Below are 142,718 nucleotides of genomic sequence, written 5' to 3'. Positions count from 1 at the left end.
TCCCCTTCACCTCAAGCCCCATGTCCCCTGTTCCTCGATTCCCCTACTCTGGGCAAGAGACTCTGTGCATCTACCCGATCTTTTCCTCCCGTGATTTTGTACACCTCAATAAGATCACCCCCTCATCATCCTGCACTCCAAGGAATTGAGTCCCAGCCTACTCAACCTCTCCCTATAGCTCAGACCCTCGAGCCAAGATATTTATTCACAAAATGCCAGAGTAACTCAGCAGGTCAGGCAGCATCTCAATAGAGAAGGAATGGGTGACGTTTCGGGTCGAGACCCTTCTTCAAACTGAAGAAGGGTCTCGACCCAAAACGTCACCCATTCCTTCTCTCCTGAGATGCTGCCTGACCTGCTGAGTTACTCCAGCATTTTGTGAATAAATGCCTTCGATTTGTACCAGCATCTGCAGTTATTTTCTTACACAGACCCTCGAGCCAAATGATGCACTTGCAAATGATGCACCCGCCTCACAACACCCTGAGGGGCAGTGTCTGTGGAGACACCCCTCAAACAAGGGAAGGGATATCACCCCAGGGGGAGCCACATGACAGGCAAGGGTAGACACAAAAAGCTAGAACAACTCAGCGGGTCAGGCAGCATCTCAGGAGAAAAGGAATAGGGTTGAGACCCTTCTTCAGACTGAGAGTCAGGTGAAAGGGAAATGAGAGATATCAATGGTGGTTTAGAGAGATATAGAACAAATGAATGAAAGATATGCAAAAAGCAACAACGATCAAGGAAAGGTGGAGCCCACAATGGTCCATTGTTGGCTGTGGGCTGGATGATAACGAGATATATAGACAGTGAAACTCAACAGGACGGCAGTGAAGCTAGTATAACATCTCGGGGAGCAAGGTTGCTTGGTTTAAGGACAGTTGCGAACACCACCGAATATGACATTGATTAATGTGTCAACACTGTGAATGTAGGAGGAGTTTTTGTACTGTTCCTGTGTTATATATATTTCTAAATTCTGAATAAACTTTATTTTTGGAAATAAAAAAATATACCTGCAAGAGAAGGGATGGTCACAGGAAGAACATGCAAACTCCACATAGACCGCACCCTAGGTCAGGATCGAACCCGGGTCTCTGGCACTGCGAGCTAGAATAAGGGGGTAGAACACATAAATGGCAAGGGTATTTTGTTTTACATGGACAGGACAGGTTTAGAGGGATACTAGACCAAGTGGACCCGTTGGGCCCAAACCTCTCCGACATTGGTGCAGCACCCTCTCCTCCCCCTCCCCCTCCTTTCCCCCTCTTCCCCTCCCTCCCCTCCCTCCTCCCCCTCCCCTCCCTCCCCCACCATCCCCCTTATCCTCCCCCCTCCCCCTCCCTCCCTAGGAAATAGATTTAAACTTTAAAATGTGAATAACTTTAAAAATATAACACCGATTTCAATGAAACGTCTTCCATTAGTACCAAAGGGACGATGGTGAGTAAGGTGGGCCCAAAATTGTCGTGCTATCATGTACCGTTTTGGCTGTAGTTCAGGAACAAACAAACGAGAGTTTTCGTATATAGATGGGCCAAATGTAGGGAAGTGAGACCAGTGTAGGGGGGACATGTTGGTCGGTGTGGGCAAGTTGGCCCGAAGGGCCTATTTCCACACTGTATGACTCTATGACTCTCTAGGTGCAATCAATACTGAATATGAGGTATGGATACAGAGAACGTATGAATAGTTTTTGCACAGTGTTTTTTGTTTTGTATATAGTTTTTATTCTGAATAAGGTTTATTTTGTAAAACACTCATGCATACCCGGCCTCACACGAGTCCACACAGAGACCCATACCCAGCAGTTGTCAATTGGAGCAAGCTTCAATGGAGTGCTACTTTAACAGGGAGTCCGTTGGGAATTTGAACAGTGTGAGGATTTGTTAGAGAGGGGTGATAGAAGTGCTGCTTTGTATTATAAATGATACTTTCTGGGTTTTGAACATTTTATTTAGCGCTCGATAGGGGTTGGTGAGAAACAAAATTTTACACTGGATTTAAAAGTTGCAATGAATACAATGAACTTTTAACGGATAAACATTCTTTTAAATGCCAATTGGATATCATGTGAGAAGAAAAGTGAGTAACTGGATGCACAGGACGAGACGGAATTGGCTTGGCGGGAGATGGTGCAGTTTGTGGAGACCAGTTTTGCTGCGACCACAATGGATTTTACATATTGTGGCACAGAAGGAGGCCTTTCGGCCCTTTTGGAGCATGCCGACTCCCAGCAGAGCAGTCCCGTCAGTCCCATTGCCCTCTTTGTTTCTCTATGGCCTTGCAACCTTTTTTCCCTCTCATTTCATCAACTGGTAATGAGATAAGAAACACTGAAATATCTCCCAAGATATGCAAGGCCTCGACAGCAGGTAGAAGGGCTGGTTGCCACTATGGCAATAATTTATAACTCGAGGCCAAGGTGCAAACAGTGAATTACCTCGTTGGGGATGAGTTGGTCATAAGAGAAGTAATCAATTTCACGCTGCTCTGTATCCAATTGGCTCAGCACCAGCCCGCCGTCTTTTAATCCTGGACGCACCTAACACCTTCCCGTTCCTGCCTCATCCCACCCCTTCACCTCTTAGAACTGCTATCTCCCCTCTACACTCAGCCCTGATGCATGTTATTGGCCCGAAAACTTTGGCTATCAAATTTTACAACTCCTCCCTCCTTCTGTCGTGGGGTCGACCGAGACTGACTCTCCTCCCCCACCCCCCCCCCCCCCCCCCAATCTTTGCACATCCCCCAAGCCTTTCTACTCATTACTTTAATTTTATGTTTCATGTATTTTGTGTTGTAAAAGACTGCTGGCAGATCAATTTCCCTCCTGGGATAAATAAAGTTCTATCGTATCGCATCGAAATGTCATTCATCCCTCTGCCTCAAGGAATGCTACCTGAGCCGCTGAGTTCCTCCAGTGGCTTGTTGATTGCTTCGGATTCTGGCATCCCTGCCATCTATTGTGTCGCTGATGGGCTCAATTGGGGGGTTAGGGAACCCTAGAATTCAGAAAGATTTGTGTAAAAAAAGTGTAAATGAGGAAATGTTGAGTGTATTGTCATTGAGAACCAAGAACGACCCGATGCAGATCTCGGAACTGACTTTGGAACTCAGTAAAGATCTCTCGAAGTGGGCCTGATCATCTTGCATGGGTAGTATCTATGTCTTGAGTTGTACGATTTAATACATGGAGTCACAAGCTAGTACAGTGACCTAAATTCAAGCTTTAAAAGAGTTACAAGGGTTAATAGAATACCTGGATAATTTAAGTGATCTGGGTATTAATATATTTCACAAAATGCTGGAGTAACTCAGCAGGTCAGGCAGCATCTCAGGAGGGAAGGAATGGGTGACGTTTTGGGTCGAGACCATTCTTCAGTCTGGGTATTAATATATATAATGTATAAGAAGATAACTGCAGATGCTGGTACAAATCAACGGTATTTATTCACAGAATTGTGGAGTAACTCAGCAGGTCAGGCAGCATCTCGGGAGAGAAGGAATGGGTGATGTTTTGGGTCGAGACCCTTCTTCAGACTTATGTCAGGGGGGCGGGACAAAGGAAGGATATAGGTGGGGACAGGAAGATAGAGGGAGATCTGGGAAGGAGGAGGGAACAGGAGGGACAGAGGAACTATCTAAAGTTGGAGAAGTCGATGTTCATACCACTGGGCTGCAAACTGCCCAGGCGAAAAATGAGGTGCTGTTCCTCCAATTAATATAGGTATTAATATAGGTTGAGTTGTACTTTAGTCAGGGTGTTTTCTTTGAACATTACATCAGCTCATCCCTTATAGAGGAATAACAATGTTTAAAGGAAAATGTTAAGATATAGAGTAAGTTAGGAATAGACCAGCCCTGAAGAATAGGAAATTGAATCTGTGTGATGCATGTAAGAGATAGCAGGGAAAAATAGCATAGACCGCGGTGACAGGTAGTCTATCTAACATCAGCACAGTTGCAGAGAGAATTAATCAAGAAATAAGGAGACTTCGTAACATACATGTGTGTGCAGGCATTTCTTAACCTAAATCCCAGCTATGCTGAGAGTATAAAGAGGCATGAAGAAACATGGTAACCTGTTAGAACATGCCATTGGTGTATTTGATCACGTCATGTCACTACTCTGCACGTTTGCATAAACATCACGCTGTACATCATGCATTACGCTCCTGACACTATCATTGTTTTATACATCACTATTTTTGGGGAAAGAAAGACTGTACATGAATCCAAATTATTTCCAGATTTAACCCCGGTCACAAGTTTTAGGAGTTTCTTTGATCTCCGGAAATGTTGTGCCATTGCATCCACTCTGTGATCTGAGGAAGGTTTTCCTTAGATAGACATAAAATGCTGGAGTAACTCAGCGGGACAGGCAGCATCTGTAGAGAGGAGGAATGGGTGACGTTTCAGGTCGAGACCCTTCTTCAGACTAGTCTTCGGTTGAAACCAGCATCTGCAGGTTCCTACACAAGGTTTTGCTGAACTCACTTCAGCAGATTCCTACCTCGTTTCTTCCACAGTCCCCCTTTGGACCAACGTCTGGATCACCTGATCACACAGCTCTGAGATTTTTCTTTAGTAACTCTTGTAGGAATTAGGGGATTTATGTGTAGATTTGTAATTCTGTCTCCTATATCTCCTTGTGCCCACACTTCCATTATCACTTCATCATCCAATTTCCCAGGCCAGGTTAATGCCCGATCTCTAACAGTACCATTTACAACATTGTTCACACCCTTGACGCTCCATAATGAGTTCAACTGCACCACTCTGTGTGGAGTGACAGAAGCCACAGCTGGACAGGTCTCCTCCAGGTAAAGCCACCAGGGGCATTGAATCTCCCACATCCAGTAAGAGGAGAATACCACTGCCCAAAGTCCCACATCGACTGGGCTATTCTTCACTGGAATTTAGAACGATGAGAGGGGATCTTATAGAATCATGTAAAATTCTTAAGGGATTGGACAGGCTAGATGCCTGTGCCACGCGATAGTGAGAATAGGAATGGAGTGAGGTGGAGGATAAATACGTGGCTGAGGAACTGGTGCAGGGAGCAGGGTTTCAAGTTTCTGGATCATTGGGACCTCTTCTGGGGGAAGTATGACCTGTTCAAAAAGGACGGGTTGCATCTGAACCCGAGGGGAACCAATATCCTGGCGGGGAGATTTGCTAAAATAACTGCGGAGACTTTAAACTAGTACGGTTGGGGGGAGGGACTCAAACACAGATAGCTAATAGGCAGTGTGTGAGGCAGGAGGCAGAAAAGGGAAACACTCAGACCCAATATGTAGGAGAGAAAGAAGGGAAAAGAAATAAACTGAGAATAAGAAATGATGGGTCCCTTAAATGTGTATATTTTAATGCTAGGAGCATTGTAAGAAAGGTGGATGAGCTTAGAGCCTGGATTGACATCTGGAAGTATGATGTTGTGGCGATCAGTGAAACATGGTTGCAGGAGGGTTGCGATTGGCAATTAAATATTCCAGGATTTCATTGTTTCAGATGTGATAGAATCGGAGGGGCAAGAGGTAGGGGTGTTGCATTGCTTGTCAGGGAGGATATCACAGCAGTGCTTTGGCAGGACAGACTAGAAGGCTCGATTAAGGAGGCTGTTTGGGTGGAACTCAGAAATGAGAAAGGTTTAGCAACACTTATAGGGGTGTATTATAGACCGCCAAATAGGGAACGAGAATTGGAAGAGCAAATATGTAAGGAGATAGCAGATATTAGTAGTAAGCACAGAGTGGTGATTGTGGGTGATTTCAATTTTCCGTATATAGACTGGGAATCACATTCTGTTAAAGGGCTGGATGGTTTGGAGTTTGTAAAATGTGTGCAGGATAGTTTTTTGCAGCAATACGTAGAGGTGCCTACCAGAGAAGGGGCAGTGTTGGACCTCCTGTTAGGAAATGAGATGGGTCAGGTGACGGAGGTATGTGTTGAGGAGCACTTTGGGTCTAGTGATCATAATGCCATTAGTTTCAATATCATTATGGAGAAGGTCAAATCTGGACCAAGGGTTGAGATTTTGGATTGGAGAAAGGCTAATTTTGAGGAGATGAGAAAGGATTTAAAAGGAGTGAAATGGAAATTGTTGTTTTATGAAAAGGATATAATAGAGAAATGGAGGACATTTAAAGGTGAAATTTTGAGACTACACTTTATGTCCCTGTTCGGTGGAAAGGAAAGAATAATAATTTGAAAGAGCCGTGGTTTTCCAGGGAAATTGGACACTTGGTTCGGAAAAAGAGGGAGATATACAATAAATATAAGCGGCAGGGAGTAAATGAGGTTCTTGAGGAATATAAAGAATGTAAAAGGAATCTTAAAAAGGAAATTAGAAAAGCGAAAAAAAGATATGAGGCTGCTTTGGCAAGTAATGTAAAAGTAAACCCCAAGGGGTTCTACAGATATGTCAATAGCAAAAGGATAGTGAGGGATAAAATTGGTCCATTAGAGAGTCAGAGTGGACAGCTATGTGCTGAGCCGGAAGAAATGGGGGAGATATTAAACAATTTCTTTTCTTCGGTATTTACCGAGGAGAAGGATATTGAATTATGTGAGGTAAGCGAAACAAGTAGAGTAGTGATGGAAATTAGGAGGATTAAAGAAGAGGAGGTACGGACACTTTTGAAGAATATAAAAGTGGATAAGTCTCCAGGTCCTGATAGGATATTCCCTAGGACATTGAGGGAAGTTAGTGCAGAAATAGCAGGGGCTATGACGGAAATATTTCAAACGTCATTAGAAACAGGGATGGTGCCGGAAGATTGGCGCATTGCGCATGTTGTGCCTTTGTTTAAAAAAGGTTCTAAAAGTAAACCTGGCAATTATAGACCTATTAGTTTGATGTCTGTGGTGGGAAAATTAATGGAAAAGATACTTAGGGACAATATATATAATTATTTGGATAATCAAGGCCTGATTAGAAACAGTCAACATGGATTTGTGCCTGGAAGGTCATGTTTGACTAATCTTCTTGAATTTTTTGAAGAGGTTACCAGGGAAATTGATAAGGGCAAGGCTGTGGATGTTGTCTATATGGACTTCAGTAAGGCATTTGACAAGGTTCCACATGGAAGGTTGATTAAGAAGGTTAAATCGTTGGGTATTAATAGTGAGGTTGCAAGATGGATTCAACAATGGCTCAATGGGAGATACCAGAGGGTAACGGTTGACAATTGTATGTCAGGTTGGAGGCCAGTGTCTAGTGGAGTACCCCAAGGATCTGTGTTGGGTCCACTGTTGTTTGTCATTTACATTAATGATCTGGATGATGGTGTGGCAAATTGGATTAGTAAATATGCAGATGATACTAAGATAGGTGGAGTAGTTGATAGTGAGGTAGATTTTCAAAGTCTACAGAGAGACTTGGGCCTTTTGGAAGGGTGGGCTGAAAGATGGCAGATGGAGTTTAATGCTGATAAGTGTGAGGTGCTGCATTTTGGTAGGACAAATCAAAATAGGACGTACAGGGTAAATGGTAGGGAATTGAGGAATGCAGTGGAACAGAGGGATCTGGGAATAACTGTGCATTGTTCCCTGAAGGTGGAATCTCATGTGGATAGGGTGGTGAAGAAGGCGTTGGGTATGCTTGCCTTTATAAATCAGAGCATCGAGTATAGAAGTTGGGATGTAATGTTGAAATTGTACAGGGCATTGGTGAGGCCGAATCTGGAGTATGGTGTGCAGTTCTGGTCGCCAAATTATAGGAAGGATGTCGACAAAATGGAGAGGGTACAGAGGAGATTTACTAGAATGTTGCCTGGGTTTCAGCACTTAGGCTACAGAGAGAGGTTGAACAGGTTGGGTCTTTATTCTTTGGAGCGTAGAAGGTTGAGGGGGGACTTGATAGAGGTTTCTAAAATTTTGAGAGGGACGGACAGAGTTGACGTGGGTAGGCTTTTCCCTTTGAGAGTGGGGAAGATTCCAACAAGGGGACATAGCTTCAGAATTGAGGGACAAAGGTTTAGGGGTAACATGAGGGGGAACTTCTTTACTCAGAGGGTTGTGGCTGTATGGAATGGGCTTCCGGTGGAAGTGGTGGAGGCTGGCTCGATTTTATTATTTAAGAGTAAATTGGATAGGTATATGGATAGGTGGGGATTGGAGGGTTATGGTCTGAGTGCAGGTAGATGAGACTAGGTCAGGGAGAATGGTCGGCGCGGACTGGTAGGGCCGGACAGGCCTGTTTCCATGCTGTAGTTGTTATATGTTATATGTTATATGTTAACTGTGTTGGAGGCACAAGATATTGCAGATGCTGTAATCTGGAGCAAAAAGCAAACTCCCCGACAAACTCAGCAGGTCAGGCAGCATCGGTGGAGGGAAAGGGATGGTCGTTATTTCAGGCTGAGACCCTACAAAGTCAAAATGCCCTGAAACATTCACTGCCCTTTTACCTGCACAGATATTGCCTGACCCACTGAATTCCTCCAGCAGTTTGTTTTAGGGTCCAGCATGTGACTATGATTACACACCCCAGTTCATAATGCACACACATTATGCACCATAACGCACACACGTCACACACCAGCGATTTACTGGAGTGAACAAACAAACTCACCTCCCAGTCTCTTGTTATGTACGTCATGGGCTGTTCATTGCCCTTTGCCCCAGTTCCATTACTCAACACTGTTGTGAGAACTGAGTAAAATCTGCTGTAGTACTGGCTCATGCCTATGACCTCAGTTCTGCAAAGCTATTACGTGTCCTTGCTTTCACATTTTTCTTTTGACCTGTTGCAATTTACTTAGAACAACTTTTAGCTCAAGACAAACTATTTCCTCGTGCATGAATTCACACTCTTTTGAGCTTTGCAATATCTTTGCACAGTTGCCTGAACTTCTCTCCAAAAAGTCAAAGATTTTCTTCTCTGGATCTTGTGACTATCTATCAGTAGATCTCAATGGGACAGGCAGTGAGTGATCTTAACTTGGTGATATTGTCTTTACCCTGCTTGGAAAGTCTTTGTTGAAAAAAGGCGAGTGTAATAATAATAATTCTCAAATATTGCTGACTCTGTAGATTCAGCTGAGTTTATGACAGATCTGGTTTGGCGAAAACTTTGATTCCAGCCATCTTCAAAACATAAACCCCATGACGTGGGCAGTGGGCTCTGCTCTTTGTCAACTGTCAGAATTATGTCAGCTTGTGATCACCAATATAGTCAAAAAGTCTTATCCCGTAAGGTACACACTTGTGCTACCCAGTCTCTCTGGCTTGTTGTCACTAGACCTCCGACTCACTCTAACTAATAGAACCCTTGTCCACTTGATTCTTCAATGTGTACGATACAAAACCACTTAATTTATCCCAGAGGGAAATTGGTCTGCCACCAGTCAAAAGATACAGTTTCAAGGCATTGAAAGTGCATAATAATAATATTGAAATTTAAGTGGCCAGTTGTTGCATAGCACATATGTAATATTGCACAAACATGAAATTAAATGATCAAATGGAAATGTCCAGAATTGGTGATGTGCAAAGATTGGGAAGGGGGGGGGGAGCGGGGGAAGGGGGGCGGGAGGGGGGGGTGGGGGGAGGGAGGGATGTCAGCCTCCCCCATGACAGAAGGGGCAGGAATTGTACAGTTTGATAGCCACAGAGTAAAATAATCTCCTGTGGCGTTCTGTGCTGCACCTTGGTGGGACCAGTATGTTGCTAAAGGTGCTCCTCAGGTTGACCGGTGTGTCGTGGAGGGTGTGAGATGTATTGTCCAAGATGCTCTGCAGTTTGAGGAGCATCCTCCTTTCCGAGGCCACCGCCACAGGACAGGTGGAGCCATGCAGAAGGTTGATTTGGTGCCTGGCTTGGTACGCATCTCGGCATTGTAATCTGAAACACCCCCGTGTGTACCCTGGAATATTTCTGCACTCTCCCAGTGCAGTGTCTGGGGCTGAATTCAAAGCAGCCATACTGGACATCTCCCTCAATGTAAAAGCAATAGTTGTGGGTTTCCAAGCTCTCCCCACTGACGCTTATCTGTGCAATCAAAGAGTTTTTTGGATGTTGACCCTCTGTCTTTGTCACCAGTTTGTGGTGTATGTGTGTGCATGTGTTACTTGCCCTACACCCTAGCAGAGCAGAGTTTATAAAGAAACACAAAGAGACATGATCAACAAGAACACGTGTAACCGGTACATTCACAACACTGCACACATGTAAGGGTTGCACGGTGGCGCAGCAGTAGAGTTGCTGCCTTACAGTGCCAGAGACCCGGGTTCAATCCAGACTATGGGTGCTGTCTGTAAGGAGTTTGTACGTGCTCCCTGTGACACGCGTGGGCTTCCTTCCCACACTCCAAAGACATACCGGTTTGTAGGTTAATTGGCTTAGTATAAATGTAAATTGTCCCTTGTGTGTGTAGGATATTGTTAATATTGCACAAACATGAAATTAAATGATCAAATGGAAATGTCCAGAATTGGTGATGCCAGGAGTTGGGTTAATCTTGATATGAGTAAAGGAATTATTTCATTCCATCACCAGTCAAATCTTTGCATTTAGAATCCACCTGAACTCTAACTTGCAGATTTCTCCAATGTGTTACTTGGTATCGGACAGCTGACTGCTGGTGGCAGGCAACAGTTACTGAGATGGTCACTTATCATGAGCTATTTGTAGATAAGTGAAGTACTCTTTGCATGGATGGAGTCAGCTCTCGGTGAGTTTGACTGCAGCTTCTGGGCACATCTAACAATAGATTCAGCTGGTAACTGGAGTTCAAAGGTTTACAAGCTGGCAAGGGTGGAAATATGGTGAAGATGGGAGAAGATGTGCCGTTTGCTGTGAAGACTAAATGTCAATACAGAGAGTAAACACTGAATAGAGTAACAAATGTCAGTTGCATTAAGCAGAAAAGCCAACCAGGTGTTGAGTGCAGACTTGAGAACATTGTTGGGGTTTCCGCTCTTTCTCTAAGGGTTCCTCAGCTCCATTGAACTTGCACACTGTCCGTGAGGAATCCAGGATGCTTCTTGTGCCCTGGACAACCAGGCGTGATGGAATTGTCACCAAGCAGAGCGGCACGGTGCCGCGGCAGTAGAGTTGCTGCCTTACAGCACCAGAGACCCGTGTTCGATCCTGACTACGGGTGCTGTCTGCACGGAGTTTGTACGTTCTCCCCGTGACCTGGGTGGGTTTTCTCCCGGTGCTCTTGGTGTCCTCCCACACTCCAAAGACGTTGAATGGCGGTGCTGGCTCGAAGGGCCGAATGGCCTCCTCCTGCACCTATTGTCTATTGTCTATATTGTCTATTTGTAGGCCAATTGGTTTAGTAAATATAGTAAATTGTCCCCAGTGTGTGTAGGATTGGGTTAGTGTGCGGGGATCACTGGTTGGTGCGGACTTGGTGGGCCGAAGGGCCTGTTTCCGCGCTGTATCTCTAAACCAAGCAGACCCTGAGCAGCATCCTGGGTCAGTGCGGTGCATCCGTGCAGCTGAGAATAATGCGGAGAGCACACGTAGTGGATCGCTCCAGTGATGAAGGATCTGCAGGCAGAGAGGGAATGGGTGACTGTGTGGAGGGAGGTGCTGCAGGGTCAATAGACAATAGACAATAGACAATAGGTGCAGGAGGCCATTCAGCACTTCGAGCCAGCACCACCATTCAATGAGATCATGGCAGATCACTCTCAATCAGTACCCCGTTCCTGCCTTCTCCCCATACCCCCTCACTCCGCTATCCTTAAGAGATCTATCCAGCTCTCTCTTGAAAGCATCCAATGAACTGGCCTCCACTGCCTTCTGAGGCAGAGAATTCCACACCTTCACCACTCTCTGACTGAAAAAGTTCTTCCTCATCTCCGTTCTAAATGGCCTACCCCTTATTCTTAAACTGTGGCCCCTTGTTCTGGACTCCCCCAACATTGGGAACATGTTTCCTGCCTCTAATGTGTCCAATCCCCTAATTATCTTATATGTTTCAATAAGATCCCCCCTCATCCTTCTAAATTCCAGTGTATACAAGCCTAATTGCTCCAGCCTTTCAACATACGACAGTCCCGCCATTCCGGGAATTAACCTAGTGAACCTACGCTGCACGCCCTCAATAGCAAGAATATCCTTCCTCAAATTTGGAGACCAAAACTGCACACAGTACTCCAGGTGCGGTCTCACCAGTGCCCGGTACAACTGTAGAAGGACCTCTTTGGCAGGTATGGAGGAGTCCCCTGAGTCTATCACTTTCTCCCGTGATTTTCTCATCTGAAAACTGGCTCAGAGTTCCAGTGGATGGGGCTGGTACTCTCAGCACAGCTACAGCAAAAGAAGGTTCAATTTGGCAGCTCCTATTCAAATCCAATCCAAGCTGTTCCCCTCTTTATAGGTTAGTGAGTCAGGATGCCAGCTTTGAGGAATTTAAGGGCTTTCTCTTTGAAATGAAATGCTGGCGGGTCAGTAATTGCAGACGGAGGATCAACTCCAGTGCATCTTCCCTGCCAACTGACCGGTATGGTCGAAGGCTAATCTAACAGGCCATGCAAACTGGGCTCCTTATCTCACCCAGGTTGAGAGGCACAAAAGGTATTTATTGGAGGATTCATTGTACCTTTGAGTGATGCAGCTTGGAAAACGATTGCTTTACAATGCAGTACCTCAGAGCGTCTCACTGAATGCACACTTTACACTGCAGCATCTCAGCACAACACCTTGGCTGCACCTCATACTGCAGCACTTTACAATGCACAACCTTACATTGCAGTATCTTACAGCAGTATCTTACAGCACAGTGCTTTACAATGCATTGCCAGCTATCTCAGCACCTTACACCATTGGACTTACCCCCCACTGCACTTTGCAAAGGAGTATCTTACAGCGCAGTGCAGCGCATTACATTGCAGCATCTTAAACATAGAAACATCGAAAATAGGTGCAGGAGAAGGCCATTCGGCCCTTCGAGCCAACACCGCCATTCAATGTGATCATGACTGATCATCCAAAATCAGTACCCTGTTCCTGCTTTCTACCCATATCCTTTGATTCTGTTAGCCCTATCTATATATAGGGCGGCACGGTAGCGCAGCGGTAGAGTTGCTGCTTTACAGCGAATGCAGCGCCGGAGACTCAGGTTCGATCCTGACTACGGGTGCTGCACTGTAAGGAGTTTGTACGTTCTCCCCGTGACCTGCGTGGGTTTTCTCCGAGATCTTCGGTTTCCTCCCACACTCCAAAGACGTACAGGTATGTAGGTTAATTGGCTGGGTAAATGTAAAAATTGTCCCTAGTGGGTGTAGGATAGTGTTAATGTACGGGGATCGCTGGGCGGCACGGACTTGGTGGGCCGAAAAGGCCTGTTTCCGGCTGTAAATATATGATATGATGATGATATGATATAGTGAATTGGCCTCCACTGCCTCCTGTGCCAGAGAATTCCACAGATTCACAATTCTCTGGGTGAAAACGTTTTTCCTCATCTCAGTTCTAAATGGCCGACCCCTTATTTTTAAACTGTGACCTCTTATATTACAGTACTTTATCGAACAATAACTTACAGCAGTACAGAGGTTCACCGACTGTTGGTGATACAATGCATGTCATCCACTGTTGGTAGCTCAACATGCTCGCTGGCTACGCTGCTTGGAGAAATTATTTAAGCTGCTGTGAAATTTAGGTATTTACAAAGTTCCAATCTAAAATATCCCCAAATTCTCATGCCTTGTTGCAAGTAGCCCGAGTGAGCTTTAAATCTATACTAAGCCAAAATCACAGCTTAACTGACTATCTGTTCCTACAGTAATTAATGTTATGTATATGAAGGGCACCGTGGTGCAGTGGCAGATTTGCTGCCTTACAGCGCCAGAGACCCAGGTACAATCGTGACTACAAGGTGTTGTCTGCATGGAGTTTGTGTGTTCTCCCTGAGACCATGTATGTTTTCTCCGGGTGCTGCAGTTTCCTCCCGCATTTTAAAGATGTGCAGGTTTGTAGGTGAATTGGCTTCTGTAAATTGTGCCTAGTGCCTGGGATAAGAACTAGTGTGTCGATGATGGTGGTTGCCCCCTCACCATTAAGCTAGGCCCCCCAGCTTTTGACATTTCCACCTTAAGTACCACTATGGCATCTGTCTCCACCACTACCTCTGACAATGTGTCCCAAGTACCCACCAAACTCTGCGTAAAGAAAATTGCCTTGCCCATATCTCCTTTAAACTTTGCCTGCTCTACCATTAAGCTAGGCCCCCTAGTTTTTGACATTTCCACCTTGGGGGAAAATGTTCCGACTCTCTACCCGATCTAAGCCTTTAATAATTTCATATACCTCCTCAGCCTCCGACGCTCCAGAGAAAACAATTCAAGTTTGTCCACTCTCTCCTTATCAGTAATCCCCTCCAATCCAAGCAGTATTCTGGTCAATCTCTTCTGCACCCTCTCCAGAGCCTCCACATCATTGCTGTAATTGAGCAACCACAATTTTGAAATTGATATTTAATGTTAGGCAACAGCAACAATGCAATAAGAAAACATATTCCACGTGGTAACACACATGATGAATTTATAATTGTAAGCTGATACTAGACGAAGTGGACCCGTTGGGCTGAAACCTCTCCTGCATTGGTGCAGCACCCTCTCTTCTCTTCTCTCCCCTCCCCCCTACCCTACCTACCTACCTACCCTCCCTCCCTCCCTCCCTCCCTCCCTCCCTCCCTCCCTCCCTCCCTCCCTCCCTCCCTCCCTCCCTCCCTCCCTCCCTCCCTCCCTCCCTCCCTCCCTCCCTCCCTCCCTCCCTCCCTCCCTCCCTCCCTCCCTCCCTCCCTCCCTCCCTCCCTCCCTCCCTCCCTCCCTCCCTCCATCTCCCCCTCCCCCTCTTCCCACCCCCTCCCTCCCCCCTCCTCCTCCCCTCCTCTCGCTCCTCCCCTCTTCTCCTCCCCCTCCCTCCCCCTCCATCCTCCCCTCCCCCTCCCCTTCCCCCCTTCCCCCTCCTCCCTTCCTCCCTGCCCCCCTCTCCCCATTGCACCCCCTTCAACCCCCCTTATCCTCCCTCCTCCCCCTCCCTCCACCCTCCCTCCCTCGGAGATAGATTTAAATTTGAAAATGTGAATAACTTAAAAAATATAACACTGATTTCAATGAAACCTCTTCCATTAGCACCAAAGGGACAACGGTTAGTGAGGTGGGCCGTGCTATCGTGTCCCGTTTTGGCTGTAGTTCAGGAACAAACAAACAAACAAACAAACAAACGCGAGTTTTAGTATACAGATAATGTTAAAATGTCCCGTGAGCTAGTGGACACTCAACAATTGCAATGTTTGATCTGGGAGTGCTTGATGCTGAGACGTGGGACTGTTTCACAGGCAGTGAAATAATCTGCCATAACTCCATCTTGGAATCACTTCATCTCTGATCTAAATAGAAACGAGTAAGTGTTCTCTGTGGTGTCATCGTTATTGTTATGCAATGTAAACATGCCCCCTATCTTGGATGTGGCAATAGAGAAAGCAGCTATTGTTTCCATCGTGCCCAGCAGTCAGCCTGAATAATCAATCACACACAACTTTAAGGGCTAAACACGTCCATTTTCTCTGGGGAAGGAGAAGAATGCTTTTGCACAGCTTGTATATCAGCGGACGTACATTCAAGCTATGTTTTGACAGAGTTTCGAGTACTTTCATGACGTAAACAACTTCCCCTCACTTCTCAGTGTTAAAAGTTTGAATGAAAATGCAATAAATTACTTTCCATATTCTGGCAAATGTTAAATTTCTGTCGGTGCATTGTGAGAATAACAGGAAATGATGTTGTTTCAAGATAGGGCTCTGGTGAAGTTTATGTGCTGCTTGTGTTCAGTGGGTGAAAGCCCTCCTGGACCAGTTTGAGAACAGCAGTCTCTTTTGCCAAGGGTCAGCACACTTTGTTGACTGGTTTGCGGGCTTGCAGGTGAGTACAGCACTGTGCTTCTTTCCTGTTTCTCCAGTCGGAAACCATGTGGGAGAGTCTAGGACCAGAGACCACAGCCCCAGAATAAAAGGACGTACCTTTAGAAAGGAGACGAGGATGAATTTCTTTAGTCAGGGGGTTGCGAATCTGCGAAACTCATTGCCGCAGAAGGCTGTAGAGGCCAGGCCAATGGATATTTTTAAGACAAATTCTTGATTAGTGCGGGTGTCGGGGGTTATGGGGAGAAGGCAAGAGAATGTGAAAGTTAGATCAGCCATGATTGAATGATGGAGTAGACTTGATGGGCCAAATGGCATTATTCTGCTCCTATAACTTATGAACTTATGAACTTATGGTCCATGACATCAACAATTGAATTGAATTGAATTGAATTGAAGACAATCTCCAGCCAATATGAAACACATGCACGTTCCACACGTATAATGGGGATCCTTGATGATAGGTGCCGATTTCTTGATGTTTTTGATAATGGAGAGAGCTGTGTCCACGATGAACTGGGCTACTCCATCACTCTCTGCAGCCTTTTACTTTCATAAGGTATAGGAATAGAATTAGGACATTCGGCCCATCAAGTCTACTCCGCCATTCAATCATGGCTGGTGTATCTCGCCCTCCTAACCCCATTCTCCCGCCTTCTCCCAATAACCTCCTGTGAATTGGAATTGCTGTACAAAGGCTAAGATGCAACCAGGTAGGATATTTTATACAGTGTATCTACAGAGGTTTGTTACAGTATTTGGTAACATGCCAAATTTTCTTTAAACGCCTAAGAAAGTATCGACACTGGTACACTTGCTTCATGGTGACATCCATATACTTAGCGCAGGATAAGTGATTTTAGATGTTAACACCCAGGAATTTGGAGCTGCGAACTCTCTCCCTCCACTGCCGACCCACCAATAAAAACTGGCATGTGCTCTGAAATAACTGTGATTGCAGAGTATTGCTTGCAATTAACTTTTGGTGCGTTAATATATAATACACTAAGAAACTCACAGACAAACGTCATATCACCCACATTTCTGCGGAACTAATCCTCCCCTACTTTCCCATTGACATTTTTCCAACAGGCTTTCTGGTACATTTGTTTTAACAAACTCATCATTAATCGGGAAAATAATCTGTGTGAACTGTCAGCTGAACTTTTCCATGAATGTGACTTTGTTTAGTTCAGTTTTAGTTCAGAGATACTGAACGGAAGCAGGCCCTTCGGCCCACCGAGTTCGTGCCGACTAGCGATCCCTGTACACCAGTGTAAGAAAATAACTGCAGATGCTGGTACAAATCGAAGGTATTTATTCACAAAATGCTGGAGTAACTCAGCAGGTCAGGCAGCATCTCAGGAGAGAAGGAATGGGTGACATTTCAGGTCGAGACCCTTCTTCAGTCTGAAGAAGGGTCTCGACCCAAAACGTCACCCATTCCTTCTCTCCTGAGATGCTGCCTGACCTGCTGAGTTACTCCAGCATCCTGTACACCAGCATTATCCTATACACTAGGGACAATTTATAATTTTACATAAGCCAATGAACCTAGAAATCCGTATGTCTTTGGGGTGTGGGAGAAAACCCGGAGATCCCTGAGAAAACCCTCGCAGGTCACGGGGAGAACGTACAAACTCCGTACATGCAGCACCCATAGTCAGGATCGAACACGGGTCTCTGACGCAGTAAGGCAGCAACTCTACTGCTGTGCCACTGTGCCGCCCTGTTGGGTTCCATTGCTCAGCCATCTTCCCTCTCCCATTGTTGCTGAGGCCTGTTAGTGCTCCCAGCCACAGCTTGTCCCACTAAACCTTGCTCCCACATGCAAAAGCCCAAATCACATTCATAGTCATGGAGTCAGACAGCACGGAAACAGGCCATTTGGCCCATCTTGTCCATACCCACTAAGGTGCCCCATTCCTTGAGTTGTACTACCAACCCACAACTGGCCCTTTCTTCATGTCCGTCACACCCCACTGCTGTCTTTAGACATTTTGTAAATGCAAAATAAGACAAAATAAATGACTGGGAAAATTATATGAGCTTGGTTTAAACTCCAGACTCTGTTCCACAGAGTGAAGCCAAAGTCAAAGCTTCCAGTAATTGCCTAGATAATGCCACCCATTCCACTGGGGCTTTGCTTGGCAAGATGATGCCACAAGACTCCTAAGAAGGGCCTCGACCTGAAACATCACCCATTCCTTCTCTCCAGGGATGCTGCCTGCACTGCTGAGTTACTCCAGCTTTTTGTGTCTATCTTATGCCACGAGACTTCATTCAGTTCTAATATCCTGTCACCATTCATGCCCAGGCAACGCCAGGGAGACCTTGCTTAGGTTCCTGATAAGAAGCAAATCATTGCCTTTGCATTTGAGTTTCAGGAACCTTTTTCTGCTCTGCCACTAGGTGTCCAGCGTTGAGATGTAACATGTGGTTCCATCTCAGCCAGATTTGTATAGCAGTTTGTCCTTCCGTTAGGAAAGGGCTCACTTCCTCCGTCTGTTGGAAGTGGTCCACCTGGTGGCTGCCGAGGAAACAACAGCAGGTAGTTAGATAAGAAACAGCAGTTTGGCTTTTGCTCTAAATTTCTTGCCTCTGCAGTCTCCTGTGTCTCAACGAGTGGTTGGATTCTGTTTAGCGATTTCATTGCATCGCACAGGGTTGGAGGGAACATGCAGTAATAACTTCCCTATTGCATGCATAAGCGCACAACACAGCTAAAGTCATGTGTAAAAGTTGTCACATAACCAGTGCAACCATGATTTGATTTGGTCTGAAGAAGGGTCTCGACCCGAAACGTCGCCCATTCCTTCTCTCCAGAGATGCTGCCTGTCCCGCTGAGTTATTCCAGCATTTTGTACCTATCTTCGGTTTAAACCAGCCTCAGCATCCTTCCTACACATGATTTGGTTTAGTTTAGTTTTGGAGATACAATGCGGAAACAGGCCCTTCGGTCCACCAAGTCTGCGTCAACCAGTAATCTCCGCACACTAATACTATCCTACACATTCTATGGACACGTTACAATGATACCAAGCCAATTTACCTTCACAGTTCTTCTTTATCCACATCTTCAGCTTTCCATTCCAATATCTCACTCATATTCCGAGGATAATTTTCTGAATTAGCGTGTGTGGCCTTTTCATGTTGAATGTATGTACTAGGAGTTCTCCCTAGGGCACCTGCTGAGGGCTTGATCTCTGAAATGCATCCTAGATCATGGTCCTCCCCCTGTGCGGGGTTAGAACTCACAAATATTTCACTCATGGAGTTGTGGAATATGACCATTTGCACCTTCAAGCGAAAGCTAGTTCTTTGGCAGAACAATCCAGTCAATTCCACTCCCCTGAAATTTCCCATATCCCTGCAACATCCATCGGGCCGCACAATGGCTCAGCAGTGGAGTTCCCGCCTTACAGCACCAGAGACCCGGGTTCGATCCTGACTATGGGCGCTGTGTGAAAGGAGTTTCAGTGTTCCCCCCATGACAGCATGGAATTCTCCGGGTGCTCCAGTTTCCTTCCACACTCCAAAGATGTATACGTTTGTAGATTAATTGGCTTCTGTAAAATAATAAATTGTCCCTAGTGTGTAGGATAGTGCGAGTGTACGGGGTGACAGCTGGTTAGCATGGAGTCGGTGGGCCAAAGGGCCTTTCACTCTGTATCTCTAAACTCTAAACTTTAAATCCTAATCCTTCTCTGATACTGTATATTACTCAGCATATTACTCAGTATATTACTGTATATTACTCAGTATACTTCTCTGATACTGTATATTACTTTGCCTCAAAAGGTTACAACTGAATTTCTATCTCCCAGCCTGTCAGGCTGCACATGCAAATCCTAAATATCTTCTGCATAGAAAAAGATGTTTCCTTGCTTTAAATCAGACCCTCCACTAAAGAGAAGATAGACACAAAATGCTGGAGTAACTCAGCGGGTCAAGCAACATCTGTGGAGAAAAGGAATAGTTCTACACATGGTAAGCGGCTCCGGACGGTTAGATCGCAAGGGATCCCGGGAGAGCTAGCTAACTGGATGCAGAATTGGCTTAACGGAAGGAAACAGAGGGTGGTGGTGGAGGGCTATTTTCCAGAGTGGAGGCCTGTGAGTGGTGGTGGGCCTCAGGGATTGGTGTTGGGCCCATTGCTATTTGTCATCTACAGATTCAAAAGCAACGATTTGGATCAAAATGTACAGGGCATAGACAGTGAATATGGTTATCAGGAAATACAGCAGGATATTGATCATTTGGGCAAGTGGACTGTGGAATGGCTAATGGAGTTTGATTCAGTTAAATGTGAGGTGTTACACTTTGGGAATCAAATCAGGGCAGAACTTTCGCAGCAAACTCCCTGGGGAGTGCAGTGGAGCAGAGTGATTCCAGAGTACAAGTACTTAGTTCTCTGAAAGTGTTGTTGCAGGTTGATGGGGTGATGAAGAAGGCTTTTTGCACATTGGCCTTCGTCAGTAAGAGACTTAAGTACAGAAGCTGGGACATAATGTTACAATTGTATAAGGCATTGGTGAGGTATGTTCAGTTGTGGCCACCCTACTTTAGGAAAGATGCCATTAAGCTGGAAAGGATGCAGAAAAGAATAATAAGGAGGTTGCCAGGACTCAAGAGTTTGAAGTATAGGGAGAGGTAAGTGCAGGCTAGAAATTTATTCTTTGGAGCAGAGGAGGCTGAAGGATGCTCATGTAATGGTGTATAAAATAATGGGGAAAATAGACAGGGTAGATGTGGTTTTTTCCCAGGGTAGGGGAATCAAGAACTAGAGAGCATAGGTTTAAGGTGAGAGGTTGAAACATGTATTAGGAGCCTGAGGGGCAACTTTTTTACATAGAAGGTGGTGAGAACATGGAATTAATTGCCGGAAGAAGTAATTGAGGCAGGTACAAAATACGTAAAAGTCATTTCGACAGGTATGTGGTTAGGAAAAGTTTTGAGAGAAGTTTTTTGAGATGAGGAAAAACGTTTTCACCCAGAGAGTTGTAAATCTGTGGAATTCTCTGCCACAGAAGGCAGTGGAAGCCAATTCACTGGGTGTTTTCAAGGGAGAGTTAGATATAGCTCTTAGGGCTAACGGAATCAAAGGATATGTGGAGAAAACAGGAACGGGGTACTGATTTTGGATGATCAGCCACAATCATATTGAATGGCGGTACTGGCTCAAAGGGTCCAAATGGCCTACTCCTGCACCTATTTTCTATGTTTCAATGTTTCTATATGGGCTGATGGACTAGCTTAGATGGGACATCTTGATCGGCATGGATAAGTTGGGACAGACCTCTTTCCATACTGAATGACTCTATGACTCTTTATTAACAACTTTGGGATCTGTTCCGCCATCTTAAAGGATAAGTGTGGAAACAGACCCTTTGGCCCACCGAGTCCAGACAGCTCAGCGATCACCCCGCACACTAGCCCTGTCCGACACACTAGGGACAAATCACAATTTTACCAAAGCTAATTAGCCTACAAACCTGCACGTCTTTAGAGTGGGGGTGGGGGGAACCGGAGCACCCGGAGACAACCCATGAGGTCACAGGGGGGAGAACGTACAAACTCCATACAGACAACACTCATAGTCGAGATGAAACCCGGGTCTCTGGCGCTGTAAAGCAGCAACTGTACTGCTGCGCCACAGTGCTGCCCTTTGTTTCCTTGCTGTTTGCCCTGGTTCAGTTGAGAGCATCCTTGCCCCTGAGCTAAACGATGGTGGTTTAAGATCCATTGTCAGGAACAAAAATCCAGTCTGATGCTCTATTTGGATCCAATTAGGGAACTTTGCAGCTGCCATCTATTGGATCAGATGATAAATGTTCTCTCCGCTGCTGCGCTCTAACTGACTGCCAAGTTCCCTTCAGTAAATATTTAATTGGCTCTAAAGTATTTTACCATTCCCTGAGATCATAAGTACAGGTTTTGTTTTCTGTCAGTTCTCATCATTGTTTTCTGATAAGTGTTCTTTGGAACCCACACTTCATTCCTCTTCTCATCTGTCTGCAAACCCATGACTTAATACAAACTCGCTGACCCTAAATGAGTTTAAGCTTGTTGGATACGACATGTAAAACAACACTTGCTTCCAGTATAATACCACGCCCTGCCTGACCTTTCACGATTTTTGTAAAATCTTTGGTAATATTTTTTTAGTCAATCCATTAACTTTGAAGCATTTAACTTGCTTTTGGATTTCAGCCAAAAATCTCCAAAATGTTGTGGAAGTGTATTTGGTTCAGCAGCAATGCATTATGTGTTTAGCTGATCCTCCATACGGTAGAAGAGGCAGACTGTTTTGCAGTAAAGCCTGCTTGAACATTAGACGACCGATTGCATAGTACATGGTTTAAATATGCGAGGTGATTTGCAGTGACGAATTGGAACTTAAAGGCAACTAATAACTTCCAACGTAATGAAAATTGTGGTTGGGTTTCGCCCAGCAGGTGGCATGCCTTCACAGGGAGCTTGCACAGTATGCAGGGGTGACTCGATTCCTTTGCAAGCTCAGTTGGAGGCTCTCCGGTGAAATGTATTCATGGAGCATGCGGAGGAATCCAGGCGTAACTGCCTTTCATTCTTTTACAAGCTTTGAGTTGGATGAAAAGTTTGAACTGAGATTTCTTGCGGCCACCCTTGATAGAAAGACCCCATCTCTCTCTCCCTCTCAATTTCTGTTCCATCGATTCTCACGTCCACGCTGACCTTTTTGCCCAACTGCACTAATGCCACTTGACCACATTAGTTATGCCATGTTATGTAGTGATTATCTATGCTATGCAGTGATTGTATCTGATTCACCACCTCCTCTGGCAATGAGTTCCAGATATCAACCACTCTCTATCTTTCCCATCAAACCCCCTTTACAAATGCCTCCTCTCACCCTATATCCATGCCCATTTGTTTTTGAGACCTCTACTATAGGAAATAATGTTTTGACTATCTACCCTATCTATGGCTCTCATAATCTTATCTACTTCTATCAAATCACTCCACAGCATCCTTCACTCCACGGAATACAAACACAGCCTGTCCAATCTCTCCCCACAACTGAAGTCCTCCAATCCAGGCAACAGTCTGCTGAATCTCCTCCACATCGTCTCCAAAGCAATCTCGTCTTTTCTATGGTGTGGCGACCACAACTGTACACAATGCTCCAAGTAATGTGTGTGGTTTGCTGGTTTATTGGAAGCAAGAAGCACTCTGTTAGTTATCATTGGGACTCCATCATTAGAATACCATTGTGTATCCTGAACCAAGGAAAGAGCCGAATTATTTGTTCAAATCGCAGGAGGGTACAAAACGAGAAAAATACAACACATCTGGCCATGCTCAAAAAACAGCAAGATAATAAACTGGATGGAAAATACATTATTTCGTTTCAGTCAAGAATGACAATTGTGTCGGGTGTGTGTGATAGTCTATTTAGTAAGTGCATTACTAAATTAAGACAAATTCTGTTGCTTAAATTATGATTATCAGTAAAGCATTTTAATAATTCATATCTGGCTTCATCTTAAAAAGTGTTCTCTGTGTGCATTGGCAAAGATTGCAAAGAATGTGGTCAATTACAAACATCTCGTTGAAATCATGCTGTTACCTCTCCCCAGAGTTATGCTATTATCTAGTCAGTCATTGGGCAGTGCAGGCACATCTATAAATAGGAAGGAGCTATTTCAGGAGTGACTAGCGCTATTGCTCACCAGAGATTATCTAAGTCAAGGGCTAAACTTGCAAAGTTATTGTGTCATTTATCAGATTTTTTTTTCCCCCCCCATTTTAACATTCAAAACCACATGCATGAAGGAAAGTGCCGGCGAAAACGTGTTCTGCTGTCGTCACACCTATCCCCAGTGGCTTTGCCACTGCACCTAATTGGCTCCAAAGGTTCTCAAGGTATCCTGCCCTCTGATTTAAACCAGTGGGATGTATGCACAGGCAAAATGAGGGTGGTCACCAAGCCTGTCAGGAGAGCCAAGTCCACATGAGTTTCTGTTGCTGTGAGGCTTTCAATTATCTGTGAGTTTTTTTCCATTCAATTTATTATTTGTCAGAATTTGCAAGTAATTTCATGTTAAATTATTTCAATCTGATTTTTTTGGGGACATTTCGAACCATGAAAAACATTTAAATGCTGACAAAAGGCTTCCAACAGCTGGTGAGCAGTCAGGCCGTACCTCGTGAAACAAGGCCTCAGGCCTGCTCTGAGTTCAGAGCCTGACTTACCTCATGGAACACCTACTGCACAAAGATTCAGATACTCCAGCTCTCCACATCTATAGAAAGAGTGTGTGAGCATGCAGGAAATCACAGGTGGTTATATTCAATGATTTAATGATACTTTATTATATCACGGTTGGTTGTATGGGGCAGTGGGTTGTGTCCAGAACCAGCCCCCTGCATTACTGCAGGGAAACTACTGTGCACTAATTGCCCTTGGTCACTCTGCCTTTCAGGACAGTGCATGTTGCACAGTGGCACACAGCACAAGTGACCTGGCTTCAATCCTGACCTCAATAGCTGTCTGTGTGGAGTGTGATCACATGGTTTTCCATTGAGTACTCTGGTTTCCTACTCCATTTGAAAGATAAGTTGAAATTAGTTTAATTTATTGTCACATGTACTGAGTGAGGCACAGTGAAAAGCCTTTGTTGCATGCTAACCAGGCAGTGGAAAGACAATACATTATTACAACTGAGCCCTCCACAGTGCACATGATAAAGGGAACAATGTGCGGGTTGGTAGGTTAATTGGCCACTGTAAATTGCTCCCGAGTGAAAAGGTGAGTGGTGGAATCTGGCGGGAGTTGTTGGAAATGTGGAGAAAATAAAATGAGATTAGCATAGGGTTAGTGAACAAGGGTGCATGATGGTCGATGTGGACTCAATGGGCCGAAGAGCCTGTTTCCATGGATATGACTCTAATGTCGTACTCCAATATCTAATTAACGACACAAAAAAAAATCAAAGTCCCGTCTAAGAGATGGATGAAGTTAAAATTGGGGACTGCGTTACATTGGCATGCACGCACCTAATTACTATATGTTCCACTCTGTAGCCCTCCTTCACCTGAAGACTGCACATGGTTGTGATTCCCCACGAGGGAATGCCATGGGTGACCTGCTCGTAGTCATTAATCCCACCCTGTGAATGTCGTGATATATCACTGATACAAAGAGCGGCAAAACCTGACACCAGTACCAGAAGCTGCAGTCTGCCATTAGAGAAACCTAACACGAGATCAAACTGCACCATGAAGTTCAGAGAGAGCGTCATCAAAAAGATAAATATTCTGGAGTAATTAAAGGGATATAATCATTGACTCTCGGGAGATTTATGTTATGGGAATAGCAATAGATTCAGTCCTTTCTTTTGATGTTCTTAGATGTTTAAATGCACGTCTAATTAACTTGATATCCAGTCAAAATGTACACATCCTCAGTACACCGGAGACTTCCATGCTTCAGTAATAACATTTCATGCATGACTAGTGCAGCACAGGTGAACTTATATTTTGAAATTATTACTGTTACCATCGAAAGTCTGCTGTGCATCACGGCAACACAACATTGCGTGCATTTATACATGCAGAGTTCAGAATGGTTTTAATTCTTGCTCAAAATCGTGGCATCACAGCATATTTCCCTTGTGATCCCCCCTCAACAAGTCTAGCCTGTACAGTGCAGACAACATTGCGGTGGCTTTAATCTTTCCTAATAAAATAAAACAGATAATAATGTATGGTCTGCCAATCGTACATTTCTTCTCCTTTAAGCATGGAAAGAATTATTGGATGAGTTGTACAGTATAATAAGACTACACTTGGTCTTGTCGATGTGTAGGGGCCCACATCGGGAACACTGGATGCAGTAGATGAGGTTGGAGGAGATGGATGTAAATCTGTGTCTCACCTGGGACTGCTGGGGGTGAGGTGGGAGGTATAAGGACAGGTGTTGCATCTCGTACAGTTGCAGGGAAAAGTACCTGGGGAGGGGGATGGGTTAGGTGGGAAGGGATGAATGAACCAAGGAGTTACGAAGGGCTTGATCTGTGTGGAAGGCGGAAAGGGGTGGAGATGAGAAGATGTGACTAGTGGTGGGATCACATTGGAGATGACGGAAATATCAGAGGATGATGTGTTGGATGCGGCAGCAGGTGGGGTGAAGTGAGAGGACCAGTGGATCTCTATCCCTGTTGCATCTGGGGAGAGACGGAGCGAGAGCAGAACTACGGGACATAGAGGCACTCGGGTTTCCCTATCTAACATGGAATATTATCAATGGAAGAACCAGCATTGAAAGAAGGCTCCTTCCCACCTTCTTGTGAGATACTAGGGGAGGGGTACTTGTGGATCGAGATGATACTGACAAATAGAAAACTTGTCAACTGCTTTGTTCAGATTGATATATTTAAGTGTCTAGACGTTTTAAGTGTATCATTCTTAACAGACAGCCACAATCTAAGAGTTGTAATACATGACTCAGTATTGGCAGAGTGATCCTGGAATCTGTTCCGGTAAAATTGGTTGGTTAATCTGTCTAATTGGGTGCATTTTTAAAGTAAATTACAGGCTTTACATAGAATCTATGGTGCAGACATGGGCTATTTTAACCAATTCGCCTGTGTGACGTTTAATCTCCTTGCAAGATTGCTCGCTGTTTAATTACATCTTCCCACTACATCCTGCACTACAACAACATATATAGCAGAGCAAGTCACCTCCACAGGAATGAGAAAATAGAGATAAGGAGAGATGGGTTTAAAAAGAAGAATTGGATTTTTAAATTCAAGCTACTATGTAATCTGGAGTGGACGTAGCAAGTAAAGGGTTAATGAGTGAACAGAACTTGATGTGAGCTCGGATGCAGGTGGCAAAGTTTTAAATTGATAGAGTAATGGTGTCATTTGGCCCATCCGTCCACGCCAACCTGTGGACACCTATTCCCACCGATGCCATTTCCCAGCACTTGGCTCATATCTTTTTTAAGCCTGGGTGATTCAAACGCTCATCAAGGCACATGCATACTGTCGGCGACTCTCTCAGGTAACTCAATGCCTTTCAATGAATATCATATTAGATACTGGTCAGCTGTTCATAGGAATAATCAGTTGTGCAGAGTACAAGGATTTGGGAGAAGGTTTCAGCAGCAATTGAACTGAGACAGGCAGACGAGGAAAACATTACAGTGAAAGTGGGCAATCAGTAATTGGTATGAAAAGAAGCATTGAAGCTCGCATTAGGTCCAATAATGACAAGAAGGTGACCACGACTGGTTCAGCTTTAGGCAGTTGCTCCATCCCTTTGCCTCCACTCTGTGCTATAATACCATCACTACATAGCAGTTTTCATCAGTCTCCATATAAAAAGGTTCACTTGTTTTGCTGTAATCTGTCATCGGCTCTCTTAAACTATAGCTGCTTTAGCCAGGGTTCACTGGCAAATGGACAGTTTCTGAAATAATACAAGATGTTCTTGCTCTCAAGCCTGTCGTCAGAATTCCCCAGATAATGTCTTTAATGCTTATTAAACATGCAATTTTTTTTTTTAAAGAACACAACGCAGGGAGGAATGAAAATAAGAACAGCAATGCTAAAGAGCAGATGGCTCATAACCTTTATGTTACAGGATGTGTATCACCGTTACTTATCTATTTGGTAATTTCCTAAATCCTTTGCAGGGAGTTTCTCTCGGAGATCCCCCCCCTCCCCCCCCCCACCCCGACCCCGGCAACTAACAAGAACTCAGCAGGAAGCCTGCAGAAAACATGCAAAACGGGCTTCCCATTGATTTCCCACAGAGGTGTCAAGAATTTCCTGACATTCATAATACATTATGAAGTCCTGCTCAGTGCATCAGCAACTGCATTCAACTAACCGGCTGTAAAATGTGGCAGAAGATCCTGCAGTTATGATGGTTGTTGACTCATGCAACTAAACTCGCTTACATTACCACATTGATATCTTCTTAACTCAGCTCATTTCTTTCGAACAACATGGTGCTGGTTTCTTGCTTTCAACCTTCAGTGAAATCAGAGAAGCACTCTTCTGCAAGAAGATTAAGCATTCCCTCCTCTACATTCACAGCCTCATAATCGTGACAATTAAATCAAATGCAGAACCTTATATAATGAAAACAGCTGAAGTTAATAGCATAAGCTCAAAATTGTCACAGATTTTCATTCTGGAGGAAGTGATATTACAACTACCTCTTTTAAACTGTCTGTGGAACTGATACATCTTGTGGACCTGAATTATTCTGCTGACTGCAGGTCATTGGGACAATTGGACAATCGACTTTTAACACCAGGTGAGTGAGCAAGTTAGAGCTTTCACTGCCCAAGGATATTTCAAGCAGGATATTAAAATCCCCACGTGAGACAGCAACTGAGGTTATTCAGTATGAGCAGAGTCAGTTAAGAAAGCACTTTGCAATGATACAAAGGAGGCAGTATAATTAAACACCATTTATTCCTCCTAAACACTTCTCGTGTCAAGTAAATAACATTTTACGAGACGTCAAATAAATAGACATTTATGAGCACAGGTAGACAGGGTGGTGAAGAAAGAGTATGCCTTGCTTGCCTTCAGGCATTTGGTCGGGACATGGAGTGCAGGAATTGGTACATCACGTTACAACTATACAAAACATTGGTCGGGTTGCTCAGAGTGTATAATACTGGACACCTAGCAATTGGAAGAATGTCATTAAGCTGGACAGGCTGCAGACAAAAATTCACAAGGATGTTATAAGTTTGAGTTATAAGGAGAGACTGGATAAGCTGGGGCAACTTTTCCGAGAGGGAGGGTAGATGAAGGGTGACCTTCTAGGGGTATATAAAATCATGACATGTGTTAAGGTGAATGGTTACAGTCTTTTTCCCAGAGTCGGGGAGTCTAAAACAAAAGAACATAGGTTTAAAGTGAGAAGGAAAAGATTTAAAGGGGACCTGAGGGCAACTTCTTCAAACAAAGGGTAGTGTGTATATGGAGGAATTGATAGTGACAGGTACAATTAGATTATTTAAAAGACATTCAGACAAGTATATGGATAGGAAACATTTTGAGGAACATGGACCAAATCCAAACAAAAGCAACTTAGCTCAGGTAGGCACCTTGGTCAGCATGAATGTGTTGTGCTTAAGGATCTGTTTCCACGATGCATAACTCTATGATTGTATTTTAACTATAATATCTAGTAAGACATTTGCCAGTGAATGGTCTCAGTGTCTTAGAGTAGGCAGAGGACTAAGCACCCAACTGTGGATATGTTGGAAGAAAAGTTGGACATCATATTTTAATGTTATTACATATTCACTTTGAAAAGATGCTGACAAATCATCCTTCAAATGATGTCCATCATTGCTCCTGATTTACATAACATCTTTAAAGAAGCATGAAACTTTCCAAAAAAATCTGAACACCACAAGCTCTGTACAATAGAAGCAGATAACAGGTTAATTAGAATATGTAGATATTGTAGCGCTGAACAGTGCTTAGATTAGCAATGTATTCACATGAGGAGTACAGTGTCTAATATACCAAGAGAAAGTTGGCATCGTGCTTCCAATTTGATTTACAATTGGATTGTAAAATTGTCCCCAACAGCAGCACAGTGATTGATGCCAAACTATTATTGACTGGTGTAGGCTTTTGTTCGTCTCTCACGGGGCCTTCAATCAGCATACAAATCCAGTTCAGAATGACACTCTTGTAGCACAACAGTGTTCTTTAAATAGCAATAAAACACCTCTGATATCCTTGCCTTTAAAGATCTAACCAGTTGTGGTGGAAGCTAATGCAATTTTAGCCTTTTATGCAACAGTAAAGGGATCTTAGTATTTTTTATCAAACTCAATTGATGCAAATATTCACGGGTGTTTCTCAGATATATCTCATCAGAAGTGGTTCTTCTGATGATTTTATTCAGTTATCAATGATGATGCAAATGTCGTCCACCATACTGTGGGGTAGGGATTCTTCTGCCTTTAAATACACGCACTAAGCCTCCAGATGGGAGTTCCACACCTGCTTACTCTGGTCTTTCGGGGGAGGTATTCCTAATGTACTCCAAGTACAACTACGTGTTTACATTCAAAATGTTCGTTGTGTTGATTACTCTGTCATTGCAAAGTAACCATTTACTATCAAGTGCATGTGAGCTGGATGCAGTGATAATTGACAGTAAGGTTCTGCTTCCAAAGCTAATCTCGAAAGCACATCATTACAGGAGGTTGTTTGATAAGGCTGCTAAACAAGATGAGAGCTCGTGGTGTTAGAGGAAAGACACTAGCATGGATTAAAGGTTGGCTGTATGGCAGAAGGCAAAGAGTGGGAATGAAGGGGTCTTTTTCTGGTTGGCTGCAGGTGACTAGTGGCTTTCCGCAGGGGTCTGCTACATTCCACGTAGTATAGTAATGAGTTGGATGATGGAATTAATGGCTTTGTGGCCAACTTTACAGATCATACCAAGATAGGTGGAGGGGCAAGTAGTGTGTAGGAAGCAGGGTTTTCAGAAAGACTTGGACAGGTCGGGAGGGTGGGCAAAGAAGTGGCAGATGGAATACAGTGTAGCAAAGTGTGCGGTTATACAATCCGGTGGTAGGAGACAAGATGTGGACTACTTGTAAATGGAGAGTGGATTCAGAAATCAGAGATACAAAGGGGCTTACAATGCTCCTCATTGATGCAGGATTCCCAAAAGGGTAATTGCAGCACTTCCTCTCCCTCTCCCCTCCCTCTTTACCCTCCCCTTCTCCTCCTCCCTCTTTCCACCCACCTCCGCCCTCTCTGTTTCAGTTCTTTATCAGTTTTCTCTGCTTTTGATGCCATTCAATCATGCCGGTATTGTTACTATATTGCGTGACTTTTGCATATTTTTCAACTTGGGGACAAAGTCAACTTATGCACATATGTGAAAACCTGTTTATTTCCCGGGGACCGCCGTTCATGAAACACAAAAGACAGAGGACTCCAATTCCTTGATTTGCAAGTAGCCACAAGCTGATATTAAATGAGTTACTGTTTCTACATTGGAACTCAAGATGAATTACATAACATGGTTCCAACAGAAATGCACATAATTAGATTGGCTTCATATCAGCTCTCTGCCATTTCAAATCAAGTCTCAAACATGATTTTTGAAACAGATTTTGGATCTGAATTATTCTGCAGGGTTTGCACAGATTTAGACTTTACTTTAGAGATACAGGGAGCCCATGCCGACAAGCAATAACCCCATACACTAGTACTATCCCACGCGCTAAGGACAATTTACAATTAACAGAAGCCAATTAACCAACAAGCCTGTACGTAATTAACCTACAAACCTGTACGTCGTTGGAGGAAACCAGAGCACCCGGAGAAAATAAAAGCAGTCTCAGGGAGAACGTACAAACTCCGTAATGACAGCACTTGCAGTCAGGATCGAACCCGGTTCTTTGGTGCTGTAAGGCAGAAACTCTACTGTTGCACCACCTTCGTGCTACACGAATGGTACAGATAATTGTTTTTATTTTATTCAGACGCTAACTTTGACTTTGGCTGTTTCGAGAAGGTAGACTTATTGCCTATTTAAATATGACATGGCTGATCTCTCCCTTTTCCACATTTCCAGTGTGTCTTGAGAGCAAGGAAGGATGTCAGCAGCTAACATTTGTCCTTGCATCAGCAGACATGTAAATATCACACAGGAAATAAGTCATCAGCATGATAGTTACATGACTCGCAGTTCCTCTCGTTCAAGGCAATGAACTACTCAATCTTTAAAGCATCTTAATTGTGATGTTGCTTGACCAAGTGCCAATTGATGCTGATGTGGAAATAAAATGATGGTACAAAGTGCAGCAGGGGCCTGATAGGAAGTTAGTCAGTGTGTTATTATTTACTGAATGATGCATTCTACAATCTCCTTCATGTTGTCCATGTATGGTGACGTGAATCTTCTTGACCTTGCTTTCTATTAATCTTCTTTATGGTAAGATACCATTCACCCAGCCAGTTGAAAAGCATCAGTCTGTTTCTGTACTTAATAATCACAGATTCATATAAAAAGGAGGCAGGCCTTTCGGCCCAATTCATCCATGCTGTAACACCATTTTTCACACTAACCTTACCCTAATCATTTTATTCCCCCTACATTCCCATCAACACCACCCAAATTCTACCACCCAACTGTTCCAGGGGAAATTTACAGCATCCAATTAACTTACCCACCTGTACGTATTGTTGTACATGGGAGGAAACTAGGAGCACCCAGGAGAAACACATACACAAACCACTTAGACAGCACTGGATGTCAGGATTGCACCTGAATCGCTGGAGCTTTGAGGCTGTGGCTCAAATAGCTGTACCACTGTGCTGCCCAAATCTAACTTGTGTTAGATTTCGATCACATACCTCAAAAAGTTGTGAACACTGCCCGGTCCATCGCCGGCTCTGATCTCCCCACCATCGAAGGGATTTATCGGAGATGCTGCCTCAAAAAGGCAGCCAGCATCATCAGAGATCCACACCATCCTGGCCCCACACTCATTTCACCCCTGCCAACGGGAAGAAGGTACAGGAGCCTGAAAACTGTAACGTCCAGATTCAGGAACAGCTTCTTCCCTACATCCATCAGGCTATTAAACACTACAACCTCAAATAAGCTCTGAACTACAATATATTATTATTATTATTGCACTACTATTGTTTGTTTTTTGAGTATGTGTATACATGTTTGTGTACATATATATATATATATATATATATATATATATATATATATATATATATATATATATGTGTGTGTGTGTATATATATATATATATATGTGTGTGTGTGTGTGTACTTCAGTATATATACACACTGAACTTTTTTTTTCTTCTCTCATTTATTATTTTGTTTACAATGTACTATGTTTACATATTCTGTTGTGCTGCAGCAAGTGAGAATTTCATTGTTCTATCAGGGACATATGGCAATAAAACACTCTTGACTCTTGACATCAGAAAATCTGAATATGTAACATACAGCACAAGAACTGGTCCTTCGGCCCACAATGTCGATGTAGAACGATGCCAAATTAAACGAATCTCCTCTGCCTGCACGTAATTCATACCCTACCATTCCTTGCATATTCACGTGCCTATTTAAAGCCTCTAAAATGCCACTGTGGTATCTGCTTTCACCACTACTCATGGCAGTATGTCCCAGACACCCACCACTCTGTGTAAAAAAACATTTGCCCCGCACATTTCCTACTTTAAGGATGACAATAATCTCACGTCTACAGACAGAGCAACCCAGATATTAGTACAATTCTGGATCACTGTTCAGAGAACAAGACCAATCTCCATGACCCCTGGCATTGAAAACATTAGGCCCTGAGACATCCTTTGTTTGAGATCTGTAATTAGTGATGCAGCTCAAAAACAGAAAAGAATGTGAATACTCAGCAGCACCTGTGGAAAGAGAAATGGACAGTAACATTTTCTTTGGGTGCAGGAATTTGCTCCCACATCACAAAGAGTTGTGGTAGATTATTAGTTACTACAAAATACCCCTTACTGTGGGTTAATGGCAAAAATAATCAGTTTATGGCCATGTGTGAAAGTGGGGTACAGGAAAATAAGGAGAGAAGGCATGGGATTAATGAAGCTGGCTTGGCCAAATATCATCCTTCTGTGTCATTAGACTTAAGAAGACAAGAACTAGGCCCAATTTAAATTAAAATACACACACAGAGCATACATAAGAAAGAACAACATAAAAGACAAATGGTAAAGATACTGAAATTTCATCAAGAGCACATTTTCTAAAGCACTCTCCTTATGAGTCCTTTTCTGCAAGTTGTCCACTGTGGGTGAAGAAGAGTAGCAATTGAGTCTGACTGGTGGTACATTTTGAGGCACGCCGTATGTTATATCTGATTGTGTTCACAAGCCTCTTCAACATTGGGGATGATTATGGATGGAATCCAGCAGAGGGCAGTTGTGTATTAAGCTTTATAATATGAATGGGCAACAATTTATGGAACTATCTATAAACCTTGATAATCGATTCCAATAAACTAACAAGTAATATATATAAAATAATATTAACACAAAGAACTTACCAAACCTTTAATTACAATTGCAGCATATAATCCTAATTTGAGAGCTACAAACCTTTTAAATAATCATGGAATTATATTATTTTTACATAAATCTCGTGTGTGGTCATTGTCTGATTAGGCTCCATTATTTAAAACAGAAGATAGATACAAAATGCTGGAGGTAACTCAGCATGTCAGGAGAAAAAGGATAGGAAAATGGATGTTTTGGGTTGGGACCCTTCTTCAGACAGATTGGGGGGAGGGGGGGGGGGGTGAGAGGGGAGGGAAATTAGAAGCGAGAAGGGGCCAGACAAATCATGGCTGACAACAGATGATTTCAGACGAAGGGGTTCCCTGATAGGCAGATTGTTGGACAAACGTATGACATAGAGGAAGGTGTGAGCCCAAAAGTGACACACAGTTGTGAACTGTGAAGCTAGTTAAAGGATTTTTGGTAAGGGGGAAGAACTGGTGTAAGATTAGCCAGGGTTCAGGGAAAGGGTCTGGGAGGGGGGTGGGTGGAGTGGGGAAATGTAAGGGAGGAGGTTGTGTTGGGTGGGTTAAGAAAGGGGAGAAGGAGGGTGGTGTTCATAGAGGTTACCTAAAATTGGAGAATTCAATGTTCATACCATTGGGTTGTAAGCTCCCTAAGCAAAATATGGGGCGCTGCTCCTCCAGTTTGCATTTGGCCTCGCTCTGGCAATGGAGGAGGCCCAGGACAGAATGATCAGTATGGATATGATAGAAAGGTCATTTAAATGGCAATGTGTCATAATTCCTGTGGTAATAATGTAACCGTCAGCAATGGTACACTTTCATTTCCACCGTTACTCTTCAACGCATATTTTTGATGGCCTAACTTTACTTTCATTGGTCCTGTAAAACCACTGTTCTCGATGAGTCCACCAAACCTTGCCCTTTAAAAGAATGTTATTTACATTGAAATACTTTGCATTGATCTGCAAATGTGCTTGTCTTTCACTATTGTAGACATTTGGATTATCAACTGAGCAAATTGGTTGCAGAAAGAAACAGAGCGGGATGTTCTCAATTTATTTTACAGTTTGTCCTCGGTATGGTGAACATAATTAACAAAACTGATTATTTTCTCCTACCTCTATGACCTTTTTTTGCCCTATCACCTTTGAGATTATTCCTCACATTTTGGTCTTTGTGCAACTGATAATTATCATTACTTCATGATTAGTGTCTATGCTTTCAGCTCCCTTGGCCTTCAGCTCTGTGGTTTTATCTTTAAAACACTCTAACTCTCAAATCTTCCCCTTTCATTACAACCTATCACTCCCCAAATCGCTTGATCATCCATCTTGGCATGTCTCAGCAGCTTGGCAAGTCATCGAATTTATTGTATAAGAAAATAACTGCAGATGCTGGTACAAATCGATTTATTCACAAAATGCTGGAGTAACTCAGCAGGTCAGGCAGCATCTCGGGAGAGAAGGAATGGGTGACGTTTCGGGTCTGAACCCGAAACGTCACCCATTCCTTCTCTCCCGAGATGCTGCCTGACCTGCTGAGTTACTCCAGCATTTTGAGAATAAATCGAATTTATTGTCATCTGTACAAGTTTATTGAGGCACAGATACAATGAAAAGCTTGCTTGCACCAGTATCATGGACACATCGAGAGTCGAGAGTCAAGAGTGTAGAACTGTCATATGCACCAACAACAGAATAACAAAATTCTTACTTGCTGCAGCTTATCTGGTCAGTAAATGCAATAACATACAGATGATATATTGTAATATATAGTAATAAATAATACATTAATAACCACAACACTAGGTAGCCATAACAGTGCAAAAACTGAAGTCCATAGTGCAACCAAAAAGTCACTCCATAGAATTTCAAAGTTGCTGAGTGAATGTTGTGTATGTTCAAGAGTCTAATAGTTATTGGGAAGAAGCTGTTTGTGAACCTGGTGGTCACAATTTTCAGGCTCCTCTACTTACTTCCCCATAGTGGTAGCTAAATGAGATTGCGATGAGGGTGGTGTGAGCCTTTGATGATACTGGCTGCCTTTTGGAGGCAGCGTCTCCTTTAGCTCCCATCACTGGTGGGGTGGTCAATACTTGAGATGGACCGGAAGATGTCTAGGACTCTCTGTAGTCTCCTTCATTCCTGGGCATTTGAGTTGGTAAACCAGGCCATGATGTAACCAGTCAGTAGGCTCTCTACCTTAAATCTGTAGAAGTTCAATAGACTATCGATGTACTGAATCTCCTCAAACTTTAATGGAAGTGGAGACATTGATGAGCTTTCTTTGTAGTTGTACTGATGTGCTAGGATCAGGACAGATCATCAGAGATACGCACACCAAGAAACCTGAAGCTGTTGACCTTCTCAACGGTTATCTCCTCAATGAAGACAGGTTCGTGGATCCCCAACTTTCCCCTTCTGAAGTCAATAATTAGCTATTTGGTCTTGCTGATGTTGAGAGCAAAATTGTTGTTCTGTTCAATCAGATTTTGAATTACCCTGCTGAACATTGACTCATTGTTGTCTGCTATTCATCCAACAATGGTGGTATGGTCGAAGAATTTAAAGTATTTATGCTTTGTGTGTTGTCTGAGTTTAAACATGGACTCAGACAACCCACAAAACTTAAAATAGACGTAAATTATACAAGATGGTGAAAAGAAAAAGACTGTGGAAAAATAAAACATTAGTGCAAAGCACAATAAACTATGTTAATTTTTTTGTTTGATAATATTCCTGTTAAATGGCTTCAGAAGCATTGCCATATAAATGCCAGCTATAGCTTCTGAAGAATGTACTTCCTCTTGGCATCAATATCTTTGGACTTGGAAGAATTAAAGCACGACACGTCATAATTCTTGTTACTGATTATCTACAGTAACTTACTGATAATTGACTATGGATGTTGGGATGAGAGCCAGAAACATAGTTTCCTGACATGTGGGACTGGTAAAAAAAGAAAAGGAAGAAGAAGCTTGTGATTGAAGATTGGCTGATTAAGTGATGTAGCACAAAATACCCGTAGAACCATATGACCCAGCGTCTTCATTTGTCATACTTGGATGACAACAAAAAAGATGTTTTATCTTGTATAAATCCTGTCCCAATGTTGAAATGTAACACAATAATTGTATTGGCTGAGAAGAGATATTGAGATTTTTTCTAACAATGTTCTTTTGATATATTTCCAATAAACTGTATATTTTTAAATTGGATCAAATTATCTAAAAATTGTAATGTAATCACCTCAACTTTTAGCTTTAAATTTTTATTCACTCTCCATTAATTCGTATGCTTTCTAAATAGAAATCTGCCTCTGGATTTCACTGACATTGTTGTTTGATCACAAGACCATAAGTTCATACATGATAGGAGCAGAATTAGGCCATTCGGCCCATCAAGTCTACTCTGCCATTCAATCATGGCTGATCTATCTCTCCCTCCTAACTCCATTCTCCTGCCTTCTCCCCATAACCCCTGACACCCATATTAGTCAAGAATCTATCTATCTCTGCCTTAAATATATCCACTAACTTTGCCTCCACAGCCTTCTGTAGCAAAGAATTCCACAGATTCACCACCCTGACTAAAGAATTATGAAGGAAAGTGTTTCTTGTTAATGATAGTATGTTGTTGTTGTGAATTACAATGAGACCTGCATCATCTTACTCAAAATTCGCGTACTGCCCTGTGACAGTGATCTTTTGATATTCCAACATTTTTTGCCATCGACGCACATGAGAATCCTGCGTTCAGACAGAATTGTCTTTCGCAGGGTTGACTCAATTTTCATGTGCATACTCACCCTCAAAACAGAAACCATTCCCAATATTTCCACTGGTAGCTTTACGGCCAGCTTCTCGTCTATCTTATCTAGCTCCAAGCTGCCGTTTTGACGTAGATTAGTTGGAACGATATTTTCTTGACGCAAGCAACACAACAACAGAGATCTCCACAGCGTTTAAATCAGTTAGCCGTTTATTTGAAGTTGCAATATAACTTATTGGCATATCTCTTGTCATCGACTTCTTATTGATCAGACGTGGTAAAAATCTATTATCCTACCGTAATCTACGTGACATATAAACTGCCAGATCTTATCTCCAGCTCAGATTTCTTACTGATCTTTTGTCACTAGGCTCTTTAGCCGATTCACATCAGCTACTTCTTTAGGCTGAACTTCTATCAGCCTCTTCTTGGCTTGAATTGCCGACCAACGTCGAAGCTGGAGGCTCTCTGGCTCTGCCCAGCCCATACATAAGCATAGCATTAACCTCTTAGTGTCCAAAAATACAGCAGGATACAAAGTAATATAATAATATGCAAAATGGCTCCTACAGGGAGCTTTTGGCAAAGATTGCCGAGTGAAATTGAACCAAATGCTTCTTTAACAAAGTGCCGAAACTGGTAACTTGGTAAACATGGAACATTGGTGTAGATTGAAGAAGGGTCCTGCTTAATAATTAAAATATCTGGTGGTTTGTCGAAGCTTTCTGCAGTGTTTAAAAATGTGTTTACTTCATAGTGGAAATGAGTGTATTTTTAAAAAACACTTACGACTGCCTGAAACATATTTATAAATAATACATGAGCATTAATTTCCTAGTTGATACACTAATTAAAATCAGATATATCAAAATAAATACGTCAGACGATTGGAAACTCAAGATTTCATATGGCTCGCAGGGCATGTATTGAGGCTGCAGATCCTGAGAGTTTATGAGAAACATTGAGTTTTCTGGCAACCACAGTAAATATCTGCATCCTGGTGATATTCAGTTTAAGTTGTTGAGCCAGTTTGATCTGCAGATATTTGTCTTTTGATGATTGACGTGGAGAAGCATCAGCAGCAGGCCCTGCCGATCAAAATTATAGCTTCTGGCTGTAATACACATAACACTGAAACATTTTGTGATCGCTTGTGTGTTTTTTAAAGCAAGAACTGACTTGGTGCTACCAGTAAACCTGTCAATGTTTTGGTATACCAAAAAAATCATTGTAATCCAATTTCTCATCTAAATCATAATTGGTTATAGTGATGATATGGTGGCTAAATTCCTGATAGTAGTCCTGAGGCTTAGACTAACATCCAGGGAGGTGAGTTCAAATCCCACTGCAGTAGCTGTGGAATTTAGTTAATTAAATGTAAAAATGGCGAGAGTAATGATGACCACAAAAATGACCAGATTGGCTTAAAAACTCATCTGGTTTACTGATTTCCTTCCGAGAAAGAAAATTTGCTATTCTTACCCAGTCTGGTCTATGCGGGATTCCAGCCTACAGCAATATGGTTGAACTTAATAGTCCTCAGAAATGGTTAAGCAAGTCTAACTACAATATTATTACAGTGGTTCAAGAAGGCAGCTCTGTCACCTTCTCAAGCAATACACAATTAAGACTGGCTTTGTCAGTTATGCCCAAGCTCCAAAAATATTATTAAAAAAATAAATATCACAAATAAAGCTTGGTACCATTGCAATAGTACATATTTGATGAGGAACTGTGTTAAGAGCAGTGTGGCTTGATGACTTATGAAACCGCTTTATTATACTGTCACATTTTTAGAATATGTTATAATAAGCAATTAAAATGATGAATCATATTGAGGTAAGTAAGTTGAAGACTGGTTCCATTTTTTAGCTATGCTGCTATTTTGTTCTGAATTTAATTTCATAGACATAGCACATGTCTGTAGGCATAGCACATGTCTGTGTAGGCAGGACTTACACAGTAAATGGTAGGGTTCTGGGGAATGTTGTAGAGCAGAGGGATCTAGGAGTGCAGGTGCATGGTTCCTTGAAGGTGGAGTCACAAGTAGATAGTGTGGTCAAAAAGGCATTTGGCACATTGGCCTTCAGCAGTCAAAGTATTGAGTATAGAAGTTGGGAGGTCATGTTTCAGTTGCATAATATGTTAGTGAGGCTGCATTTAGAGTATCAACTATGGGCACCATGTTACAGGAAAGATGTTGTCAAGCTGGAAAGGGTACAGAGAAGATTTACAAGGATGTTGCCAGGGCTAGAGGATCTGAGCTATAGGGAGAGGTTAGGTAGGCTGGGACTTTGTTCCTTGGAGCACAGGAGGATGAGGGGTAATCTTATTGAGGTGTATAAAATCATGAGACGAATTGATCGGGTAGATACACAGAGTCTCTTGGCCAGAGTAGGTGAATCAAGGACCAGAGGAAAAAGGTTTAAAGTGAAGGGGAAAAGATTTAATAGGAATCTGAGGGGTACCATTTTCACACAAAAGGGTAGTGGGTGTATGGACCAAGCTGCCAGAGGAGATAGTTGAGGCAGGGACGATCCAAACATTTAAGAAACAGTTAGACGGGCACCATGGATAGGACAGGTTTGGAGGGATAATGCGGGAAGGTGGGACTAGTGTAGCTGGGACATGTTGGCCGGTGTGGCAAGTTAGCCCACTGGCCTGTTTCCACACTGTATCACTCTATGACTTATGTATAAATCCATTCTAGTCAATTGTACTAAAAGTAATTTCTGCAACGACATGGTGATGCGAGTTACCATTGAATATATTTTATGCTATTCCTGTCACCTAGTGCAGGACAACTTATGTTTGCGCAGATATTGTTTTACAGAGTGTTTTGCGATTAAACTATAGGTATTCCTACCATTTCCAACTTCAAGCACTTAGACAGGACTGTGACTTCATGGACCATCTCCTGGAACAGTGTGATTTAAAGTAGCATACTTCATGTTGACTTCTTCTGAAGCTTGAAGTTCCACGCCACACATGGTCCAGGAACAGTTATTTTTGCATTCTGTATTAGATCTTGTATTCTAAAACTTATACAAAATATTTATCATAGATAGCAACTGGCTCTGTAAAATAATAATGAGAAAATTAATACTATTTTAATTCATTACCAGCAGTATACACAAATAACAAAAGATTTGGAATACAGTAAAGTCTCATGAAAGGCTTGGTTTTGCAGAGATCGTGGTAGATTAATATTAGTACAAATAATGGAGGGTTCAATGTTGTAATGTTATCAAATTAAAACAATGAATACTTGATTATATAATTCAAGTTACTGCCGCCTGTCATGGCCACTCATTTGAAATTGTTTTATCAGAGGAATGCTTCTGTTTTACTTCACGACATGAGAAACGTGGAGCAGGTGTGGTCCCTTCAGCCCCTCAAGCCTGCCTTCCTATTCAGTATGAGCATAGCTGATTTGCCCCAGGCCTCATCTCCTCTTTGATCTATGCTCATTTGGTTCACTAATTGTCCTATCGCTATCTTGCCTAAAAGATGTTCAGTGAGATATGAGGTAATACAGTCAGTATGTTATAGAAAGAAAACTGAAGAGGGAACATTGCGGTCTGGAATTTGCCAGGCTTTCTGTTTGATTGGAATAGTTTCATCTGTGCCAACTGCAAACATTAATGATTGCAAAGAATTTAATCCCAAGTTCCCAGCAATGTCCAAATCTGGCACCAATTTACAACTGGTGTGCAAACCATTCTAAGTATACACACTTTGGTAAGATTTTCACTCCCGTTATAGGAACTGCTCCTCAGATTTTAACAAACCCTGCATTCACATTGTGTTTTCACAACCTAAGGGAGGACCTGGAGTGTTCTATGACCAAAGTTGTACTTTTGACTTTCAAGCCGTGATGTAATGTGGGAACCTGGCCTAAATTCCAGAGAACCTCCAGGGAATGGTCTGTTTTAAAACTGGATGAAAAAACTTGTCCAAGATGTCAAAACATTGGAATTTTGTAATTTTTTTAGCGATGTAACAGCATATTTTTTCAATTTGCTGGACATGTGTCAGTTTGATTCTGGCAGTTGCAACCAAGATAGAAAGTTGCTTTAAGTTCAGCTCCAGAACTTGAATACATGGTTTAAACCAAAGATACTAGAGGAACAAGATAGACCACGCGACCATAAAAACCGTAGTATGTCATAGCACCATTTTAGTAGGCAGAAACTTGCAGAAACATTTAAAAAGAAAAATAACAAAAATCTGTGAATTGATAGATGAGATATATTCTGCATTTTAATGGTATCATCACACATACTGTTCCCCCACAACACTGATTACACTGCGAGAGGCATAACGGACGGCGGGTTTTGCCTACTAAAATGGCGAACGTTACGCTCCTTTGCGTACTATACTTCAGTATAGTGGTCTATCTTGTTCCTCGAGTATCTTTGGTTTAAACTGACATTTTACAAACCTGAGGAGATGCTGCATTGCCATATCAGATGTTAAAATGTGAGTATTTTCAGGTGGATGTTAAATAAAGAGCAGAACACCTCCAAACTGTAGAAACTCCTCATAAAATACAAATTAACTGGGTATCATCCCATTGCTATTTGTTTTCAATCTTCCTGGGAGATGTGATAAGGAATTTTAACCGTGCATTTTTTGTGTTCCCAATGAGAAAAGGAAAAACTTAAACAAACTGTAGGTGTCCAATAAAAAGTTCAATCTTTTAAATATATACCCACACATTTAGAAAAACTTAGCATGCTAATATCTTTTGATCTTGAAGCAACATAGCCTTGCCACAAAATCATTGTTTCCCATTCTTTCATTAAACTGCCTATTAACTAAACCTTTCCAAGTCAGTTTACTGGATTCATTTCATATGTTTCCAAGCTGACAGCAGTATATCTGCTTATGTGCAATTGGAGTAACAAAGAATCATACAGATTTGTGACACGAAGGCCATTTGGATTAATGTCCTGTTACCTGACACATAGAAGATAGTATAGCGCATGAACAAGCCCTTCTGAACATGTCTGTGCCGAACATGATGCCAAATTAAACTAACCTTCTCTGCCTGCTCATGATCCATGTCCATCAATTCCCTGCATATCCATGTGGCTATCCATGCCTAGAGAAATGAGTAGAGGAAGATCATGTAAATGTGACTGCCCAGAAGTTAACAGATATGTTAACTGGGCTAGTTAGTCCCAGCTCAAAGAGTCCACATCCAAATATTGTTTAAGAAGGAACTGCAGATGCTGGTTTAAACCGAAGATTGACACAAAAAGCTAGAGTAACTCAGCGGGACAGGCAGCATCTTTAGAAATAAAAAATGGGTGACGTTTCGGGTCGAGACCCTTCTTCAGACTGGTTAGGAAATGAGAGATATAAGATATATTTTTGTGTCAATCCAAATATTGTTTAGTGAGTTTAGGGATTCTGCCTCTATCACTCTTTCAGACAAGAGTTCCAAACTTTAACCTTTTAATTAATTAATTTAATCCACATCTTCTGCTTTTTGACCATTCTGCTCAGAGAAATGGGTTCTTTCCATTATCTCTGTCCAACATTGTACATCTCATTTAGACTTTCCCGCAGCTTCTGTTCCAAAGAAAATAATCCTTACTCATTCAATCTTTTTCAAAGCTACAACTTTCTAAATCTGGAAACATCTTTGTGAACCTCTTCCACATCCTCTCCTGGGCAATCACATTTACATGATCATCCTCCACTCATTTCTCTAAGCATGGATGGGCACATGGATGTGCAGGGAATGGAGGGACAAGGATCACAAGCAATCGGAGATTAGTTTAACTTGGCTTCAAGTTTGGCACAGATACTGTATGTTCAGAAGGCCTGTTCCTGCACTGTAGTATGTTTTATGTGTCAGTTATCAGTCTTTCCACACTGCAAACTGACAGAAGTGGTTTATAAAATAGCAGTGCTTAAAGTAAAGTCACCAGGAAAATATTTAAAATGCATCGGTGAGAATCTGAATCTGAAGCAGGGTCTCGACCCAGAACATCACCTATCCATGTTCTCCAGAGATGCTGCCTGACCTGCTGAGTTACTGCAGCACTTTGTGTTCTACCTATATTCTTTGTGGCTTCATAATTCGAACCTCTTCTATCCTTAACTCACACCTTTTGTCTTTTCATCGCTGGCCTTTGTCCAACCATGTGCCTTTCAAAACTGCACTCACCTGCATCCACATATCACTTGTCAGACTTTGTCCTGCCCCTCCAATTTCCCAGCTTTATCTCGCTCTCCACCCCACAATCAGCCTGAGAAAGGGTTCTGGCCCTGATACGTCACCCTTCCATGTTTTCCAGATATGCTCCCTGTCTCACTGAAATACTCCGCACTTTGTGTCTTTTTAAAATTTAAAACATAATTCTTGTTTCTGGAAATGTAAGTCTGTACTTCCTGAGGTTTTTGGCACATCTCCAGTTTACACAATATCATGGTTGGTTGTAAATCTTAAGAAAGCAGGAACAATGCTCCCCAGTGTTTGCAGATGGAACAACATAAGTGCAAGTCTGTATGAGCATCTTGTCCTACATCACAACTGAGCCCATTTCCCCCCCAAGAATGGAACACACCAAATGTGAAGGGAGATTTAGGCTGGAAATACATGCACTACTTAATTCCCTTTTCCATTTTGTGTTGATATCATTTCCACTACATAAGTCTAGGATGTTGAGGTATTGAGGCTAGTTTCAATTTGAAGTAGGGCAAGATGTCAAGCAAAAAAAAAATTCAATATCAAAGACTGAATTTGCAGACAAAGGTGTTCCCTGAAATGAGGGTTGGAAACTTGGAAGTCTGTGTGTGGTTCCGGGAAAAGTACACATTGATCCAAATTATATGAACACCCTGTTTACCCTAAAAATAACCTATTTAACTTAAGATCCAGTGTATATAATTTCCAAACCTAACATTGACAACTCATCGTCTAGATAAAATTGGACAGAAAGAAAAATATGCATAAATATGAAATGGTTTTAAGAAAATATAACAATGTGATGAGGGGAGGTTTTCTTAAAAAGTTAATTCCAAATAATGGTTTACAATTTGGACCTTTTTAAATGGAGTGAGTCATGGTTGCCAAGGGCCTCTCATAACCACACCTAACACCCCGCGGGTGTTGAGACCTGGAGACGAGCCCATCACGAACACGAACCTATATTTAGAAACAACAACAAAAAATTATAATTTATGTATATATATTAGTTTCAATATCATTATGGAGAAGGTCAAATCTGGACCAAGGGTTGAGATTTTGGATTGGAGAAAGGCTAATTTTGAGGAGATGAGAAAGGATTTAAAAGGAGTGAAATGGAACTTTTTGTTTTATGAAAAGGATATAATAGAGAAATGGAGGATATTTAAAGGTGAAATTTTGAGAGTACACTTTATGTCCCTGTTCGGTGGAAAGGAAAGAATAATAATTTGAAAGAGCCGTGGTTTTCCAGGGAAATTGGACACTTGGTTCGGAAAAAGAGGGAGATATACAATAAATATAAGCGGCAGGGAGTAAATGAGGTTCTTGAGGAATATAAAGAATGTAAAAGGAATCTTAAGAAGGAAATTAGAAAAGCGAAAAAAAGATATGAGGCAAGTAATGTAAAAGTAAACCCCAAGGGGTTCTACAGATATGTCAATAACAAAAGGATAGTGAGGGATAAAATTGGTCCATTAGAGAGTCAGAGTGGACAGCTATGTGCTGAGCCGGAAGAAATGGGGGAGATATTAAACAATTTCTTTTCTTCGGTATTTACCGAGGAGAAGGATATTGAATTATGTGAGGTAAGCGAAACAAGTAGAGTAGTGATGGAAATTATGAGGATTAAAGAAGAGGAGGTACGGACACTTTTGAAAAATATAAAAGTGGATAAGTCTCCAGGTCCTGATAGGATATTCCCTAGGACATTGAGGGAAGTTAGTGCAGAAATAGCAGGGGCTATGACGGAAATATTTCAAACGTCATTAGAAACGGGGATGGTGCCGGAAGATTGGCGCATTGCGCATGTTGTGCCTTTGTTTAAAAAAGGTTCTAAAAGTAAACCTAGCAATTATAGACCTATTAGTTTGACGTCTGTGGTGGGAAAATTAATGGAAAAGATACTTAGGGACAATATATATAATTATTTGGATAATCAAGGCCTGATTAGAAACAGTCAACATGGATTTGTGCCTGGAAGGTCATGTTTGACTAATCTTCTTGAATTTTTTGAAGAGGTTACCAAGGAAATTGATAAGGGCAAGGCTGTGGATGTTGTCTATATGGACTTCAGTAAGGCATTTGACAAGGTTCCACATGGAAGGTTGATTAAGAAGGTTAAATCGTTGGGTATTAATAGTGAGGTTGCAAGATGGATTCAACAATGGCTGAATGGGAGATACCAGAGGGTAACGGTTGACAATTGTATGTCAGGTTGGAGGCCAGTGTCTAGTGGAGTACCCCAAGGATCTGTGTTGGGTCCACTGTTGTTTGTCATTTACATTAATGATCTGGATGATGGTGTGGCAAATTGGATTAGTAAATATGCAGATGATACTAAGATAGGTGGTGTAGTTGATAGTGAGGTAGATTTTCAAAGTCTACAGAGAGACTTGGGCCATTTGGAAGGGTGGGCTGAAAGATGGCAGATGGAGTTTAATGCTGATAAGTGTGAGGTGCTGCATTTTGGTAGGACAAATCAAAATAGGACGTACGGGGTAAATGGTAGGGAATTGAGGAATGCAGTGGAACAGAGGGATCTTTGAATAACTGTGCATTGTTCCCTGAAGGTGGAATCTCATGTGGATAGGGTGGTGAAGAAGGCGTTTGGTATGCTTGCCTTTATAAATCAGAGCATCGAGTATAGAAGTTGGGATGTAATGTTAAAATTGTACAGGGCATTGGTGAGGCCGAATCTGGAGTATGGTGTGCAGTTCTGGTCGCCTAATTATAGGAAGGATGTCGACAAAATGGAGAGGGTACAGAGGAGATTTACTAGAATGTTGCCTTAGGCTACAGAGAGAGGTTGAACAGGTTGGGTCTTTATTCTTTGGAGCGTAGAAGGTTGAGGGGGGACTTGATAGAGGTTTTTAAAATTTTGAGAGGGACGGACAGAGTTGACGTGGGTAGGCTTTTCCCTTTGAGAGTGGGGAAGATTCCAACAAGGGGACATAGCTTCAGAATTGAGGGACAAAGGTTTAGGGGTAACATGAGGGGTAACTTCTTTACTCAGAGGGTGGTGGCTGTATGGAATGGGCTTCCGGTGGAAGTGGTGGAGGCTGGCACGATTTTATTATTTAAGAGTAAATTGGATAGGTATATGGATAGGAGGGGATTAGAGGGTTATGGTCTGAGTGCAGGTAGATGAGACTAGGTCAGGGAGAATGGTCGGCGTGGACTGGTAGGGCCGGACAGGTCTGTTTCCATGCTGTAGTTGTTATATGGTTATATGGTTATATATATATATACACACACATATATAAATACATAGAAAATGCATCAAAGATATATAAATGGATGCCTATTACATACATATATATATACATAGAAGATGCATCAATTTCTGTATATATATATATATATATTTGTATTTGTGTGTATACATATATTTTTTGCATCTAACGTGATATTTATATAGATACAATGTAAAAAAACGCATTAGATACAGCGAGCAACGTATTTTCGCAATGCTGCAGACTTCAGGCAGAAACAGTAACGATGCTGCACAAGTTCTCAGCAGTGTTAGTGTGGAAAGCTGCACAAGTTGTAAGCAGGGTTAGGGTGGAAAGCTGCACAAGTTGTAAACAGGGCTAGGGTGGAAAGCTGCACGTTCTCTGAAGAGAGACACACAATGCTGGAGTAACAGCAGGACAGGCAGCATCTCTGGATAGAAGGAAAAGGTGACGTTTCGGGTCAAGACCCTTCTTCAGACTGAGAGTCAGGGGAGAGGGAGAGCTAGAGATAAGGAAGGGTAATGTGTGAAAACGATTACCCTGACCACACGTTACCCTTCCTTATCTCTGGGTCTCCCTCTCCCCTGACAGTCCGAAGAAGGGTGTCGACACGAAACGTCACCCATTCCTTCTCTCCAGAGATGCTGCCTGACCCGCTGACTTACTCCAGCATTATGTGTAAACCAGCATCTGCAGTTCCTTCCCACACAAGTTCTCAGCAGGGTTGGTGTGGAAAGCTGCACAAGTAGTCAGTAGGGCTGGTGTGGAAAGCTGCACAAGTGGTTAGCAGGGTTGGTGTGGAATGTTGCACAAGTAGTCAGCAGGGTTGGTGTGGAATGTTGCACAAGTAGTTAGCAGGGTTGATGTGGAAAGCTGCACGTGTGACAATAGACAATAGGTGCAGGAGTAGGCCATTCGGCCCTTCGAGCCAGCACCACCATTCAATGTGATCATGGTTGATCATTCTCAATCAGTACCCCGTTCCTGCCTTCTCCCCATACCCCTGACTCCGCTATCCTTAAGAGCTCTATCTAGCTCTCTCTTGAATGCATTCAGAGAATTGGCCTCCACTGCCTTCTGAGGCAGAGAATTCCACAGATTTACAACTCTCTGACTGAAAAAGTTTTCCAGTGTGGTTAGCAGGGTTTGTGTGGAAAGCTGCACGTGTGGTTAGCAGGGTTTGTGTGGAAAGCTGCACAAGTAGTCAGCAGGGTTGGTATGGAAGACTTCTTCCCTCTTGCTCCACATGCATGGTCTTCGCTCCCCACAGCGCGTTGCTATCGTCCTCAATGGCGCTGTCTGTCGGCTCAGGGGAGACTTTGAATGAAAGACGCTCACAACTTTCAGCCGAACGGATGCGGACTAAAACCCGAACTGTAGACTTCAATCTCCACTACATTCGGGAGGAATTGTGAATGAAACGTTTAAACAGCTGGGGGTTTGAAGATTGTGAATCAAACAGCCGCCGCCGCCGCAGCCCCTCGTAAACCGCCACCGCATTGGTGCACGCGTCGTCACGCAACGGCGCAGACCGGGGTTTCTATTGGACAAGCGCCCCGTCGGTCACCGCGGAGGGGCGGGGTTTACCGGAGGCCGCGCTCCTATTGGTGGAGACGGGGTGTGGGAGGGGTCGGTGTGAGTGGTCGTTAGGGGGCGGGACGGGGGAGGAGAGGCTGTCCGAGCGGGAGGGAGGGAGAGAGAGAGAGGATGAGAGGAATCTGAAACTTGCTCCACAGGAGAAGTGCAGCGCCAACGCCAGCCCCGCACCTCTATCACTTCATCACCAGAGGGGACTGACCCTCCGCCTCACGCAGGCAGCCCGCTGGCCGTGTTGAAGCCTCGGGTTTTCTCCTTTCGCCCCCGCCCAGCGCATCTTCACTGCGGGTGACTCTGCCCCCACTCCCTGCTCTGCCCCCACTCCCTGCTCTGCCCCCACTCCCTGCTCTGCCCCCACTCCCTGCTCTGCCCCCACTCCCTGCTCTGCCCCCACTCCCTGCTCTGCCCCCACTCCCTGCTCTGCCCCCACTCCCTGCTCTGCCCCCACTCCCTGCTCTGCCCCCACTCCCTGCTCTGCCCCCACTCCCTGCTCTGTCCCTCCACTCCCCCTGCCCCTCACTCCCCCTGCCCCCCACTCCCCCTGCCCCCCACTCCCCCTGCCCCCCACTCCCTCTGCCCCCCCACTCCCTCTGCCCCCCCACCACCCCTTCCACTTCCTCTGCCCCAATACCCCTGCCCTCTCCCCCTGCCCCTCCACTCCCTCTGACCCGCTCCCTCTGCCCCCCACTCCCTCTGCCCCCCACTCCCTCTGCCCCCCACTCCCTCTGCCCCCCACTCCCTCTGCCCCCCCCACTCCCTCTGCCCCCCCACTCCCTCTGCCCCCCCACTCCCCCAGACCCCCCACCACCCCCCCCGCTCCCTCTGCCCCTCCACTCCCCCAGCTCCCTCTTCCCCCGATCCCCCAGCCCCCCCATTCCCTCGGCCCTCTCTGCCCCCACTCTGCTCTGTCCCCACCCCCGCTTCCTCTGTCCCCCCTGCCCCCAATTCCCCTTCCCCCACTCCCTCTACCTGTGTGTGCGGATCCAGCCAGACACGCACTCATGAACCCTGGCGCTGCTCGCAGCCGGTAAATAACTTGCAGCGCTCATCATGTCTCTTTCCAAAGGTAAGTTTGAGGCTCTCAGTACTTGATTCTGATTTGTGTAGGAAGGAACTGCAGTTGCTGGTTTAAACCGAAGATAGACACAAAATGCTGGAGTAACTCAGCGGGACAGATGCTGCCTGACCCGCTGAGTTACTCCAGCTTTTTGTGTCTATATATTGATTCTGATTTACTCATTATAGAATAATAATTTGCAAATCATGTTTCTGATCCCATTATTCTTAATATATCTATTAAATTATTTTCCAGTTGCCTTTTACCGTGCTCATATGTGCAGCTTAAAATATAATATATGCATATAATATATAGTATGTTGTAAGATGGCATTGATTTTATTTGAATTTTCACTATTGCTTCATGTGTAATTAATATTTTTCACTCAACTGTGTGGCCCTGGTGGGTTTGATTGCTTGCTATTACATAAGATCTGAAGGAGGTCATTAATGTGCAAAGTAGATTATTAAAGTAAGCATGGAAGGGACGTTATCGGGAAACTATATGTGCTTTTTAAACTTGAATATCAAAGTGTGGGGTCTATTAGGCAACATGTACAACTAACTGCTCGATCTGAGAAAGGGCAAATCAATGATGTAATATATAAAATACTGCTTGATCTTACAACCAAAACATTACCAGCACTGTCTCTAAGGTCACTTACTGCTATGTTTGTGGATTACAAATGGTCGGATGGGAGGAAATGTCTTTCAGTTGGATCATCCTGGAGGCTCCTTGTATCCTGTTGTTACTTGCTTTTTTTGTGTGATGTGCTGTCACCATGGCCGTGAGTCACCAGTGAGTGTAATGTTGCTGAGTGGAGTTGATGACTCATGGTCAATGTATGCATGGTGACAGTTACTGAAAGGTGCCCACAAGTTTGAACTCTGATTAAAATATGTGATGGGAGGATGGAATATTTCCTGTGGAATGTTTGGATTATAGTCAGTAGGTGTTTTATCATATGGCTTTTAAAAAAAACATCCCTTGGAAAATTAAAATAAAATAGTCTAGATAGAATTGGAAATAAAGATGGAAAATACTCAACACTCAACTGGTCAGGCAGTGACTATGGAGAGAGAATCAAGAGTTAAGGTTTCATTATGTAGACCCTTTGTCAGAAGTGGAAGATAATCAGAACAAGTTACTTCAGGTCGATGAAAGGTCATGAATCTGAAATATTAACTTTGTTTCTCACCAAAGACACTGTTAAATCTGCTGAATGTTTCAGATTTCCAGAGTTTGCTAATTTTGTTTCCTTTAATTGGGTTTAAATCTTCTAATGGATAGACAATGGGTATATTTGCTTGTTTGTAAAACGCAAACCTTCATAATCAGTGCCAAATTGTTTTTATTTGCTCAAATATTGACAGATTATTTCATTAGTACATTTTGGATAGAACTGTGCTGGATTGAGTAATGAAAATCCCTGTCTTGTAGAAACACAAAGTTCAATTTTTGCACTCTGAGAAAGTACTTCTCAGAAAGTAACCATACTCATCACAAGTAACTTTTGGTGAAGATTGTTTTGACCTGAAGTTTTAACTCTGTTTCTCTCACCACCTGCTGAGTGCTTCCATCTTTTTTAATTTAAGTTTTCCACCATCTGTAGTTTTTTGATTTTTCATTTGCCACTGGTTAACCAATTTGGAATTACCAAGGTGGATCACTGCCAACAATAATTAATGCTGCAGCAGATGACTCTGAAGAGAGACCTTTGCAGACGGTTAGTCTTGCATCCCCTTGTGAGGAGCTACCTCAGTCTGGAGTTGCTGGGGCAGTGTTGGACGGGCGGGGGAAGGAATGTTAAAGTACACGGAGAAGGTGTATAAATACTCTGGCTTGAAGAGTGAAGAAAGAAATTTGCTCCAGTGGGGCCAGCACATACAGATCTACTCCTTGTACAATCCAATTTTAGCACATTCTTATCTAGGACATAAGAATTGGTATCAAAAGAAAACAAATCTTGTTCCTACTCTGCTGTTTATAACAGATGTTTCAGTGCCACTTTGCTGCACTACCATGTCTTTCTCTAATATATAAAAATGGCTTAAATTGTCTTGAATGTACTAATTGACTGAGCTGCCAAGTTCCTCTCCAGTTCCGAATACCAGATTTGTCACCTGCGGTGTGCGGGAATGAGGGAAGTGAGGGGATGGGTGGAATTAGTTCTGGTCTTCTACTCTCTACCCTGAGTAGGTAACTCTCTACTTTAAGAATGAGATCCTTCCTTCCAGGCTGCTCAGCCAGGGAAACATTACATGCATCGATCTGTTTTGGTTTATTATTGTCATGTGTACCAAGGTATAGTGAAAAGCTTCCTTTTACATGCTATCCAGTCAGATCAGATAATACCATACAAAAATACCATCACGTCAAACTCAAGTAAGATAATAGGCAGAGCAAATGGGAAGGTACAGAGTACAGAATATAGTTCTCAGCATTGAACTTTGTCATTCCCCATTGACAAGGTCAGATCTGCTGAATATTTTCAGCATTTATTTGTTTCTATTTTAGATTTTCAGCATCTGTAATTTGTTTTATGATTTCCAATACTTGGGTAAGATATTACACACCACTGCTACGGTATGATACAGAAGGGTAATTGTCAGAGGTGCCATCTTATAGAAGCATGTTGTTCACAGGATCTGTTTGTCCTGATAAGAGGATGTAAAAGATCACAAATCATTACTATAGAAAAAGTGCAGGGGAATTTGTCCCGATATACAAGCAAATATTTATCTCTCAACTTGCATCACTTAGAAAAAAACCCTAAATGATCTGGTAATTACTGTGGTTCTGTATGTGAGAGTTGCCATTGCATCACATGATTGCCATTTCTTTCAGCCTTGCGGTGCTGGCTCGAAGAGCCGAATGGCCTACTCCTGTACCTATTGTCTATTGCATTCATGACTCCACTAACATAGTGAAATTAGCTGTCAAATGCATTATAAAATGCTTGAGTTGCAGCTAATCCCAACATTTTCTTGTCATGCATTGTAGTCAAGCAGCGTGGTAGCAATTCAAGCACCTTGCATTGCTGCTCTGACAAAGATTAGACAATTGAGCAAAAACCAGTGAGGGAGGCAAGATGTTATCTGCATGGCTGAATACTATAGGAACCATTGAAAAGGACTTTAATTTTACTGACACACCCAATAGACTGCTTGTGAAACTGCCATCTGCTCCATCTTCCTGTATTGTTGATTGCGGCTATAATAGGAACATCGGGTTGCTTCACTGCTTAAGAGGCAACCATTTAAACTTTCTTTCCTGACTATGTTATTCTTGGTTTTCAGCACTTGTGTTGCCAGGTAACACAACACAGCTTACAATTTCTATTGATTAAAAGCTCTTTGCAGCTCCTGGTAATTTGAGACTTGCATCTTACACCTCCCGAGTACACAATTAAATAGGAATGAATTAAAACACCATGGTTATAGATAGCTATAATAATAATCATGACACCAAAGTTCAATTGCTTGAACGAACTAAGTCTTCTTATAAATATTGCAAATAATATTAATCCAAAACATTTTACTCCCTCTTTTTCTAATATTACCAGGACTTTGCTTTTTGTTACAGAGCAAGGAGGAGGAGACTGATCACCAATGAATCAAGCAGTTACACTAACCAAGCAGTATCACTAACCTACAGAGCAAGTAGCAAATCTACCAAGTGAGGAAGAACTGAACTGATCCAATTCTGAATATCTAAAGGACTTCAGATAAACAGAAACACAGGCAGTATTAGAAATGCTTATCAGTTCAATCATCATCTGTATAGTGAGAAACAGAGATAACATTTCAGATTTATGACTCATTGATGTGAGATCATTAGCATGAAGCATTGCATTTCTTTCTCCCTCCATTGATGATGTCTTATCACCCACATGTTGTGTAGGAAAATAACTGCAGATGCTGGTACAAATCAGACTGAAGAAGGGTCTCGACCCGAAATGTCACCCATTCCTTCTCTCCAAGATGCTGCCTGACCTGCTGAGTTACTCCAGCATTTTGTGCTACCTTCTTATCACCCACATATCTCCTGCACTTTGTTTTAAATTTAGATTTCCTGATTTGTTTTAGTGCTTTTGGAGTTCATGTTGTCTGGACATTCTCAAGTATACTGTCCACATTACTATGCAATTATGGTGAATTTTTAGCATGCAATCACAGATTAGTGGAGAAGAAGGTAATTTGACCCACCATCTGCATCAATTCCTTTGAAATTCATTTCAGTTGGTTTTCAAGTCTTGTATCTATTTATGACAGATACATAAAAAGGAAATATTTAGAGGGATAGACTAGCTCAACTTGACAATGTGGACTTCATTAAAATGTTTTAGAGGTGGCCAGAAAATCATGCTGGCTTTCTCTTTCAGTATAGGAGTTATGTTCCAGGTAGAAATACTCTGGTTAGACTGGATCTTGAGTACTGTCACCTCTTCTGGACTGCACACCTTAGGAAGGATACGTTGATCTTGAAGGGAGCAGCACAGCAACTTATTGGAAAGATAACTCAATTCCATGAATTGTAATGCAAAGAAAGGCAATAAAAGAAGTAATTATTTTCCAAGGAATTTAGATTATTTGAGGTTATTAAGCGAAGGAAAAGGATAGATGGAGGGAAACTTTCTACCAGTTAGAGATGGTCTGAAAAAACTATTGGGCAAGAACTGTTGATGGATATTAACAAAATAAGGTAGACATTTGAATTCTTCAAGTGATAAATCTGGATTCAATGCAATTCTATCGATTCCTGCTAAAATTGGTTAATAAGACTAAAAATATTAAAGAGTGTACGGAACTGAAAAGATAGATGTATTGAGTCATGTCATCGTTTAGCCATGGTTTATTGGGTGGTGGAATAGACTTGTGAGTTTAAATGGCTCATTCCCCTTTTCGTAGTTGTTTGCCCTGTGATGAACTGTTTCACTTTCAATGCACAATAATTAGAGGTGTTCATTTAATTTAAAAGAACAGAAAGTATGGAAGGTAGCAGGATGTATTCAATTTTCTTTATCTGGTAATGTGGGTATGGGGCCTATTACTCAACAAATGAAACCAGCTTGTTTTTGGTTAACCTGGAATGAAATTGGTAGATGAGTTAAATTGATGGCATTCTCCCTAACAGCATTTGCAATAGATGAATTTTAACTTTCGTGTTCAAGTAATTTACATTTGCCTGCATTAAATACTTTTAAAGTCTTTTTTATTTTCTGTTTCTTTCAAAATCTGTCCTTTGATAAAATATAGACCTTGCATATAAAGATAGGTAACTTTTTTTTTTTAGAGAGTGCAGGACAGATTGGTTTGTGCAGGACCCTGTTGGCTTGCTCATTGATTCATGTACATTCAAATCTTAAAATTAGAAACAAATCTAATTTGAAACCAACTGATTTCCCCCCAATTTTTTTTGTTTCATGTTTGAGCGATTGATCTAAATGCATGTCTTTCTAGTATTTATTTTAGATAGCATTCTCAGTCAGATTTTGAGGAGTGAGACATTTAAAAGTAGTATCAATAGTTGAATGATTCTAAACGTTTGGAAGAAGTGGGATTAAATGGCTATGATTATGATTGGAAAAGGTCTCTTTAAAGCCTATATCTTTGACAAAGATTTTGGTTATCTAGCTTACCCTCATGTGACTTAGGATGTTTCTGCTTTGTTTTTTAAAGATCTTTCTTGGTATGATATGGAATCTTAGAACATAGAACAGGAACAGGCCTTTCAGCCCATAATGCCGACAAGATGTCATACCAACTTCTGCACCTGCAAATATTCAATTTCCCTCCATTACCTGCTTATTGATGTGCCGATCCAAAAGCCTCTTAAATATTCATATCTATCTGTTTCCACTACCACACCTGATAACACATTCCAGGCACCCACCCTGACCGATGTTCCAGGTGAAAGGAAAAAATTAGAAAGTGTCTCAGCACATATGCAAAATAAGATAATACAAATGGCAATAATAATGTCTAGAAAAAATTTTGTAATACTCCTAGATGAAAGATAAATCTTGACTGAAATCCACTGTTCTTTTGCATATTATCATAAAGGAGTTTTTTGTGTAACTGAGAGTGAACATGATCTCAGTTTAATAGTTCAGGTACAGGACATTACCTCGAACTGTACGCAAAAAGTACTCAGTCATGCAGTTTTACAACTGCGTGGACCATGTATCAAAATTATGAAGTGGGACTTGATCCAACAAGTTTCTGCTTGAGAGGTGAGTGGGCTACTAGCTGAACTGTGATGAAAGCAGTTGGTTTATCCCATTGCTTTGTAACAAGATCTCCACTCAACACACAAGTTTTGTCTTTAATGGTAAACGTGTGCTCATTAGATATAGAATACTTTTATGTCTTTGGTGTGAGAAACTGGTGAGGTATGCAATAACAATTACACTGTTCAATGGCTGATTAGACAATAAAGTGAGGCTTTGTGTGTCGGTGAACTGTGTTAAGTTAAAAGCTGATGTAGAAATGGTAATTTGGATAATTTTGTTTTCCCTACAAACCCTGCCTTGCATTTTATATTTCTTTTATTGGAATAACCTAGGACAGTTTGTTTCACTAGTAAATGTGCATTACCAGGGGATTAATTCAGAGGCCCATAGCACAATACTGTGAAATACCACATCTTCAGTCCAAATGTTTTCATTGTGGGGGGTGTGGTGGTGGTGGTGGTGTTCGGTGATCCAATGGCATAGAATTACGTGTAGGAACTGTAAGCTGGAACCTTTGTTCTTGGTTGTGAGTATTCCTAAATGGATGGGCAAAGTCTGCAGACGATGGTGAGTGCTTCTAATGCACCCCGCACACCTCCAGATTCAGAGATAGTTTCTTCCCAGCTGTTATCGGGCAACTGAACTATCCTACCAGTAACTAGAGAGCAGTCCTGTGCTACAATCTACCTCATTGGAGACCCTCAGACTATCTTCCATTGGACTTTACTGGTCTTTACTTGCACTAAACGGTTATTCATGTTATTCCCTTTCATGCGTCCGTACACTGTGGATGGCTTGATTGTAATCATGTATTGTCGTTCCGCTGACTGGTTAGCATGCAACAAAAGATTTTCACTGTATCGTACATGTGACGATAAGCTAAACTAAACAAATGGGCACCCTAATGAGTGCAGTAGTGGAGTTCAAATGAGTTTTGGTTAAAAATATCAGAATGTGAGCAGGAACAAGCCATAAACTCCCTTCAGCTTTTCTGTCATTCAGTACAATTGTATACATCAGATCTTAGCTTCAACTACTTTTCTGCCAGCTCCCTACAATCCTTGATTCCCTGAGAACCCCAAAATCTGTTTATCTCAGTCACAAATATTTTCAATAACTTGGCCTCCACAGCTCTAACTTCCAAAGATTCATGACTATCTGAGAGAAGAAATTACCTTTCATCTGTGTCTTGAAGCGATGGCCTGATGCTCTAGCTTTCCCCCACAAGGGGAAACATCCCCATAGCAGCTGTTAAACTTCCTCAGAAACTTGCATAATTAAATGAGATTATTTCTTGTTCTTCTAATTCAAATGACTATAGCACTAGTTCCCAACCTCCGGCTGCAGCCCAAAATTGGGCGATGAAGTATTGACACGTGAGGGGATCCAAAATTTGTGTTTTAAATCATGGAAAATACTGGCGAAAGTTCTCAACATGTTTGATGCGCTGCCTTGCAGCTGTTGTGCATGTTTCAGCACGCAAGGGAGAGGCGGGTAGACCAGTAGGCACGTTTGATGTCATCACAATATTAATTGAGTCTACGAGTGACTTAACTGATTGCATCCATGTGTTTCTAAGAGAATGGACAAAATTCTTTCTCCTTGAAAAAAATATCCAACTCGGTTAGAGCTCAGAATTGCCCACTTTGTATTTGTTTTTTGAAAATTGTGACTAAATATTGGACTTTCATGTAGGCAGGTATTTTTATGCCATGTTTTTGGCTGCCAAGGGGTAGAAATTAAATTGGGTAAAACCAAAATGCTAATTTTGAATTTTATTCCGTACTTTAATTTAGTTTTCAATGAATAGAAACATAGAAAATTGGTGCAGGAGGAGGCCATTTGGCCCTTTGAGCCAGTACCGCCATTCATTGTGATAATGGCTGATCATCCACAATCAGTAACCTGTGCCTGCCTTCTCCCCATATCCCTCGATTCCACTAGCCCCTGGGAGCTCCATCTAACTCTCTTTTAAATTCATCCAGTGAATTAGCCACCACTGCCTTCTGTGACGGAGCATTCCACAAATTCACAACACTCTGGGTGAAAAAGTTTCTCACCTCAGTTTTAATTCTTTTATTCTTAGACTGTGGCCCCTGGTTCTGGACTCCCCCAACATTGGGAACATTTTTCCTGCATCTAGCTTGTCCAGTCCTTTTATAATTTTATAGGATTCCCTCTCATCCTTCTAAACTCCAGTGAATAAAAGCCCAGTCTTTCCAATCTTTCCTCATATGACAGTCCCGCCATCCCAGGGATTAACCTTGTGAACCTCCGCTACACTGCCTCAATAGCAAGGATTTCCTTCCTCAAATTAGGAGACCAAAACTGCACACAGTACTCCAGATGTTGTCTCACCAGAGCCCTATACAACTGCAGAAGGACCTCCTTACTCCTATACTCAAATCTTCCCGTTATGAAGGCCAACGTGCCATTCGCTTTCTTCACTGCCTGCTGTACCTGAATGCTTACTTTCAGTGACTGGTGTACAAGGACACCAAGGTCTCGTTGCACTTCCCCTTTATCTAATCTGACACCATTGAGATAATAATCTGCCTCTTTATTTTTGCCGCCAAAGTGGATAACCTCACATTTATCTACATTATATTGCATCTGCCCACTCACTCAACCTGTTCAAGTCACCCTGCAACCTCCTAACATCCTCTTCGCAGTTCACACTGCCACCCTGCATCGTGTCGTCTGCAAACCTGCTAGTGTTACTTCTAATTCCATCATCCAAATTATTAATATATATTGTAAATAGTTGCGGCCTCAGCACCGAGCCTTGCGGCACTCCACGCCACTGCCTGCCATTCTGAAAAGGACCCGTTTACTCCCACTCTTTGCTTCCTGTCTGCCAATCAATTCTCTATCCATGTCAATACCCTACCCCCAATACCATGTGCTTTAATTTTGCTCACCAACCTCCCGTGTAGGACCTTATCAAAGGCTTTCTGAAAGTTTAGATACACTACATCCACTTTACTTGTCACATCCTCAAATAATTCCAGTAGTCAAGCAGGATTTCCCCTTCATAAATCCATGCCGAGTTAGACCAATCCTCTTACTGCTATCCAAATGCGTCGTTATTACCTCTTTAATAATTGACTCCAGCATCTTCCCCACCACCGATGTCAGGCTACCTGGTCTATAATCCCCTGTTTTCTCTTTCGCTCCTTTCTTGAAAAGTGGGATAACATTAGCTACCCTCACTGAAAGGAAGCATGCAGGTACAGCAGGCAGTGAAGAAAGCCAATGGAATGTTGGCCTTCATAACAAGAGGAGTTGAGTATAGGAGCAAAGAGGTCCTTCTGCAGTTGTACAGGGCCCTAGTGAGACCGCACCTGGAATACTGTGTGCAGTTTTGGTCTCCAAATTTGAGGAAGGATATTTTTGCTATTGAGGGCGTGCTATTCAGGGAATTTACTGGAGCGATTAGGCTTGTATACACTGGAATTTAGAAGGATGAGAGGAGATCTTATCGAAACGTATAAGACTATTAAGGGGTTGGACACGTTAGAGGCAGGAAACATGTTCCCAATGTTGGGGGAGTCCAGAACAAGGGGCCACAGTTTAAGAATAAGGGGTAGGCCATTTAGAACTGAGATGAGGAAAAACTTTTTCAGTCAGAGAGTTGTGAATCTGTGGAATTCTCTGCCTCAGAAGGCAGTGGAGGCCAATTCTCTGAATGCATGCAAGAGAGAGCTGGATAGAGCTCTTAAGGATAGTGGAGTCAGGGGGTATGGGGAGAAGGCAGGAACGGGGTACTAATTGAGAATGATCACCCATGATCACATTGAATGGCGGTGCTGGCTCGAAGGGCCGAATGGCCTCCTCCTGCACCTATTGTCTATTGTCTAATCCACAGGAACTGATCCTGAATCTATTGAACATAGGAACTGATCCTGAATCTATTGAACATTTTTGATTTATATTTGATTTTCATTTAACGTTTTAATTTTGTGATCAATAAGCAGCAGAACCAAACTAAAATGTTTTGAAAGCCCAATTCATCTTGACAGAATATTCTGTTAATTTGCCATGCTACCTTAAAATAAGGGCCACAAGTTCAAATGTTTGATCAATTTTCAGCCTTGGATGAAGAGGTTGGGACCCACTGGAGTGTTGGCTCAACTTGCCAAATCTTTCCTTGTAACACAACCCATTCATCCCAAGAATCGGTACTGGGAAACTTTTCTGAACTCTCCAATGCAAGGATATCCTTACTTAAACAAGGAGATTAAAATTGTATGCAATCGTTCAGCTGTGGTCTCTCAAATGTCTTGTGTAGTTCTCGCCAGACTCTTCACGTTTTATACTCCAAATTTCATTAGCATAGGCTAACATTCCATTTTCGCAATTACTTGTGAAACCTGCGTGCTAGCTTGTGTTTCATCTACGCCAGTGTAGTGAGTCCAGACGAGTGGTTTTATCTAAATCCTTTATTAGTATAAAACCCGTAACAAACGCGACAGACTTCTTTCTGGACAAACACTAACTTCACTTACTAATCTAATCTCTAATCTCACGTTTGGCGCCAAGCATTTAAATACCCCGCGCTCCCTCACCCCGTGACCGTAACCCAATCCGAGGGTTCTATTACCTGGCCAATCCCTATGTCCCTACATGACCCCCCCCAGAACCCTCGAAACCATACCTCACGGGCGGCCGAACCTCCCGCCCAGAACGTGTACGGATGGGGGAAACCGATACCCCCAGCGTGACAGGAGGCGGGGGGGACGCCGCCACTGGAGGCGATGGGGGGTCCACTGGAGCGGAGGGTGCAGGTGACGTGGGGCACTTGATGAACAACGGCAGCCCGGGACCAACCATAGGCGGCGGAGGCCCAAGAGGTGGTAAACTGGGCGCCGCTGACGGGACCAGTCGAGCAGCCACAGGCCGGCCCCGGCGCGGCGGCTGAGCCACCGACACGGGGAGGTCCTGGTCTAAATGGGCCGGCTTGAGACGGGACACTGAAACCAGCTCCTGACGATTTCCTACCTGCAAGGTGAAGGTTACAGTTCCTCTTTTAAGCACCTGGAACGGGCCCTGGTAAACCGGCTGAAGAGGGGGACGGTGGCAATCTTTCCGAAGAAACACGAAATCACAGCTCCGCAATTCCGAAGGAACGTGAACTGCTGTGCTTCCGTGACTAGAGGTGGGGACTGGAGCCAGAGAACCCACCCGTTCTCGGAGGGAGCCCAAGACTGACGTGACGGATGGCGGCAAGGCGGGAGTAAAAGGGAGAATATCGCCCGGCACCCGCAGGGGCGAACCGTAGACGAGCTCGGCCGAAGATGTGCCCAGCTCAGCCCGCGGGGCCGTACGGATGCCGAGGAGGACCCAAGGCAGCTGGTCAGCCCAATCGTAGCCAGTCAGGCGAGCACAGAGGGACGCCTTCAGCTGCCGATGGAAACGCTCAACCATCCCGTTGGCTTGGGGATGATAGGCGGTGGTCTGCTGTAATCGAGCACCATAAAGCTGCGCCAGCGCGGCCCAGAGAGACGAGGTGAACTGGGCTTCCCGATCTGTAGTGATGATAGCCGGGACCCCGAAACGAGCCACCCAATGCAACGCCAGGGCCCGTGCACAGGAGGCCGCCGAGGTGTCCGACAACGGGAGCGCCTCCGGCCAACGAGTGAACCGATCAACCACCGTCAGTAGATGAGTGTAACCCCTAGAATAGGGCAATGGACCCACCAAATCCACATGGATGTGGAAAAAACGGGCGGGGGGAACCTCGAATGTCTGGTGCGGAGGCTGGACATGACGATGGACTTTGGAGGTCTGGCACGGAATGCAGGCGCGTGCCCAGGCTGCCACCTGCTTCCGCAGGCCATGCCAGACAAACCGGTCGGCCACCATGGCTGAAGTCGCCCTGATGGACGGATGTGCCAGGCCATGAATGGCCTCAAAAACCTTACGCCGCAGAGCGGCAGGCACCACCGGGCGAGGGCGTGGGAGAGTAATGTCGCACCACAACTTGGTACCTGTGGGGCCACACGCCACCTGCTCTAAACGCAGTCCCGAGGTTGTGGAGGCGTACACCGCGGCAGTTCCTTCCAGGCGCTGAGCCTCCGCTAGCTCCTGGAAATCCACATGTTTACCAACCACGGCTACGGAGGGAATGGCCGGCCGGGACAGAGCATCAGCAACGGCATTCAGCCTACCCGCAATATGACGGACATCGGTCGTAAACTCCGAAATGAGGGTTAGGTGCCGCTGCTGGCGAGCCGACCACGGATCAGAAACCTTAGACATTCGCTTTTGCATCCGTCGAGGTCACCAATGTAGTGAGTCCAGACGAGTGGTTTTATCTAAATCCTTTATTAGTATAAAACCCGTAACAAACGCGACAGACTTCTTTCTGGACAAACACTAACTTCACTTACTAATCTAATCTCTAATCTCACGTTTGGCGCCAAGCATTTAAATACCCCGCGCTCCCTCACCCCGTGACCGTAACCCAATCCGAGGGTTCTATTACCTGGCCAATCCCTATGTCCCTACACCAGTATCCTTTCCACGACAACATTCTGGTCTGTCTCTGTCTATAATAGCCATTATTTAGCATTGCCTCCTACTAAAATGGATATTTCACATTTCTCCACGATATACTTGACTGCAATTTTTTTGCCAATTTGCTTAACCTATCTGTACCTCTTTGGAAACATTGCACCTTCCTCACCATTTGCTTTCCCATATATATTTGCATAGTCTATGAATTAGGATGTCATGGAATCTGTTCCTTTAATTTAAAACTCATTTACTTATAGCTGAGGCCCCAACATTGATCCCTCTGGTATCCCCTTAATTATAACATATCACATTAAATCACACTTTCTGTTTGTTAGCCAATATCTGTCCCTGCTAGTACATTACCAGTAGTTGCATGGCACCTTCTCTAAATGTCTTATGGAAGTCCAAATACACTATAGCTGCAAGTTACTCTTTATCCACTCTGCCAGTTACATCCTCAAAATATATTTTTTAAATCATTTTTTAAAATAAAACTGGTTAGCCTTTTCCTTGTTTTATGATTTACTCAATGCCTCCTGCTATTCCCCTAATAATGGTTTCCAGATTATGATAGATCCTGATAGATCATGAGTTTTGGAAGATAGACACAAAATGCTGGAGTAACTCAGTGGGATAGGTAGCAGCTCTGGAGAGAAGGAATAGGTCACTTTTCGGGTTGAGACCCTTCTTCAGAGATGCTGCCTGCCCCGCTGAGTTACTCCAGCATTTTATGTCTATCTTTGGTTTAAACCAGCATCTGGAGTTCCTTCCTACACGTGAGTTTTGGAAGATCAGAACTAATGCATACATTTTCACTAAGACCTGAGGATGCAGAACATCATGTACCAGGAAGTTGTTGGCCTTAAGTCCAATTCAAAATTGCATTTGCAACTTATTGGGCATTGTATGTTTTTCAATGCAAGAATGTGCGATGTACTTCCGTCCAAGGTTGGATTTGGAAATAGTTGGCAGCCAGAAGTTCCAAGTGTAACTGGGAGCGTGCCATTGAAGGAGGGGTGGGTATACCAGAGGTCTGCACTTTTTGTTTGAGGTGATCGTTGGGATTTAAATTGTGATTGTGACAGTGGGTTACGTGTCTGTCAGCATATGAGAAGCAGGGTGATCTTTTGACTTAGGAAATCACAATTTCTGCACATTATTAAATGCAGGCTAGAGTGATTAAATGCACACTGGAGTGAACATCCTTAGTCTGCAAAACCATGGTACAATGAGGTTAATGTTAGACATTTATTTTTCATGTAATTGAAGCTCATGTCATTTTGGGATAAAGTTTACAATTTAACCAGGAGCTCTGTTGAAACCTGGAGTTGGAAGAGAAAAATATCAATGTGAAATAAAATCATAATTTAGTGCTGAAAATGCATGATGAGTAATTTATTAATATTCCAAATAGGGGTGTTCCCTGAACAATTTGAAAAAAGGCACTGCCCAAAAAAATGCATCGTTTGTGTCTTATTGGCCAACCTGTGCATCTCTGGCATTTATTATTTTTGATTTCCTGTTAAGACAAACCCTGTTCAAGCCGAGACAAGGTATTTGTTCTCCCCCATTAAGGTACAAGGATTAAGTTGTCTTAAGTCATTATTGCATAGGCTGGAAATAGTTTTTTTTAACCTTTGGTTGTTGGAACATTTACTTCAATATTTATATTGAATATATATCCTAATATTAAAATATTCTAATTATTAGAATAAATCAACTTTACTGTGCTACTCCAAATATTATTGGTAAATATTATTGGTAAATATAGAGTTTAACTACATCATTATTGACTAGAATCCAAGATTGCTGTGAGTTAGTCTTGCCAAGGTGACTGAAGGAATAATGAGCCAACAACCTCCTTATCTTTGAGCTGGGAAGGAAAGTTTTCCAGGATTCCTGTTGTGCTCCTGTGTGAATATTGGGTGAAAATAGGATTGCACTTCCCTGAGGGTGAGTAGATGGATTAATGCATGTTGCCAGAAAACATATCTTCAGTAGTGGATGGACAAAGTGCCTTCAACGCACACGACGTCTAGAAACCCTTAATTACTGAGAATGGTGTGCTGAATTTGTGCACGGTTGGGTGGTAGGGTGTCAGTCCAGTTTTGTGCAGAGGCATAACTGAATAGAGAGAGAGAGATGGTGCCCAAACAATTTCTGCAGTAAGGGGAAGGTGAATGCAGAATAATTGAAAAAAAACCTTAAAACATGGCTGGATAAAAATTCCTGTAGATGGATGACATAGCGGAGTGCCAGCGTTCCGTTTGTGTCGTCTTGAGCCCCTTCCTGCAAACTTTAATTGTACCTGAGGCCCAAGGTTGGAATGAAGAACAATAGTCGCTGTGCTTTTTTGAGAACAAAATGTCTTGCCTAGTATTTGGGTCGGAGACTGGATTCAGGAGTTGGTGCAGTTGTGCAGATAGAGCCTGTGTTTTGCCTCGGGCACAAGGATTGAAGCCAGTGGTTTGCAATCAAGCTTTTGATTGGGTTTAAGGATCAGGGAGGAGATGAGGTAAATTCCAGTGAGTGTTGCTTGTTTTGGAAATCAAGATCATTCACATTCAGTGTTCACAAGTTATGGACAGAGGTTAGTTGGGGGCTGTGGCTCAGATCATGGAGTCTGGAGATGGAAGATTGGGATGTAGGGCAGGTTATGGAAGGTGTTGCATTGCAGATATGAGTGAGTGCAGAATGATTTAAAAGTAAGAATGGAGTTCAGTTCACTGGGCTCTGAATCCAGTTTGGATTCGAGGACCCAGTTGTTATCTTGAATGCCAAGCGATTCTTGTCGTTGGAATAGTTTGGTTCAAGCTCTTCTGCAATGCATAGAGGGGTTTCATACAAGTTATAACATTACCCCTTGTGCCCTTGAAGCAAGCGTCACATCAGCCACACAAGCTGGCGGTAACAATACAATTTAGTTACTGGAGTGGCACAAAATCAGTTATCACTCACAGCCTGGTTGTTGATTAGTTTCCAACCGAATCTGGCTGTGTCAAGAGTCAGGATGGGTTTGGGGGGGATAACAGGTTGGGGCTTAGATTAAACTGAACTAGCGCTATAAATGTCAATGTTCATAGGGAGTCATAGAAAGAGACTGCACAGAAACAGGTTCTTGTGTTAAACATATTAATCCCAGTTTTTATTCTCCTCGCGTAGCCATCAGTTACCTCCAGATTCTACTATTTACCTACATACTTGGGGACAATTTACAATGGCCCATTAATCTACCAAGTAACACTTCTTTGGTTACATGGGAGGAAATTGGAGCACTCAGGAAAAACCCGCACGGTCACAGAGAGAACGTGCAAACTCCATACAGACAGTACCAGGGCTCAGGATTGAAATTGGGTCACTAGCGTTGCAAGCCAGCAGCTCTATTAGTTGTGCTACTGGTAATATGATAATATAAATACTCCCTGAATTTTTAGTGGTAGCTTTCAAAATTGATTTGCTGGACCAAATACCTCCATGTAGAGCTGCTACTGTGGCAGCAGCCGGACTAGTACAGGAAGTGTGAGCATGTTGTGAAACAACGAAAGGAAGAACTTGCATTTAGGTAGTGTCTTTCATGTGCTGTGCCTCTCGAATGTGTTCAGATGTGGTGACCATCTTCTGAGGTTAATGGCGCATCACTTGGATTGGGTTAATTTTGCTTCATTTTCATATATTTGTGAGAAAAGTTTGTACCATAATTATTGAAAAAAATCCGTAAACTATAACCATTTATATGGCATTTGATCATGTGTCTGAAGTACCTTAAATGTGTAACTTAACAAATTGAAGCAGAATCAGTCTGCAAAATAAACCATGAAATGAATGATCAATTTTTACTGATATTGTTTATGGTAAGTGGGAGAATATTGAGCTGGATATCAAAATAACTCCTTAATTGGTTGCAATTTGTGGGAAAAGGTCTTTAATGTTTCACAGAACAGTTCAACATGCAAAATCGTGTTTTAACAGCCTTTCCAACAGAGTATTAAACAAGGCATTATTTTCTAATACTGCATTAGATGAATGGTTAGTATCACGTGTCAGTGCTGCATTGCAAATGCATGGTTAGGGTGTACACCTTGTTATTGATCTTGTTGCCTCAAATTACTTTAGTTAGCTGTGCTGTGTTGATTGCAGTTTTAAAGGCTTTGGGTTAAGTTGTGGTCAGAAAATCTTACTTGCCAGAAAGATGGTTGAAATGTAAGTTCCTGAGATGCGATCTATCATCTAACGCTTTGTGACACTTCCAATTGATTAGCTTGTCAAATCAAAAGGTAGATCTTTATATTTTATTTGGTGCAGAACAATTATTCTGAAATTAATACTTTGGGAAAATGTAATCAGTGTCAAGTTATGTAAAAATAAAACAGTTAAGCAGGTGACATTAACCCTTTGCTGAAACGTTAATACACATTCCCGAAGAACTGCACAATTTTACCACCCTTTTTTCCCATCCACAATTTTTTAGTACATACATATTACGATATTAGTAGCGGATGCCTGCAGAGCCTGAGACAAATCTAGATCAAATTGCAAATGGTTGGAATTCTTTATATGAGGGGGGGGGGGGGGGGGGGGGAAGGAGAGCTGATGTTAAAATCAACCTGCATATCAGAAAATATATTGACTAGTACAGTAGGTATGTAGGCTTGGACCTGTGCCAAGATAATGATCTTGGGACTTGCCATGTCTTCCAAGGCAGGGTTTATGCAAGCAGGAGTTTCAGGCTGATCCTTCTGCAAAAGATAATGAGCCACTCGCAAGCTTCAAAATAAGTCAGGAGAAAAACTAAGCTACAAATTGTGATGATATCTGCTTGCGGGTAGTTCCCCTAACTTTCTCTGTGCAGATTGAGGGCTCTCACTGTACTTGTACTATGGTGTTGCTGTTGCACTGGTTATTTGTTTCTCGCCTGACAGCAGAGAGGATGGGGAGAACACTGTTCAGTTGCAAACTGGAAGTATGTGTCTTGCTTTTGTGGCTATTTTGGTTCCCGCAGAGCAATGGATGGCCAATACATTAGGGGCTTAAGTTACACTTTGGTTCTGACAGAAATTCTCAGATCTCATAATTAAATAACAGCAGATCCTGGAGGTTCATGGAGTGATCAAGCTCTAAGAACAAGTGGCAAGGAGTGTTTTTATGTAGCAAGCTACTGTGACCTGTGATAAATTATTTTCAAATGGGAATTGAATAAATATAATCAAAGAGTGAAGACTGAGGTTATTGGAAGAAGCAGGGAAGTGAGAGTAAATTTTGTTTCTTTTGAGAGCTAACACAAACGTGATGGGGCCAGATGGTCTCCACCTGTTTCTAGAGGAATGGATGATCAGCAACCGTTCTTTAATAAAATTTGCCAGGCTTGGTCCAGGGAAGGAGGTTAACTGCAAATTTGTGCATAGACATAGGGAAAGGTTGAGTTACAGCAAGAGGTTGGGACTTTTTTCCTTTACAGCATAAGAGGCTGAGGGGGTGACCTTATTGAGGTGTATGAGATCATGGATAAAATGAACGCTCAGTCTTTTTCCTAGGGTATAGGATTTTAAATCATTTGAAAATGTGTGTGGTTAATATTTTACATTGCAACATTTTTTTTTAATGACCTTTGGGTTTATTAAAGGAATTAGGATGAGAGGGGATATATTTTAGAGGGACCTCAAGAGCAACATTCTCACTGAGACGGTGGTCTATATCTGGAATGAGTTGCCAAAGCATGCTATAGAAGTGGATATTTATGACTTTCAAAAGGCATATAGATAGGAAGTGTTTAGAGGTATATGGGCCAAATGCAGGCAAATGGAACTAGTCTAGAATTCCTACTCGGTTGGCATGGACAAGATGGACTGAAGGGCCTGTTTCTGTGAAGTATAGCTCTATGACTGTCGGTTTTAGTAAAGCATTTCTTCAGAGCCTGGCTATGAATGAGATTTTTTGTTTGCTTTAAAAAATGCCAGAATCTTTTTTAAACAGCCAGAAACACCTACGTAAAGATAACAATCACTTTTTTTTAGACAAGGGTGTGTTTAAAACATACCTCTGTAGTCTGTTTCTGGCAGTTTTCCAACTTCCTGTGTGATGTCATGGTCAAGATTGGCTTATAGCTGCAGCTTTTACTCTGCGTATGGCAGCTAAGTTGAAAGGAAGAACTGAAGGCAGTACATTTGAGAAGCAGAAGGGTGGGGGACCGTGTGGTGTTTTAACATAAGCAAATTGCCATTAGCTGCTGCCAGGCAGCGGAAAGAAGAAAAGAGAAGGAACAAGCGTCCGAAGGGGAAGTCTGCAGCAGAGAATTGTGCAGCAGTGTGCATGCAGGTTTGCAGAGTGGGGCCCAGAGAGTGTATCACGGTCTTTGAGCTTTTTTTAATGAGACTCCCCCTAAAGGCACGTCACGCCTCAGGTGCAGTTCTGGGAACTCATGGACAAGAGACGAGGTAAGCTTTGCAGTTTGTTCGAGTCGTACTTGCAATGATTTTTTTTTTGGAAGAAAAGATTATGTTTAAAGTAGTGTGCTGCACAATGCATAGAGCTAGCTGAGTGCAGGGAGAATTCTGGAGCTAGCTTGTTTACTTCCATTTGTTGCACAATCTGGCTTCATTTACAGTAGCTTGTTTGCTGCAGAGACCTCGAGCAGGGAGTTACCGTAAGCTGCAGTGACAAATATCAAATGGGGAGTTTCTGGGAGCTTGATGTTGCTAACTCAGCATTCTTGCATACGGTTTGTCCTTTTAGGTGACCCTGAAGTATGATTGGCATTGCAATGTGGGGTGCACGGACTTTGATATTTTTGAATGGTTCAGCGTTGTACGGGCAGCATACAACTAGATGGTTTCATTTTAAAAAGGACTTTGGCTCAGCCACCAGTTTAGGCTGCTTGGTGTACACTGTTCTTTTTAATTGAAGTATTTGGGTAAAGGTAACTATTTGCTTACTTGGGGGCTTTCTGTGATGTGTGTTCTGCAATTGCATTGCCACAATGTGTTTAAAAGGGTACCTATGGAGGTGGCGAAATCCTCATCTAATTTTAATTTTAAAAAACCATTAACACATTTTTCTTTTGAATGAGAAATTGATAAGGATGCATAAATCATTTGAAAATGTGTGTGGTTAATATTTTACATTGCACCATTTTTTAATACTGACCTTTGGGTTTATTAAGGGGATTAATATGGGTTCTGGGACACCTTCTTTGCAATAAACATGTTTGGGTCAACTGTGACACAGACGCTGAATAGGTTTTAGTTTCGCTGCATTTCAGTTTAATTTTGATCAAAGTGTTCAAACATCAAATAACCTGTAAAGTAATGAGATTAGATAAATATTTCCAGCTAAACACTGAATATCTTGAGTAAATCATTGATATGATTGCTTTAATTTGGTTGCATTCCCATCTTGAAGTTGGGTTTAAAACTTTCTCTGAACAGTGCACAATACACATCTGGAGTGCTGTCTGTCTCTGACATACGTGATTGAAGGATGTTGGACATGACAGAAATAAGGTTACTTAAATCCTCTGAGTGCAGATGACCTCTGGTTTCATAAGGATGTAGGACATTTATTATGCACTACTACGGTTTCTCTACGTACTTTTATGTTTGAACTATTGTGGTTTAGTTAATTTATTGATTGAAAGGTACAGCATGGAAATGGACCCTTTGCCCACTGAGTCAACACTGACTATTGATCACCTGCTCACACTAGCCCTATGTCATCTCACTTTTGCACCCACTCTACATGCCAGGGGCAATTTACAGAGACCAATTAACCTACAAACCCACATGTTTTGGGGATGTCGGGGGAAAAAAACTCATGCTGTCATGGGTAGAATGTGCAAACTCCATGCAGACAGCATCTGAGGTCAGGATTGAACCTTCTCTGACAGCAGCTGTTCCATCATGAAGCCTCACTTTACTTAGTATTTACTTAGAATAACTGATAATTTGTTATATACTTATTGTTGTTGCAACTTGTGTGCCTGTAAAGCTGTAGCAAGAAAGAAGTTCATTGTTTCGGTTCGTATCCAATGGACATGACAAATAAAAACTCAATCTTGACATTTAGCCTTTGGCTCTTTCAAGGAAAAAGCACTCCAAAGATCAAGGGTTTGAAGAACTCCAGGGTGAAACAAGTGAGGATTGGCTGCGTGCAGAATGCAATAAAGAGACAGATGTGCATTATGTACTTGCCCAAACTTGTCTTTATAAAATGGTGATCAGATGTTTGGTATCATGCCATTCTGTATGCTGAAGTGATTTTGCTCTTTTAAAGTAAATGAAAACTATAATTTATAGTATATAGAGACAATTCCCCTGCAAGTTTAAAAAAAAAAGTGCAATATTTGTGGAAAGAGTAGTTGAGTTGGGACGTTAATTATTTTCTTTCTCCACAGATGTTGGTCAACCTTGCATTTCCAGCTCTTTCTGCTTTTATTTCAGTTTTCCAGCATCTGCAGCAGTTTAACTTTTAGACAGAGTTAGATTGTAAGTAGTTTCCATCTAGCTTTGCATTTTTGTTGAAGATAGGTAGAAAACCTAATGCCAAATAATATTTAACTATCAATTAATTTCAATAATGCTGAACGCTGAACAGTTCAAAGGTTATTTACAAGAGCAATACATTTTTACACTGTATCATGTGCAAATATCATTGTCTATCATTATATCTGAATCACTTCAAGTAACATCATAAAGATGAAATAATAAAGCTATATTTCATGACACGATCTAAAAATTGAAATGTATGCTCGATCATTAAGAATTGTTTAAGTCCAAAATTAGCTCCCAAGGACATTGGCTTTTTATTTGAGATTTGGTGCAGTGAATTTGTTCTTTAGCCAATCTTGCAGAACTGATTTTGGCAAGTTCCCAGAAGTTCAGTAGTTTGGTTTTGTATGGTAACTCTGCACGCACAATATTCAGAAGTTACTGTGTGATACTGATGAAGAGAGGAAATCCTTTCCTCAAAAGTCTGATTTCCAGCTACATTTGTAGCTTCCCAACTGAGGATGGCTAACTTGGTGTGGACCGAGATTGGAAACTAAAATTTTGGATCAGTTTGGCTTTACAACACACAAAACGCCGTCCTTATCGTTGAAAATGCATAGAACTTCAACAAATTTTTTGATGCATCAAATGTAACATGCAGCATGTGCATAATAATACTTACTTCAAATTCCAACAGCAAATCTGTTCTCTGGGATTATTATACCTATATGCTGAAGCTTGCATCTTTATTAAAGTTATGCACAAATATACAAACTTAAATGAGTTATCATGATTGATCGATTATACAGTGCATTCAGAAAGTATTCAGACCCCTTCACCTTTTCCACATTTTGTTACGTTACAGCCTTATTTTAAAATTGATTAAATTCATTTTTTTTATCATCAATCTACACACGATACCCCATAATAAAAAAAGCGAAAACAGGTGTTTAGAAATTTTTGCAAAGTAATTAAAAATAAATAACTGAAAAATCACATTTAAAGGGTATTCAGACCCTTTATTCAGCCCCTTTACTCAGTACTTTGTTGAAGCACCTTTGGCAGCGATTACAGTCTCAAGTCTTCTTGGGTATAACGCTACAAGCTTGGCACACCTGTGTTTGGGTAATTTCTCCCATTCTTCTCTGTAGATCCTCTCAAGCTCTTGTCAGGTTGGATGGGGAGAGTCGATGCACAGCTATTTTCAGGTCCCTCCAGAGATGTTCGATCGGGTTAAAGTCCGGGCTTTAGCTGGGCTACTGAAGGACATTCACAGACTTGTCACAAAGCCACAGCTACGTTGTCTTGGCTGTGTGCTTAGGATCGTTGTCCTGTTGGAAGGTGAACCTCCGCCCCAGTCCGAGGTCCAGGGACCGCCACAGTGGCGGTCCCTGGACCTTGGTGAGCCACACCATGCTTCACCGTAGATATGGTATTGGCTAGGTGATGAGCAGTGCTGCTTGGCATTCAGGCCAAAGAGTTCAATCTTGGTTTTATCGGACCAGAGAATCTTGTTTCTCATGGTCTGAGTCCTTTAGGTGCCTTTTGGCAAACTCCAAGTGGGCTGTCATGTGCCTTTTTACTGGGGAGTGGCTTCCGTCTAGCCTGATTGGTGGAGTGCTGCAGATATAGTTGTCCTTCTGGAAGGTTCTCCCATTTGCACAGAGGAACTCTGGAGCTCTGTCAGAGTGATCATTGGGTTCTTGGTCACCTCCCTGACCAAGGCCCTTCTCCCCCGATTGCTCAGTTTGGCCTGTGGACCAGCTCTATGAAGAGTCTTGGTTGTTCCAAAGTTCTTCCATTTAAGAATGACAGAGGCCACTGTGCTCTTTGGGACCTGCAATGCTGCAGAAATTGTTTTGTACCCTTCCCCAGATCTGTGTCTCAACACAATCCTGTCTCGGAGATCGACGGACAATTTCTTCGTCTTCATGGCTTGGTTTTTGTTCTGACATGCACTGTCAACTGTGGGACCTTATATAGACAGGTGTGTGCCTTTCCAAATCATGTCCAATCAATTTAATTTACCACTGGTGGACAATCAAGTTGTAGAAACATCTCAAGGATAATCAATGGAAATAGGATGAACATAAACTCAATTTTGAGTGTCATAGCAAAGGGTCTGAATACTTATGTAAATGTGATGTTTCAGTTATTTCTTTTTAATTACTTTGCAAAAAAATTCTAAATACCTGTTTTCACTTCTTCATTCTGGGGTATTGTTGTGTAGACTGATGATAAAAAACCCAATTTAATCCATTTAAAAATAAGGTTGTAATGTAACAAAATGTGGAAAAAGTGAAGGGGTCTGAATACTTTCTGAATACACTGAATACTTTCTAAATGGAAGGAACTGCAGATGCTAGTTTAACCTAAAGATAGACAAAAAAGGTGGATTAACTCAGCGGGTCAGACAGCATCTCTGGAGAAAAGGAATAGGTGACGTTTTGGGTCGAGACCATTCTCTTAGAAAGGCCTCTACACAAGTATTTTGAACTATGGAGGCCGCAACCTCATTGAGGAAAATTTAGCATCCCTGTTATGCACAGTGAAGGATCAATCACCAGCTAATATCCAACCAGTGATGAGAGTTGAGGGAGAAATGTTTGATAGTATGTCGGGACATCTCCAAACTTTGATTTTTCTTTTTCTGTTCACCTACACATCTTCTCTAATTAAGGGCTACACTTCTGATGATACAGCACTCCCACCCAAGGCTGGATTGTAGAATCAAACCCACAATTTTGCAGAAGTCTTTAATCTCGTATGTCATGTTCTTTCTTTGGCTTGTCTTTTCTAAATAAAATAATTTATCTATTTAAAAATCCACCTCTTGTTTATTGCCCACCCTCTATGCATTAAATTGTACTGTCACCAAATCTTACTTGTGAAATTGTATATTTTGTATTGTGAAAATTTACAATTTTACTATAGAAAATAGTAAGAACTGCAGGTGCTGGTTTATACCAAAGATAGACACAAAATGATGGAGTAACTTAGCGGGTCAGCATCTCTGGAGAAAAAAGATGGGTGACATAGAAACATCACCAACCCCTATTCTCCCAGACATGGCCTGATCTGCTGAGTTACTCCAGCATTTTGTGTCTATCTTTACAATTTTACTTCTTGTGGCTGTGTAGTGGTTTATTTGATGTTTTATGTGCACAAAATAATACCTATAGCACATCTCAACAGAACAGCTGATTAGAGTGTGAGCAGGTTCTTTGCTCTGTGATCTGCAAATGTTGCAGGGTTTCTATTCTTTACCCCTCTAACCAGTGCTTGCTTCTTCCATTTCTTTTTAATAGAATGTAGCGTATGAAAATATTAAAACCATGGCTCATGACTGGGGAACCTGCAATGCAATTGAAGACTTTCTTAGGGTCAGCTATTCTAAGTACTTTCAGCATCATTTGAGTGCAGGCAATTTAATTTTTTTTAAACCAATAATAACTTTTACGTTTTTGGTTGCCTGTCTGCATATCTCCTTAAGGATCAGTGAGCCATTTTGTCTATTAGTTATTTTTGTAAAGCATTGGGACAATTTATTATATTAAATTGCTATTGTACGTGCAGTTTGACTGATTATTTTCCTCTGGTGTTTTCCAGAGCCTGGGTACAATTGATTGAATGCTCTTTTTTGTGATTTAATTGTGGCAAAGAGTGTCAGATTAATGTCATCCTCCTTCTTTCAAAGGTTGGTGAGACAACAGTATCACTTCTTTTGTTGCTTCGGCATTTATATTGCAGTGACAAAGTTCGCTTCCCTTGATTTCAGGGAGTGAAATTCTCCATTAAGCGTGCTGAGAGCTGGGCAATGCCAGTTTTGGCAAAGTTTATTTGAAAGATTATAGGATTTTACATCACATCATTTTGAAGAGATTGTGTCTGCAATTGTATTTTTTACTGTTCTTTAACAACAATGGAATTGCCATTGATATATAAGGTTCTTTCACTTTTCCGATTCCCAGTTGATATTGGAAAGCTAGAGTAAGCTGGTACAATGAGTATTATTCAAAACAGAAAATGAGCAGCGGTAGAGTTTCTGCCTTGCAACGCTAGGGACCCGGGTTTGGTCTGTACGGAGTTTGGGACGTTCTCCCTGTGACCTGCGTGGATTTTCTCCGGGTGCTCCTGTTTCCTCCCACATTCCAAAAAGATACAGGTTCTTAGGTTAATTGGCTTGGTAAAATTGTCCCTAGTGTGTGCAGGTTCGAGTTAGTGTGCGGGGATTGCTGGTCGGCATGGACTTGGTGAGCCAAAAGACCTGTTTCCGCGCAGTATCTTTAAACTAACTAAAAAAAATTATATGTTCAGTTATTTCATCTTTATTTTCTAAAATCCATTTCCTAAAATTCTGGAGAGAATGTATTATAACGACTTTCCCTCTGAAACCTGTGAAAGTCTGTTTCTTCTTGGTAATACAACCAGAGCTAAGGAATACAGACAGGAAAAAGGGTGGTCATTTCTTAATGCAGGGAGTTTATTCAAGATTGTAACTTGTGTATTTAAAGACTAGGGAGAAAGTGGGTTTGATACACAGCTACTGCCATGATCGCATTCAATAATGAAGCAGGCTTTCCCCTCGTATCCCTTGATTCTGTTAGTCCTAAGAGCTAAATCTAACACTCTCTTGAAAACATCCAGTGAATTGGCCTCCACTTCCTTCCGTGGCAGAGAATTCCACAGATTCACAACTCTCTGGGTGAAAAGGTTTTTCCTCATCTCAGTCCTAAATGGCCTACCTCTTATTCTTAATGGTTGGAGCAAAGGCTGGAGATGAGACCAGTTAGTGTGAGACAGGTTTGAAGAGTTGCAGATTGTGAGGCCATGGGAGGAAAGTAGCAAGAGCTGTCCAAAAAATTCCCCTAGCCTGTGTCGTATTTATTATCTGTCATGCTTTGGCTTGCCTCTCTCTTTTTCCAGCTTTTCCCCCCTCCCCCTCCCCACCACCAATCTGAAGAAGGGTGTCACCAAGAAACATCACCTATCCATGTCCTCCAGAGATGCTGCCTGATCTGCTGAGTTACTGCAGCGCTTTGGCTTTGCATCCTTTTGTGTATTAACCAGCATCTGTAGTTCTTTGTTTATACATTTAAAAAAAATCCATGTGATTAACTGATTTAACATAGTACAGTTCAACACTGGAACAGATCCTTCAGCCCACCATTTATGTACTGAACATGATGCCTACTTAATATAATCCTACCTACTTGCATTTGCTCCAAACAGTTATCATATCATATACATACAGCCGGAAACAGGCCTTTTTTCGGCCCTCCAAGTCCGTGCCGCCCAGTGATCCCCGTACATTAACACTATCCTACACCCACTAGGGACAATTTTTACATTTACCCAGCCAATTAACCTACATATCTGTACGTCTTTGGAGTGTGGGAGGAAACCGAAGATCTCGGAGTAAACCCACGCAGGTCACGGGGAGAACGTACAAACTCCTTACAGTGCAGCACCCGTAGTCAGGATCGAACCTGAGTCTCCGGCGCTGCATTCGCTGTAAAGCAGCAACTCTACCGCTGCGCTACCGTGCTATCTTTGGTTTCATGGAATTGTAGAGTGGTTACAGTGGAGGAAGCTATTTGGCCCATCATGTCTGCCTTGGCTGTGTACCAAATGACGGTCCCTTCCCTGCATTTTATTTTCTTGCTGTATATCTATTCTATTCCCTCTTGTGCGTTGTGGAATCGACTACTACCCAGTAGATTAGACAGGCTTCTGATGTTAAGCAATTGTGTGGTTACTAATGCATTTTAATTTAAAAAAAAATCAGATCTTGTTTTAGTATGGTAGGAACCATGAGATTAAAACTAGTCAACTACTGAGCAGTTTCTCCAGTCTGTGTGGCTGCTTTGAAGTCAAACACATTCTGATGTTCAAAGTAGAAATGAAGCCTATTGAACATTGCTGTTTGGCGGGCAATCTGGCGAATGATCTGCTCGATAAAAACTTTGTTACTAAATCAATTCTGAATACAACAATAAGCTGTTCCCAATATAAATGTTTCCTTATCTCATTTTGACTTGGAGCCTGTTTCAGATGATTAGGTATGTATAGCCTGATTTTAAAATTACCGAACATTCTATTCATGAGCAGTTGACGATGACCGACAAAGTAAATTTCCAATGATGAATGAGTGACAATGTGTAATATTGGGTTCACTTAATTACCAAAATTAACCAACAATGAAATTGATGATATTGCTGTTCCAATTGAAGTCTGGCTGGATTAGTAGGTATCACTGATGAAGCCACCTGCTGGTGGAAGCAGTTATTGGGCACTGAGTTAAGAATATCTTCTTACTAAGAACATTGCAATATACCAAGAACATTGCAATATGACTGAGTGATCTGCAGTACAATCCTCAGTGCAATATATTGGAGAGAGACATCTGTAATTATAAGGATACATTACTGAATATAAGTTGAAGGGTGCGGACCCAATACATCACCTATCCATTTTCTCCAGGGATGCTGCCTAGCCTGCTGTTGCTCCAGCTTTATGTGCCTATCTTTGGTATATCCTAGCATCTGTGCTTCCTTGTTAGTACGGGATAAATTACTGTTGTGTTTAAATCAGGTAAGCAAAAGTGACATTATTTCCAATTGTCTTTTCCGACACAGTTGATTAAATTGGTTCACTTTGATTAGGTGTTCAGTTTTGCTTTTAATAATCTTACTAAAGCAACTATGCTTCAAAAGGCAAATCTTAATTGAAGAGTTTACTTAACTTTAGAGGAATTAAATAGAGGAATTAACTTTAGAGGAATCCTATGTAACGACAGGATTTGTAAAAAATTGCTTTGGGTAAAAGTTAGATGGTAGCAACTCTGGTTACAGAGTATATGAAAATAAATATCTGAATCTGCTGGGTTGGGTTATGTCGCAATCTCAAAAATTGCCTTTAGAAAAAAAAAAGTAACAATATGCTTGACCTAGCTTTAATACTATGGATTTTGATTTGCTCTTAATCAGTTGGAGCGAAGGGAAGTTCAACAACTTTAAAAGTTATATATGGTAGGGTGTTACAAAATAGATGACTTTGTAGTTTTTGTTTGAGCATCTGAAAGATTTGGGATGGAATCCGTCACAGTTCTTTGAATGCATTGTGCACCCTCCCCACCCCCCATTGCCATTGTGCAGAATAATGAGGGCTTGGCTGGTGATGGGCATAAATCAAAGTGGTAAATGACATTTGCTGCATCTTTGTATGAGGGGAATTTAAAACGGCATAGGCTACTTGTTTTAAAATTGTGGTATACTCCATGAAGCTGAGAAGGAATCTTAATAGACTTTGATTTAAAGTTTTTGCAGGCACTGGAATTGCAACAAACAGCAGGATGACTGCAGTAAATCCATCCTGTCTTCAGGCCATTGTTTCTCAGCCATTCATCTTTTTGAACATCTGTGTTGTCTATTTCATTTTGTGGTGAGAATGTGGAAGAAAATGTCTCCTTGCATGACATTTGCAAGACCTTAGGTGGTTACATGTCTGAAGGAAAGATAGAAGAAAGACGGACCGACAGAAAAAAGAATGTTTAGAAAAGTCTTAAGTAATTTAATTTAACTGCCATTTTCGGTGTTCTTGGCTTGGTTTAGAGTACTGAGTGCAGCACCTACATCCATTTTAAGATAAATTGTTGGAAAGAAAGTCTGTCAAATTGTGTGCATTTGTATGAGTGAACAATGGAGTTTGTCAAAGGATATGTTCAACGACAAGGACTAAAGCAATTAATGTTGCCTTGAGACTGAATAATATTCCTTAAACTACCTACTGTACTTCTCTCTTTTACCATGGGATTTGTATCATATTACTCGAGTCATTAATCTGGTGATGAGGAAGGTTTGTGACAAAAGGTTGGCCAACTTAACATCCATCCGTGATCGTGCTCATCCCTATGCTCATAATTTCCTTGTGCCGTGGAAACCTTCAAGATATCTAATCTGGTCTATTGCTCATCTGGATTTTATTTTTTCATTGTCACTGCATCCAAACATGCATCTTGATAGGGCTTAGGCTTCTTCCCGAAACCCATCCAGCCACACATAGTGCCTTCCTTTTCTTCATGGAAAAAACTATTCCTTTTGTCCAGAGATGCTGCCTGACCCGCTGAGTTACTCCAGCATTTTGTGTCTTCGGAATAAACAAGCATCTGCAGTTCATTCCTACACATGTTGTGCTTTGATGACCACTGCATGTTTACAAACCAAACCCATGCAGTGCTGCAATGGTGTCAGTGCTCCAGTTCTTGAAGGGTATCCCACCACTAAAGTACCTTTTAAAGCCTTGAGTGGCACTGCAAATGTGGATTCTCAGCAGACAAGGACGACCTCAAAGTCCAATAACCTCATCATTCATATAGTAAGCTGCAGGGATATTCCTTGCACCAGGATCCCACACACTTACAATGAGATATCTGTGGGAGGTGGCCACCAGATACTGTTGTGCCAGGAGAGAATTTCCATTGACTTGGAAATAATTTTGGAAAAAAATATAAGCTCCTTTTCTCATGAAGCTTCTTATTGTGACCCTTGAATCTCAATCTGACAAATTTTGGAACGGAAAGGATCACTCCATTTTCAAGGGGGAGTATGTTCCTTCTGAACAGAGGATTGCCACCATGCACCAGTACACATGTATGGGTGGACACATGGGCAAGTACACGTATTAGCAGTCTCCATTGCTGACATGCCGAAATGCATAGAGGTACAGAGTACATAAATGGAGTCCTTTGGCCCACTGTGTCCATGCTGACCATCAAAAGCCCATTATGCTAATCCAAACTCTTTATGCTTGACACATTCCCATGAATTCCCTCAGACTTTACATGTTCAGCCGATCTGAGTTGGCACACTGCGTGTGTCCACACACCTCAGTCCCTTGGGCACATATATTCATTTGCACTTAAATGGTACAGCGTGTGTATACACCCTCTGGTGAATTTACATGTGTTCACACCCATGGGTATGCATACTTGCATGCAACACTGTCACCAGTGTGTGGCCTGCCTAATGGTAGACTGCATGTCTACTCAAGCCTGCATCCCCCCCCCCACCTTGTAATAGCCAGGCAAAAGTCACAGAAAAACCTCTGGAAATATTTGTCCAGCAAATCAACTTTTAAAAGCTACCATCAGAAAAATGCAGGGAATGTCCTTATTCCCATTGCATTCTGTAAATTTTTGCTCTTGAATTATCGTAGCTTATAGAGCCACTGCTTGCTGATCCTGAACAATCCTGACCCCTGCTGTTATCAACGAGGAGTTAGTACATTCTTTCAGTGACTGCATAGGTTTTCTCCCACATCACAAAGCCTTGTGCTTTAGTAGATTAATTGGTTATTGTAAATTGCCCTCCAAGTGTGCAGACGAGTAGCAGAATCTGGGACGTGATGATGGGAATGTGAGAATAATATATGAAATAATGTAAATGGATGGTTGATGATCCACACAGACTCAGTGGGCCAATGTGCCTGTTTCTGCGCTGTATTTCTATATGTTTCTGTGTCTTTCTTTTCATTAATCCTCTCAACGTCATCAATGTCAATATTTTGCTGCAAAGCTAAAAAGAGTTGCCTCTTAAAGGTTAGAATGCTATTTCAGTAGACAGTCATTCTGTGTGCGTTGCCTTTTAACTTCAATGTTCATTTCAATCTTGGCCAAATCTGAAAGATGAGCTTTTGTTTAAATAATTGACTGCTTTGGTCAGTGTCTTTGCCCAGCTACTAGGTACTCGTGCAGAACAAGATGATACATCACCGCACAAGTGTTTTTGTCAGCATGGGAATGCGTGTCAGTGTGCACATAAATACTTTGTCCTGACAGCTGCAATTTGTAGTGTGTCTTGTATGGGCAGATTTTGACATTTAGTCTTGCAACTTTTTCTAGAATAGAGGCACCAAGTGCAATGACAGAGAAATTGTTATTGTGTAGGAAGGAACTGCAGATGCTGGTTTGAACCAAAGAAAGAGTAACAGTGGGTCAGACAGCATCTCTGGAGAAAAGGAATAGGTAACGTTTCGGGTCAAGACCCTTCTTCAGACTGAGAGTCGGGGATCCCCTGAAGAAGTGTCTCAACCTGAAACATTACCTGTTTGTTTTCTCCACAGATGATGCTGCCGAGTTACTCCAGCTGGGATGGCAGGACTTTCATATGAAGAAAGACTGGATAGACTCGGCTTGTATTCGCTGGAATTTAGAAGATTAAGGGGGGATCTTATAGAAACGTACAAAATTCTTAAGGGGTTGGACAGGCTAGATGCAGGAAGATTGTTCCCGATGTTGGGGAAGTCCAGAACAAGGGGTCACAGTTTAAGGATAAGGGGGGAAGTCTTTTAGGACCGAGATGAGAAAGTTTTTTTTCACACAGAGTGGTGAATCTGTGGAATTCTCTGCCACAGAACGTAGTTGAGGCCAGTTCATTGGCTATATTTATAAGGGAGTTAGATGTGGCCCTTGTGGCTAAAGGGATCAGGGGGTATGGAGAGAAGGCAGGTACGGGATACTGAGTTGGATGATCAGCCATGATCATATTGAATGGCGGTGCAGGCTCGAAGGGCCGAATGTCCTACTCCTGCACATATTTTCTATGTTTCTATGTTTTTGAGAAATTGTTACTGTTGTGTTGGCTGTTTGCCATGTTAAAGCAGCTTTAAAGATGTTCTAGTGATACTTTTGCTTCTGTGTTGATTTTGAAGGGTATGCCAAAAGCATACTTAATGTCAATTATGGACAATGCTATGCTGTGACTTTCTTGCCTGAGGCCACCCCCTCCCACCACCTCCTCAGTAGATAGCATTATTGATGTCCATATGTGATAAAGCATTGGTAGTGATTTGCAATGGAACAGTGATTCATAAATAGTGATAAGGCACAGATTAGCCACCCACCTGGAGTGATTCAGCTGCTGAATTTCTAATTACCTGCAATGTTCTTGCAAGTAGGGAAAAGGGGTGATTGTACAGAGGTGTATAAGATCATGAGAGGAATAGATAGGGGAAATGCAGTCTTTTACCTTGAGTAGGGAAATCAAGAATCAGAGGATATAGGTTTAAAGTGAAGGGGGAAAGATTTATTAAGAACCCAAAGGCAACTTTTTTTTAAACAAAAAGGATGGTAAGTGTATGGAACAAACTGCCAGAGGAGGTAGGTAAGGCAGGTATAATTGCAACGTTAAAAAAACATTTGGACAAGTACATGGATAGGATAGATTTGGAGGGATATGGACTAAAAATCAGGCACGTGTGACTAGTGTAGAGTGTTGATGGGACATGTTGGTTAGTGTGGGCAAGTTGAGACGAAGGGCCTGTTTCCAGGCTGTATGACTATGACTTTTGGCAAGAGAGGTTAAAAAAGACCATTGCATGAGGATTGATATATCTATGCAAGCTTTAAGCACTCTGTGTAGAGTTCTGCACAGAAATGCAAATTCAGTTGAGCAGTGCTGAAAATATGCTCCTTTCCAGATAATTTATTGTATATTTATTTATAGTGTGTTAATGTATCTGTAAAGTTGCTGCAAGTAAGAATTTCTTTGTTCTGGTGCACATAATTAAACACATACTTTATCAACATCCCCAGCACCCTTGTTACACTTGGCACCTTTGCTGGGTATGCCATGTGGTTCGCATGCCCAATATAGCTCCTGAAACAGAAGCCCTATTCAGAGCTTCGTTAGGGAAGAGATTACCAGGTGGACAGTGGAGATGATTCAATGATGTGGTCTGTTGCTAAGGGGGAGTAAATCCAGAGCGGTGAGAGTGCATTTGGGATGGTGTTAACTTCGCACAATAAGGATACAGTGTAGGGACGACTCCACTTCAACTGGTGTTTGGCTTTTACGGGCACAGCCTGCCACATCTACGGAACAGGCTTCGGGTTCTGCATTCCGTCAGAACCAACGGAACTGGAGCAGAAATGAGTTGACCTTAATTTGGAGGACTGCGTAAGAGAAACCTGTTGCAGCTGCATGATAAAATATCTAACCCACATTAACATGTTTCCAATAAGCCGATCTTGTTTTGTGAAGTAAGTTCTCTCTGGCTTGATTGTTGTTGGAAGCACACTTCAAGTTACACTTCAAATGGAATACAACTGAGTAAAGTAGAGACTGGAACCAGATAGCAAATTGCCTTGGGGCTGGATCTTACCTCACTTTGCCATGTAAAGGAATGGCACAATTGTGTCAGGAGAAGATGGAATCAATTGTGTAAGCCTTAAGTAACCCAAAAATGTGAGGCGATAAGAAAAAAGTTGCCAGCTATACCTGAATTGATCAGTTATCATTTCCTTTCAGTTACCACAGAAACTATTGTTTTATTTTTTAATCTAAATGAATCTAGGCAATACATACTGAACAATGTGTAGGAAGGAACTGCGGATGCTGGTTTAAACCGAAGATTGGCACAAAAAGCTGGAGTAACAGCGGGTCAGACAGCATCTCATGAGAAAAGGAATAGGTGACGTTTCAGGTCGAGACCCTTCAGACAGAGTCAAGAGAAAGGGAAACAGATCTCTCTATATCACCGTCTATATCTCTCATTTCCTTTTCCCCTGACTCTCATTCTGAAGAAGGGTCTTGAGTCGAAACGTCACCTATTCCTTTTCTCCAGAGATGTTATCTGACCCGCTGAGTCACTTCAGCTTTTTGTCTAAATACTGAACAATAGTCATCTGGCACTGACTCACTCAAGAGGTTCTGATGTAGTAAACTGTAAGTGGTTAATGGACATTGGAATTTAAATTTAAGTGCGGCCTCGGATTTCCCTATCTATGATTTGCTCTTTATACTGGCATAGCAGTCAGTTTTCTTTACAAACAATTGTTTGGCAGGAAAAATTTCTGGATCTGCTTACATGTTTGCTGAAACATTCACACATAACATTTGTATAGCTGCTAGTGTACATACTTTGATTTTACCAAGGTGTTTAATTTGATGCAGAAAGCAAATTTAAAAACTTCAAATTCTAGATATATGGAATGAAAACCAAAGAAGCTGGATATATTCAGCAGATGAGATGACAACTGTGGAACGAGGTAGTTGGCATTTCAGGTCGATCCTTAAATAGAACTGGACCTGAAACCTGTCTTCAACAGAGGCCTCACCTTTGCACTCCTTCGCCTCCACCTCAACGGGTTCCAGGTCCGCTATGACCTAGAGCTTTTCATCCGTCATCTCTGCTTCCATGCCTTTTTCTAGTCCTCACCACCCAGTGATGACCCCCTTCTCCCATCTCCAACTGTCTTCCTCCTCTTGGACTCTCCCAGGTGGCCTTCTACCCTTTTTTAACTCTGAGTCTGAAAAGGGTCCCGACGCAAACTGTGTCGGGACCCTTCCTTTTTCTCCAGAGATGCTGCCTGACCCGCTGAGTTATTCCAGAACTTTGTGTCTATCTTCTGCAGACCAGAAATTATATGGTTTCTCTCTCTCAGTAGCTGCTTCCTGACCTGCTGAGAATCCCACTGTTTGTTTCTGGTGATGCTGATGTTGATGAATCCCACAGTTTAAAAAAAATATATCGTGGAGGTGTATGGGTCCTCTTCTGAAAATAGACAAAGCTCATTCATTTAATCTTCAATATCACAGTGTCAATTTTTTGAACTCCAATGTCTGGAGTGAAACTTTAAACATCAAATCCATTGGTGGTGGGAGTGCTACACTTGTTAGGAAAATTCTGTTCCTCATCTGTGCTTTGTTTTCCTTTTAATTTTTTACTTGTAATATATTATCTCCACACTCCCATAAATTCTCCCAAGATTCCACTGTTTACCTGTGTACTAGGGGCAATTTACAGGAGCAATAGTCAAGTCAAGTCAAGTCAAATTTATTTGTCACATACACATACTCGATGTGCAGTGAAATGAAAGTGGCAATGCCTGCGGGTTGTGCACAAAAATAATTACAGTTACAGCATATAAATAAAGTTAATAAGTTACTAAACATAGCACAAAAAGTGTCGACAAAAATTTAGTCTCTGGGGTTATCAAAGTTGACAGTATTCCACCAACACCCCATTTCTTTGGGCAGTGAAAGGAAACTGGAGCACCCAGAGGAAACCCACATGGTCACAGGGAGAACATGTAAACCCCAATGCTGAGTCCGGGATTGATCTTGGATAGCTGGCACTGTGAGGCAGCGGCTCTACCTGCTGCGTCACCGTGCTGCCTTTTGGTCAGCCCCAGAGATGCAAGGTTGACTTGTGTTTGCTCTGGTTCTGACTGTTCTGAGATGGCTGAAGTGGGGCCATAGACTCTCTCACAGATGGTGCAGGTGGATAGTGTGCAAAGGAGTACATGCCTTCCATAGCTTCCAGTGTACACCCAAACCATCGACTCAAAGTTCTCCAAATTCCCCTGAATGCTGTTGCAAATTTTTGCAAAACACAACTGCAGGCATACTATACAGTAATAGTAGCATGTGATAGAGAACATTAAGAAATCTCTCAACCACCAGATCAGCTCTGCTGCATCCGATTATAAATGTTTGGATAACCTGCAATCTCCAAGTAAACTTGGTCTTGAGGCATGAAAGTTGTTTCTAAGTGAGTGGCCTGTTGCACGTACATCTGAGGTTTGAGCAAGTGGCCTTGTATACAACGGATCCAAAGGCAATTTGATAACGATCAAACATCAAACGCGATTATTTCCTTTGAAGCATGTACAAATTTGCGCTGGGTTAAAGAGTTTCTCTGTGTTATTTACTGGAATACAGATATTGGGATAGACGAAGAATGTGAAGCTTGGAAAGGTCTGACATGATATTACCAACTGGATTGGCAGATCAATTTCCTTACACTAGTCCTATTTATTTTTTCATTCATTTAAGGCATCCGGGCTTTGCGGGCAAAGTTAGCATTTAATTGCCCATCTCTAATTGCCATTTGAGAAGCTGGCAGTGAGCTGCTTTCTTGAACTGCTGCAGCCTATGAGATGTGAGAGGGAGTTTACTCTTCTGAAATGAACAGCTTTTCAACCAACAAATAAAATCCAATACCTCACTTTTTTCAGATGCTGATCAACTTGCTGCACATTTGCACCACATTCAATTTTGCCACTAGAATTTAAATGCTCTTACTCGAATCTAGATCACCAAATTAAAAAAAATAATTAACATTTTTTCTCATGGGATATGGGTATTTCTGGCATTAATAAAGTAACTACTGTAGACATTAATAAAATAACTGGAATATACACCTTCAAAATGAATGATGTAGATGCTGAGAGAGAAACTTTAATGTGGGCATTCCGTGGCCCCTATTTCCCCTGCCTTTCAGGTAGAGAAGTTTGAGGTGCCAAAAAACTCTAGCTACATTTTTTTATTGTTCACTTTGTGGTTGCAGTGAAGACACTGGTGCGAACAATGAAGGATGAGCAGGCGAGTTTGTTTTTGTGGTCGTTGGTGCAGAAGGAGGTGCAGTTGCAATAGAGGAAGAAGTGAAGCAATGAATGCTCAAAGAAACAAGATGGGATCATTCTACCCTTCGCATCCTCTAAAGAACTTGGGTGCAGTTGGGATTGAGGATAGAAAGCTGGGCAATTGGCAGATAAATAAAGTTATATGGTTTTTCTTTCCTGCAATATTGCCTAGGACACCAGTTAGGAATATCTCATCATGTACACTTTTTCTAAAGAAGTGCAACAGAAAACTGTTTGTGAATAAATAGCAAAAGATAGACACGAAAAGCTGGAGTAACTCAGCTGGCCAGGCAGCATCACTGGAGAGAAGGAATGGATGACGTTTCAGGTTAAGACCCTTCTTCAGACTGGTTAGGGATATGGGAAACGAGAGATATAGCAGGCATGTGTATTTTTCCGCTGATTTCAGCATTTTTAAAATCCATTTTCCGTGCTTTTTTCAAGATTTGCGCATTTTTCACTTTGCCAAATAAACGGAGATATCGGATTGAAAAAAAAAAACGTACAGACTTGTAATGAACACTAGGGTTCCGCTAGAGGTCGCTAGGGGTTATACGAGAAATCCCCCGCGCCTTGGAAGTCTCCCCGCAAATGTGGCACCTAGGCTGGGCAAGGCAGCCAATCTCGACCTCATCGGGACTTCCACGGCCGATTGGTGGGTTGAATTTGCAACCTGTGGCTGGGGCTCTGGAACTCCAGCCCAGCTGGAGCCAGTAAATCTATCCCCATAGTCGACTTCGTTGGCCTGCTGGATAAATTAGCAAAGCTCTGGAACCAAAGAGTGCCAGAAAATCAGTGGTGGAACTGTAATGAGTAAATATTAAATTTAAGTGCAAGATTATATAACTAAATTAATTAAGACAGGGTTAAAACATAAAACCCAGCAGAAAAGCCAATTACCACCTTTTTGGGCTGATTATCAATTAATGTGCGAATTTACTTAAATGTTATTAGTGTACAGTGACATATTCACATTATTTTGTAATGTCTGTTTTTACTTTGAAATGCACTAAAAGAGGCTTGAAATTGGTAATTTTGTGTGTAAATTTTTGAAAATTTTCCAATTTTTTGACCCCATGGCACTTGGCTCTTTTCCTTTTTTTTTTTTTACCTCACATGCCTGATATAGACAATGATGTAGAGAGATAAAGAACAATGAATGAAAGTTATGCAAAAAAAGTAACGATGATAAAGGAAACAGGCATTTGTTACCTGTTTGTTGGGTGAAAACAAGAAGCTTGTGGGGGGGGGGGGGGGCAATAGAGGGAGAGGGAATGCTGGGGCTACCTTAAGTTAGAGAAATCAATATTCATACCACTGGGCTGTAAGCTGCCCAAGTGAAATATGAGATGCTGTTCCTCCAATTTGCGTTTAGCCACACTCTGACAATTGAGGAGACAGAAAGGTCTGTGTGGGAAGGAGAATTATAGATAGCAACCGGGAGATCAGGTAGGTTCAGGCACACTGAGTGAAGGTGAATAAATAGTGCCGTGAGGCACTAGAAGGCTCCTGTGATGTGCCCCGGAGTTGAACGACTGGCAGGCTGAGAGCGATCCGGTGGGCTGGCTGCTGAGAACGACGGGGGACCTGGTGGGCCACCTGCGTCCACATATGGCGGCAGGCCTGATACGCTGCTGCGAGAAGATACGACTGGACCAAGAACTTTTGAAACTTTTGTCAGCCTCAGGAATGTGTACTGCCTCGGTGAACTCTGTTTTTGCATACAATTCAGTAAAATCATACAACAAAGTTTCACTACAATAAAGTATCATTGAATTGTTGAACTTGTTTTGGATGAGAAAAAAAAATACTGGAAATAGATATCATGCACATCATTATTTTCAAAACCTAGTTATCATTAGCCAACCTCTTTTATAGATGTCAGAATAATACCTGATGACAGTTTAAATTGCTTGCTTGCACTAATTAGGTATGCACTCTGGTGTAAAGAAGATTACAGGATTTTTATTTGATGTGTTTAAGATGATCAAAGGATTGATGTAGCAGATATTCTTTCAGTTGGAAAATCCATAAACCAGGAGGCATAATCTAAAAGTTGGAGGTAGACTGAAGTGATGTTTGAAAAGTATTTTCTCCCCCCACAGGGGAAATCTGAAACTTCCTTCAAAAATAAAGGGTTAGTCTGGAGGACAACTGCAAAAGTCTAAGCTGATATTGATAGTTGAATAATGGTATTAAGTATTATGAAATTAAGGTGGGCGGATGGAATTAAAATGCAGATCTTTTATGATCTAACTAAATGGTTGAACAAACTATAGGGGTGGAATATCCTGTCTGGTGACTACAGCTGTGAATTACCAAATGAGAAACTAGGCATTTGCAGTTCACTTTATTTCAGTTTTTTTCCATCTCCGCCTCCTTTTTATCCTGTACTGCATTTTGTGATGCAATTGCAATTACACAAAAGAGAAAAGCACTCTGGCCCCACAATCTTTCCTCAGTACTGTATTACTCAATATTCACTGACTTTTATATCATTACTATTGTTCTTCAACCTTTAACCCAAATGATTCATCAGCACCTGACAGGAAACAAGATTTTTGTCCAAATAATGTGATACAACATAGAAACGCTGGCACCTGCACAAGTACAATTTTTATAATGGCTCCTGGTTTTACTTGGCTAAAGTCAGCACTTCTGGGGAGGTTATCATGTTAGGAACAGGATTTGGGCACAGATAACAAAAAAGGTCTGTCTCTTCAAGGAATCAATTAATCAATTATATATTTAGCAGTCTTCAAAATTTAACGAAAGGGGCTTTCATGTTTCTGTGTAATCACAACGATTGGTTGATGTTTGTAAGGTGGGCAGGGCAATGGCAGGTGGAATTTAATTCTGATAATTGTGAGCTGATGTGCTTAGGGAGGATTAATAAGGGTAGGACGTACACAATGAATGATGGGACCTAGAAGAGTATTGAGGAACAGACGGACCTCTATGAAGACTGGTCGGCCTAGCCTATCTGTAATTTCTATAGTTGCTTTCCGAGACGGATCAGTCAGCATGGGATGTCAGTAGTGTGGAAAAATTAAACTACACTTTAAAAATTGCCAAAAGAATCTGCAATCGTTTGTAGGATATATTGGAGACTTTTTGACAAACACTCCACATATTTTAGCTGTATTTTTTCCAGGATTTAAAAAAAAGATTTAGGCTTACTAATCATCCCAAATGTATTGTTTCGGATAGAAAATGAATCATGATGTCGTCATCTTTGAATTGCTATAATTCGATAAATCTTTGCAAAATCAATAGTTGTTAAATGAGTGTTTTTGTATTATTAGTAAATAAAAGCAGCAGTAATTTCTGGTTCTCTTCTGCTTAATATTTCATTGAGTCTTCATTTTATTTAAAAACTTTTACTAATTGCCAACTCGGAGCACTGCTGGGTGTAAGGAGTTTTAGGATTAATGAATAACCACAGTGCATTTTGTAATAGTGCACACCGTATCCACTGTTCACTGGACATAAGCCAGATATAAATCAGACCGGCTGTATTCTTCCGGATCATGTTGAGTTTCTTCACTATTGTTGGAGCTTCTCGCATCCTGGCAGCTGGGAAAATTCTATTGTCTAACTAATGGGCCTTATGGTGGAATGGATTTGGAGGGTCAGGGTATGAGTCACTGGGTTTAAGGTAACCAGCCTCATTGACTCCTTGAACAGCATTTCTTTGGCTAATCCAATTGTTTCTGGTCTGTGGTAATGTCACTGGTGAAGGATTCATCGATGGTAAAGCTATTAAAATCAAGGGTAGCTCGTCACTCTCTTTCCATGGACATATTCATTATCTGGAACAAAAAAAAAATTACTGGAAGCATTTATTGGCCAGGTAGCACCTGTGCAGGTTGGGTTTGGGGGTGGGGGGAGAGATGGGTGGATAGATAGACAATGTTTTGGGTTGGGACCCTTTGAATTCCTCCAGTACTTTTCTTTGCTCAAGATTCCAACATCTGCAGTCTCTTGTGGAACTATCTGGAGCTTGGGCTAATAAGTGGCAAGTGTCATTTGCACTGCAGATGCCTGAATATTGTCTGGGTTATTGATGGAATTAGTGTTGCTTATCAGAATGGCCAACAACACCTTCCACCACTCTCAAATGACATAGCAGGCTCTTAGCATTAATAAGCTCCAGACTGGATTTGTCATTTTTGTGAAAGGACACATCTGGGCAACTTTTCAGATTGCCTGGTAATACAAAGAATTCTGGAATACCTTGCCCAGAGATATGAATATTTCTTGAATATTCCCTCTGAGTAGTAACTGCTCCAATGGCCAATTTTATGCATTTTTATGTATTTGTGGGTATGTGTAATTTTACACACACTGAACTTTATTTCTCATTTATTATATTGTTTGTAGTGTACTATGTTTCCATATGTTGTGCTGCTGCAAGTAAGAATTTCATTGTTCTGTCTGGGACATATGGCAATAAAACATTCTTGACTCTTGATTATGAATCTAATACTGGCTTCTGAGATGGGAAGAAACTGACTCGCTAGGAAGCATTCACCAGAAACATCCAGCTGAACTTGACTATGAACGATTCAAGTTTACCCCCTGGCACTCGCATGTTGAGTTCCACCAATGTTAAAAATGGAGATGCTCTTCGACAACGTAACCAAGCCTGACCGCAATTCCAATCAGTACATCCCCATTCTTCTTCCCCTCCAGCATGCACCAATTTCAAGCCCCTCCTTTTTAAAAAAAAACACTGCTTGACTGCTCCCATCTTCCAACTCGACTGAAAATCTGATCATACTGAGCCTGCACATCTAGGCCTTACTTAGATGTGACTACTACCCTATCTAATGCACTTACAGAACACAGTATGTAATGCCAAGTCTACTGTGCGTGATTCCTTTGACTAACACAATAGAACTTTGCAGGGTGTGGCCACAGGCACCAACGTACATTGACCCACACTTTGGTTTAATATGGCTTCTTGGCACAATAGAATTTGCAGCTCAGATGATCTCAATCACTTTCAGATTTTAATTTCAAATAGTCAGCAATTTATAATTTGTTATCTTGTTTCCATGTTGCAGATTAACCAGTTTTGTATTGAAAAGGTTTTTAAGAACAAGGAAGTTCTCTAGAGCATGCCAGCTAGTAATTTCCCCTGCACTAATATCCCCTCCCAAAAAACGGATTTAATTTGTCGTCATGTTACGTTTTATGGAGCTTGCAATGTACAAATTGTCCGGTTCCTCTCTGTGAATACTAGAGTGATTATCTTTTAAAAATATGATGAAGGCTCCCAGCCTGAAACATCACCTATCCATGCTCTGCAGAGATGCTGCCTGACCCACTGTGTTATTTCAGCTCTGTCTATTTTTTGTAAACCAGCATCTGCGGTTCCTTGTTTCTTAAAATATTTTGTTGGCTGTAAAATGCTTAGGTAAACCCGAGGATGCAAAAGATGCTTTATAAAAGTCTTTTTAACAGGAAATTGCAGGGAAGGGAAAGTTCCCATAAATGCTGTAGCTCCTTTCTTAAAAAAAAAAGGTGAAGTGAAACAAAAAAACAAACTGCTGGAATCATTTAGTGGGCCCAGCAGACATTTTGGGCAAAGACCATGTATCAGGACGATATCGAACATAGAAGGGGTAAAGTAGGAGTCGGCAAGTGCATAAGGAGGCGGCTCATGGACAGAGTAAAGATTGGTATAGTATAATCTGAAGAAAATAAAACCAGAAAATACTGGCAACAGTCTATCTGTATCAGAACTGGCAATTTCTGTTGCAAATCACCTTCCTGTGATTTTTAAAAAATGGTTGTAAATCAGCATCTGTAGCTCGTAGTGTGATTGGCTCAGTTTTTATCTCTCCATTAGCACGGCCTAATCTGCTACGTACATCTGACAGCCTTGTATTTGCATTGTGTGTTACACCAACCCCCCCCCCCCCCCCCCCCCCCGCCTCCACCACCCCCACCCAACCATTGGCAGCAGAGCCTTATTCCTATGGTAACCCTGGCCTCGCTGTGTTGCAGATGATCCCCCTGTCCTTGCTACCTATTATGGATGTTCTCTTTCCACAAATGCTGTTCTGGCTGCCTAGTGTTTCCAGCATTTTCCATTTTTACTTCAGTTTTCCATCTTTTGCACATGCTTGATTTTTATTTGCCACAAAGTTTGAAATAAACCTGCAGCCTGTGAGGTAAATCAATAAAACATTGAAGGAGCGTAATATCACCAGTGGCAAATAGAATGTTGTACTGAAGAAGGGTCTCGACCCGAAACGTCACCCATTCCTTCTCTCCCGAGATGCTGCCTGACCTGCTGAGTTACTCCAGCATTTTGTGAATAAATATCTTCGATTTGCACCAGCATCTGCAGTTATTTTCTTATATTATACATAGAGTGTTGTACAGCATGCAAATAGGCCTTTTAGTCCAATCTGTTCATGCTGGCCATCAAATACCAGTCTACTAATCCCATTAACTAGCCCTTGGTCCATAGCCTTCTATGCCTTGACGATTCGTGTCCATTTAGATTGTATATTTTGAGAGTTCTCTGCCTCCTATTCCAAAATCAAGCATGACAGTTTACGGCTGTTTCCTCTTTGAAAATTCTTCATAAGTTTGAGGACTTGTATCAGCAGCCTCCCCACCCCACCCCACCTCCCAGCCACCTTTATTCGAAAGAAAACAAACCCGGTTCATCCATTCTGTCCTTGTAAACAAGATACTCCCTCCCAGGCAACATCTTGCTGAATTTCCTCTCCACCCTATCCTTGCTATAGTGTGCCAACCAAAACACCAAACAACATTTCCGATATGGCCTTCCCAAAGTTTGATATACTGTATCATCATTTATTTGCTCTTGTATTCTATACCCGGCTGCAGAAGGTTGACTTCCCAAATATCATCTCCACCACACCATGTACGTGTGCTGCCACCTTCAGCGATCTTTTGACTTTTATGCCAAGTGTCCCTCTGTTTCTCAATGGTCCCAAGGGGCCTACTGTTCTTTGAAATGTCTTACCCACATTTGACCTCCCAAAATGCATCATTTCAAACGACAGGTTCCACCTGACATTGTTCTACCCAATTTATTAGGTGAACAATATCTGCAACCCAAGACTATCCTCCACATTCGCTACAATTTTGGATGTGGGGTGGAATCTATTTGTCATTGCTGGTATTTGAATCAGGATTGTAATTAGCCAGGGAGGATGTTGGAGTTCGTAGAAAAGGAAGAGAGATTGTGAAACATGCCAAAGATGCTGGCTTTGGACTTTGCAATATTCAACTGTGGGAAGTTGTAACCACATTAGGCAGGAAATGGTTTTGGGTAGACTGATGGGACTGAAGGCTGATAAATCCCCAGGGCCTGATGGTCTGCATCCCAGGGTACTTAAGGAGGTGGCTCTAGAAATAGTGGAAGCATTGGAGATCATTTTTCAATGTTCTATAGATTCAGGATCAGTTCCTGTGGATTGGAGGATAGCAAATGTTATCCCACTTTTTAAGAAAGGAGTGAGAGAGAAAACGGGTAATTATAGACCAGTTAGTCTGACATCAGTGGTGGGGAAGATGCTGGAGTCAATTATAAAAGACGAAATTGCTGAGCATTTGGATAGCAGTAACAGGATCATTCCTGTTACTGCTATGATTCAGCATGGATTTACGAAGGGGAAATCATGCTTGACAAATCTACTGGAATTTTTTGAGGATGTAACTAGGAAAATTGACGGGAGAGTCAGTGGATGTGGTGTACCTCGACTTTCAGAAAGCCTTCGACAAGGTCCCACATAGGAGATTAGTGGGCAAAATTAGAGCACATGGTATTGGGGGTAGGGTACTGACATGGATAGAAAATTGGTTGACAGACAGAAAGCAAAGAGTGGGGATAAATGGGTCCCTTTCGGAATGGCAGGCAGTGACCAGTGGGGTACCGCAAGGTTCGGTGCTGGGACCCCAGCTATTTACGATATACATTAATGACTTAGATGAAGGGATTAAAAGTACCATTAGCAAATTTGCAGATGATACTAAGCTGGGGGGTAGTGTGAATTGTGAGGAAGATGCAATAAGGCTGCAGGGTGACTTGGACAGGTTGTGTGAGTGGGCGGATACATGGCAGATGCAGTTTAATGTAGATAAGTGTGAGGTTATTCACTTTGGAAGTAAGAATAGAAAGGCAGATTATTATCTGAATGGTGTCAAGTTAGGAAGAGGGGATGTTCAACGAGATCTGGGTGTCCTAGTGCATCAGTCACTGAAAGGAAGCATGCAGGTACAGCAGGCAGTGAAGAAAGCAAATGGAATGTTGGCCTTCGTAACAAGAGGAGTTGAGTATAGGAGCAAAGAGGTCCTTCTACAGTTGTACCGGGCCCTAGTGAGACCGCACCTGGAGTACTGTGTGCAGTTTTGGTCTCCAAATTTGAGGAAGGATATTCTTGCTATTGAGGGCGTGCAGCGTAAGTTCACTAGGTTAATTCCCGGAATGGCGGGACTGTCGTATGTTGAAAGGCTGGAGCAATTAGGCTTGTATACACTGGAATATAGAAGGATGAGGGGGGATCTTATTGAAACATATAAGATAATTAGGGGATTGGACACATTAGAGGCAGGAAACATGTTCCCAATGTTGGGGGAGTCCAGAACAAGGGGCCACAGTTTAAGAATAAGGGGCAGGCCATTTAGAACGGAGATGAGGAAGAACTTTTTCAGTCAGAGAGTGGTGAAGGTGTGGAATTCTCTGCCTCAGAAGGCAGTGGAGGCCAGTTCGTTGGATGCTTTCAAGAGAGAGCTGGATAGAGCTCTTAAGGATAGCGGAGTGAGGGGGTATGCGGAGAAGGCAGGAACGGGGTACTGATTGAGAGTGATCAGCCATGATCGCATTGAATGGCGGTGCTGGCTCGAAGGGCTGAATGGCCTACTCCTGCACCTATTGTCTATTGTCTATTCTGGAATTGAGATCAAACTGTTTCATGGTACCTATTTGGTTGGGAGGTCCAAGGAAATGCCAGAGAGGTAGAACTTTCCGTCATTAGCACATGTATAGAAAACAACCAATCCTTTGTCAAGGGAAGATGTCACCAGTTACAGCAGGTAGAAAGATAAAGGGAGAGAACCAGTTAGGTTGTGAAGGAAGCAACATTGGTGAAGATTATTGATCGTGAATCTAGGTTTGAATAAAAGCTCCGGAAGGTGGGTCTGTACAACTGGACAGTGAAGGGAAGCATTTGATTTTTGACTTTATTCATTTTTGTTTCACAGGAAAAGTGAAAAATAAACCTAATTTAAAAATCTCCGATGAAGTCTTCAAACAGCCAGTTACCAGTCCAACGTAAGTGAACCGACTACTTAATTAGATTTGCATGTCCACATTATACCTCTGCCTGTCTTGTTGCATGCATTTAAAATATTTTACCTAAAGCAGCTATAGAATCACTAAATGCAATATGAAGAGTTATCAGACAGGGAGAAGGAAGCCTAATGCTTTAAAAAGTATGAAGATAAAAACTGATCTATCGATTCCAGGAATGTGGGTAGTAAGATTTTGATATTTTAATAGTTTATATTCTGTTGCATCAATTTATTTGTATATAATAGACTACTTATTCCTTTGAGTCCCTTCCTATCTTTCCCCTCTCTTGTTCTGGTCCAAATCCAGTTTTGATCCTAGATGGCATGTTATTGAATATAAAAAGCCTTAAGGACTCCAGTGCAATTGAAATTTGCAGTGGGGCCTGAGACCATTATGACCATTGGGATGTATGAGAATTTCTATGCAATAAATAGCTTTGTGTTGTCATTTTTTACATAATCAGGTTTGAGTATTAGACCACTTCATTTTAAATGTCCATTGCACTTGACACTGAAACAGCCTTTTTTGTCTTTATTATTCTTTACATTCAGGCCGTGTGCGCATGCATGCAGATTATTTAATTATTATCTTTGATTTTTCCAGGTTAACTTTTATATCTGTCATATATTTAAATGAACATATTGAAACCTCTTCCTGTGGCATTCCATAAATAAAAGGCCTTAAAGATGTGTTTCACTTTTCCAGAAGCTTTTGCTGAGTTGCGTTCACTGGCACATTTCTTTATGCTTTAATCAAATAATTACTGTTGATCAACAGCACTATTACCAGCTTGTTTTGATATTAGAGTGGGTTGGCTCAGTATAATGGGTTGGCTTTCTGGAGCCTAGGAGAAATCTATTTATGGCACGGGATTGTAAACTTGCTGACTTGTTTACCTCTGTGGCCCATGAATGTTTATCTGTTGAGACTGATTTTTTTGTTTGAGAATTGGTGATGTAGTGATTGGAAGTGTTGTTGAAGACGAGGCATGAATTTTTAAAAAATGAAGCAGGTTTGAAGCCCCCATCCTTGCTGGCCCATTCTTAATACTTATTTCCTTGTGCAATGCCTTTCAGCAAAATAGAAAGAATGTGAACGGGGCTGAGGCTAGTTGTAGTTCCTATCCTAGTTCGGATCAGGTAACCTAACATAGCCCGGGATTCAACATCAGACATTCCAGTCTTGTGACCGGTTACATACTGGTTAAACTTTCTAACCGCTGATGGAGTTTGTTATTGAAATGCTTTGCTTTTGCAGGCTGTAAAGAATGTGCTTGTGTCTGACCTAACAGGTTGCATGGATAGCTGGCCATTTAATACAGGCAGAGATGACTCTGCCCTCTCCTTATATTTTAATCCTATAGTTAACTGCATTGCAGAGGCGTCTTTCAATGTTGATGAGGAATCGCCAGTTATGTATTGAATCACGTCAAGCATCATGTCATTTTGTTTTTAGTTGAGGGGTTTAAATATCTGGCTTTTACAAATTTTTCCAACCTGCCAGAAAAATGCACTTTGCATCTAATATTTAAAGCAACTAAATTTGAGAAAGGTACACCTGCTCCCTACCTGAATGATGGTTCTGTCTGTGCAAGCTTGCTTTCATTTTGCTTCACTTATGGAAGGGATTTTCCCATTTGCAGTCTGAGCCAGTTATGTGACTAATGTTTGTTGGGCCAAAAATGTTATACATGGAAAATTTTGCCTGCTTTATATTCTGGGAATTTTACCAGCTGTCCTGATCAACAGAAAAATTTGAGGCCCTTATTTTGTCTCTTGTTTAATGGAAACGCTGTCTATTCAAGGGAATCCAGAGACAATGAGATGTGGCTCGGGGCTTTCTAACTCATCCAGGATAACAGATCAGGAAGGAACCTGTGTGGATGTAGACAAATTTTATTATTGGCACCACCTGTGTGATCCTTTCTTTACCTCTTTTCCTCTTATGTAGCATGCAAGATGTTCTTTATTTGTACACAATCAAATTCAAAGTGAATGCAGATCCTCCACGGGTTACTACAGTATTCTGTTCCCGTGAACTGTTCATGACCTAGACAGTTCGCAAGTCAAAGGTGCTGCTGCGAATAGAGTTCCCACATGGCAGAAGGTGGCTGTAGCCACGCAAATCCATCCTGCTGGTCTGCTAAACGCATGTACGTAAGTCAGGCATTCCTAAACTGGGAGAACCTGTACACTCCATCCAGAAAATTACTACTCTTATATGTTTAGTTTAGAGATACAGCAAGGGAACAGGCCCTTTGGCCCACCAAGTCTGCGCCGACCAGCATACCCCGCACATTAACACAATCGTACACACACTAAGATCAATTTTAACAAGCCAATTAACCTACAAATTTGTACGTCTTTGGAGTGTGTGAGGAAACCGGAGCTCCCGGGGGAAACCCACGCAGGTCACGGTGAGGACGTACAAACTCCATACAGACAGCACCTCTAGTCAGGATCAAACCGGAGTCCCTGGCGCTGTAAGGCAGCAACTCTACTGCTGTGCCACCGTGTCTAACCTATCTTCCAGTTTTTCCTCTTCTGAAATCTTATATTAATCTACCACTTGTGTTGCTCGATGTTAAGCTTGCGGTCTCGCTGCTTTTGTACAATGAGTACATTTTTCCGGTTAGTTAAATAAATTTCTGTTGTAATTTATTTTTAGGCCGCCAAGAGATCTGGATTCCAAGGCTTGCATTACAATTGGAGACCGAGTAAGGATATTTTTTTTTCATGCTATTTTAAGCATTTGTTTATTGAAAATGCATTCCCTGTTCTCAGTGTTCTAATGCAAAGCTGGAGATGATTTACTAGCTGCGTTTTGTTTATTTTAAACTGAATTACAGGGATTTCTTTAAGTACAAATTTATAGCTGAATTTATATTTAGTTTATGATGCTGTTTGTGCATAGCAGCAACTGACATTGCAATTCAGACTGTGCAGTTTCAAATGCCAAAACACTCGGATTATGTATTGGTCTTGACAGGACTTGGCAGTGAATAAGACCAAGTTTGAATGGTTCTTAATTTTAATTGGAATGTTAAACTAATATCCCTATCTGAAATCCATTTCTGATGGATGTAAAAGTTTCCTTAGCTGTACTTCAAAGAGTAGTTATCTTGGAACCCGAGTCATTTATCTCTCAATCAATATTAATAGAAAAAAATGTTATTCAGTCACCATCTTTGTTGTGTTTGTTGGACATTGGCTGTGTGCAAATTGACTGCTATAGGGGGGCGCAGTGACGCAGCAGATAAAATTGTTTCAGCGTGACTCCAGGAACATGGGTTCGCTCCCTGCTGCTGTCTATGTCCAGTTTGCACATTCTCTCTGGTTCTTTGTTTTCCAGAGTGCATAGGAGTGGCAGAAGAATGGGGGGGGGGGGGGGGGGTGTGGTGAGTGAGGCAGGAGCAGGTACAGGGGAGTTGATGGCCATGGAGAGACCAGGTGCACAGGGAAATAATGTGTGGAATTGTGGTGATATTCCTGAGAGCCACTTTAGTGTTGGTGCTGAATAGCTTCCAAAGTTGTTCAAGATACTGCATGGAAACTGGCCCTTTGGCCCGACTTGTCCATATTGACCAACGAACCCATCTAAGCTAGTCCAATTTTCCTGGGTTTGACCCATATCCATCTAAATGTTTACAGTCCATGCACATATCCAGATGTCTTTTACATGTTGTTATTTTACATGTTGTCTTTTACATGCCTCGACCACTTTCACTGGCAGCTAGTTTTGTATATGTGCCACTCTGTGTGGGGGGGAAAAAAATTGCCCCTCAAGTTCCTATTAAATCTTTCCACACTCATCTTAATCCTTTGCCCCTAATTTTTGATTCCCCAGCCCTGGGGAAAAAAAGACTGTGTATGCACCCTAACTATACCCCACATGATCTTATACCCCTTTGGCAGATCACCCTTAGTCTCCCACTCAACAAAGCCTAAAACCCTGGCCTGCCCATCCTCTCCCTATAACTTAGTCTCTCAAGCCCTGCTAACATTATTGAAATGTTTTCTGCACCTTTTTCCGCTTAATGGCATCTTTCCTACTGGAGGATGATGAAAACTGAACACAATTCTCTCGGTGTGGCTTCATCAATGTCTTGTACAACTGCACCATTTGTAGTCTATGCCCTGACCGATGAAGGCCAGTGTGCCAAAGGCTGTCTTTGCCGCTGTCTACTTGTGACACCTCTTTCAGGGAACTATGTACTTCTATGTACTACGATCCCTGTCCTCATCCATAACTATTTTAAAGCTAATAGAACTCTGGTCGCTGATCTCTCTAAAGATTCTCCCACTGACACTCAGTCACTTGCCTTTCGCCATTTCCTACGAATAGGTCTAGCTTTGCTCTCTCCCTTGCAGGACCCTCTACATAATGCCTGATGAAACTTTCCTGAATACACCTGATAAATTCCACCCCATCTAAGTCCCTGGCATTATGGCAAGCCCAGTCTATATTGGGAAGGGTTAAAATCCCCTACTACGACAACCCCATTAATCTTGCAGCTGTCTGTAATCTCCTGGCACATTTGTTCATTTAATTTTGACTATCTGGGATCTATTGTACAATCCCAACAAGGTGACCATCTTTTTATTTCTCTGTGAGATCCATGTAGCCTTAATAGAAGATCCTTCAGTCATGCCACCTTGGACTACTGCAGTGATGTTGTCCTTGTGCTGTAAACCAACTCCCTCACCTCTATCTCACCTGTAGTACTGAAAACCTGGAACATTAAGATGCCTTAGTCCCTCCCTTAGCCAGATTTCTGTAATTGCTATAACGTCCCAGTTGTATGTACCTGAGTTAATTTGCCTTGCCAAACAATGAAATAAATGCAACTTAATCCATTGGCTTTCCTTACTTCAGAATTCATAGAAATAGAGTGAAAACAAGGGACTGCCTAAAAAGGCATCTGATGAGATGTTAAAGCAAATGCTCCTCTGTTCACCCAGTTGACTGAAAGCGATCCTTTGGTCCTGTTTTGAACGAGGGTAGGGTACTTATTGTTTGCAAACTGAGTACCCTCAGCCGACATCACCAACAGCGGATTATCGAAAGTTAGGGGAGCTTGTTGTGTTTCCTATAGTAAAGCATTAACTGCACTTCATTGGCTGTAACTATCTTTCGGGAAACGTCAGACATTTAAGCATCAGAGACGAATGAGTATTTAACAGAAATGACCCTAGTAGGGATTTTCTGTATGATAACAGGAAAGATTTGAACTTTTATTCTATAATGCAAACTTTATTTGTTAGCAGCGTTTGTCAATTGTGTACCTACTGCTTGCTCTTTTACCAGAACTATAAATTGTACTCTTTCATCTGTCTTTGGCATATCCATTAATACTTATGTTCCTCTATTAATTGATTCACTTTTCCATGCTGGTTGTGAATTCTAGCACATTATAATAGGCTTTTGAATGAAAAAATCTCAGCAGTTTATCTTATGCTCAGTATAAAACCTGAGTGGGTTACTTTGGTTCTCTGGCCAATATATACTTACATTTTGACTGATTTTTAAAGGCTCCTTACTTACCAAAGGAGATGGAAGATTTAATGTGCTGCTGTAAGCAATGGCTAGGAGTCTCTGAGCTCATCAATAATAATCTAGAAATCCTGCTTGCACTTCAGCTGTGATAAATTGGGATGTGGATTTGCTGCAGGACTGAATGAATTTGGGCCATTCCTTTGGGCAAGGTATTGTCTTCCACTTTTTGTTTGTGTTCAGTGTAAATATTTACTCAGCGCCTGGAGAAAGATTTCACATTTTGCAATATCCAAGAAGCTTGATTTTAGAATAATCAAAAGATCTCAAAGGTATGAGATGTAGCTATATATTGGCACCATCATTTTTCTATATCTCCCCATCAGCCCGAGATATACATCAGAACACATGGAGAGCGATTGCTATGAAACTCGTAACCGAGCCATAATGTTTAACTTGTACATTGGCATCAGCACAATGCACTGAATTATGAAAATAATTTTGGAGGCAGTGTTTCTGCTGAATACTGATAGTGAATTTCAGAGAAATCGCTATCTGGAGCAGAAACTAGTGAATCGGTGACTAGGACCATTGCTTGTCTGGGAGATGAGCTGTTTTTCCCTGATGCCACCAAGATAATCTGAGAACATTGTCAATCCATTAACAGGCTGGAAAATATTCAACAGTGCATCTAATTTAATCTGTGGGAGTCTGCCAACCAATAGTTCCCTCGTATTTGAAGATGTTTGCTGAAGTTACGTATAAGGGCATTTAGAACGTGGCTAATTGCTTGACAGCTTTCTGTTGGCACCAATAGGTATCCGTGCTAATGACTAGTTCATAAACTTTAATCACAATTTTAAAAAGAAAATTCATAGCCCCTTGTTTAAAAAAAAAACTTTAAAAGGCCATTTGAATTTAGTTAGTCAATCTAGTTATTCATTCTATCAGTGAAAAAAAAAAAGTTTTTTGATAGATGTGGGAGGGTGGTGCACTATGAGGGCAGCCATGCCAGTCATGAATATGGGATTCTGACATTGGAGTAAAGAGATTTTTTGGGCTGAACCAAACAATGAAGTGTTCCTAAAACGGGTTCAATTATAATTGCCGATGCTCAGTGACCAACCTCCAACACGAGGTATCACAAAATGCTAGAGTAACTCAGCGGGTCAGGCAGCATCTCAGGAGAGAAGGAATGGGTGATGTTTTTGGGGTCGCGACCAAGGGTCTCGTCTCGAAACGTCACCCATTCCTTCTCTCCTGAGATGCTGCCTGACCCGCTGAGTTACTCCAGCATTTTGTGAATAAATACCTTCGATTTGTGGTATGGCATCTGCACTGCTTTTGACCACCTGAATATGCAGAAACTGCTGAACACAGGTGCGTCCATCAAAGGCTTATCACTTCCTTCCATCCAGTACATCTTCACAATGTGGTGCATCAGGAAGGCTGGAAGTATCATCAAGGATGCCTGTCACTCTGGCCATTCCCTTTCCTTTCTTCTAGCTTCTGGGAGAAGATACAGGAGCTTAAAAGCCCAGACTTAAGAATGGCTTCTTCCCTACTGCTATCAGATTCCTGGATCAATCACCTTGTTCACACCCCTTCCCAGAGATGTTGCCACGTACTCTTATCATTAACTTGACCTCATTTGGTTATTACTTTATTGCACTTTAGTATCCTTAGCACTTCATCAGATTATGATACAATCTTTGCACCATTCTGTTGTTTTGTACTCATGGTATTGTTGTATTTATCGTTACCATGTGTAGTGCTTGCTCTGAGTTTCATATGAACGAGGAATTTCTTGCACCATGGTATATATGACAGTATATAGTGGCACAGCGGTAGAGTTGCTGCCTAATAGCAACTGACAATGGGTGTTGAGAAAGATCCCTCGGAAGAAGGGTCTCAACCCTTCTCTCCAGAGATGCTGCCTGTCCCGCTGAGATACTCCAGCTTTTTGTGTCTATCTTGAATTTAAGCCAGCATCTACAGTTTCTTCCAACTCCGTTAAATATCACTTCGGGTCGTCCTGACCACAGATGTTGTCAGTATGGAGTTTGTATGTTTTCCCTGTGATCCTGTGGGTTTCTCTGGGTGCTCCAGTTTCCTCCCGCATTCCAAAGACATACAGGTTAATTGGCTTTGGTAAATTGTTCCTAATGTGTAGGATAGTGTTAATGTACGAGGTGATCACTGGTCGGTGCGGACCTGATGGGCCAATGAGCCCATTTCCGCGCTGTATCTCTAAAATCTAAAGACAGCAAATTAATCTGAATCTGGAAAATTTGGCTGCCTGATTAATGATTAATGATACTTGTGCATAACATGGCATGAAAATCTTGTAGGTGGTGAAAGGATGATGATCATCTCTAATGCCTAGTTCAACTTCTGATATAATATGACTAGAAAATGGTATTATCTGTTTTCATTTCAGAAGACAGAAACTAAATTTTGTGATTGAATTTTCAGCCTCAGGTTTTCTTTAAGAATGTTACAAGGCATAAATAACTATATTTCTTCTGAACTGTGGTGTAGATCTTATGGCTAGGTATTGGAAATGTCTGATTTTCCTGTTGCTCGGGGCTAGACAGGCTAAAACAAGATATGCAGCTTGCTTGGATGGCAGAATGTAAAGAATGTTAAAAATAGTTGATTACCCAGCTAACACATCTACATTAGTTTTCATATATCCAGCTGTAAATCAATTCTGATGTTACATGCATAGGTTGTGCGATAGAAGCTCACATGGAAGTGATATTTAACGGAGTTGGAAGGAACTGCAGATGCTGGTTTAAACTGAAGATGGAGTATCTCAGCGGGACAGGCAGCATCTCTGGAGAGAAGGGTCGAGACCCTTCTTCCGAGGGATCTTTCTCAACACCCATTGTCAATGAAATGTGTGGCTGCAAGTAGTATCCTGGCAGTACAGGTAATCAGATGAGCTTGGCTAATAATGGTCATTGTTCAGCATCCAGTTTGAAAGACAGCATTCCCTCAACACTCCACCAGAATGCTATATCAACGAGTATATCAAATTAATACAATGGCTTAGAAGCATTAAGCACCTCAAAGAAATGTAGCACCACAGCAAAAGTGTGCATGAAGCAGACTGCAACCAGATCTGTGAAACACCTTAAAGTTGTAAACAGATAAGCCACCTCAAAAATGTATTGGCTTGGAGTACCTAAACTAATACCTTATCTTAATTATACACGTTCCTCAAATTAACACAACGAAAGAGGCTCGAAGCACCTCAAGCTAAAGTGTCTCCTTCAATACATTGGACCTTTAAAAGCAACCTCCCCACCCACCCTGGCACAGTGCTGCCTTCCCACTGGGAGTTACTTCAGCAACTGCTCAATTACTTTTTGGATACTGTCACGTTTTGTTTAGTTTAGAGATTCAGCGTGGGAACAGGTCCTTCAGTCCACTGAACTCGTACCGACCAGTGATCCCCGCACATTAACACTATCCTACACACAATAGGGACAATTTGTAATTATACCAAGCCAATTAACCTACTACCCTGTATGTCCATGGAGTGTGGGAGGAAACTGGAGATCCCGATTTAAAAACCCACGCAGGTCACGGGGAGAACATTCAAACTCCATACACACAAGCTCACGTAGTCAGGATCGAACCCGGGTCTCTGGTGCTGTAAGACAGCAACTCTCCCACTGTGCAGGCCTAAAATACAACTGTTCCTGAGGAAGTGAATAGACTTTTTATTTAATGATACTGTGCTACAAAATGTTGCTGCAAAATTTTATAAAATGCACCATCCTCCAAAACGGAGACAATAGCATCTGTTCGACTAAGACACAAAAGTCTGCAGACATTTGAATCGAGAGCAAAGAAACTAGCTACCAAAGAAACTCAGCAGGTTAGGTAGCATCTGTGGAAGGAAATGGATTGTGCTTTCCAGATGAAGGATCTTGACACAAAACATAGGCTGCCTGTTTCCCCTCTGCTGATGCTGCTTGATCTGCTGACCTCTCCCAAAAGCTAATTTTCAGCTTCTGCGCAGGCTTGCTCCATTTCCATATTACCAGACAACCATAATGGACACAGTCTTCCCTCAGGATATTTTGCTGTTGAACAGCAGTGCCAAATATCAATACCACGCTTCAAATTGACATGGGCAGCTCCACACTATCTGAAGTAACAAAGTATTGCACGCATTATTTAATATAGTTCTTCAGATAAAGAGAAACTGCCCTGATAGATTTTTTAAATGAGAAACCTATCTTTTCTCACGCAAAGTCTTATGCACTGTCGAAAATAAATCATCTAAATGAGATGGAGGTGATTGACTGTCAGACTAGCAGCTTATCATTGTGGTGAAGCCATGCAGCTGATTCCTAGAACGCTTTACCGTGTTTGCTTTGTTAGTGACAGAACATTCAATTATTAAAACTGTTTGAATGAAACTTCCTTTTATCAGCTATAACTGACATGTTGACATGTTCTTCCAGTTGCTATTTTGTGCAGAAATTGTATTTAAATAAGGCTGAGGACAATCAAAATCACTGGAAACTGCTCGCCTTTGTTTAAAAGCTTGTTTTAGAGTCGTAGAATTATACAACGTGGAAACAAGCTCTTCACCCCAACTAGTCCATGCCACCAAGGTGCCTCCTGAGCTAGCCCCATTTGGCCTATATAACCCTCTAAATCCTTCACCATCTACCTGTCCAAATGTCCTTTCAGATGTTGTAACTGTACCATCCTCTACCACTTTCTCTGGCATCTCATTCCACATACCCACCTGTGTGGAGAAAGTCAAAATTATTGACGAGGACTCAAACTTGATGTCTGGCTATTGCAGTACATTAAAATAAGCCACCCTAATTCTTTAACAATATGCAGTCTTAACCAATCACTGGTATCAGCACTGATGGTCTTTGGTCAAGAGATTTTGAAGGAGCATGGCTCCTCTGGGTGGAGTTTTGTGCTGCAAATCAGCCTGGTATTTGATGGTGTTAGATTGGTATATATTGGTAGGGACATTGGGAGCAGAACTTTAATGCATTGTTAAGGGGAGAGGGGACAATCTGGGAGGGGCTGGTGATTTTGTTTGGTGTTCGGGTGGGATCTAAAGGTATTGTTAAGTATTTCACCTAGCTTGCCAACTGGGCGAGTGGCCATCAAGGATACTCTGAAGACAACGTGAGAATTTGCTTGTGGTACTTCAGAAGACGTATTGCACAGGAAATGGCATTATCATGTGTGATCCTGATGGGGAAATTGTTCCAGGCAGATAAGGACGTTATGTATTAGGCAACCCTGGTGGAATTTCACAGTTGTCATGTTTTGATGATTGCAAATGCATTGTAACCTGGTTGACGTTGATTATTTTTCTTTTGCTTGCTTATGTTTATTATTGTCATATGTACTGAGGTGCAGTGAAAAGCTTGGTTTGACCTGAAATATTTCCACCAATGGCACTGGTGCAACTTGTTGAACTGCCCCCTCAGAGCTCCAGTGAACGAGACGTGCGGGTTTGTAGGTTAATTGACCTCTTAAAATTGCCCCAAATGTGTGGAGTCTAGATAAGAAAGTGAGGTAATATAGAACTAATGTGAATGTGTGATCAATAGCTGGCATGAACTTGGTGGGCCGAAGGGCCTGTTTCCATGCTGTATCTTTAAATTGAAGATTAAACTAACCAAAGCTTGAAACATGTACTAGAGACCAGCACAGTTGTGTAGTTGGAGTGGGAGCATGGCAAACCAGTGTCCAACAATCTGGCCCCAGCTGATACTGTGACCCCCCAGTTTGGGGAAACATTGATCGATGCACTGGTGCACAAGAAGTTACCTTCTTTCATCCCAACCCAGCCTTTTTGGGATGAGTTCCTCAAAAATCAGTGTCCTGCCTTTTCAATTCTGTGTCAGACAGAACTGAATGCTGCTTTTGTTGTACTTATCTATTGGCCCTCAACAACCCTCTCAGTGTTGACGCGTGAACCTCACGTACGCAGTGACATTCTAAGTTTTCCATGTTGGCCAAAATACCTTGTAATCAAATTATAGCTGGAAGCATCTTGCAATTCATTATAATTAAAGATCACATTTAACCATGGTAACCATAGCCATCGGCCATTATATAACGTCAGAGTAGTCTTAGCAAAATATCTGAGGAGGCCTGAACTTGCAAAATATTTTGTTTTCATAAACCTTTCCTTGAATTGACAAAAACAGCAAGTGCCATTTTATGGTTTGATCTGTGCCAGTTTTGCAGATGAATCTAGAAGCGTTAGACAATTATGGCTCAACCATTTTGCAATATTGTTTGTGGCCAATGAATTTCAGTCCTGATTTGATCTGTTCTAGAGCTCATCTGTTATTTATTGATTTGTTTTTTATTTTGGTTTGAATACTTTAATGATGACTTTAAAGTTATATACAAGAAATATAATAATTTGGGATCTGAAATTAAATGGGGATAATATACAGTTTTGAAAATATGTTGGTATATGCAACACCAAATATATAGCTGCAAATGGCAGGGTGATGCGAGTATTCTCATTATTTTAATTGAAGACTTATATTTGTCGGAGTTGCTGCATTAAAAATCAGCTTGTATTTGACATTGATCTTTTTGATATTATATTCAAAATTAATTAACTGATTAGTGCTCTAGCACGTTATATAATTTCCTCAGCAAAGTTATCAAAGCTCTTTGATCATATACCAATCCACAATCTCTGAGCTTTTTCAACAATTGTGAAGTTTTGTTGTAATTTCAACTTTGATGGGAATTAAGTGCATGGGATCTGACAAAGTCAATGAAAGTTTTTTTTAAATAAATGCTTTGATAACGTAAATCTGGCATACTATACAGTTTTTTGACTATCTGATGGACACAGCCTTGGTCAAAAGCTCTGTGGAGGTCAAGTCTGCGGAATGAAATTAAAAAGGAGGAAGCGATCATCAGGGAACAAACTGAAAGTAGCTAACCCTGCCCTCACCATGTCAGGAAAATCAGCTAATATTTATGGCTGACCAGTGTTATTACTGTGGGAAAACACTTTTTTAAACAATTCATATCTGACTATTTTATATATTTTTTAATATATAGAATTTACTTAAGCTCTTGTGTAGGAAGGAAATGCAGATGCTGGCTTAAACCAAAGATGGACACAAAAAGCTGGAGTAACTCAGCGGATCAGATAGCATCTCTAAAGAAAAGGAGTAAGTGATGTTTCGGGTCGAGACAGGTCCCAAAGACCTGAAGAACGGTCTCGACCCGAAACGCCACAGATTCCTTTTCTCTAGAGATGCTGTGTGACCCGCTGAGTTACTCCAGCTTTGTGTGTCTATCATATTTAAGCTCATGTTTGGAAGACAAGATGCTTTGTACACTTATTTTTAAATTGGGTTTCAATCTGGGCTGCTAATTTCTCTTGAGTGATGTGATGATGGTCTGGGATTAAATGTTCTGCAGAGGTTCCATGGAATTTGCTGCCTCTGCCTACCACCACCAGTCAACCCCTCCCCACCACATCCTCCAAATGAGTCACAGCCCAACTCCATTCCCAATACTATATCTTTGTGTGTTTTAATCTGCTTCATTGCATAACAGGCAGAGGGAGAGATAGATAGATTCTTGATTAGTAAGCGTGTCAGGGGTTATGGGGAGAAGGCAGGAGAATGGGGTTAGGAGGGAGAGATAGATCAGCCATGATTAAATGGCGGAGTAGATTTGATGGGCCGAATGGCCCAATTCTCTTCTTATCACATGACCTTATCACATAACAACTTGATTGATGTTCCATCTGAGACTGGTGCTCCTTCTGAGATTAATACCCATTAGTTGCTTCTCACACAATGTATACAACAAATCAACTGTTTAATTTAATTTTACTCTTGTGCGTCAATTGTAGAATTTTGTGGTGGAAGCTGATGATTTGGTACCTATCAATGAACTGGGCCGAGGAGCATATGGAGTGGTGGAGAAGGTGCGGCATACTCCCAGTGGAACCATAATGGCCGTAAAGGTAATTATTTTTTATAAATCTCCATGCTTGTGAATGAGCCACTGCGAGCCAATCATCAAACAGTTAGAATGAGATTTTTCAGGAATTAAATCAGGATGACTTGTGTAGAATTGGGTTCAAACTTTGGATCACACTTGTATATTGCTCTGTTCGAATCAGCGATTCATTTTTTTATCAAAGGTCAGTTTATTGTCACTTGTACCAATTAAGGTACAGTGAAACTCGAATTACCATTCAGCCATACTAAAAACTTGAGGTAATTGAGGGAACTGGAGCAGAGAGGAATCGAAGCATAGATCAGACATTATCTATCAAAGATGGAACAGCCTCGAGGGACTGAGTAATCTTCTGCACTTCCAATCTTAATTTGAGGATGCAAGTGGTTTGCTTTTAAACTTTCAAGAATCAGCTTACAACTTTAATTTCCTTTCATAGGCCCATGTTTGTGTCGAACATGAATGCCAAGTAAGCTGATCTCATCTCCTGTACATGATGCATATCCCCCTATTCCCTGCACTTCCACGTGCTTATCCAAAAGCCTCTTAAATGCTTGTGTTCTATATTCTAAAAACCCAGGCTTTTTTTATTTCCTGTACTTCCTCTTGTCCTGCTCAGACCCAAAGAGTGTATTCTATTTCGTACACAAGTGTTTGCAGTTTAATTTTAATTACTTGTATTCCAGTCTCAATCACTATGCTTTCTCTGCAAGAATTTCTGGTTTTATATAACAAACTATGTAAACTGAAATGCAAGTGAAAGACTTTAACATGGATTCTGAGTTTCTGTTTTTTACATTGGCATTTAAAAAGATTATATTTGAAGTATTAATCAAAATCTCATTCAGATTAACTGTGATGGGTTGTTGATTCTCATTGATTTTCCAATATGCTGATTGAATGAAACGCTACTTTATCTCCATTTAGTTAATTAGCCTTTCAGATTTGTGATTTCCCCTATCACATTTGAGGGTAGTTAAGAATCTGTAAATAAATGCTGGCCTTGGCAGAGATGATCATTGCATGAATCAATTAAAAAAAGAAACTTGCTATTTTTGTTGCCTCTTTTCTTGTATTTACATGGAGCAGGAGGAGGTCACTCTATGCACTGCCACCACACGGAGCAATCCCATTCATTCCACAATTAATTTTACCCTCTAACCTATTCTTATCAAGTTCCCAATAATGCTACCACCTGCCTGCACTCGGGGTAATTTACAACGACCAGTTAGTATGCCAGTCTACATGTCTTTGGGATGTTGGAGGAAACTGCTTCACCTGGGGGGGAAATCCATATGGTCACAGGGAGAAAGTGTGACCTCCACATCGTCAGCACTGGAGGTCAGGATTGAGTATGGGTATCTGTAGCAGTGAGGCAGTGGCTCTGCTCCCCATTCAAGTTCTTTTCATCACCATTCCTCGTTTTGTTTTATCCCTCTTTCGATGTATTGTGAACCCTTTTCTGATATAGAGATACAGTGGATGAGTCTATTTTATGAGCCTTAAATTTTCTTAGCTGAGGCTCAGTTCAGAATGCCATCTAGTGGTTGCAGTATTGTTGCAGTGAAACAGTTTTACTGTGATAAATTTGCAGGTCACAGGTTGAAACTTGTGCATTACCCACTAACTATCCTTTAACATTTGTAAGCAATAAATATATTTTTTGCAAAAAAACAATAAATTCACTTCAATCAGAACTGATTAAATACCATTTAAGTTGCACACTATCTAAATAGGCCGGTCTTCATGTTTGTGTGCAGTTCCAGATCATGGAGTCTGGCACTTGACACCAGCTGCACAGAAGTAGCCTTTAATGCCATATAGCTCATTTTTTACATGAGCTTTCTGTCAGTAAATGCAGGGAAAGAGCATCATCTGCCACCACCTTGAGTGCACCAACACAGCCTTTGGCCATCTGAGGAAAACTGTTTGAAGATCAAGACCTTTAAACTTGGCACTAAGCTTATGAAGTACTGGGCAGCAGTGAATGTCTTCCTCCTCCAGAGACATGGACTACGTACAGTGGTTATGGTAACAAATTGAGGTGGCACCACCATCATTAACACTGCAAATCTCTTCAGGTCCATTGGCAGGATAAGTGACCCCAATATCAATGCCCTCTCCTAGGTCAGCACCTGCAGCACTAAGGCTCTAAATACACACAGATGGCTCTGATAGGTAGGGGGAGGGTCAGGGAATATTATTCCAGAATGTTCTCCATTCCTCAACAAAGATGACAGGAGTGCAGCAATTGGTGGTGATGCTGCTCTTCAGCTCCAGTGACCCACCCGTGTTCAATTCTGACTGTGCGGAGTTTGTACATCCATTTTATGATTGCTTGCACACTTCCTGGAGGTGTTCCGGTTCCCGTCACATCCTTCTGACATGCTGTTGGATTGGGTAACAACTGTAATTTTTTCCTAATATAGTGTAGTTCGATGGTAGGTTTAGAGGGAGGGAGGGGGGGTGGTGGTTGGCGAGAGAGAATGAAATATGGCGAAATACATGGGGAAATGATACTGACTAGAAGGCTTTGAGAGCCTGCATTACCACCTACATCTTATGAAGTATGAAGAAAGAGTAATGTATTGCATTCTTAATTCATGGACAGTGAGAGCCTTGAATCTCTTTGGAGGCGAGTGTAAGCCCAGTGAAAAAAGTGGGAGGAGTGCACCACCTCCTGTGTTACCTCCCCATCTGCCCACATGACAGTCTGCAGATCTCACCTCAAACTCAGTAACCACCTCAGAACCCAGGGAGCTCGAGTGAAAGTCACCCTTGTCCCTGAGCAACTGCTGAAGATAAAGCAACAACAGCAACAGTCAGCGATATATAGTTCAAGACCCTTCTTCCACCCCGAAACGTCACCCATTCCTTTTCTCCAGAGATGTTGCCTGTCCCGCTGAGGTACTCCAGCATTTTGTGTCTACCTTTGATTTAAACCAGCATCAGCAGTTCTTTCCTACAGCTATACAGTTCATTTGGCACAAAATTGTTTGTTGCATTTCTCCAATTTCAATTATGTTTTATCTTTCATTGAGGTCGGATTTAACAGCGCACAAAACACAATGCTACGCATTCTAATTTCTATGTAATTTGGAGTATACTGTAATCTGCTTCAACTGTTGTTTCATGTGCAGTAACGTTTTTAGGAAAATTGGAAGTGGGCCTCAAACCAAGGTTTCAGGGGTGTGACTCCAATTAATACCTCATTTACATGCACAATGAGTTGAATCACCGTTTGTTGTGTTGCAAGAATCGTTATTGTTTTTGTGCTACATTTTGACATTTTTGTCTTATGTACCCATCCAATTCAGCATCTTAGATGTGTGTGTGAGTCCACATTTAGTGCAGGACAGCAAATCATGGAAATTGCCGCATTTTGTTTTCACAGACACAGGCAATACAAAGGAGCATTCCTATTGTACTATACAGCTTTTTAAAAGAAGTCTGTCGCTGGGAGCAGGGTAGTGTGTAATTATGCATATGTTTGTCAGCTGTCCTGGAGGTTGATGAAGACATCACAGCAAAAAATCTTTACTCTTTTTTTCTTTCCCCCCCTTTTTGAACCATTAAGTGGTCCATCAGAACACTCCTGTTCCTCGCCTAAAATCTACAACACAGCGTAGAACCAGAAATAAAATATATTTAAATTTTCAATGTGTGGTGCTTTAAAACAAAATTGGCAACATTTACAACTATTCCACCTTGGCCAGAGATGGATAAGCAGTGGGATAGTGCACGAATTCATTGCAATTGTTGCTTTTCTAATTCCCAGAAATTAGCTGGCATTGTTATATTACTGCAGTGGTAATTAATTCAATCTCTTCCACTGTTCTCCAAATATATTAAGCAGACATGTAAATCTGTTATATAAATCCATGTATTCACCAGGAAATTTGGATTGACAAAAGCAGTTGGATTTGTGGCTTCTATTGGTATTCCATTAACTTGTGTTCATCGTCACTGCTGTACCGTAATTACATAGTCCCTCATAATCCTTTAAGCTCTGAGTATTATTTATCATTTTAATAATTGTTGGAACATTTCCTTAAATGAATAATGGGTTTCTGCAGTCCTTGCTTCATTTTTTTGTTGTTTAATTTTTGGTTGCCACAGCTCCCATTTCCATTTGAGGTTGAAAGACTTAAAAAAAATTTAAAAAAGCTTGGATAAGTCAAAAATGGGCAATAATCAATAATGTTTTAATTATAAATGAGGGGATTATTAAGCATGGGAAACAAAGGAAGAGATTGCTGGGGTCCTGGTGGAGATTTTTGTATCTTCTTTAGCCGTGGGTGAGATACCAGAAAACTGGAGGACAGCTAATGTAGATAAGAAAGGCATAAGGATAAACTGGGTAATTGGAGGCCAGTGAGCATTACATGTGGTAGGGAAACTATGGTGGAAATTGTAAGGATTAGGAGTAATCTGTCTCCTGTCCCGCAGAGGCTCTCACATTCTCCACCGATGCTACACAACCATCGGAGATGTCTACGACTCCATCTGCTGCCCACATTTTGGAAAATCTGACCAGCAGGCTATTCCCTGTGCACAAGCAGAAACTAAATCTTGAGGTGCTGGTCTGAGAAACAGAAGAGTTCCTACATGAACTGCTTTGAGCTGGTAAACTGGACCACATTCAAAAATTCTGTGGCCAACCTAAACGAGTAGAGACAAGGAAATGCAGAAGCTGATTTACCAAAATCAAACAGTGCTAGACGAACACATCGGGTCAGGCAGCACCACCAGAGAATATTGTTTAGTTTAGAGATACAGTGCAGAAACAGGTCCTTCAGCCCACTGAGCCTGCACTGGCCAGTACATTAACACTACCCTACACACAATAGAGACAATTTTACATTTATACAATTCTACCAAGCCAATTAACCCACAAACCTGTATGTCTTTGGAGCGTGGGAGGAAACCGAAGATCTGAGAAAACACACACAAGTCACGGGGAGAACACACAAACTCTGTAGTCAGTATCGAACACAGGTCTCTGGCATTGTAAGTCAGTAGCTCTACCTCTATGCCCCAAATAGGTGACGTTTTGGACCAGGACCTTTCTTCAGGCAAATTAAAGTGGGGGGGGGGGGGGAAAGGGCTGGGGGAGGGACAAAGCCTGGCAAATGATAGGTGGATACAAGTGAGTGTGGGGGGGGGGGGGGGGGGGTTAACTAGCAGGTGGGTGGACAAAGGCTGGTGATGAAAAGACGACAAAAGTCTGTAGGATAAGGAGAGATGAGTGAAATGTGAAGACGGGAAGGGAAATAGGTAGAAAGGAAAAGGATGGTGAGATAGTGGAAGGAAAGGGTGTGCATCCAGCTGGGGAAGGGGGAGGGGGGCAAAAAGGGTAGATTGTTAGTTTGCTTAAATTGGACAAATCAATGTTCACACAGCTGGGTTGTAAGCTACCCAAGTGGAATATGAGGTGTTATTCCTCCAGTTTAGGTGTTGCCTCATTCTGGCAGTGGAAGAAGCTCAGGACAGAAAGGTTGGTATGGGAAGGGGGGTTAAAATGGTGGACAACCAAGAGATCCAGCAAGCCTTGGTGGAGCGTGCGCCAGAGTCCGGCGAAACGGGTGTCCAATCTACATTTGGTCTCACCAATGGATATGAAGGAGGAGGTGTAGGGACAGGTATTGCATCTCCTGCGGCACAAGGAGATGCAACACTAAATCTTAATCTGATAGAGGGGCCTGTGGACTTTAATATTGTGAAGTCCTTGGTCTCTGGTAAGAAGAGGCCGACTCTGGAGCTCCATGCTACGGAGAGAGTTTCAACTGCCCCGATCGTCAGCTGTGGGGGCTTCTATCTGTAGATGGTTTGACTGCCCCGACCATGGGAGAACAAAGAGGAAGAATATTGAACTTTATTGCCTCCCATCACAGTGGGAAAGTGGAATCCAGTGTGATGGATGTTTATGTTAACTTGTATGTGGTTGTGTGTCTTGTTGTTTTTCACTTATGACTGCATGGTAACTCAAATTTCACTGTATCTTAATTGATACATCTGACAATAAACTGACTTTGAGACCTTGAAACCTTAATCAGTGTCGGTATGTAGTCTATTACAGTATTTACTTTAATTCATTAGCTAAGGTGAAAATGGTGCTGCCACTTAAAATCCCGGGTGTCATTTGAACTCCACGTCGATCTGCACTGCTGGTAATTTTGTCATTGTGCATCATTGTCTTCCTAGGACACCAAACCTCTCCTAGTTAAAAAAAGCAGACAGCATGGTGATCATTTGGGAATGTTATTGCACAGGAGAGCCACCATCCTAACCTCTATTCAATTGTTTCTGCTTTTCCAATGATACATCAACAGCTGTTCCTACTTTATTCTTTCTGCAAGCCTCTGATCTCTTGAACAGTTGCACTTGTCACCTAGCCTCCATTAACTTAATGACCTGGTGGATATGGTCTGGCTCATCTTTGCTCACAATCTTTTCAAATTACAAACAACTAACCGTTTTAATGGTTACTGTGTTAAAAGATGAAGGCTTCTTTAACAGCAAGGTTATTTGCATCTTGTCTCTATTATGCAACACTTTCACTGGTAATGGCAAAATGAATGATCCTTGGATCTCAAACACCAGCACATGTCTGGTTTATATATTAGCCACACGTTTCCTTAATGCTGAAATAACTTAGCCAAGCTTCCACTCATGCCTTACAATGACAGTTTTGCAATTGTTTACAAGTAAAAGATTAAAGGGGTCATTTGATACCACAAGTGCACTGAGTTCAAACAAAAAGAAAATTTTGCGTAAACTATTTGATTAAGAATATTCTTTTGTTGGGCCAAGTTGTCCAGGTGTGGAAAGCCCTCACAAATGTTGTACAATTTTCTTTGGATCAATTTTGACAGGCTTCATTAGATGTTTATATTTTGTTTATTCTTGATTCACCGCTGTATACAGCCCTAATTCGAATGTGGAAAAACATAACTACTTTCTGTGCCTCTAAATCTTTGCAAATATCCTTTAAGGGGGAGGGTGGGTTAACCCTGATTTGTGGTTTTTCTTATCAGCATTTCAGGGCATAACCTCGCCATTTTGGTTTCCAAATTCAAAATGGAGTCACCTCCTCACCTGTGAGTTTGGAATATGGTAAGCCGGCCGAACTTGGTCATGCTGCAAGCTGGCTGTAGGTTAAGCCTTTTTACTGCTTTCTTTCCAAATTCTGTTTCAAGGCGCTTCTTTGACAGACATACTATACACGTGCTCTGGTCCTTTTAGTGGTAGAAGTTCTTGTGTGTGGAATGGACTTCAAGTTTGCTGCTTTTCTCTGTGGAGAAATAATTGACAATTGCCTTTTTACAACTGCACTCTGATACCCTATCCATTCAATTGCTTAGTTTGCCGATTTCCATGTCAGTAACATTCCCTTCATTTTAACTGCTGCAGAAACACTCCTGACCAGCCTCTCATGGTGAACTTGAGGTATTTTTAAACTCTGCCTACTGTACTTCTGAGTTGCAATGTTCCTTTTATCCATCATTTTTCAAGGAGATTTAAAGGAATCCAAACCACTGTTAAAAGCAGGCAGCAGTGATTCTCTGGTATTGTAGCCAACATTTAGCCTTCAGTCCGCATCACTAAAAGGGATTAGCTGCTGCTTATATATGTTTGCTGTGCACAAAGCTGGTAACCGTGTTACATAAGTGACTATACTTCAAAGGTACTTAAGGGGCGGCACGGTGGCGCAGCAGTAGAGTTGCCGCCTTGCAGTGCCGGAGATCCGGGTTTGATCCTGACTAACTTATGCAATGTGTCTTTATTTCTGTTTTTCAGAGAATTCGAGCAACTGTGAACACCCAAGAACAAAAGCGATTGCTAATGGACCTAGATATCTCAATGAGAACGGTTGACTGTTTCTTTACAGTCACATTTTATGGAGCACTGTTTCGTGAGGTATTGAAAAATATTTAGTGGGAGAAAATGGGGATTTAAAAATATTAAATATTTCATCTTGAAAGTGCAGGTGTGAATCCTAATAGTGGTCAAAGAAAGCATCAATATTCCATTTTTTTAAGAAAAAAAGTCAGCGTAGATATCGTGTACTGACTGGCCTGTTACTGTACTGTACAACTGTGTTTCTTGGGGAAAGCAGCTCAAAATGAGTTCTGTTTAATATTTGCCTTGACATGGCATTGGAAAGCAATTATTAGATTCAAAATCTCTAAATTGTAATCTGTGCATCGGGCAACCTTTTATGTCATTATTGACATTGTCTCAATATTTACAAGCCCCGCACTGTTCAGTGTTTGTTGGGCTGCTTTGAAATTCCAGCAGTTTTTAAGACATTGGTTTTCTCATTTCTGTTGTAAAGCCATCTGGAGCACAAGCTCTGTGGCCCAGATTGTGCAATTAAATAATGGTAATTACCTGCCTAACTACTGACCTTTCCCAGACGAACTGACTGCATCTGTGGAAATTGTGTGCAACTTATGAGGTCTAGTAGTTGAGTGTGAAACCATAACAAATCTCTGGCATCGATACCTGAGAGGTAAGCATAAATAAGCTGCAGGACCCAATGCAAGAATAGCCTCACCATTCATGGGAAAGGAATGGTTGCTCTAAATCTATACAGTATCAAAACAGGCCCTTCGGCCCAACTTGTCCATGATGATTAAGATCCCCATCTAAGCTAGTCCCATTTGCCCACGTCTAGCCCATATCCTTCTCAACCTCTCCTCCCCAGATACCTGTCCAAATGACCAACAGAAAAATGTTGTCATTGTACCTGCCTCAACTACCTTTGTCAGGTCATTCCATATATCCACCACCCTCTGTGTGAACATTTTGCCCCTCAGGTTCCTATTAAATCTTTCGCCATTCAACTTAAACGTATGCTCTCTAGTTCTTGATTCCACTACCCTGGGAAAAATACCACGTGATTGGTTAAATGTCTTTAATTATTTTTATGTATTCTCGTGGGATTTTCTTTGTTTCCCCTAATTTTTATAATGTTATTAATTTTGTAATTATTTTTAATTATTTCATTGGTTAGATATTTTCTATGTATCAAACATTACGAAACAGTCTTGGGTTTTGACAGCCAGCTCAGCCATACCATTGTGTAACTATCAATCCATTCCCTCCCACTTCACGAATGCAACCTCGTATGATTGCTTTTACACACGCATGGGGTGGGCCAAAACCTGTCCACCATTTACACAATGCAAGCCAGGAACATGATGAAATATTCTCCACTTGGCTGGTTGCGCAACTCAACAATTCTCAAGAAGCGCATTTCTACTGAGGCCAAAACAATGTGTTAATTTGTGTCCCATCTATTGCTTGCAATGTTCACAACTTCTGCCACCAGCATCCAAGGTTGCAGTTTGCAACATATCAAACAATTTTTGATCAATGTATTCCAATTCCATGACTTCTATTTCCATGAAGGCCATGGGAAGCAAGCGCACAAGAACAGTATCGCCTGCATGTTCTCTATTGAGGCGCACATAATCATGACTTGGAAAATTATAGCCAAGTGACAAAGTAAAGTCGCAAGTTCTAAGTCGTCTCCATGACTGCCAGGAGCTATCCTTCGTTAGTATCTGGAGACCAAGGCACTTGCCTTCCCACTCTGCTGTGGTCCAAGAGAGCTGAGACTATCACAACCAAAATGGATGTAGGCAGGGATCAAGAAAGGTACAAAGAATGCAGAGCTCCGAGATGAGATGTACATCACAGTACAAGTAAAGAACTATTGGCATGCCATACCTCAAAAGCCAAGCATGTCAGAGTAGGTATTGGTCTGTATTGCTGAACTTCAACGAGGAATTCAAAGTGTCACCCCTTATGGGTGTTACTTGAATTTCCGGTATTAGTCATTCTATCAGCAATGTGTTGTACTCGTGCCATGAATGAATATGGTTTAACTATACAAAGCTATATAGCATTTGGCCCATTGTTTAGTTTGTTAACTTGCATAAATTAACACTGGAATTAACCAGTGTATCGCCCCAGCATTAATCTATTTACTTCACGTCTTCCTATTTGGTCCCTTTATTAATTACCTTCATTGTACTCTTGAAAAAAAAAGCACATGTACCCGTCTAAATGTTTCTTAAACGTTGTGATAGTACCTTCCTCAACTACCTCCTCCAGCAGCTTGTTCCATACACCCACCACCCTTTGTGTAAAAACATTAATTGGTACATGTGACAATAAACTGACCGTGACCATGCAACCTTGAAACCTATGTCCTCTAGTTCTCAATTCACTCTGTGCGTTGACCTGATCTATTCCTCTCATGATTTTGTACACCTCTATATAGTCACCCCTCATCCGCCATATGTGTAAAAGTTTGGGACTCCCTGGTTAGTTTGCAAAAGTGTACAAGTCTTGAACACCACACAGCAAATGAGTGTATTGTTCCAACTGTATTCCATTGCTTCGTGAAGCACAGCAGTGGGGTTTAAACTCCTGCAACCGCTCTGTTAAAACCCATATTTTCTAATTCCATATGGAATGAAATGATGTCGTGCGATACAAGGATTGCTCTGCATTTGGCAAACAGCCTATACAATCGCTCCCCATAACGAATGTCTTGCAATCCAGGCGACTTCCTGGGTAATCTCCTCTGTACTTTCTAGTGCAACCACATCCTTCCGGTACTGTGGCAATCAGAACTGTGCACAATACTTCAAGTGTGGTGTAACTAATATTTGGTAAAGTTGCAACCTAATATCCCAGCTCTTGTTTCTAAGCCCCAACCTATGAATTGGCTCAGCTGAATAACTCACTTGGAATTAAGTAAGGTTTATTCAGTGCACCAGAGATCGTTTGAAGAGATGCTTAGTTTGGTATTAAAATTCCCCTTTGTTTTTAATCTCAGGGTGACGTGTGGATATGTATGGAACTTCTGGACACGTCGCTGGACAAATTCTACAAAAAAGTGATTGAGAAAAGAAAAACTTTCCCTGAGGATATTTTGGGAAAAATAGCTGTATCTGTAAGTTTTGTTGTCTGTTAAGTTCTGAATTCACAGGTGAATTAACTATTGGACCTTGGTGCCTCATGACTGTTTTGTGTGTTTATAAGATGCTCTATATTTCAACTGGACTGCTACATTGTTAATCCAATGAATAACTTGTCAATTTTTTTTACAATAGTTAAATATCTATGCCTGCTTGTTCCACAAGAAAATCTTGCATAAAAAGCTGACACCATGATTAAGTTATGGCATAGTATTCCAGTTGGCAGGACTAACAATCCAGAAACTCTATTTCAAATCCCACCATAACAGTGATCAATTTAATTGTGGATTAATGATCTAAAATTTCTTTAAAATAAAAACAAATTGAAAAAGTCTGTCGCAATGGCAATCAATTGTAGGATTGTCATGAAAAGAATAGTTTTATTAATGAACGAGCAGCTCTGAATTTGCTCTGGAGAAGCTCTAAATTTCATTTACTAGGACCACTTCTAATGAATACTGGCAAAAGAATGGGAACACCAAGTAAACAAGAGTTGACGGCAGATAATCAAGATTCAGCAATGTCCAGAACTAAGATCAAAATCTGATTAAACTGCTTTGCGTGTGTTATGGCTTGTTGGTAACAGCAATATGGATCATGCTCACCTGGTTGATTATTGGAAAGAGAAAAACAACAAATGGACGACAGACTGAAATGAGCAGTTCTAATGTTGACAGAAAGAAAGCAAGCGTATGTTGTCTAAAGTAGGCAAATTCAAATTTGAGTCTTTAAGGCTGCAACATGGCCAGATGAACAATGAAATGGTGTTCCTCAAGCTTGCATTGGGCTTTGTCATAATAGTCAGGGGGAATGGGAATTAAAGTCAAAGGCATCTGGAAGCACAGAGTTACACCCGTGGGCTCGACTAGAAGTGCTCTACGAGACAATCACCCAATCTGTTTTTGCTTTTTCCATTGTGGAGGAGCCACATTGTTTCTCTACATTGTAAAATCTGAAAACGGTGCACTAGCTTGGAGAAAGTGCAAGTGAATTGCTGCTTCACTTGTAATAAGTTCATAAAACATAGGGGTAGAATTAGGTCATTCGGTCCTACGAGTCTACTCCATCATTCAATCATGGCTGATCTATCTTTTCCTCTCGACCCCATTCTCCCACCGTTTCCCTGTGACATTTGACACCTTTACTAATCGAAAATCCATCAACCTTAACTTAAAAGATACCAAAGACGGCCTCCGCAGCTGTCCATAACAATTAATTTGCAGATTCACCACCCTCTTGCTAAATAAATTCCTCCTCGCCTTTCTTAAAGGTATGTCCTTTAATTTGAGGCTATGCTCTCTGGTCCTAGACTCTCCCTCTTGTCGAACCTCCACTCTATCAATTAATGACTCTTTTGTGGGAAGGAAGGAGATGAACAGGCAGTTGATCCATCTCCTGTGGCTGCATGGGGAAAGGTGGTGGGAATGGATGGGTGGACCAGGGAATTGTGGAGGGACTGAGCCCTTTGAAATGCTGAGAAGGGAGGGTATAACATGTTGGTGCTTGTGGAAATTCCAAAGGTTAATTTGGAGGCAGTGGAGTGGAAGGTGAGAAACATGGGAACTTTGGTTTTACTCTGTCATGGAAGAGAGGGGTTGATGCAGAGGTGCAGGAAATAGGTGAGATGCAGTCAGGGGCTCTGAATATTATGGTGAAGAGGAAGCAGTGTCTCAGGAAGAAGGAAGCCTTTTCTGAGATACTTGTGCAGAATACTTCATCGGATCAAATGTGGCCTAGACCTAGGGACTGAGAGGATGCAAAGGAGCCCTTGCGGAAGGAAGTGTAGTCAAGATATCTGTAGATAAGCCTGAGTGGCTGGCCCATGCACTGAGATGGAGATGGAGGGATCACAGATACTGCTTGACATGAGCACTTTCAGCACTTTCTGTTTCTCTTTCAGATTTCCAGCATCTGCAGTCTTTTTTTTATTTTCATTCACTGTCCAGAGCAAATTATTGGCATAGTGTTGAGCTCTGCTGGGAGTTGATCTTGCACTGGGAGATCAAGTGTTTATATGGCAGCTGGGTTATTTAATCAAATGGTTAAAGGAATCCCACAACCTTGTTTGCTCATTGAATTTTATATGTTTAAATACCTTTGGAGATGGTTTCTTTATTTAAGGGCTGATCTGAATGCATTCATAAAAGAATGAATCTGTCAACTCAGGATGACAAATGTCTGAGCTCGGGTTATTGAAACTTCCCACTATATTTTTGCAGTGGTGTATGTCTGAGTCATATACTATTTTGGAGTTGCAGTATAACATGAAATTCAATGTAAAATGGGCTCAGCCAGTGACTGTGTTTGTCTGAATTGCCAGAATATAACTGGATTATTGGTTGTTTCCTTCCTGTAAAATCCATTTTAGTGCATCGTGTTTTGCTATATTTATCATAGATTATTAAATCTCTTAACTGTTTCTTTATGGGAATAGATGTAAATATTCTGGGGGCAATTTTGACTTGATGTACTGGTGTTAAACACGTCACATAAAGATGGCAAACTGTTAAACCTCTAAAGTTTTCTCCCTCTGGGATTAAAAATAGGGAGTGGTATAAAACAGCTCACTGATTTGCCATCACCTCTTACTTACTGTACAACGTCAAAATGGTTTCCCTTCTCTGTTGCTCATTTAATCTTATCCATTTTAGTGTGGTAAAATCCGCACTAGTCTCCCCCTTTGTCTCATATTTAAAGACAGGATTGAAGGAGTTTAGTTTAGAGAGACAGCATGGTAACAGGCCCTTCGGCCCTGCCGAGTCCATGCTGGCAATCACATATTCTACATTATCCCATTTTCACATCCACTCCCTACACAGTAGAGGCCTTTCAGAGGCCACTTAACCTACAAACTTGTACACCTTTGCGATGTAGAAAGAAACTGGATCACCTGGAGGAAACGCACACGGTCACACGGAGAACGTGCAAACTCCACATGGACAGTGTGTGTGGTCTGGATTGAATGCGGGTCTCAAGCACTGTGAGGCAGCAAATGCGTTAATGTGTCACCGTTGAATAAAGCCCTTTCCTTTTGGTTAATGTGACCATTTATTGTATGGCCTGACATGGCAACACATATAGATCAAAAATCATCCAAATCTCCATATATTTTCCCTGCTGCCACAACATAGCCAAAACTACTGTGCATAATCCATTGTTAGCTCATTAATTGCTGACAAATGCAGGAATACAGTGATGCAGGGTGCGATAAATATGCCATTACATCATCACGTGTTTGCAGAAGAAATTACACATGATTATAATTATCTTAATGATGCCTGAGATGGCATCTACTTAAAATAGAGGGATATATTAAAGGGTAGAGAGAGGGAAAAGTTCAGACCAGATATTTGGCATGAACCACAATATCCTGGAAATAATAAGTAGGACCATCAAAACCACAGAAGATTGGTCAGTATTTTCAGACAGAAACTCATAATTAGTCATTTGCTTAGAAAGTCTCATAACAATTTTTCTGCAATGTTACATGGAATGGAAGATGCACTGTATTGGGATGTTTGTAGTGTTTCCAGAAAGTTAGTAAAAATTTGCTTTTGTGTCTTTTCAGATCGTGAAAGCATTAGAGCATTTGCATAGCAAGCTTTCTGTGATTCACAGAGGTGAGTGCAACTCTTTCGGACAAAGCAAAAGTTCTTCCTTCACTCATGGGATGTGGGTGTTGCTGGCAAGTTGATCAATGCCTTGCCCGTCTCTTGTGAAGAGGGTGAGGTGCCTTCTTGAATCACTGCTGTGTTATGGTGGAAGTAATTCCAGAGGGCTGTGTGAGCAAAGTTCTGATATTTTGACCCATATGATGAAAAGGTACAGTATTTCCAAGTGAGGCTGGTGTGTGTGGTTTGGCCAGTTACTTGCAGCCAATGGTCTTCCTTTGATCTGCAACCCTTCTACATGGTGAAGATGGGAAGCACTAACAATGGGTAATTAAGAGAGAAAAAGAAGCATGCATTGCAGTCGGTGGTTACTCAGAGCATTATTTGCATCAATGAATTATTTTTGAAATTATTTTTATGCAAGCATTTAAAAATATGACTACTTCGTAGTTTATTCTTTATTTCCTCCGGTGTTTTCCAACCTCAAACCATATCCTGCCCTCTTAGTGACGCCCTAGCTCTGGTAGCTGGAGTTATATTAAGATGCTCTGTGTGACTATTCATTTATACCTGTGGGGAAAGTTCAACAGGTTTTGTATCTTCATAGCCGGAATTTAGCCACAACTGCCAGACTGCTATTTAAAATTAAATCTTTCATCGCCTTCCTAGCAATACAAATGTAGTGAATTATTTTAATTTTAATTGCTGAAGTCAGCAAAAGCTCTAGTACTCTCACCCTTTCTTTAAATTTCAGAAGGCAACGTGTATTTTCCCTCAAAACCAGTATTTGCCGACCTGAGCAAAAACAAATTTTGAGATAACGATTTATTGCTGCTGTATGCACATTGCAGCAGTAATCGTTGCTTATATCCCCAAGATTCTGATTCTACCGAAGGTAGACTTAGTATGAATGAGTGGTAATCAGTGTCTAGCTGATTGCCAAACTAAATGCAAAAAATATGCATAATTTACAAAAGCGCCTGTAATATTTCCATCTAATTGAACAAATTCCTCCTGCAAAATGTATCTTGTGGTATTTTATCTACAAATATTTTACTTTTATATAATATTACCAAGCACTTAGTTAATTGGCTGTCATGCCCTCTGTGGCTTGGAATGCACCTTTAACTGCCTGGTTTCTAGATAAATAACAATAGGATGCAATGGTCACAAAATGTCAGTTTTAGATAGATCTGCAAATCTTTTGCATTCATTGAGTTTTTAATCGCCTCTATTGAAATATTCATCCATGTGAGCATATTTATCTCTTATTGTCTTTTACAGATGTAAAACCTTCAAATGTTCTCATCAATAAAGAAGGCCATGTGAAGATGTGTGACTTTGGCATTAGTGGGTATCTGGTGGACTCTGTGGCTAAAACAATGGACGCAGGCTGCAAACCGTACATGGCTGTGAGTAAGAATTATGTCTCTCTTGCCCTCCTGTATTTTGTGAGCAAAGTCACTGTTTCTCATACCGTGGCTTCATATTGGGATCCTACTGTCAGAGGCTGTGAATTTTTGAGACTTGAATGAATGAATTTAGGTTGTTGGTCCAATGCAATATTGAAGGCCTGTCCTTTTTTGAAATGTTAAACCAAGGTCTAGTCTGCTTTTGATTTCTGAATCATAGGGTCCAAAATAAAACAAAATCTTTACCATCTGTGGTAACGAGTGTAGTAGGCAGTGCATCTTCAATCAGAGCAAAGTCCTGGTTGTTTTGTAGCACTATTCGTTCTACTGTCTGAAAGGTGCATGTACTGTATTTGCAACGTATGTTCTTGGCTGCTAATTTGGTTATTAGTATAATTAAAACAAAAATTATTGGTTGAGCTCTAGGTCAGGAAGTGTCTGCAGAAAGAGAAGTAAAGTTCCAAAGAAGAGTATTGATCCTAACACACTCTTTTCTACTGATATTGCCTAATCTGCTGAGTTTTTCCAGCACTTTCTGTTTAATTTTGATTTCCAGCATCTGTAGTATTTTTTGATTTTTCATTCTGGGTCTGTGTGTGTTTGTTTTTACTTCATAGCCTGAGAGGATTAATCCAGATCTTAATCAAAAAGGATATAACGTGAAGTCTGATGTCTGGAGTTTAGGAATCACAATGGTAAGTAAGGAAGTTATCTAATCTCTTACAGAATCACAGAGTTGTACAGTGTGGAAACAGGCCCTTTGGCACATTGTGGCCACACCAACCAACATGTCCCAACTACACTAGTCCAACCTGCCTGCATTTGGCCTAAATCCCTGTAAAACTATCTGTTCCATGTACCTGTCTAAATGGTTCTTTAAAGTTGTGATAGTACCTGCTTCAACTAACTCCTCCAGTAACTCATTTCCCTCTGGTTTTTGGTTTGTAAAAGACGCTGCATTTACCCTATCTATTCCTCTCATGGTCTTGTACACCTCCATAAGTTCACCCCTCATCCTCCTGCACTCAAGAAATACAGTCCTAGCCTGCTCAACTCTCCCTATAGTTCCGGCACTCGAGTCTTGACAACATCCTTGTAAATCTTTTCTGCACATTTTCCAGCCTAACAACATCCTTCCTATAAATGGGGTGACCAGAACTGAACACAATACTCTAATTGTGGCCTCACCAATGTCTTGTCCAACTGTAACATAACCTTTCAATTTCTATACTCAATACTCTGACTGACGATGGGCAATGAGACAAAAGCCTTTTTAACCACCCTATCTACCTGTGATGCCACTTTCAAGGAACTATGTACCTGCACTCCTAGATCCCACTGCTCTACAACTCTTCCCAGAGTCCTACCATTCACTGTGAAGGTTCTGCCCAGGTTTGATTTCCCAAAATGCAATACCTCGTATTTCTCTGTATTAAACTCCATTAACCATTCCTCAGTCCACCAACACAACCGATCATGACCATGCTGTATTTTTTCTACAACCATCTTAGCTTTCTACGATACCACCCACTTTAGTGTCACCTGCAAACTTACTAATCATGTATTGTACGTTCTCATCCAAATCATTGATATAGATGACCAACAACAATGGGCCCAACACCGAACCCTGGGTCACACCGTTTTATCCTTATCAGTACAAGTGAACATTTACAGGAATTGCATTCTTCGCACTGTCTTCTCCTATAAGATCTTAAGATGTTACATTTTCACTGTGAAGACAAGAGTTTTTAAAATTTATATTGTTGCAGATTGAATTAGCAATCCTGCGGTTTCCCTACGAATCCTGGGGTACACCATTCCAGCAGCTGAAGCAGGTTGTGGAAGAGCCTTCTCCCCAGTTACCTCCAGAACACTTCTCAAAGGAATTTGTGGATTTTACGGTGCAGTGGTAAGCCTTTGAAGTGGTTTGCCTTTTAACCAAACCAAATTTATGTGCATGGAAATCTAATTCTATTTTTAAACTAGGATAAGCAAGCATATCTATTAAATCGGTATGTTCCATTCTACTTCAGTACTGACAGATTTGTTCAAGTAATCTGGCAAAATGCATCGCTTGATATGGAAATTAATTAATCAATGAGATTTGGGTAGAAGAGGTAGATATACCTGGTGATCTTCCCCTCCTCCCTCTCCAACTGGGCAGAAGATACAAAACCTTGAAAGTTTACCACCAGAGTCAAGAACAGTTTATTCCTTGCTGTTATCAGACTCCTAGAATGGGATTTCAATATTCTATGGATGTATGTCTCATCTTCCATTCTACTCCATTGCAACCATTGTGCTTTAAAAAAAATCTGCACTTTCTCTATCGCTTTAACATTATGTTCTGCATTCTGTGTATTTGTTCTTTCTCACTGCCTGTTCTACTCGTATATGGTATGATCTGCCTGGATACCACGTAAAATAAAATCTTACACTGTATCTTGATATATGTGACAATAATAAACCAAAATCAGCACTAGTACCAATCACATGTATGATAACAACAATGAATTGGTTATTGATGTTATTACAATGAGCATGTAACCCAGCAGACTCCTAGCATCTGCATTTCACTTAAGTAAACTGTTGCTTGATCTGTACTCCAGTGTGTTAACCTTTACTCTGATATTTATGTATGGGCCGATATCACAGGCAAATTCATGTCTTTTTTTATCACTACCACTCTTGTATCTAACATTGCAACCAAGAGCAGCTCAACAAGCTTTTGATAAATGGCAGAATAACTTTGCACAAATGATAATGTTGAACTAATTTACAATTCTAGGGTACATTTATTATAGAAGAAAGTACCAAGCTGCTTGGTAAAAGGATCAGTTAAAACTTGATATTAGTTACTTTATGTTGGGTGTAGGTAGATGGCGAAGTTTAAAGTCTTAGAGCTTAAGATAGAAAATCCAGAGCTTAAAGTCTTGGCAGATGAAAGCACGGGCATTAATGACATAGTGGTTATCAGTGGTAGTACTCCGGAGAATTGAAGGTGCCCAGATATCATGAGGTCGGGTGGGAACACATCAGAGACTGCATGGACATGAGTGTTTCTTACAGTACTGGTTTCCTTGTTTTTATTTTCAGTTTAAAGAAGAACCCCAAAGATCGCATGAACTACATTGACCTTATGGTGAGAAACCCTTCACTTATGCCATTTGCATTTAGTTCTTTGGCTTGCTTTTGCCTAGTACACAATTAATGTACCTTTTCTTTTGTTTCTTCCCTAACCCGAAACAGGAGCACCCTTTCTTCAAAACTCATGACGCTAATGAAACAGATGTGGCCTCCTTTGTAAAAGAAGTTTTAGGAGACGATCCTATCTGAAGTCTGAGTATAATAGATGCAATGTTGATTCCTTTTTTGTTCTTGCATCATCCAATGGGACTTCCATTTAAGAGTGAACTTAGTTACTTAAGAAGAGGCAGTTGAGTTTATGGCTGTTTGTGTAAGTTGGTCTATGCCAGATATCTCTCTGCTACATCTAGCTGATTCTGAGAGGCTTTGCTTGCACCTCAGTGGTCATTATGAAAGCTGATTCTAGCTGTGAGTTCCGAAACCAGTGTGCAGGTTAAAAGCAAATCCGAGCCCAGTCCCTCAGGTATGGGGGAGGAGGAACCCAGTGTAACCCTGACCACGAGAAGGCATGGTCTTTTGCTACTGTCCTAGGCTGTCCCCTTTGCTTCTTTCAATTCAATCCAATCCCAAGCAGCCATAAACTCTTGATCATTCTACTGGCCAGATTAATGTTGGCTACTGTATACATTTAAGTGAGAGTCCTGCTTGCAAAGAGCAGAAAAAGGAAAGTAGACTGTATTTCTGACAATCATTCATTCATTCTCTTGATGGTATTTATCTTTTTGTTTGTTGCATGGGTTTTCATTCTGTGTGTCACTGGGGTTTAAACATGTAGTACTTCAGCAAGGATCTCAAAGAAGACCAGATACTGTGAAAACTAGGAGAATTAAGGCAGCCATCTGTGAAAAGATGCACGATTTAATTGCAGTTCTAGCTGGTAGGTGAGGAACGATCTTCCCATTCGTTTGTTGCATAGTAATCAGCCAAGTGTCTCAAAACAAAAATGTCCTTAAATATTTGTATCCATGCTATAGCAATGATTTGGGATAGCAGTCGGAATATTTAAAATACATTTATTTCCAATATGGTAAAAATATTTCCACAAAATAATATGGGGCAACAAGCAGTGTTGGGCCACCAAACTGAATGGTGAGTGCTTGTTTGTGCTGCCTGATACAGGAGTTCACACTTGTATTTCTGACAATAGGGAAAAGGAAGTGCTGGGCAGTAGCTGAGTGTTACCTTGTCACAGATAGCAGAAGGATGAATTTTCCCTTGTCTATTCCAACACACTGTAGATCCCAATGTCACTCTAGACTCTGTGTGCTGTTTGGTGGTTGGAAAGTGTGGTAATGCACCCTTAGGAGAGTGTGCGACAACAAATGGAAAGAGAAAACTAAATGAAGCTCAAATGACTTGCATAAATATAACCTGAAATACATCCTTTTCAAATGGGAATTGACTGGATCTTGAGGGTTTAAATTGAATGATATTCCCATATCATAAAAAGAACAGATCAGATTTGATTGGGATAAATCCCTTGCTACTTTGTCATTGTATCGTTTGATTGTGCCAAACTGAATTGGCTGCTTGTCTTATAAGCTTCAAATATTCGGTAGTGTACAAAGCCCACATAGGTCTTGAAGACCTATGTTAAGAGGTTTCTAACTGGATTCATTCTGCAAAAGGGTGGGATTGCTGTACTGCTTTTGAAAAAAAGTGTTAGCTTTACAGAAAATCATCACACATTGATAACCTGAAAATGCATGCAGCACCTGTACAAAGTGCAGAAGAAAAATCCCAATTTGTATATTCGTGTCGGGCTACAAAAATATCCAAACAGTTCAAAATATAGGATCATTTTTTCCAAGATATCTAGCATACTTACAAAATCTACATTGTATTATCCCAGGCAGTCTCATATCATTACTACGTACAATAGTGAATTTACTGTTTTGTAATAAAGCATCGGCTCTCTTGATTCCTCGGTTATTAAGAGCTGAACTGGAGCAGTTCAGTTAAAGGATTCTCAGTTTACTGTCTAGAATGTGCAGTTAGCTAATCTTGGGCAAGGATGGTGAAAAGACTGCTCTTTATGAAGCAGATGATTCATTTTTAAGAAGCAAGTTCATATACACTTTATATAATCACTTATTGATATGTTACAGGAATGGACTTTGAGGAAGCTCAGTGTGTTTAGCTGTTTGATAAATGAACCAGCAAAACTATGTTGAATAACCATTTAATGCTGAATAAACTGCAGAAGATGAATCTTCTGTGCATTTGGAGTCTGGACATCAGCCAGCCAGGGATTGAGAGGTCATTCAACAACTATCCTGTGAAGATTGAATGGTTGCTGAATCACTACATTCAGGTAACCTATCAACAGTAGGATTTGCACAAGAACAGCAACTAATTGCACTAGCCCTATCTCCAGCCTGATGGGTCATGTATATCAATAAGAAATAGGAAGTGGTTTAGCAAATGGATTGACTCCAAATCAGGATGTGATCGTAAAGCGATGCACACACCCAATGAAGCAGGTGGTGAAACCAGAAAAAAATTGTGGGTGGATGTATGATTTGCTGCAGCCGGTTATAACTCCTGGAGAACTGAGGTTGCTCTAAGCACCTGGAGGACTGAGATCTGATAGGAAGGGGAAACTAGTTCTGATGCCAGCGGTAATGTGCTTCAGAGGTTGTGGTGTGGTGAAATGCAGTTGGAGTAGGGCATAACAAGGGACCTGGGGAGCCTTCAGATTTATCTGGGAGGAGCATAAACCTGGTTTGTCTGCTGAACAGCTGAGAAAAATAGACCACAGTACACAAGGCGCACTCTGCAGTCATACACAACTATGTTCAGTAAAAGGCAGCTTGAAGCAAGAGTTGAGCCCATGATTTGCAAATGCAAAGTAACAACCACTTCCTCAGGGCATGCTCCCTGGACTGCATTTAAGAATCATAGCCAATATAGCAGCTGGCACAGAAAGTGTGTGCAAACGTTGCCTGCTAATTTGAACCCATTTTACAAGTCTAAAATGCCCATAGCGCAATCTCATTTTTAGACAATTACTTTTAGAATATTGCAATAATTGCTTTGATTTCCCAATCTCTTTAAATATTGTTTAATTCGCAGTGGTATTTTTTACTCAAAATTTAACCAAAGAAAAATATTTTTTAAATTCTGCATGGGTATGGAGTATACTTTTTTACAAATGGTTTTATCCAGATTCTAATGTGAATGTTGCTCAGCTGTTTACTATAGGCTTGTGTCACACTGAAATGTACAGACTGGACAACCTGGTCATTGTAACTGTCACCAGTTAACTTTGTCAAGCTTTTGTTTCCATTGGTTTTAAAGATAATCAATTCTGGGAATTGTGTGGAACATTAATATAGCTTTACATTTCAAAACATACTTGAAGCATCATTGTTTATATTTTGTACACTATAAACTATAAAGGTATTTAACATGGCTATATTCAGCTGTATATAGTTTATAGACACAAATAATTTACCTTTTATGAATTTGTAGAGGAATAATTTTAAATGATTTTTTAAACTCCAAAATGGAGTAAATGTACTTGCAAAAGGTCTTTGAGCATTTAAAAAAAAGAATTCTATATTTTTGGGTTCCTAAGCATAATACATAGAAATTACAATTTGCTAGATTTGCAACAGTTGTGCATTAATATAGTATTTCAGGAACCTGCCAACTTCAAATATTTTCTATTATGTAGGTGTATTTATTCCTCTCTCTCTCTCAAGCTGGTCCATAAATTCAGATTTAAGATGTCTCATTTGGGGTGAAGGGGAAGCTGAGATTTTTATCTGGAGGTCAAATTATCACCAAACCAAAAGAACTTGGAGCCAAAGATCATATTTGAATGACCACTAATATCTGAGCTCACTTAATTTAAAGAGATGTAAATGTGCTTTATGAATAACAAAACACTATTTACATGCAACCATATACAGAACCCTTTGAAGATGTTTTGGAAATTACAATCATGCATTAAGTAGTAGGTTAAATATTGTTAGATATTTTTATGGCTATTTGGTACTGAAACACCAATCTTTGCGCAATAAAGGATTTTGCTTTATCAGCGAATCTGAGTCGGGTCTTTTAACAGGAATAAAACCAATGGATAGGGGCAAAAATTTATGTTTTGTGGTTTTGAAATGAATTGTCTCAGAAATGTCCATAGCTTTTTGGAGACCTGGTGTCTTCACATTTACACTGTCTACTTTGGATTTTGAGTTTGAGTCGTACAGCATGGTAACAGGCCCCTGTGACCCAACTTGTCCATGCTGACCAAGATACCCCATCTAAGACGGCCCCATTTGCCTGTGTTTGGCCCATATCCCTCTAAACCTTTTCTATCAATGTCCATGTCAGGTTTTTTTTTTGAGCAACACTTTCTTAAGCTTCCACTTGTGCTTTAGGGATACGGATGAGCTGCGGATTTATGTTTTTTGGTATGCAGCGTTGATTTCTTATTACATTGACTCGCAAGGAACTGCCTTAGTGGGATTTATTTTCAATGGTAGCAGATCACCAGTGAGATCCAATCTTCTACTCCCAATCCCAGAATGAGAGCCAGATCTAGCTAAGTGGGACTGAGCCAAAGATTTCAATTTTTTTTGTTGCAGAAGTAAGTCCATTGGCCGCACTGGTTTCCTAAAAGGATCTTCCCATCCCATTTCCCAATTTTCCTGTTCTCTCCACTACAGCAAAGAATCCTTCACACCGTGTTTTTCTTCCTTTTACTGAAAGTGAAGTATAAAATATATGAAAAATAAAAAGTGAGAAATAATCAGCAGGAACCCCCCCCCCCCCACAATTGGTTGGCTTATCCATAGTCATGGCTGTTCAGCATAAAAACAAGCCCTTCAGCCCACCCACCATGTCCATGTTGCCTTTTGTACTTATCTACACCAATCCCATTTACCCACATGAGGGTGGTAGTCTTTGGCAATTGGAGTATTTGTCTAAATACTTAAAATCATGGGAATATCTGCTTCCACCACCACCAGGCTGCATTGCAGACTCCAGCTTGCCCCTGTGTGAACAATTCCCCCTCAGATCCTCTCTGGAAATCCTGCCTCACATCTTATACCTATGCCCTCTTGTCTCAGAAACTCCCACTGATCTCGCACTATCTCCGTTTTAAGTGTTGGTCAACGTAGGCACAGAGTGATCAAGGTGGTCTCCTTTTATTTGAGCAATTGATTGATGGGCCATAAATCTATAAAACCATGAATCAAAAGCTGGGGAAGTGGCATCAAAGTAGATTATCTCTGGCCCAAAAGTGCTGTAAATTTCTGATCTTAGTCTAAAGTAAAGTCAGCTTAATAGAAAGCTATATTTTATTTGCTAGTGACAGTCGAGCCCGAAATACCACTCTAAACCAGCCCCTATCTGTTCACTAAATATACCCTCGAAGGGAAGATAATCATCCTGTGTCTCCCAGGGAAATTCCCTATGTTTGGAGCTTGTGTAACAAACTCTAGAATGCAGTCAATATTAACAGCCCATTTAGGATTGATAAATTGCTTGGCCTTTGCCCAGGTAATGCTGCTGTAAAATAGCTTTTGGCTCTGCATTGAAGTCTGATTCAAGGGCAGGGACACTTTTGTTTAAAGCAGATCATCTGTCATAGTCACTTGGTTTCAGCAGTGCACCAGTTCAGCAGTGTGTAAAGCCATGGACACCCTATCTCATGGGGAAGGTTTTGTTTTAGTTCATTAACCAAGAGCAACGCAGGAGTTGGAACCGCAGGTCAGATCTGCTGCAATGCATGTCTCCAACCAGGGACTGGTACATGCAACTGTTGCAAGACCCTCAAAATGTTGGCTCAACTCAGTGCTTTATTGCAGCCACAATGTGATAGCAAATGTGTTCCGATTCTCCCATCTAAGAAAAGCCCCACAGGTTTATTTATATTCCTGTTTTATTTTTTGACGTAGAGGTATTGCAGCATAGCTTTTGGTGCTGGGTCTCGGACGCATTTGGAATCACACTGCTCCATCCATTCCATGAGGGTATAGAGCCACATGGGTTAAATGCTGAAAGGATGAGACCCACTAACCTGATTTTGGGATGGTGCCATTTGCCTTCATCTATATGTTTTCATTCAATATTGCATTGTTTTGACACTGTATATTTTATTGTATTTTGCTGATTAGCTGTCTTGCTAAATGTGTGTGATGCTAATGTGACTGGGGTGCATGTTCAAGGTTAAAAGCCAGTTCAGTGGCTTTTTATACAAATGTGTTCCTTTGCTCCCACGCATGTATACACAAATAAAAAAAGATTTTTTTAATATAGTGAGCAATGTTCTTTTTTATTGTTTAGAGTTGTTACTCCTGCTTTCCAACCAACCTCGGGTTATTGTACAAGTTTCACTGTGGCGTTGAATTTCACTGTCTGTATAACTCATTACCACCTGGCCCACAGCCAACAATGGACCATAGTGAGCTCTTATCTTTTGTTGACCATCTTTACTTTTTGCATATCTTTCATTCATCTGTTCTATATCTCACTATATCGGTTGTTTCCCATTTCCTTGACTCTCAGTCTGAAGAAGGGTCTCAATCCAAAAAGTCACCGTATCCTTTTCTCCAGAGATGCTGCCTGACCAATTGAGTTACTGCAGCTTTTTGTGCCTTTCTAAAGGTTGAGTAGGTTTACGGTACAGAACAAAGCCTTTCTCCAGGTCTGTTGTAACTCATCCCAGTTACCTACATTAATTCCATATCCCTTTCTTCCTTGCTGAGTCATTTACCTCTCCAGGTGCGTCTACAATGTCATTACTGTTCCCACCTCCAGCTCATTCCAGATGTTGTCTCCTCTTTCTGTAGAAAAAATTACCCTTGGGTTTCAGTCTATCCCACGACAGAAGGGGGAGGAGTTGTACCGTTTGATAGCCACAGGGAAAAAAGGATCTCCCTTGGTGTTCTAAACTAAATTAAGATGAACATGCAGATATTGGAATAAGACATCTTGAGCTGAGACATTCTACACCATTGCAGCAGATAAGCAGGTGTCACCAATCCCAGATAGAAGGAAGACACATACTTGGTGGACTGACGGGTCTATTTCCCTGTTGTGTGAGCCCTGTAGCTCAATTCAAATCTAATCCTTATTGTGATCTTCCTTGACAAATGCCTCCCCTCTGTTTCGCTTCCATTGTTTCTCTCCCTGATCTGCTGCTGTCCTTTATTACCTAAAGTGGAATAATAGTGACACACCTTGCAATTATTCCAGTCTTTTGAAACCTCCAAGTAATTTAATCTTTCTATTCCAGTGATTTTTTTTTCATGAACTAAGGCTGGTGCTGAGGTCAAGCAGTCAGAATAGCAGAGAATTTTCAGACACTTCTACCATAGTAGAGTTATGCCATGGATGATGTAATGCTTTTCTGCCTGATCCTGTAACAGTTGAAAAATCAGTCTATTCACTCCTTAATACAATATTGTAGTAGGCCATTCAGTCCATTAAATCTATGCCCACTTTCAGTAGATCAATCCCATTCTCAATATTTCCCTTTCCCCTTCCAACTAATTCTCTCTCACATACCCGCTAACACTGTTCCTACCAACCTACACCTAGGGGTCATTTACAATAACCTACCAAGACATCTTTGGGATGTGAGAAATTAAAGTCACTTGGGGGGAAAACCTGCGCTATTGCAGAGAGAATGTGCAAGCTCCACACAAACGTGATCTGAGTCAGGATTGAACCTGCTTCTCTGGATCTGTGAGACAGCAGTTCTGTCACTGCATGAGTATTGAAAGCAAGGATGGACATGGCATTGGAATTGGTTTATTATTGTCACGTACCGTGATACACCTTGTTTTGCAGGCTATCAAGGCAAATCATGCCATACATGAGTACAACAGGTAGTGCAAAAGAGAAAAATACAGTTCAGAATATAATGTTACAGCTACAGAGAAAGTGCAGATTTAAAAAGAAGGGCAAGGGCTGGAACAAAGGTAGATTGGAAGATGGGAAATTCATCCAATCATTTCATGATTTGAGGCAAACTCTACAGTCAAGGTTTGGACCTTCATCACAGCACCTCCGCAGGCAAGTGGAGACATTAAAGGACAATAGAGGTAACAGCCCGAGTGCAGACGCCACAGGCAGATCAGAGTTCCCAATTGTTAAGAGTGCAGGAGTTGCAGACTCCATTACAGACTCTGCAAGTGAGACGGAGCCACCGTAGGTGCAAATCAGGGCTCTCACTGTCATTGCAGTGCCGCGGGAGGTCGAGCGGAATACTGATGAGGATGACGTTATTTTAAAATTGATGACTCTTGTTTTGTAAACTGCCACAAAGGCAGTTTTGATTGTGTTACTTTTTTTTTGTATGTTTTTGTTTTCTGAATAAAAGTATTTGTATTCAAATAAATTTTAAAAAACCTGTCGTAGCAGCCAACCCTACTACAGGCAGAGTCCTATGAGCTGAGATGGGACTACTGCAGGTGCAGAGAAGTGCTCCTGAGCAGAGCTGGGACCACCATGGACAGAGCAAGACAAAGTATGGCCAACAGTTGATGAACCAAGACAGCAACTAGGGCACCATGGCACATTTGGTAGTCATTAGTCCTATCTAGCAATCCTATCAGTCCTATATTTGCTGCGCCATCCAGATACATGATTATGGAATCATTCATTGCCTCTGTCTACACCACCCTCAGAAACTGCAGATTTGTGTTATTTACCCTTTACATATGTCCTTCTATTTCTCTTGTGGCCAAACCATATATTGGCCTCTCTCTCTCTCCTTGTACCATCAACTAAATGTTATCTTTTTCAGACTTGGAACATCCCCAGTATTTTGCATTTGTTTTTAATTTGCTGTGCCAATTATCCCTTTAGACTTCACCCGACCTTTTTCCTTTATCTGCCTACAAGCTTTTTTTTTGTACAAAGCTATACCCAGGCTAACAAAATTACCCCTTGGTGTAGGTTAATAGGAAAAAGGTTACAGGGGAATTGCTGGCCATGTCAGAGAGAATTAGCTGATGGGTACAAGGAAATAAAGAAAGGAGGTTGGGCAAATTTGGGCTGTTTTAGTTGGAGCTAAGGAGGCCTGATAAAAGTATATAGAATTATGAGAGGCTTAGGTAGGGTAGATAGACAGAGTTTTATTCCCAGGGTGAAAATATCATGTATCAGGGGACCGTCATCTCAGGTGAGCTGGGGAAAGTTAAAGGAGATTTACAAGGCAGGGTGTTGTTTGTCTGGAACGTGCTGCCAGGAGATGTGGTTGAAGCAGGTACAATAACAATGTTTAAGAAAACATTGAGATCCACCTATGAACAGGCAGCGACAAGATGGGGTTAGATTAGATTGGCGTCATGGTCAGCAGAGGGTTGGCATGGTGGTGTAGTGGTAGAGTTGCTGCCTCACAGCGCCAGAGACCCAGGTTCGATCCTGACTATGGGTGCTGTCCGTACGGAGTTTGCACGTTCTCCCAGCTTTGGTTTTCTCCGCGGTGTTCGGTTTCTTTCCACACTCCAAAGACGTACAGCTTTGCAGGTTAATCGGCTTGGTAGAAAATGTGAAATTGTCCCCGGTGTGTGTAGAAGTGTCAACGTGCAGGGATCGCTGGTCAGCACCTCTACGATCTATTTGCACAGAGACCATTAAAAACATTTTATTATATGCAGGGATCAAAGATAGCTGAGAAAAGTGAAAAAGGTTCAGTGCTTTTGGCATGAAGTACAAACGTGTTGACAGCTTTGCCAATTGCTGCAGTGAATATCGGCTGATTGTGGGAATGAGCAATTTTCTGGGGCAGAGATTTTGATCTGAACTGTTGAGATGCAATCTTCATTATTTGAAGCATTCCTCATTAATTATTAATGCTCCCAGTGCAGCAGCAGCAGCAGCAGATTGATAATGGCCTCCTTGAGCAAACAGAGCATATCACGGTCAGCTCATGAATGTGTGTTTCATTGGTGGACACGACCTCCCTCTTCTACGTCTCTACAACTGAAGGCTGCCTATCCTCCTGATATAGACCTCAAGGTTCCACAGGATCGCAAAGTTTGACCTGTGTGACAGTCAGCAGTCAGATGGTGCTAAGTGGGTTGTTGTTCAGTAGAGCAATGTAACCAAGAACTTGATTGAAAACGTAACTTTCAAAATGATTATTGGCCAGGTGACTTGTGTAGTAATTTGACCAAATGGAGGAATAAAGGGCCTGTCCCACTTAAGCGATTTTTTTAGGCGACTGCCGGCGACTGTCATAGTTATAGCAAGTCGCCGAAAAAACGGCAACTGGACATCCCCCCCCTCCATGACCATGTCTATGCAAAGCTACAACAACCTACCATCTAGTCGATGGCAAGCTACCGGCGACCCATTGTCGCGAGTAGGACGTCCACCTACGACCGCACCTGCGACAATTTACAACAACCAAAGTCCACAAGTTATGACCCTGTCGGTGACAACTGAAAACAATTCGCGTCATTTTGGCCTCCGGTTTTGACGCCAGTACTTGTCGCTGGTTGACGTAGGTAGTCGTCAATGGAATTCACCGAAGTCACCACCGGCGACAACCTACGACAGCACTTCGTCAGGAGACGTCAAGCTACGTTCATCGGCGCCAGGACAGTGGGAGCGGACGTGTGACCTGACCCGCTGAGTTACACCAGCATTTTGGGTCTATCGGTGGGAGAGGACCATATGCCTGCCGTAGTGATGAGGCATGTTTTACTTCTAAGTGAACAGCACATTGAGCTCTCAGTTAATCCTGCACTTTGATAAATGGAACAATGCATCTCATTAAAGAGTCAGTTGCAACCCCTTTTTTTCAAATGCAGGAGTGGGATTTGAAACCCCAGCCTCTTCTTGGCTTGGGAGAGAGAGATCAATAGAATCAACAGCTGGCCCGTACATATTGCCCAAAGACAGAGAAAGAGGCCACTTCGCCCATCAAGTCAATTTAGTTTAGTTTAGTTTAGAGATACAGGCCCTTCAGCCCACCGAGTCCGCACCAACTAGCGATCCCCGCAGCACTTTGGTCAACGTGGGTTGTTTTTAAATGTGCTATACAAATAAAATTGACTTGACTTGACTAACACTATCCCCCACATACTACGGACAATTTTTACACTTACACCAAGCCAATTAACCTATAAACCTGTACATCATTGTAGATGAATGAAAGATTGGAAACTTTTCCTCATAACGTCACTATAATATATTGGCATGATGGAGACACGGTTTGCTACCACGGTACGTAATGTTGGTGGAAATCTACCATAGCATGGAAGCTGACCAGAGTTCCACACCCACTATCAAGCACCTGTTTACACAAATCCTTTTTATTCTCCCCACATATCCGTCAACCCCCTTGAAAGCAGTGGCCAGTTAACCTGGCAGCACATCTTTGCACTGTGAGATGAAGCCAGAGCACCCGGAGGAAACCCACATGGTCACAGGGAGAACATGCAAACTCCATGCATACATCATTTGGGCGGCACGGTAGCGCAGCGGTAGAGTTGCTGCTTTACAGCGAATGCAGCGCCGGAGACTCAGGTTCGATCCTGACTACGGGTGCTGCACTGTAAGGAGTTTGTACGTTCTCCCCGTGACCTGCGTGGGTTTTCTCCGAGATCTTCGGTTTCCTCCCACACTCCAAAGACGTACAGGTATGTAGGTTAATTGGCTGGGTAAATGTAAATGTAAAAATTGTCCCTAGTGGGTGTAGGATAGTGTTAATGTACGGGGATCGCTGGGCGGCACGGACTTGGAGGGCCGAAAAGGCCTGTTTCCGGCTGTATATATATGATATGATATGATATGATCACCCAAGTTTGGGATTGAACCCTGGCCTCAGGAGTTGTGAGCAGAGGCTCTTCCAGCTGCAGCACTGAGAGCATTTCCTCTAGGTCTCTCATCTCAGTAGTTAGTGAGTTCCTTCTCTCCAGAGATGCTGCGTCCCCTTGAGTTACTCCAGCATTTTGTGTCTACCTTCAGTAGTTAGTGATTTCTCTCTTGCCCGACCAGCATGTTATCTGCAGTCTATCAGCAGCAATAGAGAAGATCTTCACTGCTGCCCCGATGCTTAGTCATGAGCTACCCTGAGTCAATTCCAGCTTAGCCGTAATGGTATGCATTGTTGCTGCTGTTCTATATGATGTGGGATTAAACTACGTTCACTCCAGTTAAAGTGCACAGAGGCTTCAATTGTCCCAAAGAGGCAAATGACTTGGTACGCTTCAGTCTGGAAAAAGAATCATTGGTGCCTTTGATCAATGGTACTAAGAGTGGACTGAGATACGGGTGGCCAGAGGAATGTTCGAGACAAAAGAAACAGCAGATGCTGGAATCTTGAGAAAAGTGCTGGAGCAACCCAATTGATCAGGCAGGAATGACGAAGGGTCTCGACCTGAAATGTCACCTGTCCATTCAATCCCAGATGCTGCCCGATCCACTGAGTTCTTCCAGCACTTTGTGTTTTGCTCCAGAGATATGTTAGGTAGTTGTGAACAACAGCGAACCAATGACTGCAGTGAGCACGCTGCAACTTGCTTACGGGGTGGGAAGAGACAGCGTCATGCTTGGTAAAGTGGCGGCCAGGATTGAAGTTGGGTTTGCGGATCAAGTGCAGGGCTGGGAGAAGCTTGTGGCTGTAGGCTTACGGTGGGGCCTGATATTGGGTGAATAACACCTCACCCTGGGGTCGTTCAACAGGCAATTTCTGGACCACGAGGGGGATGTGCTAGGACAATGAAGCCTGAGAGGACGGGAGGAGATGTTAAGGGAACAAAGGGTCCCTTAAGGTCCCTTGCTGTGTTTTGGATATCTTGTGGAAGGTACACACCTATCCACTATGCAGCATTGATAGAAGGAGGGACTAGGGTTATGGATGGGGCATGGAGTTATATATAGCAGGGAAACAGGCCCTTTGGCCCAACACATCCAAATCAACCAAGAAGTCCATCTAAGCTAGTCCCATTTGTTTGTGTTTGACCCATATCCTGCTACACATTTCCTATCCATGTACCTTGCAGAAGGATGAGAGGGGATCTTATAGAGACGTATAAAATTACTAAACAAGCTTGATGCAGGAAAAATGTTCCCAATGTTGGGGGAAGTCCAGAACCAGGGGACACAGTCTAAGAATAAAGGGAAGGCCATTTAAAACTGAGGTGAGAAGAAACTTTTTCACCCAGAGAGTTGTGAATTTGTGGAATTCTCTGCCACAGAAGGCAGTGGAGGCCAATTCACTGGATGAATTTAATAGAGAGTTAGATAGAGCTCTTGGGGCTAGTGGAGTCAAGGGATATGGGAAAAAGGCAGGAACAGGTTACTGATTGTAGATGATCAGCCATGATCACAATGAATGGTGGTGCTGGCTCGAAGGGCCAAATGGCCTCCTCCTGCACCCATTTTCTATGTTTCTATGTTTCTATATTACCTATCCAAATATTTTTCTCTACTCACCTTAAACCACTACTTTCTCGTTCTTGATTCTCCAACACGGGGGGAAAAACTGTATGCATTTCCCCTTTCTATTTTTCTCATTATCTCACACCCTCAAGGGGTGAGTCAAGCGGGCTGTTTTGTCTTGGATGGGGTTGAGGTTCCAGATAGTATTCTACCATAATTCTGATTCCTGGCCTGGAGATGCCAGAAAGGCTGTGAGGTGCCAGGAGGTGAGATATTTGCTACAGGATACCCAGGCTCTGAAACGTTCTTGGAGCCACAATAATTACGCGGTGACCCCCAAGATGTTGGTGGCTGGGGGGAGAGGTTGGTAAAACATTCTCTTATTGAAGATGTTCACTGCACAGAATGCCTGCCGTGCAGAGTGAGCTGCCAGAGGAGGTAGCTGAGGCAGGGACTGTAACAGCATTTAAAAAACACTTGAACAGGTACATGGATAGGAAAGGTATTGAAGGATATGGGCCAAATAGGTGGCACGGTGGCACAGCGGTAGAGTTGCTGCCTTACAGCGCCAGAGACCCGGGTTTGATCCTGACTACGGTTGCTGTTTGTATGGAGTTTGTATGTTCTCCCTGTAACCACGTGAGTTTTCTCCGGGTGCTCCGGTCTCCTCCCACATTCCAACGGCGTACAGGTTTGTAAGCCAATTGGCTTCGTTATAATTGTAAATTGTCCCTATTGTGTGGGATAGTGCTGTGGTACAGGGTGATCGCTGATCATCGCTGGTCGGTGTGGGCCAAAGGGCCTGTTTCCACACTCTCTCTTTAAAGTTTAAAGTCTAAATCTAGGTCGGCATGGATGAGTTGGGCCAAAGAGCCTG

The 142,718-nt window shown here is 41.8% G+C and overlaps 1 protein-coding gene across 3 annotated transcripts; it reads left to right on the top strand.

Moving 5' to 3' along the window:
- The first annotated feature begins 49,715 nt into the window (after nt 1-49,715).
- Nucleotides 49,716-135,033, top strand: LOC144603953 (dual specificity mitogen-activated protein kinase kinase 6-like). 3 transcript variants are annotated; one of them, XM_078417809.1, is made up of 12 exons: nt 49,716-49,835; nt 95,737-95,806; nt 98,495-98,543; nt 109,212-109,325; nt 117,122-117,241; nt 120,177-120,293; nt 123,887-123,938; nt 125,214-125,341; nt 125,959-126,036; nt 127,111-127,250; nt 128,438-128,483; nt 128,591-135,033. In XM_078417809.1, exons 1-12 carry the CDS (start codon nt 49,820-49,822, stop codon nt 128,675-128,677), a joined length of 1,017 nt encoding a protein of 338 aa, XP_078273935.1. In that variant the 5' UTR covers nt 49,716-49,819; the 3' UTR covers nt 128,678-135,033. The 3 variants fall into 3 exon arrangements, with proteins under 3 accessions (XP_078273935.1, XP_078273934.1, XP_078273933.1); XM_078417808.1 differs by lacking the exon at nt 49,716-49,835 and adding an exon at nt 68,701-69,011; XM_078417807.1 differs by lacking the exons at nt 49,716-49,835; nt 95,737-95,806 and adding an exon at nt 68,701-69,011.
- Nucleotides 135,034-142,718: the final 7,685 nt, after the last annotated feature.

Source organism: Rhinoraja longicauda, chromosome 21, assembly GCF_053455715.1.
Source record: "Rhinoraja longicauda isolate Sanriku21f chromosome 21, sRhiLon1.1, whole genome shotgun sequence".
Classification (NCBI taxonomy): domain Eukaryota; kingdom Metazoa; phylum Chordata; class Chondrichthyes; order Rajiformes; family Arhynchobatidae; genus Rhinoraja; species Rhinoraja longicauda.
The sequence above is the reverse complement of the archived record's forward strand: the minus strand, read 5'-3'. Positions and strand labels throughout refer to the sequence as shown.

Excerpts from the sequence above, each read along its gene's own strand:
- LOC144603953 (XM_078417807.1), top strand. The coding sequence starts at position 68,887 with ATGCAGGTTTGCAGAGTGGGGCCCAGAGAGTGTATCACGGTCTTTGAG. Across the intron at positions 98,544-109,211 it reads GCATTACAATTGGAGACCGA|AATTTTGTGGTGGAAGCTGA; the intron begins GTAAGGATATTT and ends CGTCAATTGTAG. Across the intron at positions 127,251-128,437 it reads GTGGATTTTACGGTGCAGTG|TTTAAAGAAGAACCCCAAAG; the intron begins GTAAGCCTTTGA and ends TTTTATTTTCAG.